The sequence below is a fragment of the Amblyomma maculatum genome, chromosome 4 (assembly GCF_055883805.1).
Source record: "Amblyomma maculatum isolate TAMU_Amacu chromosome 4, ASM5588380v1, whole genome shotgun sequence".
In the NCBI taxonomy this organism is placed as follows: domain Eukaryota; kingdom Metazoa; phylum Arthropoda; class Arachnida; order Ixodida; family Ixodidae; genus Amblyomma; species Amblyomma maculatum.
The window spans coordinates 101,137,130-101,281,308 of NC_139347.1; the positions used below are offsets into that span (position 1 = coordinate 101,137,130).

At 45.7% G+C, this 144,179-nt stretch overlaps 3 protein-coding genes across 4 annotated transcripts in view; 2 read left to right on the top strand and 1 right to left on the bottom strand.

Moving 5' to 3' along the window:
• Window positions 1–1,089, top strand: part of LOC146191863 (DNA damage-regulated autophagy modulator protein 1-like) — a 12,071-nt gene extending 10,982 nt beyond the window's left edge. For both annotated transcript variants that reach the window (XM_084599994.1, XM_084599996.1), the window contains exon 7: window positions 341–1,089. In XM_084599994.1, the coding sequence (XP_084456120.1) occupies window positions 341–493 (153 nt within the window). In that variant the 3' untranslated portion in view covers window positions 494–1,089. The remainder of the gene's footprint in view (window positions 1–340) is intronic.
• An 11,489-nt stretch (window positions 1,090–12,578) lies between these two features.
• LOC146191864 (DNA damage-regulated autophagy modulator protein 1-like) lies at window positions 12,579–51,113 on the top strand. The gene is made up of 7 exons (XM_084602309.1): window positions 12,579–13,103; window positions 39,506–39,573; window positions 43,555–43,697; window positions 44,202–44,270; window positions 47,565–47,673; window positions 47,776–47,861; window positions 48,647–51,113. Exons 1-7 carry the CDS (start codon window positions 12,979–12,981, stop codon window positions 48,854–48,856), a joined length of 810 nt encoding a protein of 269 aa, XP_084458435.1. The 5' UTR covers window positions 12,579–12,978; the 3' UTR covers window positions 48,857–51,113.
• Window positions 51,114–51,159: 46 nt separating this feature from the next.
• Window positions 51,160–67,022, bottom strand: rtv (QVR superfamily protein rtv). Its single transcript, XM_084602310.1, has 3 exons — window positions 66,723–67,022; window positions 58,994–59,155; window positions 51,160–52,148 (listed from the first exon to the last, which is right to left on the bottom strand). Exons 1-3 carry the CDS (start codon window positions 66,817–66,819, stop codon window positions 51,925–51,927), a joined length of 483 nt encoding a protein of 160 aa, XP_084458436.1. The 5' UTR covers window positions 66,820–67,022; the 3' UTR covers window positions 51,160–51,924.
• Between the last annotated feature and the right edge of the window lie 77,157 nt (window positions 67,023–144,179).

A 144,179-nucleotide genomic window follows, 5' to 3' on the forward strand; every position in this document is an offset into this window, starting at 1 on the left:
TGCATGGCGGCGCATGCATCGTACCCATAAATTGCACTTGCAGGTGGGTCAAGGTATCACGTCAGGCGTATGTTTCTTATTTGAAAATCCATGCCCGGTGCTGTACGGCTGTACAACACGGTAAGAGAGCACCAAAATAATTCTCTTTGTTTACACATCTGAGGCACAAAGTGTTTTTAGCTTGTCAGAGAATGAGAAGGAATAGTGAGAACGTACTGGGAATAAGCGGTTCTGTCTCGGTGGGAAGTATCTAAAATCTATTGTACCTTATGCAAAAGATTGCTGCCATTCTTGTTCCGTCGCTCGGCAGGTGCTTATTCGCTCTTCTCTCTTTTTTCAGCGGTTACCTCATGAGGGAGGTTTGCCAAGGGTGACGCCGTCGGTTTCGATGCCAGTAACGGAAAACTTGACCACGTCATTCAGTCACGTTACGGCCAGTCAGAAGGTAAACGGACACACAGAAGCAGCAGTTCGCGGTGTCGCTCCAACTTGACGCGAGCAAGTGAAAATCGAGGACAACATGCACACGTGTACTCCACTCAGCCAATAAGTGCGCGCCTATTGTTTAGACAGGAAAACAATTGTAGAAACAACGCATCTGAATTCATGTGTTCATTATGTATCGTTCTGCGTGACCAATGATGATGGTGGTGTCGGTGCCTTTTCTTCTAATGTCATAACCAGAAATCTTGGGAAAGAGTTTTCGAATGTGCTTTTTTACCGTGTTGTATACCTGTGCCATAACTTTCCACAAGATCGTTTCCTCGGAAGCTTATAGTATTTAGCTATTTATTTTGTAACAAATACCTAATTATTTACCTATGACAGTTCTAAGTGCCCGTTGCGAGTGCGGGACAAACTTCAGCAACAGAATTTCGCAAGCTTTGACCACTTGTATCAACATGTGAATAACGGTATCTTCCAATATTCCGCAGTTTTCTCGCAGTAAATAAGATTTTCCGAAAAGCTGCACTTGTGACGTGACGTCCCTTTGCGTCTTTTTATTTTCTTAGCGCAAATGATATTGGTGAGATGTAATCGGACACGTAACGAGTGCATTTCCTTAAATAAACCATCTGTAAGGGTTCTTTTTTTCTATTGCCTTATGATTGGTAAGTACGTGTCACTCGACCGGAGAGATGACGCCTTCTTAAACGAAAGGCGAAGCCTACAAGCTTGAAGTGGAAAAAAATAAAATTAGCTGGGATTTAGCTGTAGGCTGCGTAAGCAATACTGCATGGCTATGCTCAGGTTCAGCATGTAGTGTAGCCAAGTGTGGTGCGATATGTTTAGGCTGCGGCGCGGCGTGGCTACCGACCGGGTTTACCCGACGGCTTGAAGAGGGGCCCCATCTGCGGTCGCTCTAAAGGTCAAACGTGGCTACCGGCCGGGTTTACGCGACGGGCTGAAACCTGGCGTAGTATTGCTTACGCAATAAAAAAATTCATCTGCTATTACACTTCCTCATGATTGCCTCTAGACAATCTAGTCGGAATTAAGAAGAAATGAGCTTGGGCAGGACGCGTAGTGCGAAGATAGGATAACCTATGGTGTTTAAGAGTTACCAATTGGATTTCAAAGGAAGGAAAACATAGAAGGAGGCGGCAGAAAATTAGGTGGGTGGGTGAGATTAAGAAGTTTACAGGTGTCAAGTGGATGAAGCTAGCACAGGACCGGGATAATTGGAGGAAAATGGTAGATGCCTTCGCCATGCAGTGGGTATAGTCTGGCTGATGATGATGATGATGATAATAATTGTCTCCATTCAAGAAAGCTGTGTCATGTGTTACGTCCTACTGGCGTCCATTAGCATCTCATGATTCTCATTTCAGCCCCGCTAACCTGAATGATTCTTCATTATTTAACGCGGCCAACGTGGGAGCACGCAGTCGGATGCGTTGGATAGTTCCGTGATCTACAGAACAGAGAGAGAACTCTCCTCGCGTTTTCTACATTCGATCTGTCATGTGCCGTCCTCATCTTTAATGCCGACGGCAATGCTACCAAAGCCAGGTAAAGGGCGCCTGTCAGCTGCGCTGTAAAAGTGCCAGGTTTAGCTATTCCAACCAGCTTTGCCTCCGACATTGCATTTTCCTCTGTGTGATGTCATCTTGCTTCATGGTGCTCCTCGTCAACTACTCACCGATCGCGGTCGCTGCGCCCTTCCTCAAGTTGTTTATGACTTTCTCCGCTCATGCTGTACGCGTCACAACTTCACAACGCCTACAATCAACGAACGAAGGATCCTACTGAGCGCCTTAATCGCACACTGACAGATATGCTGTCAATGCATATTTCCGACCATCATCGTGACTGGGACGTCTCTTTACCTTTCATAACATTTGTCTATAACTATTCATGCCATGATACTGCCGGATACTCTCCCTTCTGTCTACTTTTAGGCTGCGACCCGGCCTCTACTTTCCTTCGACACCTTACTGCCTCTTGACGATTCCTCCTGCAGTTATGCCTCTGATGCCATCGCCCGCACACATGCCGCCCGCCATATTGCTCGAGACCGGCTTAGCGCGTCTCAGCGCTCTCAAAAGTATCGCTACGATCTTCAGAACAATACCTCACACTAGCCCCCTGGCTCTCTCGTACTTATCTGGCTCCCGGCCCGACGTGGGGACATGTGCGAGAAACTTCTGCCTCGCTACACCACAGTCCCTCACCCAGCAGTCGTGCATGTTACCCGTCTTAAATCCTATAATTAGCGAGCTCCTAGCTCCGTTTGCACTGTGTGTTCCTCGCAGCGAACTCCTGCGACTACGTCGGAATGTGCCTTGTATCAATATGAAAAGCTGTACGTACTACGACGCCTCGTCAGAGCCGAGTATGAGAGCACTTTACCGTTATTGGGCCTCGCCAGGTCCCGTTGAAGCTCTACCACAAACACGACCTTTCTTAAATGCAGTATATTTTCTTTCCTTAACAAGCATTGTTACTGGCTTTGTTTTCAGCGAGTCTTATCACTGATGCATACACAGGTCTGCCTCATCGCGCATTGCTGCGGTTGCTGCGGAAAAAAACATGTCGCGCGGCTCGAATGACGTCATCTTGATTAGAAGCTCGCTGTAATGGCACATTCCCCTTGTAGTGTAGCTTTTCTATTGGTACGGTTGGTAGTGGGGAGGGAGGGGTGGGGGAGCTGAGGTCAGGATGACGCAGAGACACAGAGTGCTATTAGCTATAGGTTATCGGTCATTTCTAAAAACGTCTGCATGCGTAAGTTCCATGTCTCCGCTAGCGCTTTTTCGGTTTGCTGTTTTCCAGTTAACTGCCCAGATGTAAGTTTTTTACTGGCGTTAAGGTACAAGATCGGGTAAGTTTTATATGCAGGGTGTCCCATTGTCCCAGCTAAATGCAACCAAGATTTTACAAAATACACTGTGCCATAGTCCCATAAAATCTACTGATAGCTGTTGAGAGTTGGCTACCTATAGTCTGCAATTTTTTTTTTCGCTCGCTTACGTTAATCTGTACTGAACGAAAAAGTATCTTTTTCTTTTTTTTTTTTTTTGGCTTAAGCAAGAAAGTGTGAATGTAAAAGTTTCAGGCTGCCTGGAAAAACGGCTAGCTACGCTGTTCCCGTCAAGCTACGATTTACTTAGCTTTATTTATTAGCCTTCGAAAAAAGCCCGCGAAATATAAAAACAACCAAGAGTTAGGGCAGCAATTTCAGCTCTTTCAGATGAGCAGTCAAGTAGCGAATTCCACTTTTTTCCATAATGCTGCCCCGAATGGATTTTGGCGTTTGGCGGTGACGACGGGATATGCGTGAGCGACTGTCGCTAGTAAAGTGTAAATGCTAGCGAGCAGAACATGGCGATGGAATTTTACTTCGCGGTGAAAGTTTTCTGCTAGCAACATTTTACTATAGGCTATTTGTTCTGTACGCTCATGACCTTCACTCGACGAGTGGAGTACATAACTAATAGGAATGAGATGAAATTGCGCTGTATTTCTTCAAAACACGACCGTCATCACCACGGATGCTTACACGGTGCGCTGATAGTGAAGGTCTACGAGGGCTGTCTTTCGTGAAAAGCCGAACCCGTTCCCTTTCAATGATCCAGTTTCCAGGTGCACTACTCGAAACCATCGCAAAACGCCAGACTCCGTTTGGCACAGCGTTGAAGAGATTATTAAGCGTATTTGGTTACTTTGTCGGTAATCTGGGAGCGCTGAAATTTCTGCCCTATCTCGTGGTTGTTCTTGTATTGTGTGTAGGGCAATGAATAAAGCCACGTAAATCATAGCTTGACGAACACGACATAGCCAGCCGTTTTCTGGGGCTGTCTGCAATTTTTGCATTGACACTTTCTTTCTGAAGCCAATAATAAAAAAAAAAAACTTAGATAGTGTTCTATTAATAGTATTTAAAGCTAGCGAACGGAAAAATGTACTGCAGGCTAGGTTAACCGACTGTCAACAGCTCTTAGTAGATTTCATTTGGGCCATAGGATACACCGCCTTTCATAAAACCTTGGTTGTATTTAGCTGTGATACACCATGTACGTACAGTCCTTGTCAAAAATATACGGCCCAAAGGTTTTGCTTCTAAGTCCCTTAACGTGGCTTTGTACACATCTGCACCGTCCGAAATCTCGTAGACAATAAATCTAGTCCCCATTCTTTTCTATGCTTACCCATATATTCTAGCATTGCTTCCAGGGGCTTAGCTAGAGTGCTTAGAAGCGAACCCCTTGGGCCGTATACTTTTGACAAAGACTGTACATATCGGTTATTTTTAATGATGCAGACTTATATCCAACGCTGTGTAATTAAATCTTCCCAGGACATCTAAATGAATTCATATTTGTTTTAGCATAAGTGGTTTTAATTATTTTTATCTAATACTCACTGACAGAAGTAAGTCCCAGCCAATGCTTCACAAAATTCGTTAGGCAACAATACCTAACGATGGACGCCCCGTGAACAGAGATTTGCGCTGCTAGCTTTCTTGTCTGAGCCTTTGTCCCTTGCTGATTAGGTAAATACACCGTTATTTTTTTTTTAATTTTGTATGGCACCACTTAGTGAGAAATGTTTTGGCATTTCTAAATTGGAATCACAGTAACACCTGCCGTCCAAACAGACAACTGGAACTAAAAATGGAACTCGAACTCCAGTTTTTGCGAACAAAATGAGACCGCACCTATAAATACAGGTAACGTCGGCAGGACGGAAACATCAGTATAATAATACATCGGAAGCTGTAATTACGATAAGTCGAATTCATTATCGTAGACCTTATTGGAGGAGGCCTTATGAAGGACTAATGCCTCTTTCCTATTTCATCATTAACCAGGTACAAAATATTAAGTGTTGCGTGTTTATAAAACTAAAACAAATAAACTTCGGCTCGTGTTACTATTGATAACAGCCTTCTATACAAAGAAAAACTGCACTGAAATTTTTAACAAAGAAGGAGTTGTTACGACCTTGCCTCGTTCGCACTGGCGCGCTCTATTCGCCTGTGGGCATGGATATGTGCTGCTGGTGCAAAGGGCGCTAAGTGAGCCTGTTTCCATGAATCCTTTTGTGTAAGTGTCGTGACGCTGGGGCTATGTCGACCCGGCCTTCACTTGGTAGCGTGCAGAGACTCCGGGTTGAAGAAGGATTGAATCTTCGAAGTTGGTGAACTATGTACAAGCAGGTTTAATGGCACTTTGAGAAAACTTATTTACAAGATTATTTACAAGAAAAAGAAGGGTACATCAGCAAAATGGCAAGCGTTAAGAGTTCATAGCGAGAAGCGACTGGATGAGCCTTTTACCCAGGGCTCAGAGCGACATTTCGTGCTCTGCAGCGTCCTTAAAACCCCCTATGTCCAGCCCCTCTCTGAAGATGCTGACCAACCAAATCCAGGACACGCCCCTCAGATATCGGCATCCAATCGAACACATCACTGCACTGATGGTCTGAAGCACTGACTGGCCCGGCATTGTTTCGTTGGGCCTGGTCACTTGTTGGCGGGAAAAGCTTGGGAACGGCGAGGAGGTACATTTCTATTCTTCAGCCAAGAATCGATAGGCTGGTTCCGACAAGTGGATTTACTTCTCAGAAACCCAAGTGCACGTGCGCGCCACATAATGCTCCCAGCATTGTCCCTTTTCGACAATTGCAAATCTTTCCTGCATTCCCGGGAAATCATTTAATGGCCGTAATCACCTTGCTCCTTTCTTGTCCTGTACGTCAGCGGACGTGTCACTCTGTCGTCTCCTTTGGACAGTAGGCATTCCTCACTGGACGATAGCACTTCTCGACGGGAAGGGTGAACAATTGAACGAAAGCACTTCCGGCTATTTCCCGCAGGGGGACATTTCTTTGTGTTTTTCTAGACGTTCTCTTGACAGGGTCAATTTGGCATTTGCAGGGTGTCCACAAAGCAAAACAGGCTTACAAAACAGGATTCCTGGAAACAGGCTCACTTAGAGCCATTGTACCAACACCACATATCCACAGCACTTATCCATGCCCACAGGCGAACAATAGAGCGCGCAAGTGCGGATGATGCACGGTCGTAACAGTAAGCCTGTTTTGCTTTGTGGAGACCCTGCAAATGACAAATTGGCCCTATCGAGGCAACGTCTAGAAAAATACAAAGAAATTTCCCCCTGCGGGAAATAGCCGGAAGTGCTTTCGTTCAATTGTTCACCCTTCCCGTCGAGAAGTGCTATCGTCCAGTGAGGAATGCCTACTGTCCAAAGGAGACGACAGAGTGACACGTCCGCTGACGTACAGGACAAGAAAGGAGCAAGGTGATTACGGCCATTAGAGGATTTCCCGGGAATGCAGGAAAGATTTGCAATTGCTGGAAAGGGACAATGCTGGGAGCAGTATGCGGCGCGCACGTGCACTTGGGTTTCTGAGAAGGAAATCCACTTACCGGAACCAGCATATCGAATCTTTGCTGAAGAATAGAAATGTACCTCCTCGCCGTTCCCAAGCTCTTCCCGCCAACAAGTGACCACGCCCAACGAAACAATGCCGGACCAGTCAGTGCATCAGACCATCAGTGCAGTGATGTGTTCGATTGGATGCCGAGATCTGAGGGGCGTGCCCTGGAACTGGTTGGTCAGCATCTTCAGAGAGGGGCTGGACATAGGGGGTTTTAAGGACATTGCAGAGCAAAAAAAAAAAAAAACGCTCTGAGCCCTGGGTAAACGGCTCATCCAGACGCTCCTCGCTATGAGCTCTTAACGCTTGCCATTTTGCTGATGTACCCTTCTTTTTCATGTAAATAATCATGTAAATAAGTTTTCTCAAAGTGCCATTAAACCTGCTTGTATATATTTTACCAACTTCGAAGATTCAATCCTTCATGAACCCGGAGTCTGTGCACGCTACCAAGCGAAGGCCGGGTCGACTTAGTCCCAGCGTCACGACAGAGTCCAAAACGAAAAACGCGGTACGTTATTTAGAGTTTAGCGCATTAACACGATATCGGTTATGAAGGACGGCGTAGTGGAGGGCTCAGGTAACCTCGCCCACCACGTTGCACCTGTCGATGACCACGTGCACTGATATCGCGAAGTGCACGGGCGCGTTGCGTCCCACCTTTACCTAACGCGACTGCCACGGCAGGAACATAAAAATCCGCATCCTCAGGTCAGCCCTCGAGCACCCTAGTTTTCATTAGGGCTTTGAATTCGAGATAAAGCTTCCGAACACAGACTTATAAGCTCCGGGTATTCAGTTCTTTCAGGCGTTCAATCCGTGGGTGCATAACTCGGTAAGGGGTAGTCATAGACAAACAGGAGTGGTAGCAAATGATTTGTCATGATGAGGTCTACTGGAAATGGTGCATGGTGCACGTCAATCACGTGATGGCAATTTCGCCGCTAGGCAGCGCTAGACTGTGTATGCGTGACTGGATAGAGCCTAGTCAACCAATGAGCTAACACTCGATACTTCAACACCTTCCAGACGGGCCGGTATTTTTTCGTCAACGTTAGTAAATGACAGGCTTTAATGATACTGTATAGGTCGTCGCTCTATTTACTACCACGGCGAACGTGGCGGCAGTGGGAACCGTTTTTCAGCAGATGATTCTGACGCTTTCAGGTCACATTGCCGCACCAGTTGGTTTGACGAAGCGTGACATCGACTGGAAGAATGTTTCCCCTTTCGCCATCATTGGACCTGTTGAGTGTCCAGTGTTTCCACAAGCTTCCCGTTGTTCGACGGCCAGTCGGGTGGAAACGCAGATTGAATTCTCCAGCTTCACCCTGCGGTGCTATTCAGCGAGTATATGCCGGCACTGATCGGAGTGGTAGCAGTGGTTAATGAAAATATTGCCACCTAGCGTTGCCAGGTGGCGCATGACTGAGGTGTGAAAGGAGGACGAAGTGGAAGAGGACGACAAAGTGTCGCTTGCACGTTTGCGTCTGTGCTGCTGTGTTCTTGTGTCTGGGCTACCCCCTGCTATCATTGGTATCCTTAGTCACCGTGTACGTGACATTCTGGTGGAGGTGCTGGGTAAAAACGATCGCCTATGCAAGAATCTCCATCTACAAGACGTCGCGCCAGCCCTGTACCATTGGACACCCCCGTGCATCGCTCCAGTCGACGGCTCCAGGGACTGTCTCCGGAGTTTCAGCCATCACCCGCCGCCATGACATCTAGTGCTCCTGCGCAGCAGGTGACGGGCGTCGCACCGGCCTGTAACTACACCTTGCAGGCCCCTCGGGTACCGAAGACTTTCCATGGGGACCTCTTTGAGGATGTGGAGGACTGGTTCCTTCAGTTTGAACGTGTCGCTGCATTCAACCAGTGGGACGATGCTGCCAAACTAAGGAACGTCTACTTCAGCCTTGAGGACGGCGCCCGTATCTGGTTCGAGAACCGAGAGCAAGCATTAACTTCGTGGCGGGAATTCCGTCGTCAACTGCTCGAGGCTTACACTAGCGCAGATCGTCGCGAGCATGCAGAACGTGCCATTCACTCTCGCATCCAAAGGCCGAATGAGAGTGTCCAAGCATACGTCGAGGACATGACGCGCCTCTTCAGGCGAGCCGATCCCGCCATGTCCGAGGACAAAAAGGTCAGGCACTTGATGCAGGGTTTGAAAGAGCAGTTGTTCGCAGGCCTTGTGCGAAACCCACCGTCGACTGTAAACGGATTCCTTGCGGAGGCCACCACAATGGAAAAGGTGCTACACCAACGTGCCGTGGCTTATGACCGATCTTTTCATACAAGCACAATCACGGAATCATTTGCATCTTCAGAGCGGCATCCCGATGCATTGCGCGAACTGATTCGCAGCGTCGTGCGCGAAGAACTAAGCAAGTTCTGGAGCCCTCTGCAGCAATCGCCATCTTCCGTTTCTGCTATAGTGCGGGAGGAGGTGCGGCAGGCACTCAAGAGCCCTATTTCGCCTGTAGTTCCGAGCCCGCCATTGCTGTCGGGGACCGACAATCGTCCCACATATGCGGAAGTTCTGCAGAGTCAGGCTCCCCCTTCACCACCGCCCATTCTCGCGTCACCTACAATTCCGCTGCCCTCGGTGCAGCCAGTGCAGAACTTCGACAATCGTCCGCTGCCCCGACGCAAAGCCGACATTTGGCGCACGCCTGACCGCCGTCCGCTTTGCTTCCACTGCGGTGAACCAGGACATCTCTACCGGGATTGTCCGTATCGACGCCTCGGTCTCCACGGCTTCCGCATCGACTCGCCTCCTCCCCGGTTTGGTCAACGACCCCGAGTTATTGAGGAGTACCTGGCGGAGCAGCGTTCTTCATCTCGTTCGCAGCGTCAGCCCCGCTCCCCTTCGCCAAGGCGCTCCTCCTCGTTCACTCACGGTTCCTCGCGAGAGGACCAAGGCCGCTCGTCTAGCCCTGGCCGGGAAAACTGAAAACAGCGACCTTCGGGGGCGAGGCCGCTGGTAGTCGCTGCGTTGAAGACCTCCCGTCGTCGTCGCTTCGATCCGACCGCGAGCTGCTGGTACCGTCACCTAGGGAAGCAAAAAGCGTTTCTCTGGACATTCCGGTTATTTTAGACGGTCGCACTACGGTCAATGCATTAGTGGACACCGGTGCAGATTATTCAATTTTGAGTGGCCGCATGGCGACTGTTTTGAGGAAGGTGCTCACTGCTTGGCCAGGTGTGTACCTTCGAACCGCCGGCGGTCATATAGTTACTCCAAAGGGGATGTGCACGGCTCGCATTCAGATTAAAGGACGTACGTTCGTCGTTAGTTGCGTTGTTTTAAGTGACTGCTTCCGTGACCTTATCCTCGGCATTGACTTTCTGCGGGAGTACGGAGCAGTTATCGACCTGCGAAATAGACTCGTCACGTTTTCGATGGGACAATCTACCGAACAAGATAGTAGCAGTCCTTGCAATACCGCACTTCGTGTTTCCGCTGAGAGCGTCTCGCTGCCGCCGCGAAGCAGTGCTCTTGTGGAAGTTACCTGTGACGATTTCCGTACCGGTGATGCTGTAGCGGAGGCGAACCATACACTCCTGCTTGCTCATGGCATTTGCGCTCCCCGAAGTTTATTGTCGTTTCACAATGGCCGGGCTGCACTCCTTGTCACAAATTTTTCTAACGAGTACCGACACTTGTTCCCGGGGACTGCTATCGCTTTTGCTGACCATGTTGCGCACGATCCGGTCTGTTTTGCATCCACGGCAGTAGAAACTAACGAGCCATCTCTTGACAACATCGACATTAACTGCCACTTGTCGAAGGAGAAACGGCGGGCTTTAGAGGAACTGCTGCTAGACTTCAAGCACTGCTTTGCTTCTTCCTCGAAGGTTCGTCAAACGCCCATCACCTAGCGTTGCCAGGTGGCGCATGACTGAGGTGTGAAAGGAGGACGAAGTGGAAGAGGACGACAAAGTGTCGCTTGCACGTTTGCGTCTGTGCTGCTGTGTTCTTGTGTCTGGGCTACCCCCTGCTATCATTGGTATCCTTAGTCACCGTGTACGTGACAATATTAGTTAGATATATGGGGTTTTATGACTCAAAGGAAGGAAAACAGTGTTGCCGACCGCGACAATTGCTATGTAAGTTCTGAAGCACACGGCGGGGAAGAAAAGGGGATAGGGAAAGGATAGCGAGGAGAAGTACAAAGGGGAGCGAAAGCAAAGAAGGACAGGGGAACGGAGGGAGTTGAGCGTACTGCTTTCATCAAGCAAAATGCAGCAAGGAGAGGCGCATTTAGCATGCGCGGAAATTCGGCAACAGACTGGATGAAACCAGCAAAACCTAAAGCCCCTCCATGACGTTTTCCATCGACCAATAGAGGGGCTTTAGTAAAACGATATTTGTGGCCTCCATCTGTCCGTGAGAAGCTGGAGGCTGTATGTAAAGAAGGAAGTAGTGCTGTGCTCTCGTGTACCGGACGAGCATACGACTCTAAGATTTGGGCGGGATTAATTGTCTACGAAGCAGACGTACATATCAGCACAAATGTTATTTACATTATGCTGCTGTGTTCGCGCTTGACCAAACAAATTTTACAAGACAAAGTTTATGAATATAACCTTTCGATCTGTGTGACAGGTAGCCATGGCAGCAGAGACATAGATGTGAGCAAGCAATACATGCACCGAAGAGAAGCGATCAAATAGCAATTGCAGAATCATCAGTCGAATGCCGAATCAGTCTACAATCACTGCCTTTTGTTTATTGATTTGTAGAGATCTTGTCAAGAGGAGTGAAAAGTGAAGCTCAAATACAAAGCAAATACAAATAAACTGAAAGGATATTCTTTCACTAAGCTTTATTTAATCTCTCGGAATACAGTAAACATAAGAAAGTGTCAACTGACGGACTAACAATGAAAAAGGGGATCTTAGGTTCTAGGCTATACACTCCGAAGGTGATATACACTAGGGGGATATACGCTATACTGCAATGTTTCTAAAAGACTGGAAGAAAACTCTTTTCCGTTTTTCTCTGTGGATAGGAAGGAGTAATATTGATAGCAATCTTTCACGCGACTGCGATGCTCGCTCCAAGTGACACCTGAGGCGCTTACGCCCATGTATTGCCGCTTTTTTTTTTTTGAGATACGTGAAATTGCTTACTATCTTACAGAAAACACTCAATCGTTTCTTTTTTCTTCTTTTATGTAGAGGATGCCATTTAGCTGGCATATAAAACTGCATCACGGATTTAATTTTATCTTCAGTACATTCAGCACTCCGCTTTAGCTGCAAGTGTTTGAACTTCGGATCTAACACGTATTTTAATACTGGGTGTTCCAAAGAGCACTGACATATAGAAGCATAGAAGCTGGATGAGCACTCATTAAGCTCATTTGAAAACAATTTTAAAAGAAACGAACCAACAATCAATAGTTTCAGTCATATTCTGATATTACTGATTGCTTACTTTAAGAGACGGAACGCAGCTCACAACCCATACACTAGGAAGCCATTTCGACCTGTAATTAGACAGCTAGTATCGGCTCTCTCAAAGCTCAGCTCAGCTTGTTGGGCTGTCGATAATCGTTATCAGCTGCTCCTACCTCCGGCTTCGCCGCTTCCCGCAAGAAAGCCATGCAGTTGCCTTATCTTCAGTTATCGCCGGTCGGAGTTGCCTAAGCTGCCTATTCACGGGCTGAGGAGTGTCGCAGATTCGGACCTGTTCCGTTTACGACAACGCCGCCTCGATTCCTCTCTCGCTTCGACGAGTTTCTAGAAACCATCGTTGCCAACCACGTGAAGATTCTTCAGAGACGGGCATCGTGTATCGGACGTGCAGCTTCACATCCGTTGTTTATTCAGCCGGACGGCGTTGAACCGGCGCTCGAAGCTGTTTCTGCCGCTGTTGCTACATTGCTGGCGCTGCTGTTCCCAGAGGGTCATATTGCATTCTGTTGGCACAAAGCAGATGGGGGTGGCGGCGGCGCTGACAGTCGCCTAGAGCGGATAGCGTGTGTTGCTGGAGTAGTGTGTTGTGGCGCACGTTGTCGTAAACGAACTTGTCTCGGCTAGTTCGGGAGGGCGAGGACTGTCATGCGTCACGTCGGAGTCGGCTGGATACCGCTCGTGTTTGGCGTGGTGCTCGCCGGTGGTGCATTGTTGACCTTCGTGTGGGCCATCGCTCGCGGTGATGTCACGCCGTACCTTCCGTTTGTCAGGTAGGTGGACAGACTGTGAAATGTGCGAGGCGGGAGCAACCAAGGTGGTGCGATAACTTATCGTTGTATTAGCGGTCGAGTGATTTTGTTGGCTGTAAAGCATCATCTGTATCGGATTAACCTAATCGTCTCCGAAGAGCTCCACGGCACTTTTTGTGTACGATAATTTCGTCAGCTTATTATGCTTGATGAAAAACTTGGTTTTAAAAACTGTCACATGGCAGTTTTTGTTTGTTGTTGTTGACTATCTTGCAGTAGCTGCATTTAAAGGCACTTCAGTCCACCAAGCAGCCAAGACCAATTTGGATATTGAAAACGCGTGAAATTATGTTTTTCGGGTACTAAATGCTACACAGTCATTTTAGGTCATTTTTCTGCTTTAGAGACGGCCGCAAAGTGTATAATTATTAGCACGTCCAGACTAATTTACGCGAAATGTTCTCCGCTGACCAAAGTTCACTGTAAAAACTGAAAGTTCGAGTAACGAAATGAACAACCTTTTTTTTTCTTACGTTTTAGCAATGTTACATATATATTTTAGAACTAAGTTTCAATGTAAATTCAAATACCATAAGTCATAGATGTATACGAAATAAATGTAACATTCTTGAAAATGACAAATCAACCTCCCCCGAGCATGTGGACCCATAACTCGTAATGGTACACAACTTGAACGCTTTCCAAAGACCAACAATGAGGGAGACACTACAGCCCAATACTGAACAAATAGCAGATAGTCAACTTTCATGTCCATCACTGAGTGGTGCCCCATGGGTGATGGTCGGGAATGGATAATAAGCAACTCTTTTTAACAAAACAATAACACTGTGTGAGCACTCTAGGCATCGTCTCAAACATTTAGTTTCAAAGAAGTGTTATTTAAAAGCGTGTTGAAAAAAAGAAATAGACAAAAGTACTGGAATTCAGTGCTTGAAATATATTTGCAGTGTTTGCTTACAGCTATAACACAAACATTATATTAACGTGCTGAAGGTTATATTAAAACACTGTTTCGTCTAAAATTAAATGTTTATAATACATCAACCATTATATAACGTTATAGTAGCATTAAAAGGTCAGAATTAATATAATGCTTCTTACGACTAATGTTCGTTTTTGTCACATCAACGTTAGGCAATGTACAGGCAATTTACATAACACGTTTATAACATTCAAATGCTTGGTGCTACCTGAGCAGTGCAAACAGACAGACGAATCTCACGCGAACAGAACCACTTGTCCAGACAAAACACGACATACGTCTGCAGATAATGCGGCATCCGCAGCGCATTCGAAACTCTGCAGTGTTTGATAATTAAGCGAGCGTCCAGAAAGGACACGTGCATTGTTTTGTCCGCATGCCATGGAAGCAATCGGTGCCAATTAAAACAACGAACCCAAAACTACCCTCATCTTCAGGCATTCTTAAACGAAAACGGACGTCACCGATTCCTGGTGACGTCGTGGTCGCCATCCACTCTTGTAACTAAATTTTGTTGTGTTGTATGAGGCTTTTGCATTCCAAATTTACTTGCGGACATCAGTTCAACGGAATTGTGTTTTTGACGAGTGCTTTCTCTATAGAGCTAATCTTTGCAAAGCCGGAGCACGCATATAATTTCCGGTGGACCTCTTCCTTTCGTTATATGTTTTACCTCTCACGGTGTTTATGACTAGTGTCACCACAGCCATGAATATATAATATTTTGCATTTATCTTTGCTCGTCCCCACATACCGCTTTCCATTCAGTGATCATTTTGCATATAGCATCCCCGAAATAATACTTTATGAATATATTTTTGGCGGAGACCGGCATGTAAAATATCAGGCAAGTTCCTAAATGTGCTTGAAACAACCTGTGATCAAAGCTATCACTTTATGTTCGTGTGATCCCCTATCACATTTTCGTACCGCTGGCGTGAGCAATGTTACATATAGTGTCTGGCTCATTTTTGCGCTTGTAGTGATCGCGATATAGAATCAGTCATGGCTTCTGCACAAATAAACTTTTTATCGGTACGTTTTCAAAGTGACTCTCGTGTTACATTTTGCAGGGGCAGTGATCAAAGACCGCACGCTATATTCGATTGCGCAATAAAATATGACCGACATTATAAGAACGTTCACATGTTATCTACGACGACAAGACAGTGAAACGTCAAATGTCCTTTCGTAGGACTAACGTGCTTACGTCCTGCGTATAAGAGGGGAGAGGGGGGATGGGGAAAACTGATGCAATTTGCAAATATGGTGAACAATATTGGTTCCAGTTATGAAATCATACTCTGATTAAAACCCGCGCTTCATCTTGCCTATGCACAGAGTAGAGGGCGTATATTCAGTCATTCTTGACCTTAAAATTTGTTGCCATTTCGTGTACTCCTTTATAATCCAAGCCCGGCTGTGTGCCTTCCTATATTATTATTATTTTTATTCACGAACCATGGCGTCAATCTTACTAAGCTGTTGAGTTCATTCTTTCGCGGGTTGCTAACACTCAAGTCGGTTTATTACCCGTCCATGCACTTATTAATGTCGTAATAATTATAGCGATGCTCGTAAATCTCCACCATTTATTTTAGAATAAATAGCATATGGTTGTTGTGCGTCTCAGAACTAGGTCACTGACCATCTTCCGTGTTACGGCGCCACATCACGGGGACCTTCGTCCCAGTGGCGTTTGCCTGTGCCCACTACGGCTGCGGGTTAAAACGTCCCCGGAAAAAAAAAAAAAAAAATGTCCCGGGAGGATACGGCCCCGGAAATAACGCCCCGGAAGAGAAGACCCCTGAGGAAGAGGCACCCAGGAAAGAAACGTCCTGAAACCAAGAATTGGTCCTAAGAATGAATAATTCCGAAATTGAGTACTGAAGACGTTGCATGTTTTACCGGATTCCTCCTTTGAGAACTGATGTAACGATTGTTTGGGGAGCTGGCTTCTCTGGGTGACCGTGATATTTACAGGCAGTAGAGAATGCATGGCGAAAAATCAAGGGGAAAAGCCCGTAATACCATTCGATCCGGTTAGGTTTGTATAGGTTAGATGTAGGTTTATACTTTCTTTTGTTACGAACGTTCCGCGTCTTTTTAATGTTTGGCCACTTTCAAGCGGATGGTTGGAAGCGCCATAGCATACAATATTGCCGCTCGCCACTGAGAAACGTAGTCTAAGGCTTATAGCACAGAACAAAAAAGTACTGCAGCAGGTGGGAAGCAAGAAAAGAGCTGGGAACAAATATGTGAATAAGGCTGAAGCTAAAATCATAAAGCAAGTTGTAAGGTGAAATCGCTAAAAGTCCTTGACAGTAACAGCAACTCACCCCTCGCTCCCAGGCCAGATTGATAGAGTCCTTGAATCTTGAGGTTAAATTGCACCCTTTTGGGCACATTTTTGCCAGAGCCATGTTTTCCGGTGACATTTTTGCTGAAACCTGCCCACTACACACAGTGAATGGTGCTTATGCCGAACGAAGAGTGAAGGTTTCCACCGTATCGAAGGCTCTGGAGGTGAAGGTTGCGATCTAAAAGGGACAGTGTGGACAAACGTAGAGAAGTTGCACTGTAATCGGTAGGACTGTGTGTTCTGAGAAAAATTACGATGGGCTTTAGCGAATAAAGTAGTGATAGGCGAAAGCCTGAGTGCCGCATTCTGCTACGCAACTGGCACTAAGCAGTAATCAATTAATCGAATAGGAAATAATTATGCACTAGTTGTGCAATTAATAAATACACAATTAATTAATTAATTACTAATAAGGTAATTGAATTACTTATATAGTCACCTATTAGTAAATTAATTCATTACTCATTAATTATTATTTGATCATTGATTGACTAATGGCCATATAAGGCACACATTCGCGCATGCTGTGGTGGTGCTCTGTGATTGGTCGAGACCTCTATGAAGTCATCCCGCCTCGTCCAATCAGAGCCGCCGCAAAAGCGGGACACATTTTGTCCACGACAGCATGAGCCATTAAAGGCTTTCGCCTTAAAAATAGCGCTCTCACCTGCAGAGCGCCCAAACCGCATGTTCCGACGCCATTACTCTGGGTCTCAGGTGTTACGCTGCACCGCCACCCACCACAAAACAGCGACCACGGAGTCATTTCCGGTGTAAGAACTGCTGACTTTGAGTCTAGTGGTGAGCAGACTTTCTTATTCAAAGGTGCCCCGCTGCGGTGGCTCAGCGGCTAGGGTTCTCGACTGCTGAATCCAAGGAAGCGGGATCGAATCCCGGCCGCGGCCGGCGGCCGCTTTGGGCTCCGCTTCTAACATGCTTTATATGTGTCGCTGTATAAGTGTCTGTAAAACTTCAATCTTTGCCGTTAGGCTTCCATAGATCCGAATTAAGCCACAGCTTAGCCTCCTTGGATCCAATGGTACACACGACGAAGCTGTGGTCACTAAACGATGTAGCCTTTACGATACAGCTTTACTTGAATACGATCTGGACATTATAGGTCTTAACCCGCTGTGGTGACTCAGTGTTAAGGCTCTCGACTGCTTAACCCAAGGATGCGGGATCGAATCCTGGCCGTGGCGGCAGCTTTTCGATGCACGCGAAAAGCAAGGCACTCGTGTGCTGTGCGATTTCAATGAACCCCAGGTGGTCGAAATTTCTGGAGCCCTTCACTACAGCGTCCCTCATGGCTTGGGACGTTAAACCGCATAAACCAAACCAAAACAAACCAGATTCAAACCTCCGTAAATGAGTTCTTTCGCTGCCAGGCAGAACTTAATGCGTACAAAAAAACTATTTACTGATGCCAGTAATTGCGTGTAGTTGTACTTGATCAGTTTAATTAACAGAAAATAAGACATTTTAGCAGCTTATTAAAATGCCCACGTGCTCCTGCAGCTCACCTGTCGCTGCCGCATGATACAGTCAAAGATTACAAAGAAACAGTAATGGGAAGCTGAGGGCTGCGAATTCGTTGCCCTTTCAACTGCTGTGTAACAAAGTGTAAGTAGAAAGGTCTATTTTAATGATCGTGAATGCTAAAAATGTTTGAATGCGTGGACGTAAAGCTAAAGCCTCATTGTTGGACTTGATATCGGCTGAAAATTGAAGAAAAAAAAAAATTACCGCCAATTTCGTTACTTGTAATGCGAAAATTGAGGCAGTTAATCAGCTGTTTCACCTTTTCGATAGATTGAGGCAAAGATTTCGAGCAAAACACGTATGTGCAATCACAGAAAACTTTTAATTTTAAAACACTACACTATGAGTTCTTGGCTGTCATGAAAGAAGCTTTGTGGTTGGAGAAATGAGAGCAATTAAGCTATCGGGAGGTTGCGGGAGGCAGCGCGTGGTCCCATAGGAAAGTTGCGCGACTAACAGATAGCAGCGGCTGACTAATGCCGCTGACGCCGTTAGCGAGTGAAGAAAACGTGACTATGCGTTTCTAAAGCCCCTCAAAAAAGTTTATTGAGGGGCTTTATGCGTTTCGGCTTGGGATGCACGCACCGTGATCCGCTGATAGCGAGCCGGCATTTCGGCAACCGGAGAGCACCGTCGCCGCCAGGCAGGAGGATGGGGGAGGGGCGATAGGCAGTGGCGAACGGGGAGCGCGCGCAGGAAGAGGGGGGGCGGAGCTGGCTACGAGGCTCACGCCGATGCCGACGGCGACGCGAAATCCAGGAACGGGCGCCAAAGAGCTGCGCTCCAGAATAGGCGACTGCAAGAAGGTTTATGGCAAACCTACAGTTTCCAAGCGGCTTGCCATCATTGCTCGCGCAAGGGTAAAAGTATCGGTTATTTCAGATAACGACGCGTGTCAGTGCTGCGAACCCCAGCGATGTCTCCAGAAGATAGCTGTCTTTGTTCTGGGCCAAACTAGCAACAGCGTGACTCACTGTTATCTCTTATCGCATTGTTTGATAAGTTTCATCACTCGCTTAGGTAACTGGTTTTCTGTTTTTGTTGTAGCTACCCCTGTGCAGAACATCGCTCGCCACGCAGGGAAAAATTGGCACATGTCCTATCGGGATTCAGGAAAGCTGTAGTGGTGTGCTCCGCACTGGTTTCGATCACCTGGGGTTTATTGACTCGTGGTGGCACCGCACACTACACGGAAGGTTTCGTGCTTTGTAGGTGTCCAAATAAGGCACATTTGCACTGCAGATAGTAGGGATGTACTTTTGCGTAGAAATACAGCAGCCGCAGTCAGGGTTCAAGATCTGTCGAGCTCGGCAGGTGAAATATACAGTCAGCAGCGCAACGCCAGAGCCGGGGAGCTAGCGCGGTACAATGGTGGAAAAATATTCTTACATCATGCACAGAACACAGTCGTGAAAACGAAAACCATTGGGTGTAAAATGTCGCATGATATGTTTTCAGTATCTAGGTGCGATTGAAAGACAAGAGCAGAATGACGTTGTCTCAATTTTTGTATGCGTGCGTTCGGCGGTGTTGCTAAGGCGGAGATGGGGGGGGGGGGGGGCGGTGTTAAGATCGAAGGTTCAGCTCCCTTCCACGCGGCCGGATGTTCAACTCGAGAGGCGATGACGCGGCGGCAACGGCGGCGGCAACGGCGGCGGCAGCTCCGTGCACGGCTAACTCCTTTGTTGGTAAAACGCGGCGGTATAGGACAACACTTCGATATTTCGCCGCGCGCCGGACAACCACTTCTACGTCGGTGCCTTAGTTCTCACTGCTTGGATCAAGGCCGAAGACTGATGATGAACACGTATGACGTGATCAGCTCAGCGAAGGTTGCGTGGGTTGTGCGGTGAGAACGCAGGCTCGACGTCCGGTCGAGTAATTGCACTCGTGTTGCGTCGCCAGCCAAGATGGTGTTCTGCCGGACTTGTATTGCTTGTATTCTCACGGTCAAGGCCTGGAACTGTGAATCAAATGCGCCCAGCCGACGCCAAGTCTGAATCGCGGCCCGTGACTGCAAGTAGCCACAACATCTCCGAGACAGCCACAATATCTCTGAGATAGCACAACATCTACAAGATAGCCACAGCATCCCCGAGATAGCCACAACATCTTCTCCGATATTATCAGCCGGGTCGAACATGTGACTCCTGGACAAACGATGTGTGTCGGTGTGATAAATCACGTGGTGGGTGGAGCCTAAGAAATGGCTCGAAGGCTATTGGACGATGAAGAAGCAGTTGAAGTCTCCAACTCTAGGGATCTGGGGACGACAGACTGTATTTAAGCAGCCCACGGGTGGCTTTTTGACATGCTCTATTTTACGCTCTCAGTCATCATCATCATCATCATCATCAGCCTGATTATACCCACTGCAGGGCGAAGGCCTCTCCCATATTTCTCCACTTAACCCGGTTCTGTGCTAGCTTCATCCACTTGACCCCTGCGAACTTCTTAATCTCATCCGCCCACCTAACTTTCTGCCGCCCCCTGCTACGCTTTCCTTCCCTTGGAATCCAGTTTGTTACCCTCAGCGACCATCGGTTATCCTCTCTTCGCACTACATGTCCTGCCCATGTCCATTTATTCTTCTTAATTTCCACTAGAATGTCGGTAACTTAAGTTATTTCTCTGACCCACCCTGCACGCTTTCTATCTCTTAATGTTACCCCTACCATTTTTCGTTCCATAGCCCTCTGGGTTGTCCTCAACTTAAGTAGGACTCTCTTGGTTAGCCTCCACGTTTCAGCCCCATAGGTGAGTACAGGCAAGATGCAACTGTTGTATACTTTCCTCTTGAGCGATACCGGTAAGCTGCTAGTCATAATCTGCGAGTGCTTGCCAAATGCGCTCCATCCCAATCTTATTCTTCTTGTTATTTCCTTTGCATGGTCCGGATCTGCGGTTACTACCTGTCCTAAGTAGACATATTCGCCTACTACTTCTAATATTTCGCTACCTAATGTAAACTGCTGTTCCTTCCCGAGGCTGTTGAACAAGACCTTAGTCTTCTGCATATTGATTTTCAAGCCTACCTTTCTACACTTTCTGTCTAGGTCATCAATCATTATTTGCAGTTCATCCCCCGAGTTGCTTAGCAAGGCAATGTCATCAGCAAATCGCAGATTACTGAGGTATTCTCCATCTACCCTTATCCCTAACTGCTCCCATCCCAAGTCTCTGAATACGTCCTCTAAACAAGCTGTGAATAGTACTGGGGAGATTGTGTCTCCTTGCCTAACACCTTTCTTTATGGGAATTTTGTTGCTTTCTTTATGCAGAACTATGGTCGCTGTGCAGCCACTATATATATCTTCTAGCACTTTCACGTACGGCTCGTCTACCCCCTGATTTCGCAATGCCTGCATCACCGCGGAGGTTTAAACTGAGTCAAATGCTTTTTCGTAATCAATGAATGCTATGTATAAGGGCTGGTTATATTCCGAGCATTTTTCTATCACCTGATTGATGGTATGGATATGATCGATAGTAGAGTACCGTTTCCGAAACCCTGCTTGATCCTTTGCTTGATTGCAGACTAAGGTTGTCCTGATTCTATTAGCGATTACCTTAGTAAATACCTTATACGTAACAGACAGTAAGCTGATTGGTCTGTATGTCCCTCAGTATGTCCCTCTTATGATTTTCCTGTACTCTTGTAAACATGTAGATAAATCTCTTGCAAAGTCTTTTCTGCCGTAAGCCTCTGCCAATTCCTCCAAACCCCATACTGCTCACCACCTCTTCGGGACGGGACCTGAGGGGATCTACCAGAGTGAGAGCCGAACCGAGGGTCCCACATCTAAGAGCGGGCACGGACGCAGATGATTGACATCTGTATTTTAATAATAATAATAACAATAACAATGTGAAAGCATTTCTTCACAAGGATGTTAAACTCAGCGAGTTGGAACACTTGCACTTTTCTAAGCGCAGCGCGCGAAAACAAGCACACGAAAAAAGGCAAAATTAATTACGAGGGACTTAAGCGACGAAAGTAATGAAAGGCGAAAGTCTGAGGGCCGCATTCTGTTAAGCAACTGACACTGAGTGAATGATTAATTAGTTAATAATTAAAGATAATCTGATAATTAGTTGGTAAATAATTAGGTAATCAATGAATCAGTTAGTCATCAATTGGTGATTAAATAATTAGTAGTAATTTATCATTGATTGACATATGGTCATATAAGGCACGCATTCGCGCATATTGTGGTGGTGCTCTGAGATTGGTCGAGAATATATGACGTCATCCCGCCTCGGCCAATTAGAGCACCGCAAAAGCGGGACACATTTTGTCTACGACAGCATATGAGCCATTAAAGGCTTTCGCCTTAAAACGCGGCACGAGCGCTTCTCACAACTGAAGTTTTTTTTGGAAGCGTTAACAGAATATACATTTCGGAAGAAAGGAGAAGGGAAACAAAATAAAATGAAAAACGAAATGAACTGACAAAAGATCTGGGATAAACGCAAATCTAACAAAAAAAAAAAAAGAAAACACGTGCAGTGCTACTTAACAACTGATTCTAGATACGCAATCTCATTTTTTGGTCAAGTTGATGGCAAGCGTCAATGGCAGACTTCTCCCTTCCTTTCACAATATGGAATGCCTCAGTAATTTTCCGTGTACGCTGATTATGTGCTTTGCTAAGTACAATAGTCTTATAGAAAGGGGGATGGCATTTACATGTCCAGCAATGTTTCGGCAAATTTTCGAGTGGTGTTAGGGTTGAAGAATTTCTTTGTTCAAACATGCGGACTTTCAAATAACTGCCAGTCTGCCCTACAATTGTATTTATCATAACAAGACAAGGTAGCATGTAGATTACCTGCTTTCTGCACTGCCCAAACCTAGATTTATGGTTAACGTAGCAACGGTGGTCACTTTTTAATGCTTTTGCTTTCCTTATAACCAAAGTGCATCATTCAGATGATTTCATGGGAGCTTGCATTGCTGTGCCCACCTCGTACCGATTGGCAACATTTCGCAATCCATGTGAAAGAAAGCATTTCATTGCTCTTGGCTAGCGTGGACATTAACGGTTATCTGAGCCTGTGATTAGACCTGTCATCTAAGCGTGTCTGCGCGTACAGTGGTGCGCAGCCTTGTCAAGCGCAGATGATGCTTGATGATGCTTGATGATGATGCTCGGGGCCATACCTTTTGAAACGGGTCGGCACCAGAACTGGTGCTTTGGTTGGTTGGTTTGTGGGGTTTAACGTCCCAAAGCAACTCAGGCTATGAGAGACGCCGTAGTGGAGGACTCCGGAAATTTCGACCACCTGGGGTTCTTTAACGTGCACTGACATCGCACAGCACACGGACGCCTTGCTTTTCGCCTCCACCGAAAAGCTACCGCCGAGGCCGGGATTCGATCCCGCGTCCTTGGGAACTGTAGTCGAGCGTCGTAACCACTGCGCCACCCCGGCGGGGTAGAACTGGTGCTTTGCGGAGCGAGTCAGCGCCATGTAACGTTAGGCTCAGAGTTTGAGCAATGCGCCCCGTTCGCATGCGCGGCCAAAATAAAGCGGTCCCTGCTTCTTGCTCGTAGGCATCATTTCCACAGAGTGCTTGCGCATCATGCACGCCGCCAGGGCCACGCTGAATGATATGCAACAGTAAATTCACTTTATGTAGCAGCGGCCTGAAAACCAACGTATTTCGATCGAACCACGAGGCGGTCATGACAAGCAACTCCAGGTGATATCGCGTGATTGTACGTTTCAAAATCAAGTGCAATTGATAGCGGTTGATCGCGTTATTTAAGCATGTACCATCTATGCTAACAGTACGAGAATTGTGTCTAATTGGTTGTTTGCTGTCTGTTTTCGTCTTGTCCTTGTAATGCTATAGAGAGTTACCACCACGCACAATGTGTTTCTGGAGTATTGTTTGATAGCTTGTCTTTGTGCTGTCTTATCAGGAACAAGAGACAAGCTGGCCGTTCTGACCAGACGCGAAATGCGCCGTCCCTCGTAGCTCAATACGCAGCGCAATACATGCAGAAATACATATGTTAAAGGCGAGTGGCGCTTATGCAGGAATGCGCTATCATCCGCTACTATGTCGCTCTTCCGTGCCTGGCCGTCGCGTTACATTATTCTAGAGGATCCCGTGGTAGCGAAACTCCCATCGCCTGCGTGTCGACTTAGAGATGCTTCAGTTTCTCGGCGCCTCCTGCGAACTGTGATGCAAAACAAACATGCGACGTCACGAAAACCCGTGACCTCACAGTGGCGTACTATTGGCGGAAAATTTGATTTTTTTTTTACCTTTGGACGACAATGCCAACGACGACGGAGGCAGAACGATGCACGGATAAGGCGGAAAAATGGACACCGTAACTGTGCACTTTTACTATAGACATGAATTTCTATGCTGGCAAGTTTTACGTTAACTAAAATGTTATGGCATCCTCGACCGTCTTATCATATAGCATCGTCGGCTCCGTCGTCATTAGCCTTGCCTTTCGTCGCGCGTCAGGTAAACGCATTATGTGGCTTATTTCTACAGGCTCCTTTCTGCATACAAGGGGTCTTCAAGTGAATTCGGCAAGCACATATCACATGGCCTGAGACATTTCACTAAGGTCATAAATGAGTGAAGCTCTGTTGCATCAAAAGAAAGGCTTTATTAACTCACGATTGCATACATAGACGTGTCGCGACAGTGCAAATCTTGAACTGAAGGCGACCATCGTTCAGTCGTCTGTTATTGTCTTCACGAAATCCTCGTGGTAACAAAATTACCTGAGCGTAGGTCTCCAGACGAGACGCGGTGAGATTATAAAAGGCCAAGACACTTGCGAACAAGCGAAGTAGCATCAGTGCCAAAGAACAAAGAAAATCGAAAGGGATAACTGTGACGGTAGCGTTAGAACACCTATAGCTATAAGAGGTTTGGTAAGAAATTCAAACGGGCACCGTTACAACTTAGAAGTTCATGGGTCTGCGAAGTGAAAATAATTACGATACAGCTTCGCTCCCTACAACTAAAATCTCGCCCTGTTCACGATTGCATTGTCTTGCTCGCGCTCCATTTGTCGCTAAGAGGAGTCAGTGTTAGGCTTGCAATTTGCATCAACTTCAGCATTTAACGTATCTTTGAAAAATATCCCACTGACAATAAGAACCTCCAAGTGATACCAGCTAAAGCACATTCAATCAGCGAACGTCGGTGCGGTGATGCAACGCAGTATAGAAAAAAGAAAGAAAGAAAAGTAGCAAAGGGAGACGATCGAAGGCTTTGCGGAATGCGACACGTGTCTTGAGCGCAAAAAGATGTCACCCACCGTTCAATTATAAAGGGATACAGCGAGACGCCGTTCGTGTGTATCCGCGCAGGCCGCCACTTTTGCGACGTGTCCGGAGGCCAACCCGCTAGCATTGTCGCATTGTTAGAAAATGGGCACACGCAGCGGCAAATAGTTTCTCAATGAGCACGCACAGCCTTCGCTTTGCTGTAAAGCTCTATCACGACCAGCATAACTAAATACTGAATGTTTGACACAGGTAGCCTACACGCAGACGCTTGAAAACGTCAGAACACAACGTTGAACCTGGGACGCTGACGCACCCACCCCGCAGGTAAAGAAAGCTTCGGTCAGAGCTTCGGGCACCTACGCAGCGGATGCAATAATGGCCGAGAGAGGTTGGAGAGGTTACTAGAAACAAGTTAAAATATTATTGCAAATGTGACGCGTTTTGTTTTTTCTTAAAGGGCCACTGTGCACCCTTTGGTCGAAAATAGAAAAAAATGTTTTTGAAAAGAGTAATTAATAACGCAGTTAAAGCCACCGCAATCACCCGATTCTGTCATATTTCTCTCCTACCGTTCACTCGGAAAGGTGTTTCACTCTCCTGCCCGGTCGTCTAGCCTCCGCAAGCTTCGCGTTTGGTGGGAGGTGGGACGTGACACTCTGCGTGCGCGAAAACGAAACGGGTGAGGAAGCATGCGCCGCTGCATTCATTGCATTCAGTCGGGCCGTGGCGAGGGAACGTCATCTTTAACCCGACAGTCAGCGAGATGGACCAATGGAGGTCGTTTGCTAGTCCGACGTCAGCCTAACGGCCCGACGGGCCAGCAGAACAGGGAAGCTGGTTTCCCGAAGCGGAGGATGAGAGAGCTTTTCTTTTTCTTTTTTTTTTTTTTGGGCTGCTTTGGCGGGCGTATCGCGGTAGCATTTTACACAGACTATCTCCGGTACCTGATTACCTGATCGAAGTATTGGGCTCCTTTGCTTAAAAGGTCATACCCTGGACAGCGGCGATTTAATTTATGCGCATGAATGATTATATATATATATATATATATATATATATATATATATATATATATATATATATATATATATATATATATATATATATATATTGTAGTGTGGTAATCTTCATCGTTATAGCCACTGACATGCGTCGCGTGCTGCCGCTCTCAAGAACGAAGAAGTTGGTCGTTGTCTGTGTGATTCGCTACGCCTTACGCCCCGCTGCGAGTTCATCCCGAGCAGCCGGATCCATCTGCGTCGACTGAATAAAAACACCCCTACAATATATATATATATATATATATATATATATATATATATATATATATATATATATATATATATATATACAATCAGTGGCTAGTTGACGTAGACGATGAAGTGGTTGCTAGTTGGCGTAGACGACGAAGTTAGTTGCCTGGAACCGCGCTCAGACCGCTGCTCGGACCGCTCTCGGACTTCGGCAGTCTTCTAGGCTCAGGGCGTTCCCTGGACGTTTGACGCAATACTCGTTACAGTCTGGTGGAGTGCGCTGGGTACGTTTTCCCACGTTTACACGCTTCACGACGGATCTGACTCCGGTCCACCAGCGACTCAGTCGCCACCTCCGCGGACAGTCGCCTGAGGTTGGGCCCCTTTCCACCCCTACGAGGATCACGCAGCCGCAACTCTCGAGCCACCTCGACATGGCCACTGATCCCAGGCTCTCAGCTCCGATCCTTTGCCACCCGCCGCGAACACCACCATCTTTTCACGGCGACGTCTTCGAAGACGCTGAGGATTGGCTGGCTACCTTCGAGCGAGTGGCTCGGTACAACGGCTGGAGTGACGAGCGAAAGCTCAATAATGTTTACTTCGCCCTAGAAGACTGCCGAAGTCCGAGAGCGGTACGAGCAGCGGTCTGAGCGCGGTTCCAGGCAACTAACTTCGTCGTCTACGCCAACTAGCAACCACTTCATCGTCTACGTCAACTAGCCACTGATTGTCTCCGCTTCGTCGTCGACTATAGTTTGTATCACTTATCGCTTAGACACCCGCGATCCCTGTAGCCATGCTCTGCGTATTGTGGAGGATGATGTCACGGTGCCACCACGGTGCAGTGTCGTAATGCGCGCGCAGAATGACCTATTTCATGACTTTGAGGGCATGGCGGAGGGTCATATCCCACTGCTGCTTGAGAGGGGTCTCATTGTTGCCCGAGGCCTCGTCCACCTACGGAATGGCTGCACTACCGTTCTGCTCACCAACTTTTCGAACGAATTTCAGTACCTCGTCAAAGGCACGGTAATCTCCTTCCTCCAAGACGTCGCGGAGTGTCCACATTTGTGCACCGTGGAAGAAGCTCTTCAAGACGACAGTGGACCTCGTCACGTTCTGCCACCAGACGAAATAAACACTGAGTTATCGCCGGCTCAGAAGGATCTTCTTTCGGCTGTCTTGGCAGATTTTGCAGACTGCTTCGCAACGTCTGCCAAAGTGGGCCGAACTCCGGTCGCCAAGCACCGTATAATAACAGACGAGACCACGCGCCCCGTATGCCAACGCCCATACCGCGTTTCTCCAACGGAACGAGCAGCGATTCAGAGACAGGTCACCGAAATGCTTTCCGACGATGTCATTCAGCCGTCTACAAGCCCGTGGGCTTCACCGGTTGTTCTCGTCAGAAAGGGGGACAATACTCTGCGGTTCTGTGTCGATTACAGAAAACTTAATCTCGTCACTAAAAAGACGATTACCCACTTCCCCGCATAGACGACGCAGTCGATCGACTGCGAGATGCCCGATACTTCTCGTCGCTAGACCTAAAAAGTGGGTACTGGCAAATAGAAGTGGATGAGAGAGACCGGGAGAAGACGGCTTTCGTGACACCCGATGGCTTATATGAGTTTAAGGTGCTACCGTTTGGCCTATGTTCGGCACCGGCCACGTTCCAACGCTTGATGGACACCGTTCTGTCCGGTTTGAAGTGGCAGTCGTGTTTGGTTTACCTGGACGATGTCGTCATATTTTCGACCACCTTCGACCAACACCTAGAAAGGTTACGCCTTGTGTTAAAAGCTCTCCGAGACGCCAATCTGACAATCAAACCGGAGAAATGTCACTTCGGCTTTGAGGAACTTCGCTTCCTTGGTCACGTGGTCAGCGCAAAAGGTGTTCGCCCGGACCCTGAAAAGACAGCTGCCGTTTCTGGTTTTCCGCACCCTACTGACAAGAAAGCGGTTCGACGGTTCTTAGGTTTGTGCTCCTATTACAGACGCTTTGTACGAGACTTTTCGCACATCGCAGAACCGCTAACCACACTGACTCGAGATAACACGCCGTTCCTGTGGGGAAGTGTACAAGAGGCCGCTTTCCTTGAGCTTCGCAGCCGCCTACAGAATCCTCCGATACTAGGCCATTTTGACGAAAACGCCGCAACTGACGTTCACACTGATGCCAGCAACGTTGGGGTTGGTGCAGTACTAATTCAGTGGCAAGACGGTGCAGAACGGGTCATCGCTTACGCGAGCCGAACACTTACCCGCTCCGAAACTAACTATTCAACAACTGAGAAAGAATGTCTGGCGGTAATATGGGCCCTCACCAAGTTCCGACCATACCTCTACGGCCGACCTTCCCGCGTTATAAGCGACCACCATTCATTATGCTGGCTCGCGAGCCTCAGAGACCCCTCAGGACGATTGGCTAGATGGAGCCTTAGATTACAAGAGTATGACGTAACAGTCGTATACAAATCAGGACGGAAGCATCAGGATGCTGACTGTCTGTCGCGCTCGCCCATCGCCATATGTCCAGAAGAAACGGTCGATGATTTTCCCTTTCTGGGGGCTATTAGTACAACCCAAATGGCGCAGCTGCAGAGAATGGACCCAGAGTTAGCGTCACTCGTCGACTATCTGCAGGGCGTCGACGCCCGTATTCCCCGTGTTTTTCATCGTGGGCTTCAAACGTTCACTCTGCGTGGTAACGTGCTCTACAAGCGAAATTTCGCTAACAGTGAAGAGACGTTTCTCCTTGTTGTGCCCTCCGAGTTGCGCCGAGATATATTGAGTGCCTGTCATGATGAACCCACCGCCGGCCACCTGGGGGTGAGCCGTACACTTGCACGAATTCATCAAAAGTATTATTGGCCCAGGTTACTCCCATCGGTGCGGGCTTATGTACGCTCATGTCGTGACTGCCAACGTCGCAAGTCTCCGCCATTGAAACCTGCTGGATTTCTTCAGCGTATTGCTCCGCCAAAGTCCCCTTTTCATCAAGTGGGCATGGATCTTCTCGGTCCTTTTCCGAAGTCCTCGTCTAGCAACCGTTGGGTAGTCGTCGCGACAGACTACCTAACACGGTACGCAGAGACAGCGTCCCTTGTTAAAGGTACTGCAGCCGAAGTTGCTCAATTTTTCGTTCATAACATTGTCCTACGTCATGGCGCCCCCGCCGTGGTAATCACTGACCGTGGAACAGCTTTTACGGCTCGCCTAATTCGGTTGGTCATGACTATGACTCACACTAGCCATCGACGTGCGACGGCGTATCACCCTCAGGCCAACGGGCTGGTGGAGCGCCTCAATCGCACCCTCACTGACATGATTTCTATGTATGTGGACGCAGAACATCGCACCTGGGATGTGATTTTGGCCCTATATAACTTTCGCGTACAATACCGCCACTCAAGAGACGACGCGACTGACCCCGTTCCAACTTGTCTTCGGTCGCCAAGTGAGCACGCCGTTGGATGCCATGTTGCCAGTTAGTCCTTCTTGCGGCTCTGACGCCGAACTTGACGCCGACATCTTTGTTCAGCGTGCTGAGGAAGCGCGGCAACTAGCACGCCTCAGAATCCACCGACAACAGGCGAATGACGCTGCTCGGTATAACCTCAGCCGAAGAATCGTCACTTACGAGCCGGGCGACCTCGTCTGGGTTTGGACACCTGTTCGTCATCGCGGCCTATCTGAAAAATTACTGCGCCGATACTTCGGCCCTTACGAAATTGTTCGCCGTATCAGTGAAATCACCTACGCCGTTGTTCCCGTAGCTTCAGCTCCATCCCGAAGGCCACAGCGTACTGAAGTCGTGCACGTGGTTCGGCTGAAGCCCTATCATGATCGTACATGACTGAACTTTTCGTCAACGCCGCTGGGTCCTTGTGACACTTTAGTGCACCCTTTCGCTGACTTCTTCCTAGTAGCACCGCGTCGCATCGAGTCGATGCTACAGAGGAGGGGGCAGTGATACAAACTATAGTCGACGACGAAGCGGAGACAATCAGTGGCTAGTTGACGTAGACGATGAAGTGGTTGCTAGTTGGCGTAGACGACGAAGTTAGTTGCTTGGAACCGCGCTCAGACCGCTGCTCGGACCGCTCTCGGACTTCGGCAGTCTTCTAGGCTCAGGGCGTTGCCTGGACGTTTGGCGCAATTCTCGTTACAAAAATTGGAGGACGCTTAAGCTTCGCCTTCAAGAGTGGAACGCGATAGCGTTATTACATCGCAGGGGACGCTTTCCCAGCAGAAGCGCTACGGCGCAGCGATCACGTCAGAGGCGTCCGGCATCAGACGCTGCACCTAGCAATCACGCTGTGAGCGGAAAGAGGAGCCGCGTCGCCTAAACACCACTGGTCGAGTGACGCACGCTGGATGTTGGAAGGGGAGAGAGCGAGAAAACTTATTAAGCGCAAGGGTATTGGGGCATCCTCGCACCGGTACCCGCGCGGCCCGAAGGGGAGAAGCGGGTGAGCGAAGATAGTGATCTAAAGAAAGGAAAGACGCTTCATTTTACAACCCGTGAAGGTGCACGGCGAAACGTCAGGGGCGAGTGGCGCGCCACGTGTTGGGGCAGCGCCGCACATGGAAGTTGCTTTTTATTTATGAAGTGCATGTCGGGATTTATCGCTCACGGCCAACGCCGCCGACGACACCGGCTTTTCTGCGACACGAGCTCCTTAACGCTACCGCGTTAATATATATATATATATATATATATATATATATATATATATATATATATATATATATATATATATATTGTAGTGTGGTAACCTTCGTCTTATCATAGCCACTGCCATGCATCGCGTGCTGGCACACTCGAGGACGAAGAAGTTGGTCGCTGCCTTGCTGATTCGCCACGACAGATTCCCTTGCTAATGGCATTCCAAATTTACAAAATTCCAAATTTTTGCTTCATATTTTTTTCTTTCAATAACTTTTGTGATCTTACATCTTATGTTTTTGTTTAGTTGTCAATTACTTTAATACACTAATTCAGTTTGTGTAGGACATTTGGCAGTCCACACTGAACCTTGGCCAGTCCCCCTTCGTGGGTATGTGCCAAATATCAAGGAAGAAGAAGAAGATTCGCCACGCCTGACGCTCCGCAGCGAGTTCCTCCTGAGCGGCTGGATCCATCTGGGTTTACTGAATAAACGCACCCCTACAATTGGTGGAGGTGCTGCTGGGTACGTTCCCGTCCACCCTGGAACTAAGAAGCCGCACATTGCCATCTTCTTACACCACGCTGGACGATACTGCCTCAACATGCCGCCCCTCCCAACCACGGTCCTGTGTTCTGGAGCTCTACGGCAGCGTGACCCATGCCTCTTCAGTGGCTATGAAGACGAAGACGAAGCACTGGGCTGGGCGGGAGCACGGAACTGGGCGGAAGGACATCAGCGATGTGGTCTTGCACGGCACGCCGTATGGTAGGGGCCAAAGACGGAGCCATGTCAGGAACAAGGCGGCCAGTATCTTGTAACTGAGGGACCAGTGATAGCTGGCGGGCGACCTCTTCTCGAATGAAGGCTTTGATTTGTTGAATCAAAGGGCTGCTTTCTGATGAAGTAGAACTGCCCGGAGCTAGTGCAGAGATGGTGTCGTCTCTAACACTGGACCGCCGGGTAGAAGCGCGCTTACGAAGCACGTCGTAGCTCTAGCAAAATTTGATAACTTCACTGACCGTGGCAGGATTTTTCACTCATAGCATCTGGCACGCGTCGTCAGAGATGCCTTTCATGTTTTCTATCTTATCCGCTTCGGACATTAAGGGGTCGACGCGCTTGCACAGGTCCACGATGTCTTCCGTGTAACTGGTGAACGACTCTTCGGCCTGCTGAGTGCGCTCGCGCAAGCGTTGTTCTGCTCGGAGCTTGCGAATCTTGTCAACGCGGAAAAACTCCTCAGAAGTCCCCTGTTTCGTTGCAGCTGTTACCCTGTCCTGCTCGTCCATTTGACCGCGTTGGCATAATCTCTATGGCCCTCTTCCTACTACTCCCGCTGGAAACCGGTGGATTATCGTGGCAGTAGACCATCTTACTCGTTACACTGAAACATCACCATTACCTTCTGCCTCTGCAAGAGACGTTGCTTTGTTCCTTCTCAACAACTTGATTCTTCGCAACGGGACTCCGAAGGAACTGCTCAGTGACCGCGGACGCGTTTTCTCGTCTGACGCCGCTACTTCTTACCACCCTCAGACGAATGGCTTGACAGAACGCTTCAACCGTACTCTGAGTGACATGCTGGCCATGTACGTCAACGACGCTCATTCCAACTGGGACCAGGTTCTTCCCTTCTAACCTACGCGTACAACACTGCGATACAGACAACCACTGGATTCTCTCCCTTCTTCCTTCTATACGGGCGAGGGCCAACCTGCACAATGGACGCACTTTTTCCCTACCGCCCTGATGTTTCTGAATCGACGCCACTCTCGGACGCCGCCCAGTACGCAGAAGAATGCCGTCAGCTCGCTCGTTCGCTTACAACCGAAAACCAGTGGCAACAAAAACACCATCGTGACACTGGCGAGGCGCCTTCATATGCTCCCAACTCCCTGGTGTGGCTCTGGGTTCCTATCACAACCCCCGGCCTTTCAAAGAAGCTTCTTGCTCGGTATCATGGTCCATACCGAGTTCTTCAAAAAACATCTCCTGTCAACTGCGTAGTTCAGCCTGTTACGCTCTGAGGACTTGCGTCGCCGTGGACGGGAAAAAGTTCATGTGAACCGAATCAAGCCCTACTACGATCCGTCTGTTCTTTCGGCTCCATAAGTCGCCAGGATGGCTCCTTCTCTACCCGGGGGGAAAATGTAGTGTGGTAATCTTCGCCTTCATAGCCACTGCCATGTATCACGTGCTGGCACACTCGAGGACGAAGAAGTTGGTCGCTGCCTTGCTGATTCGCCACGCCTGACGCTCCGCAGCGAGTTCCTCCTGAGCGGCTGGATCCATCTGGGTTTACCGAATAAACGCACCCCTACAATATATATATATATATATATATATATATATATATATATATATATATATATATATATATATATATATATATATATATATATATATATATATATATATATATATATATATATATATATATATATATATATATATATATACTTTCTAGTTGTTTGCAGTAGTTTTATCTTTATTATTGGTTTAACATTTGGTATCAGAGATCGCATGGGTTCTTTGAATCGTTCATCATCATCATCATCATCGAGTTGATGCCGCTGGCAATAGTATGTTGCAGGCGTTTCGTTCCTGCAGTAATGCGACCTGCTGCACTTACCTTGGTTGCACTCGTGTAACACGGCGGCATTGCGATGCCCTGGTCACCGTCACAGCGACACTTATGTAGATTGCAGCCCTTGCAGCACGAAGCGAGCTCGCAGCACGGGGGCTGGCCGAGGAAGTGATGAGTAGGCATGCCTTTGTTTTAGCCGCGCATACCCACGGAAAGCATAACTCGAACTCAGAGCCTAACGTTAGACGGCGCTGAACTGCTCAGGAAAAAAAAAAACGGTGCCAACGCTAGGACTCGAACCAGGATCCGAACATATCAGTTTCCTTGGCCGCACAATCGATCACTCCTCGTGTGAAACTGCAGCACGCTCTCGTGATGTGCTGTGAAAATCGTCGTCTTCATGAAGTTTCATCGGAGCTGCGTGTTGCTTCAGTTCACCTAGGTTAATGCGCCGTACATATGAGCCATTTGGTCGGGGGTAGCCGAGTTCCGCTAGTGCAGTTTGGGCGATTGGCGGCGTGACAAAACTCACAATGATTTCACATTACGGCACATAAGCATAGCATAGTGCACCCTTGAAACTTTTTAGCCTTCATATGGCTTACCAAAGCTCCGTTTCAAATCAGAATATAGCTTCCTTATCGACAGAACGCTGTATTATGTCGAAAAAGGAAAACTCCAGGCTGTCCTCATCAACTTTTTAAAAGGTAAGAAAGGAGGTGCGGTGGCTGCTCAAGATCAGCTAAGTCTCGAAAAAGCGCCAGAACGGGTGTAGCGATCCACCTGCTTCGTAGTCAATTAGTTATATATGCTACATGCATATTTGTTCATTTCTTTTAAATCTGAATTTGTACGATTTTTTTTTTTTACCTTCCTCTATGAGAATCTGCGCAAGTAATGAATTTTTAGCTGTTTGTCTTATGCGACGTTTGATCGAGGAATTATTCTTGCAATGTTCGAAACAACCGTTCTAAAGTGCCCACTTGTCACATGCATATTGTCACATGCATATAGCACCAATCTCTGGCGTCGGGCTATCGGTTCATCCCTAACACGGGTGGCTGCTGCCCGCGCAATGGCGCCGCTCATAGAGAAAGTTGCCCCTTGAGAGCCTACCTATCTTCCTACGCAGTGAAATAATAGCATATAATCCTTAAGTTTTACATACTTCGAGAAATAAATATATAACCATGTATAACTCTTAAATGAAAGGACTAATATGTTAAAAAAAGTCATGCAAAACATTTTGCTTTCCTATCGTTCGACGATGTTGCAATGAGTCACATGAAACATGCATAGCACCCGTATGCGATGTGACATCAGCAGATGCAAGTTGTTGGACCGATACTTCAGAAGGATAAGCCGATGGTGTTGGTGGGAAGGAAGCACCTTGGGCAGCATTTACTAGTCTTTTCTTGAGTTCTATCTGAACACAGCACAAAGATGATTTCATAAATCGATTTTCTATTTTGTCTTCTCTTTCTTTCGTCCCAGCGATATGTGCTTGTTTTATTTTCCTTCGCAAGTTAAACTATGCCAGGAGTGAAGCTCAGATGTTCAATTGTGAAGACTGGATGGAGCAAGGAACCGAGAATTACTGGTGGCAGTATTAATTCAGTGCCTCTATTTAGTGGGCTGTCGTTTCGACTCTTACAACTGCGGTGTCGAAAAAAAAAAATCGTTTCATCGCTTTATCCCCCATCACTGATGCGAAAACCTAAGAGAGTCTAGAAAGGTGGCACTGAATTTTAGAAGTGCGCTATTGAGAGTAAGCGTAACTAATGATTAACCTGGTCTACGGGTTGCGAGGTGACGAGGGAGGTCGGGATAAAAACCTTGAAAAACAAAAAAGGGGGGGGAGGGGGGGACGAGTTTAAGAAGAGCGAAGGAACCTGTGATTAGGCCCTGAAAAACAAACAGAGAATGGAATGACAGTAATTGTACAATCGGTGAACTGCAGCGTGAGAAACTAAAGGAGAGAAAAGCCGGTGAGGCGGGGAGACGAGGCAAGCTTGAAGAAGCAGTACAGGAAGTAAAAAACCAAAACAAAAAATGGGTAAATGGATTCATTATTCTAATGTCACCTGTGGGGGCGAGGTCGCTTTCAAAACACAGGGAACTGTCCTTGTTATCGTTTTTTTTTTTTGGTTTTGAACAGTTGAACCGGTTTGGGTAGGGTCAAACCAGTTTGAACCGGAACGAAATGTGTCTCTGTAGCCGAAAGCGAACTCGAACCCTTAATCCGCGAACCCGAACCGAACTCGAAAAAGTTCTGGTTAGACACCCTGTCACTCAGCCTGCTATTCTGTTGAGATTGGGCAGATTTTTGCCTAAATTTGTTGTTGTATTCAAGGATCTATTCACGGAATTTGAAAGGAGTTGTAAAAGCTTGTCGTTTTCTTCTACACAGTTTTCATTGGATTATCTTAGCCATGTGACATGGAAAAAAATTTGCAGACATATGTGACCCACTGTTCCCTCCACCATTGTACAGCGCAGGCCCAGTCCAAGATTTTCTAAAACGAGTTAGAAAATAGACGTTATTCCTACAGCCAAACCTTTTTTTAGACTACAAGATACGTAATTTTGCCGGTTAAAAAGCATGGTTGCAAGAGAAAGGGATATCTATGCCTAGGAGAGTACCTTATGTTCTATGTAAGAACGACGAAACCATTCAGTATGTTTTCTTGGACTGCCAGAACATCCTCCAAAGGACTAATGAGGATTTTTCGTTTAACCCTCACGGCATTGGGTATCTCTCGATCGATATTGAGGATGGTGTTCAATATGATCTTCTAATGGCGTTGGGCCTTCATAGTCTATGGAGTGGCGGTGCGTCACGCAGACATTGACGCACGGCAAGTGAGATAATACTTTAAAGGAGCAATTGTAAGGTATTGGAAGGTATTAAACTAGTGGATCCAGCACCTGACTGTCTCCCGCACTTTGAAATCTTAAACTCATTGAAGGAATCTGTCATGCTACCTTAGTCAAATGTGTCCGGGTTCCTGTGTAAATATTGTATATTCTTAGAGCAATATAAAAAAAATCGGCAATAGTATAGTGCTCTCATGCGCGGGTCAGGGAAGTTGGTGTGTTCCTTCTGGCAGGGGTTCGATACTCAGTTGCGATGGTATTTCTTTTCTTTTTCTTAAAAGCCAATTCGTTCGGGCACGCTCTGCCGACACGCCCTGTATACACAACTACTGTGCATACCACTCATGAGACCAGAAATGCTTTCGCCTTAAAAGAATCTGCCATTCCGTAGAAGCGAGTCGCTCGCCGAGCCTTCTACTTCGCTAGTTCGAGTCCCCATGGACGTAGAGGCTTTCTGTGTTACAAACTAGGGAGTTTTAGAATAGGGCGACCCAAGGCTTGGGGCCCCCAAGGAAATAACACGCGGCAGCGCACCGTACTGGCCGAGCGGCGAGTTTTAGAATAGGGGTTTTCCCGACGCAGCGGAGCCGGGCTTGCGTTCGTCGATTACAGCGCCACGACGGTAGTCAAGGAAAATAATTTGAATATATAATAGCCAACAACGCTATCTTATTCATCAAAAAGTACTATTATTATGCAAAAACTATCTTAAGACTACCAGTTATATAAACCGTTTTCGTCAGACAAAACGAAATCGGTCAATTGTCAATCCAGGCCGAGACCGGGAAACCTCATTTGAACCTTCCGCGCTTTCCGCCGTCTGGTCCCCATGGCAACCAAAGGGGTCGAACTCGCTAGGCCTAGCAGCTCGGTAAATTCGAAAGCAATCTGAAAATATAGTGCGTTTTATCGCTAAAATTTGGTTATGCGGGCATCATGAGCCATAGCATAAGCTTCATTGGCCTTTCGTTTTCCATGAACGCGTGACACCATGGAGCGGTGGCGACGAATGTGTGCCGAGGCGAGCGGCCGCCGCTTGGCCGAACGCCGCCATGTTGCCGTAACCCAAGCGACCCAACGGCGGCTTGGGGCGAACGCTATTTCCGAAAAATAGGGGCCGCCCCTAGCGTTAACCCAAGACCCCAAGCGCGCCTTAAGTTCTGCGCATGCGCATTTCGACGCCCCAAGCTCTTTGGGGGGCCCCAAAGCTTGGAGCCCTCTATTCTAAAACTCTCTACTCTTTCGCTATTGCCGTACGCTCCTGCTCGATCGTACCGGTGCGTCAGCCATTTTGAAGACAGCGTCATAGCTGTTTCCTGGGCCAGTCACGTGAACTTCTTGCGGATGCTCTGGCATCAATTCTGCTCGTAAATCATCCACTTTTTTTTCTAGTTTTGTGTTGGATAGAAACGAATTGGCGTTTGAAAAAGGCAAGGGTATGTGACCGTCGGAACTCAAATGGCACTATCGATGCACTCCAGTCGGCGCGCTTCGTGACCGCTCCATTTTCCGCGCCTCCAAAACGCGTATGGAGCGAAGGAAAAAAGGGAATGACGTGAATTTGCAAATTGTAGTCTCACTGAGCGCGAAAGCATATTGTCACGTGGTGGGGACAATACCGAAGGCAGCAAACGAAGAAACTGGTGTTGCACGTAACCGTTTATTGGGCTGACGTGAGCCCGTAAAATGACTAAGCAACTGCGGCTGTGATAAGAGCAAGCGTGCTCATCGGTCACCGAATTAGGAATTCCTGTTACGCTCTTCAGAGCTCAAGTTGAAGCCAGCAAAGAAATGTCTAGGTGAAACTGCAGAAGATGACGGAGACAACCTGCAGCATTGTGGAGCCCTAAGCGAGCGGCTGGAATCATTTGATATACATCTCGGCGCATCCTGCGCAACAGAGAACGAACGAACGGACTGACGGACAGACGTATTGACGGACGGACGAACGGACGGACGAACGGACGGACGAACGGAAGGACGAACGGAAGGACGAACGGAAGGACGAACGGAAGGACGAACGGATGGACGAACGGATGGACGAACGGATGGACGAACGGATGGACGAACGGATGGACGAACGGATGGACGAACGGATGGACGTACGGACGGACGGACGAACGAACGAACGGACGGACGGACGAACGCACGCACGGACGGACGGACGGACGGATGAATGGACGGATGAATGGACGAACAAAGGAAACTAAACGACCTCACTCACTCACTCACTTACTGACTCACTCGCTCGCTCGCTCACTCACTCGCTCGCTCGCTCACTCGCTCGCTCGCTCGCTCACTCGCTCACTCACTCACTCACTCACTCACTCACTCACTCACTCACTCACTCACTCACTCACTCACTCACTCACTCACTCACTCACTCACTCACTCACTCACTCACTCACTCACTCACTCACTCAATCTTCGTGCCATTGCCTACATCACTCCGCTCGCCATAGGCAAACCAACAAGGCTGCATGCATGCCTGCGGCTGCAACTAATAAACGTCACAACAGTTCGCGACCATATTTCTCTTCAATTAGTGTCCATAGACTTGCAAGTTTTAGTATTAGTGACCCGCATTTATACGAACGTTTCCTGTCAACCAACGCCTTCTTCTCTGATCTCTAGAGATTTGGTGCTTCGGTACCTGTCTCGTCTGATGAGCTGTTGTGGTGCTGAGCCAGTGACGACTGTTAATAAGGAGACTGGAACAGCAGTGCAATAGCTTCAATAACTTCAGCGAATATCTTCGCTATCTTGTGCATTTTCTTTCTTTTCAGCGCACCACGTTAATGGCGTGCGGTATTCGCTGTGAACGGAAGTTCATTTCTGTTCTCTTGTTGCAGTGAAGCTGGCACAGACCCACCTCAGAGCGGTTTCTTCTCCCTCTGCCTCTTTGTGGCCGCCACATTCGGTGAGCGACTTTTGTCTTTTGATCTAGTAAAATGTGTGCGTTTTTGATCCTGCGTCGTTTTCTTTTTGTGCGTTCAAGGCGTTCTTGCCCATAGCTTTAGCATTAGCGCTTGCGGTGCTCAGGTAGAGCAGATCTGAGCGAACGACGTTTTTTTTTTTTCCTTTTTTTTTTTTTTTTTTGCTGTCCGTAAAACCTACGAAGTATTGTGATATGGCTACTTATTTTTCTAGTTGCCGCGACGTTCAGCCAATGGTCAAGGCGCTCGACTTTTGACCCTAAGGACCTGCGTTTTATTTCAGCAATAAGGGCTCCGTTTCGGTGGAGGTGAAACGCAGGGCGCCCGTCTACCGCGAGGTACCAGCGAACGTTAAAGTCCAGGTGGTTGCAATTTCCGGAGCCTTTCACTGCTGCTTCCCTCATTGCCGATGTCGCTTTAGGACTTTAAAACCTATGTACGATATATTATAGTCCCTATCCGGTGTTTAGAAATGACCTACATACGGTATTAAAAAAGCAGCAGCAGCAGAATCACCGAAACTTTCGCGCTTTTTACGGCAAAAGCATTTCTAGGCTCAAGGTGTGTTGACAGAAGTGACCGCCGGACGTGCCATCAGAAAATATCCACCGTACGAAGACAGATTAAAGACATTAAAGAAGAAAAAGTGATTGATAGTAATAGTTAGGGTTCAATATAGGTATAATAACGGTGGTGGCAGGAGCGCGCAGAGGAAGAGGAGGGCTGAAATGGGGGCACGACGACGAAGCGAAACGCAGGAACGGATGCCAAAGAGCTGCGCTCTAAAAAGAACCGATCCTTGGGAGACTCCGGGTGCTAGTAGCTACAGATGCGTGGCTGGTGATGACGGTGAATTTAAAGCGGTTATTTTAGAAACTGTGGATCCAGGATAAGATACGATGGTCAAGTGAGCGATCTGCGAGCTTAGAAAAGACATGCTGGTGAGGGACGCGATCGAATGCCTTGGCGAAGTCTGAGTAAATTATATCGGTTTGGAAAGAACAGTCTCGATTTAAGTGAATAACGATTGTAAGTTGGAAAAGTTGAGTTTCGCACGAAAAACATGCCCTGAAACCAGGCTGATTGGGAAAGAAGTAACAGTTGTAGTCAAGATGAGTGCAGTATGCGAGTATACGATATGTTGCAAAAGTTTAGACCAGATATATGCCAGCGAAATTGGTCGATAATTTGAGGGGTTGGTACAATTTCGAACTTTTTAAGACTGGAACAACTTTTTTAATTTCCAGTTATCTGGAATCTGACCAGTATTGAAAGACTGGACGAAAATAAATTGAAAGATTTGACTCTTTAAAGGACAAAATGAAGGTTAAAGGAAAGGACCAGTTCTAATAAATATTTTTTGATGGACGGCATTGCGTAGGTAAAATATCAATGGATGTCTGGAAAATGCAAGTGGGCGCAGAGAATGAAGTTGTTGGATTCCTTAAGTTTCTCAATGAGGTCTGAAATTTCTTCTTGCATTTTTTGGACCAAACGTGGTGGCCTTGTGGTAGAACATTCGGGAGGTACTAGGTTCGATCCCCGGTGCAGCAACGTATCCACCGGCTTTCCATGATAACAAGCTTCGAACTTGGTACCTCCCTAATGCGAGGTGGATGCGGATGCCTCCTGGGTAAAAACGGAGGTGAAATAGTACTTCATTACGTCGGAGCGCTAGGAAACTGCAACATCGGAGCCCTCTCGTGCCTTAAAGGAAATATAGTGCGAGCACTTCTTATTAGGCGTTAAGTTCCAAAATTTCTTGAGGTTTACCCGAATTATTTCTCTGAGATCGTGGCAGCAGAATTTTTTAGGTTGAAGATCGTAATAAATGCGTGTATTCATGTAGGCTAGCAAAGTACTTATTCCACTTCGCAGAGCAAGCTGATTTCTTGACATTATGGAATAGGCGTTTTTTATTTCGTGCTAAATTCCTCAGCGTGTTTAAGTACCACAGTTCATTGGCATCTCTTCGCTTGCAAGTAAGCGGCAAGTGGGCTTCTATAAACGGTAAAATCTTTTAAAACACACCAGTTGTCATTCACGGGCCTAGCATGCATAGAAATTTAAAAAAAAGTATGAAAATATTATTAAAGGTGGGAGTTAATGCTTATGAAATTGGTATTGAATTAATCACGGATGTATTATAACGTATGGTTGGCATATTTGAATCTCGATGGACAGTTTGAAAGTTATCGGACAGTGATTGCTTACTTAGTTTAATAGTACACGAAAGCGATTTAACTAATTCTGTATTGGATATAAGGACGAGGTCGAAAATGTTTGAGTCACGGGTTGGGCCACACATTCTTTGGGTATGGTTAAAGGAAAGGATCAGTTCTAAGAAATATTTTGATGAACGAGACAATGTAGTGGAGTTATTCCAATGGATGTCTGGAAAATTGCAGTTGGCATGAGAGAATCTATCGGCTGCAAGTCCTCAAGGACAGAGTGAAGGTCATTAACGAAAAAGGGTTCGTGACGGGGCGCGATAGCACACCACCAGAACATTGACGCAAGCGGGAAAATGAAATTTAGTACCCAATATTTCGCTATGGCAATTAATATCGACGTCCCACCGCAATGGCCGCTTTTTGACGGAGGCGAAAAGCAAAGCGCCCGTGTGCTGTGCGATGCCAGTGCACATTAAAGAACCCCAGGCGGTCGAAATTTCCGGAGCCGTCCACTAAGGCATCTGTCATAGCCTGAGTCGCTTTGGGAGGTTTTAGCCTGTAAACTAAACCAACCAATTAATATCAACTCGGAAGAAAGGCTTTTTTTCACTAGAGCAAGAATGCCGCCTCCCAGATGACCCACTCTGTATAAGGATTGAAATGTTTGAATGGTGCGCAAAAGTTCGATATCACCTATTTCGGGTGTTAGCCAGGATGCTTCGAATAATGCGATGTCAGTATTGTGGTGTTGAAAGAAAGCCTCAACAGATTCTTTTTGGGCAGATAACTTTGAATATTTCTCAGCAGAACCTAAATCTTATTACAGGTTTCGATTGAGCGAGCGTGCTGTGAAAGACTAAAACGAGGTGATTGTGGGGCCCTCGGTGTTTGGAGTATTTGCTATGTTTAAGTTCAACAACTGAAATTGGTGACTTCAATATAAGCGAACACCTTTTTTGCGGATGAGCAGCTTGTCAAAACGAATCTTAAGAGGCACCGCTTTGTTGACCACAAGTTGAAGGTTTCCTTCTAGCTGCGCGAACCTTATAACTGAATAATCCTCGCGGATAAAGAAAACGATGTTTGCTCGTGCTTTGGACCAGCAAGCAGAAGTAAACATCCTTTATTTGTCTTTGAAACGTGCTAGCTTGACAACGATTGGGCGGTTTTTGCCCACCTCTATCGGCCTAATGGAGGCGTGAGTTTAATCTGGCGTCTTTCAGTTGAAATGTCAAGCTTGTCCAAGCAATAAGAAACAGCGTGTTTCTCACACTGCGCCCAAGTATCACCGAGTTCGTCTGTAATTCCAAAGAACAATATGTTCAAGCGGTGTAAGCGATTTTCGGCGTCATCGTACCTGTTCGTTAACAATTTGGTGTGCTAATGAAGTTTGAGCAAATTGGAGGTGGTTCCAGATGCGGCACCAGTTACAGGAGTGATTTATACAATTTTTTTAATTCTATTTAGACGCGCGATGAAACTTTACACAGATTGCTTTCAGTACTAGTTTGTATGGACCAGATCAAGTCAAGCTCCGGAAGTGTGGTTTTATGGCTCGATTCTGTGAATAATACAACCTCTGAGATTGAGGCGAGAGTCGGAGAGAAATCGTTTCTAGGCGGGCCTGGATTCGATATCTCCGAATAAGATGAGCAAAAGACAAGCTAGATGGGCGTTTAAGCAATAAGAGGAGGTAATTAATAGCATTCCTTGCCAAAAGGCAATGGCGTATTTCGGCACGACAGGACGAGCAGGAAGCGGTCTCTATAGCGAAAACATGATCTCTTTCAGGGCTGAAAACCATCTTGGTGCGTTACCAGACGGTCCGCTCGTTCAATGCGAGCTGCAGCAAAAAGGTAGACGCCTTGAACGGAGCGTCCGGCATCGTCGCTCTCGTGTCCATCCTGGGAATGGCTACGGTAGCGTCATTTCCGGTAAATTTTACTATTTTATTCTTATCACAATAGCTTACTCGAGACTCTCCAGAACTAACGAACTCAAGTGACGTGCTGCAGTTAACGAACTTTCGCTTTGTATTTCTTCCCTTTCTGGAGTTAGGTGTTGAAGCGACCGTAGAGAAATGCTAGCAGGGGTACTACTTACCTTTAAGGGATGTGGTGAAAGTTTTTTTCATGCAAAATTGAAGGAAAGCTGCTTTTCGTTCCTTATGGAATCTCGCATGAATTCACTGTTGTGGATATCAGTTTGCAGAAACTTTGCTTAGGAAAGCGTACTCTTAATTGCTATTGCAGAAAAAAAAATACTCGAGAATTCCTACTTCCGTCTGTAGGTATAGGTAGCAGGAAGCCATCGTCTTAAATTTGTGTTCAAGTTAATTGCGTTGTGGTAATTGTCATTTTGACGATTCAGGTGTGATTTTTACTGGGAATGTACGCCCGGCTATATATGTTGCCAATTAATCCATTCTCTCTTCGTAGGTGGCTCAAATTCCGACTGTGCACTCCGTGGCTGCGAATGTCCTCTTTTTTGGCATGTTTGGCTACCAGGTAAATATTCGCATTCGTCAGTTAATACGTTCCTTATTGGCAGCAGAGCGTTTAAACATACTCGACAGGCTTTGCATGACATGCTTTTTAAGTTGCCGGTGTCATTAACCGCGCCGCAGATTTTTGCTTAACTAAATGGCGTGGACTACTTTGTTTAAAGACATTTTAAGTTTTTTTTTTTTTATGAATTTACAGTCACCCCGTGAAATGTATTCACTGGGAGGAAAACTAGTGTTCTTTTTTTTTTTTTTTTTTTTTTCCACGGCTATTTTCTTGGCTACCCTTGGGCAGTTGCAACCATTCGCCAGGCAGTAAGATAAGGGGCCGCCGAAAAGACAGATGGTACAAGACGACATGAATTCAAAATTACTTGGGAACGTACGTGTCTGGTACATCCTGTTGCGTTGGCTAAGGAACAGTGGTGCCCCGTGACACTCATCGCCATGGGGCGAGGGAGGGAATGGAAAGGGAGGCTGGTGGATATGTTCGTGGTATGAACATTACTGAGTGCAAGGTGTCGAGATCGATTCCTCGGACCACAGAAACAGTGGAACACAGCTGCTTCGGGGACTTGAAACGGTGGAGGCAGCTTCGCGCCAGCGAGACGCTGGGCTCACCGTTTGTTTCTGTCTTGGGCGCAATGGAAATGACTAGCCTTCAACCATTTTTCTCTTTTGTTGTGTTTGTCTTATCTTCGTAACAGCCCGTACTACAGGAAAGAGGGAGGGAATAACTGTCTGGGACGGAATTTGGCGGGGAGATGAAATAATATGTGCGCAACGTCTGAAGAGAGGTTTTTGTTGTTTACTTGGATTATATAGCCTTTTTATATATGAAAAATAGAAAGCAATCTAAAAGTAATTGCATTACTCTGCAGAATTGATTGTAATGTAAATTCTTAACTTTTTGGAAGTAGTCATGAGTAGCGTAATCTAATTACATTTTTGTGGTTTTAAACAAAGTAATTAGTAACGTAATTTATTTCCTTTTCAGAAGTAATTTTTCCATGTATACACCCTGCAAATAATTTTAAAATTAATAGACGATTTTAATCCCTTGTTACCGTTAGCGTTACCGGAGTACCGCGAGCCTGCTTGTCTCCTGTGCGCACGCGCCGACATGTGGCCTCAGCGATGGAGTGCTGCGTTGCTACGGCTCGCCACCAGAACTGATCCCGGCGGCTACGCCTGACGCGCGGTAGATCATCTTAAAGGCGCGAGATGACGCCAGGTGTCCGCCTACCGAGCGCATGCCTTTCGCGTTGGGGCGAATAAGCGCGTGCGCGGTACTCCGGTAACGCTAACGCTAGCACGGTACATAATGTACTAAGGGTGAGAGTTTTAGAATAGGGGGCCCCAAGCTTTGGGGCCCCCAAGGAGCTTGGGGCGTCGAAATGCGCATGCGCAAAACGTAAGGCGTGCTTGGGGTCTTGGGTTAACGCTAGGGGCGGCCCCTATTTTTCGGAAATAGCGTTCGCCCCAAGCCGCCGTTGGGTCGCTTGTGTTACGGCAACATGGCGGCGTTCGGCCAAGCGGCGGCCGCTCGCCTTGGCACACATTCGTCGTCGCCGCTCCATGGTGTCACGCGTTCATGGAAAACGAAAGGCCAATAAAGCTTATGTTATGTCTCATGATGCCCGCAATACCAAATTTTAGCGATAAAACGCGCTATATTTTCTGACTGCTTCCGGATTTACCGAGCTGCTAGGCTTAGCGAGTTAGCCTCCTTTGGTTGCCATGGGGACCAGACGGCGGAAAGCGCGGAAGGTTCAAATGAGGTTTCCCGGTCTCGGCCTGGATTGACAATTGGCCGATTTCGTCTTGTCTGACTGAAACGGTTTATATAACCGGTAGTCTTAAGATAGTTTTTGCACAATAATAGTACTTTTTGATGAATAAAATAGCGTTGTTGGCTTTTATATATTTAAATGCTTGTACTTATTTTACCGTTGTGGCCTTGCAATCGACGAACGCAAGCCCGGCTCCGCTGCGTCGGGAAAACCCCTATTCTAAAACTCGCCACTCGGCTAGCACGTAGCGCCGCCGCACGCTATTTCATTGGGGGCCCCAAGCCTTGGGTTCCCCCATTCTTATGCCTGAAACCCACGTCACACGTAGCGTAGGTGTCCGGAATGAAAATGATTGAAAATATGACATCGAATGTTAAATAGCTTGTCTAAATAGCTTGTCTTAACCAACATAATTTTAGAATTTGGTTTTCCTGAAGAACAGTTTCCAAAAATGTCTGCTGGGATAGCTCACGACCCTTCGGTCATCAGCAAAGCGACTATACTGCGATGACACGCTTGTACGGCTTCGGTACAAGCGGGGATTTATAAGCATGTTGTTTTGTTTTCTATGAAAAGTGGCTACTAAAGAGCATGCGCCCAGTTTAAAAGTTCTAATTACGAAAGTAGTAATTGTCCGAGTGCAATGCTAGAATTTCTTATTCTTGCTTGACATGGCATGACGCAGCTTGCATGCAGCGGCCACTGGAAAACCCCACGATTTGATGTACGGCGCTTCCTTAAAAGAGAGAGTGCGAGCTTTCTAAAACTGGTGTTTTGTTTGGCAGATGCGCAGAAACAATCGAAGCTCTTATATTGGAGTGTTGTATCCATCCAGACGTCGATATGGATACAGCCACTCTAACCGAATTCCTGGGGTTTAGAATAACGAAGGAAACGAGAATACATCTGTGGTAGAGAAGCAAGAGGAATTTGGAAGATTGGTGGTCAATAGCAGGGCGGGGGCGCAATTAAGGTGCTAAATCAGAATAAAAAAAAAAGGTATTTAAGAAATATACCGAGTCTAAAACTGAAGTCCTTAATGTTGAAGGGTTGCCAAATAAAGAAGAATAAAAAGAAAGGTTGAGCATGGGGTCGACTATCACCACCCTATTTAAAATGGGGCGTTCTTAATTTCAGTCAATCAATCAATCAATCAATCAATCAATCAATCAAAGCAACAATAAATACAACAAACCAACAATCAATCTACCAATCAAAGAATGAATCCATTGATTGAAGAACCAATCCAACAATCAATCCATCTGGAACGCTCCTTTGCAGCATCTGCCGCTTCCGCGATGTCTGCACAGACATTGCTTTCGCCGTGTACACAGCGTGCCTTTGATTTTATTCGATTTCTAAGAGCGGACACACCTCAGTTAACTACAAGCTGCTGTCGCATTATGTCCTCCAGATTTCTTCTCTAGAATGGCAAAAAATGCACACTTCGTTTCATTGGTTTCCTTATGCAGAATATTGAAATGTTTTTTGTTTTTTTTTTTCAGGTGATGCAGACAGTCATTACCTACTGGATGTATCCAAACTTCAATGGGAAGGTGATCGTCGTCGTGAGAATTTTCATCACGTGCGGATCTGGGATATGTGTTGTTTTAAGTGCGTGCTACGTCATACATTACATCATATGTGATCATAAACTCCGCCATACAATGCTTTATGCATGTAAATATATGCGCTTGTATTTTCTGGTATTTTCAGTGGGCGCTCTTGGTTCTGTTGGAAGATCGATGTGGCATGAAAAAAGCTACGATCACCCGATCAGGAAGAAGCTTCCGTCGGATGAGGTATAAGTGCTTTCCTTAAAATTGATAGCTCTTTTTAGCTTCGAAACAGCTTTGAGCGCATATGAGCATTTCAAATTAGGGTAGCGTGGTAGGCCTATTGATGTTAATGTATATTTTCTTAGATATTGCAGAACCAAAAACAGAGTCCACACTTTCCTGCTGAACCTTAAGATATTTTATGCAAAACAAATATCGGCTCCGTATACTACACCTTTCGGGGCACGGGAGGGCGTAACAAATTCCGCGCGCATGCACGGAGCGCTAACCACGCCTAAAAACATTCGCCTGTCACATAGAAGAAGCAAATAATTGAAGCGAGACCTTTACGTTACATTTTTCGATGCTGAAATTGAAGGCTCTTTACATGCCTGTTGTCTCGCCGCGCATGGCCGTTGGTACCTGAAAAAGCACAACTAAAAATACCCTCTATCAAACATTTTCCGCCGCGGTCGCTTAGTGGTTGCGGCGTTCCACTATAAGATCCCGAGGACACGGGTTCGAAGTCGGCAGCGGCGCCCTCATTTCGATTGAGGCGAAAAGCAAGGCGCCCCGAACTGTGCAATGCCAATGAACATTGGGCCAGATTGCTGAAATTACCGGAACATTCTGTTGTGGCGTGTGTTGCTTTGAGATGCCCGTATTGAAATGCCTTAGTATTCCTTTTATTTCATAAAAGTCTTAGGTTAAATCCCCTATATATACTCTCAAAAATGCCCGACGCCAGTAACAACTCGCTAGTTTTTATCGAAATTGCCTAAATGTTTCGAGTGTTCGCTTTCGAGCAGGGTTTTGCACTGCTTGTGAGTGCGGCTGCGTTCGAGTGGCTGCTCGGCCTGTGCCTGGTTCTCTTCTTCTTCACCTTCGTCCGGGAGTTCCACAAGGTGACGCTCGAGGTAAAAGCCGACGTTCTGGTGGACCACCTGGACGACGAGCCGATATTCCGAAAGTCGCCGTACATGTCTGAGACCACGTATCTCCGAGCCCACGAGACGTGACGCTAACCAACGATTGCGGACAAGGTGGCTCGCAGAGGACAATGACCGCCTTTTGTACACTGGAGAAATGCTTTGAGATAGAGGGGGATGGGCAACAATGTATTCGCCTTGTTCTCAAAAAGAATGTTTGTGCCCTTGCATGTGTAAATGACCATTGGGGCCTTTGTAAAGCAACATGCGATGTACGAGGAATTCTAGTAGTAATAACATCACCTCACTCAAACTTGATTCACGAGTGATTTGAAGCACCAGTATATACATTTTCTTCGAGCTCATGTATTTTGATGCAGGTGGCTGCTGTCACTAGTGGCTGGTGTAAGGGGCATGAAATGCAGGGAGTATCCTGAGTCTTGGCTGCGGTACTTAGGAATGTTTCCAGAACATTTTATTTGGCCTACAATTAATTATGCTATTTGTCTTTTTCTGGGCAGTAGATTTTCTTGTGACGGTCTTGCCATCACTGCATTGTATAGTGGCAGGAATTCATTGATCCCTATCCAGTTCATAAGATAACCACACCTGAAAAGAGCCATGGATGAAAATGGCAATCGAATGTAATATTTTTGGCTTCATACAAATGTGGATGAAGGTAACTTGCGTGCTCTTGTTCATCATATAATTTATATTGCTGGCGGCTTTCCAGATATCTTTTGTAAATTTGCAGACGATGATGTTTAGCGATTTCAAAATCCGCTAGTAAAGAGTGCAACCTTTGCAGCAATAGCTCCCAGCAAAGGAAGAATTGCACTCGGTGATGATCAAGTTGCTACTGCAGGCATAAAAAATGCGATTCCAATTATACATAGTCACAGTTTGCATTTCAAGACTTCTTATTATACACATTCTAGTTGCACTTGTCAATTTTGTTTGGATTAAAGAAGGCTAAAAATAATTGGAAAAAATGGCGGCCAAAAATGAGTCAAGTATCGAAGATATGCCTATTACCAAATGGTAAGGAATGACATTGCTCTTTTCATTCTTTTGCACATCCATCTGTCATTAAATATAAATTAAATTGCAAATAAAGCATTGCTTGCCTCGAATCTGTTTACAGCATACCAATACGTGGCCTGGAAGGCTTCGAAGATTTTACCATTCACTGCTTTCTAGCTTAACTGGCATGTGGCTCCGAAAGTCTGCAAAAAACATAATTCGCTGCTTTCCTGTGAGAACTGACAAATGATGAGATGGAAGTAAGATAATTTGTACCCTGTTATGATTTGAAGACACCTGCGGTATCTAGATGCAGATGATGACATGAGGTGTGCGTCTCTACTCATTAAATGAAGCAACGCTGCCCCAGTTTGATCAGAAAATGCACCTAAACAATATAGGCATTCCTCTTAGATGCTTGTGCTATGAACGTGACTAACAGAGTGCCATTTTTTCCTGGAACATATTTCACTTGGTTCAACAAGAGGTTGTGAAAGCATGTCTGATGGTCTCTTGACAAAGAGCTGTGTACAAGACATAAGAAAATGAGGTTTATAGAGAAGAATTCAATCAGTTCAAAATATTTTTAGAAAATAGAAGTCGTAGAAAGGATGCATTAATTGATTGCAAAATGTGGGTCTCCTGATCATCTTTTATGTTTTGGCACTTCTTGAACGACAAGTCATGGTTTTGTAACGCATTGCTACTTTCTGATTCACAGTGGAGTGCCATGCATACAGTCACCATTTGAATTTGAGAATTAATTTTTTTCAGAGTTGAAAAGGGCTTTTTTTGCCTTTTATGATGAACTTGCTGCTGTCCCTTTCACTTAATCATTGACGTTCACATTTCAGTTTGTATGTGAAACAAGCATTGCTAATAAGCACAATGTGTGCATTACAGTAGGGAGTAAATAACAAACATGACTATGACGAGCCATAAGTGCACATCCCTTAGAATAGAGAAGTCTAAATATTTTGATCTGATAACATCCACTGTGACTATTTGATAATTCAAAGCTATGATTTAATCATCGTGTACTGTAACTTAATGTTTCAGAGCAATATTCAACAAACATGACATAAATTCTGCAAATTAGGTCTTATTACCTCTGTTGCCACTGTTTCAATTAAGAATTGCAACAGCGGTACTCAGTGACATTTGCTTGTCATTCGTATATAAAGCTGTACGTTGGTGTTTGAATCTCTAAACAGCAGGCACCTTCTTTGTTAACTCTGGTTACATGTCCGACTTTTTGGCAGTTGCAATATATGTCAAGCTTGAAAGATTTATAAAAGGAAATAAATTTTCTTGTGAAACTAAACAGGTTCTGTGGATGTTTTGCTCCTGACCCTGAAGTTAATGCACCATTTTTGGAAAACAGATCTTTATTCTTTCACAGAACACAACATAGAAGTTTGAAAATAATGTAAAACAAGTAAATTAATAGCAATGTAATCTAAACAGAAGGATTGCATGGCAGTGGTAGCATGCTGTCCAGCAGGTTTGCTGATAGGGTGGACTTTTTTGTGTTCTAGTAGATGGCAGTAATGCTGGGGATGTAACTGGCAATTAAATTACTTAAAATGCAACTGTTAACGAGGTAGTCTCTTTTTGGTCAGTTCCTTATATAATGAGCTATGCTGTTTGACTGTTACGTGTGAAATTGGGCTTTGGGAATTAAAAGCCATATTTCTCGGCTGAGTCACATTCTGTGCTACGTTTTTACAAAAGACAACACGGTCGCTCTGTTTTTGGCCAAGTGCTATAAAACTGATAGGACCTACTATGAAGCTGTGTTTGCTTCCACTGGCTTGTGGGAAAGGAACTGCGTAAAAATAGGCAGTTTCCTTTTATCACATGGCCGTTCGGTCCCCATAGTAATTGTATCTTGTCCCATACCTGCGCCAGTCCAATAACTGTAAATACTGGGTATGATAAATATTTTAATGAAAGTGAGGCTGATGCTGCACTTAAATGTTTCTGTGCACTTGTTTGAAACGGTGTTCTGAAATAAGCGCAGCTCTTGCCCACGTTTTCATAGTTCGTAAATTTTTAGTCTAATTCAATTGCATTCGTGCGACCTCTTTGTGAAGACCACATCCTTTTCTTAGAAGTGCTAGCGGTTGCATCCATCATAGATTCACCTGCCACATATAGCGGATAAGCGAAGTGGCAACGAGAGTTATCGCTACAGCCGCAGAGCCCGTGACCGTCGTCCTGTGGGCTCCGTTACAGACGTCTCCCCTGCAGAAGCACATGTAGACGCGTCTGTTCTCGAAAAGGGTCTCAGCGCAGCGCTCTTCCAGGTCATCGGGCGGACGCTGCAGGCACATACGCTCTGTGGCCAGGTCAAAGTCTGCGAAGAAAAAAAAATGCCATCACCTTCTGATAGGTTTTGCAAGAACGCTTTCGTGACTTACAGCTTGTGCATGGTATGATGATTTCATGTACTTCGACGCAATACGGGCTAATCGAGTGGCACCTCTCTCACAACAGCGCACTGTGCTGAGTTGTTGCTCAGTAATGACATGTTTACGTTATGATATGTAATACTTAGATTAGTATTCGTTCAAATTTTCTTCTGTACCACTGGAATGCTGTCAGTAAGAAAATATTGTGCCGCACATGTACGCTTTTGAATTCATAATTGGCACGCTATGGTTTGGAATTGCCGGCTCAGTCACCTCACCCTTCAGCACCTTGCCCAGCTCTGTATACTTGTGGCGCCAAGTTCAAGATGAGTACATTAGATGAGATGAGTACATCAGCTGCATCAGCTGCCAGCCGAGAAAGCCGAGACAGCCCACAAAACCGCAAGGCACGGCAGTTTTCAAATCGAATGCCACTGGATTCCTTGAACGTGGCAGCAGAATGCTCTTGACGAAATACATTTATTTGTTCCCATTACGTATTGCAAAAAAACAAAACAAAAAATCTCAGAGCAGAAGTTGCGAAACGCTAACTGGAACTTATAGCAGCGATAATTAAGATTGACGAAAAAAAGTCACTTTTGTATCCAGATTAAGCAAAAAAAAGAAAAAAAAAAAGCCGGGATTAAATTAGCTCTCCTTAAACTCATTAAAGGGACACTGCTGCGGTTTTCAAATGTACCAGTATTATAGGCTATTGAAGTAGATTATTTGTTGATCATGCCTGTGAAGTTATTTTTTCGATTATGCATAAAACGCCTGCGCAATCGTCGACTGAAAGCGTGCAATTCAAATTTCCCGCGCCCCGCGCGACTGCTACAAAGGAGGAAAGCGGAGGGAGTAACCTCGCTTCTCCGTCTGTCGTGACGCCACCGTGAGAAACCGGAGGCATTCAGAGCCAACGGAGGGGGTTTTCGGCGTGCGCTGTTCCTCGTTTTGCGTGCCTTGCGCACATACAAAACACGTCAACTTAGTATTGTGCACCTGATACAACGCAGCTCTGAATGTGTTCGGATGCACGAACAGCTGTGGACGCGACGATGTAATCTTCCATTGTATTAAAAGCTCGGGGCGCAATGCGGCGTTGCTGAGAAGAGAGATAAATTCAAGCCGACCAAAGGAAACATTCTACTCGAAGCATTTTCGTAACTTTGACTACATTCAGTTTGTTCCTAATGCGATTTCTATAGGGCTTTGACAAAAACGCATGGCTGAACCATGAAGCGGTTCCTTCTGTTTCTTTGCACAAAACAGTCGGGACAGTCATCTGCGATCCGTTCATGGACTGCCATTTCATGTTGGGATGGTCAGGCAGCATCGGCGCGTGGTTGTATTCGCATGTCTCGTTTTTTTTTTTTTTATGTTTTTAACAAAAACTTCGTGCGACGGCTTCTGTGCTAAACATGAACAACCCATCAGTAGCACGCGCTGATGCTTTTTGCGAACTAGTAGATCATTAAGAAGAGCCCGCTGCTGTGTTGAAGCTAGGTTGTGAAGACTGCGAGATCTTTTCCAGCACGGCACGTGCCTGATGAGTTCTTGGAACCCTCACGGTAGCATTGTACCGCTCAGCTGGGTATAGGCGCATTCAGGTAAGGAGCGCAAAGAGCGAGGTTTCCTTCGGTGCGTCCAAGCAATCAATCAACGAAATTGTTCATACATGGCCTCGCGATTTTGCACCCGTTGCTGCCTCGTCATTTTCTATAGTCCTGTCTTGTTTGGAGATGCATATTAAGTTGGAAATGAGAACGACGAAGCTCTAGTAAGAAAACACATTTCGGAACACGGTTTTCTCATGAAGGTATGGGTGCGGAGGAGCTGCAGCTTGGCTTTCAACATACGTCAGCCGTCAATTCACTAAATGTGTATTGTGACAGTACGATAAAAAGGAAAGGCTTTCAACGTCTGCTAAATGTCGTATGACTTAAGCAGCATTCTGCGCGCATTTGCCTTGGTCTCCAGCACAATGGCCCCATCAATGCCTCGTATGCATTTCAGAGCTCCGCAATCGCGCTTCGCTGATTGTTCATTTGGATGGTGGCAGCTGTGTACTGCTTCACCCTTTCTATAAAATTCTTCGTTTCCCCAAGGTACCAGGACTGGTATTCAAAGCAGGATTTGGTACACCAATCTTTGGGTTCATTTTTCACAACAATGACCTTTCGGGCGGGGCGAGAGTCCTGAGACGGAGGTAGTCAGCTAGGACATTGTTCGCTGCCCTTCCTTCCTAGGAATATGCGGGACGAGGTTTCGCCGAGGGCCATGTAGTTTCTGCTAATAATGACACACACTACTTTTCAAAATGCCTCACTGTAACCAAAGCAGGTTTTCATGCCAAATCTACTCTCCCCTCAACGGAAGTGCTGCATCGTTTGAGGGCGTATCTGGTACGGATACATGCGGTAAAAATCCCGCTGGTAATTCGTGTGGAAATGGCATGCCATAATCACATTCACTAAGCCGCAGAGAGCTGCGATCAACACAGCGCAGTGAAGGAGCCGCATCGGCAGCTTCCCCAGTCCTCAGAATGTCATCACGCGACGTCTTGGCCAATGACGGGCGGCGGCGCGACCCGCGGTGAGCCCCGTCGTGCGGGCTGTGTATTTCTGCTAAAAAAAAAAAAGGCTATTTCAGCTTTCTTTTGCCTAGTTTTAATCTGATATTCGCGTTTGCAGCATGAAAAACTATGGCTTTCTGCTGAAAGCCCAACCTTTGCAAAAAGTGCTGCAGTGTCCTTTAAAGATGTGCCAAATCACTGTTTGGCATGGCTTAGTATGGTTTTACTTGGTGGTTTAGCATTGAGAGACCGGCCCAGAATTATGGCAGGAGAAGGCGGAGGAAGCAGCTTTAATGAAACGCAGTATTAAGCGTCGAGAATGTTCTGGGCCAGGGTCACCAAGACCAACTGGTCTTTCAGCTGGTCAGAAAATGGCAGTGCTAAATGTCATTAAATGATCTATTTATTTTATTTATTTATACACACTGCAGTCCCTTTATAGGGCTATTTCAGGAGTGGGTTAGACAAATCTGTTGTAAACTTCATACAAAAACAAGTAAACATTAAAAATTTTAAATCCACTAGAAATAAGGCAGAGGGCAGAAATGTAACGCAGAATAACAGCAACACCGGGATGGAGTACTAAAACGAGAATGCAGAAATACACTGTAACAACAACAGAATACATAAAATTAGGTGGAATTAACTTTTAACAGGAAGTCTCTTAATGGCAGTGATCTAATTGTTCCAGGGACTGAGTTACAGAATTCAATAGTGCATGAAAAAAAAAAAAAAAAAGGTTCTATTTAAAATACAAGGAGAAACTATTAAAACTCCATATATCATCGGTTCGAATCCCTATCTCAAGCTATCCTCCAACTTGATTAGCATATGAAGGCTGAATGAGAATCGAAATGGCATGACATCACTCAGAATGTGCAGAATGTTTGCTTCACAACCAAATCACGTGATTTTTAGTATCACTTCCTGCTCACCCCACTCATGAGGCAAGTAAGGTTTTTGCTTTAAAATTGAGCAGGTACACTTAGGATCATTTATGTTTATGAAAGCTGGCTCACGCGATGGGCTCCCGCGACACCCCTCCCCCCGCTTCGTCTCGTGGGGCACGCCGCCACGCAAACTGTAACGCCATGCCCTCTGCACAGTACAGTCCGCTATTAAAGAGAATATGAGACTGCGTGGATGCTGTGCTTTCAAATCATTCCCGAGAAAGCCGGCGACAAACTATCGCACAAGTTGCATGTGTAGTAAGCACGGCCGGCTGCTCTTTCTGAGCATGCACATGGTGCCACCCATTCTCACCAGCTGTCGGTGGCTGCGCTTTGCAAAGTGCTCAGGCTACGCGCATGTTCCCTTTAACATTGGTCTGTATTGCACTATTTCTACTTCTTTAACGGAGCCCGCCGCTCTAGGCGACGTGCAGTTGTGAGGGGATCAAGGCATGCAATAGTAGGTATACACACGCCATCTCTACCTTTATTGGAAACTAGCCTCCCATTTGACCATCAGATGCATGCTAAATGAAATGGGAAGCGACTTGGTGCATGACACCAATGAAATTGCTGCACAAAAAATGGTTGCGTCCCAGTTTCGATACGAAAGGTGGAAAAGTGTGGTCATATGGAGGCCCGTTAGCGATGCCGCGCGACAAAATGGCGCGCCAAAGGCGACGATTGGGGCAGGGATCCTGCTACAAGCGTATCTTCTGCGTAGTTGCTGTTGGGCACATACTAAGAGGAGCGAGTAAGGTACCTGAACCCGCTGCCGAGCGTAGGAAGGGAAGATATTTTTGTCTTGCCACGCGCCGAGATTAATTATCAAGTGTGGCTTGCAAGGTGGCATACCGCCTACAGCGCGAAGATGCCATACCTCCTCGAGTTGAAGAACAAGGTCAGGAAAGAACTGTACCTCGAACGAAAAAAACACCACCTCGGCATAAAGACGTTCCTGGAAGACTCGGGCCGCCCAATGACCCTTTTCGAAGTAAGCTCCGGATAATACAAGTGAGGTTCTAGAAGCTCTGCTCGCGTCAGGCTTTGACCCACCAGGGTTGTGCGGACGCGGTGCGCAGGCACTGTGACCCCGGCCCGGCGGGGATAAGCCAGATTGCATGAGCCCTTTGACTGGGAAAAGCCTGCTTCCAGAAACAACGCCCCCCTCCTCCTTCGCCGCGCGGGAGGCCTTGCCTGGGGTTGCCGTAGGATAATGATAGTTGTTGGTTGAAGTCTATATTTGCTGGTTGAGTTGTTGGTTGTTGGATAGTTGTTCGTTGAGGTGTCACAGAGGGATTGCACCCAGTGCATCCTTCCTTCCATCTGACACGGCAGGGAGCAAGAGCTCACGCGAACGCAAGTAGCTAAAAGTACCAGCGCCATTTAATATAGGGCAATATCTTTAGCCAAATAGAATGGAATAAGGAGCACCAAAGTTTGGTCGTTTTGTTCGCTCTTCAAAACTTTAGGGGCACTTCAAAGAAATGATAAATAAATGTTCAATGCGCATGCGCAACGATTATCCAGAAGAGGTAATTTAGCAAAACGTGAGCTTGAAAGTTGAATGTCAAAGATGTGGTTCGCTAGACTCTGAGGTCGAGTTTAAGTCGTAGAATTGACATAATGAAGTCCAGCTTCATTTTGCCATGCATGTCTGTTTTTGTCAAGCTCATACAAGAACTGGCAATGACAAAACTTCCAGTGCGCGTTGCGCCAAGTGAGGAAAATGCCATTGACCAAGAATGTTCTATACGATGCCGCTTTGAGCCAAAAACTTAAACATGTTTGATCATGTGCACTGCTGTCGGGGGACTATTTAAGTTGCCTTCGTACACATCGCTCTTCATAAACATAAATGAACAAAAGGTAGTCGGGAGAACTTCATATACCCGCGATGGGGGAAAGAGACGGCAGCGCCATGTTATGAAACCTTTTCATCAGGGTTCAAGCAAAGAAGTGGGCACATTTTTCTGCGGTTCGCCAAAAAGTTTGGAGAGGCGGTATACGCTTATAATTAGCCACCGCTTGGCGTCGTCACTGGGCTCAGCATGCTTGAGATTCACGGAGGAAATACTTCAGGTGTACTGTGTTCCCCAAATGATGCCCCGTGTCAACGTCGAGTATGGAGCCTACAAGCGATTCTTTAAATTGCGCGGTGAACAAATATAGGCTCCCTAGATGAAAGCAAGATTTTGCCGGTACGCATAACTCCCGCTGCCAACAGCAAAGCTTTAAAATAATGGGCTGTCTTTATTTCCTTGCAATTTTATCATTTATAAAGCAAAAGTGGCTAGTAAATGTGCCAGAAGGAACGTTCGAAGTGGCCAGGGAGCTAAACTGAAATTATTCGCGTTACGCGAAATCTGGTAACCTATAAAATATGAATCTACTTGAAGTAAAGGTTTGTATGCTTTTTCTTTACACATTAGGTCATACGAGGAAATAGGGAATTTGAAAATAATGAATAAGTTTCAATATTATGATGGTTCAATTACAGTGCATCTACCAAAAAATGACACAGTTCTAGAATTCTTGTCTAACTCGTTTCAGACTCAAATGCCTTAGTTAACTGCATAGGCTGCTCATTTCAATTACGTTTCTACCCATCCATTTTCAATTTGCATGTTATAGGCACGAGTTATGACTGCATTATACGCATATTTTTGGTCACTGCATTGTTTTGCAAAACATTTTTTTTTTCAATTTTTTAATCGCCTAACCCAGTTCAAGAACACTTGAAGCCATTTTATAAGGCTGATATGAAGGAAATGTTTAAGATTAATATCTTTAAAAGATTTGAAAGGTGGCGACAAACATTAGTTCGTGAACTTCTTTTTGTTATTACTAGGCACTTACAGATGACACGCTATACTGGATTCAAGGGGATTGACCACCACGCCATGGGAGTCACTCGACATCATTGGCTGTAGGACTGTGAAGGGAATCTGCCACCCTTTTCTTTCGTTGCATCTGACTATAGTTAGCGAGTAGCTGCTTAATAATATTTCCCTAGTTGTTTTTCTGGCTAACCGTTCCTAAGTTAACATGGGACCCCTCATTTTTTGATGGCCCTATATTGCGTCGGAATGATGCGCATATACTTTTATCTACATGAACCATCGCCCCGTGGAAGTTCGCCTACGACTACCTGATCCGTATTTAACGACGTGGGAGAGACCTTCGTAGTACAGAAGACGTAGTTAGGACAATAGTTATGATGATTTGTTGATACATAGCATGCCGTAATAAAAGCGTTGCTCACCGTCGTCCCTTCCTTCGAGCAGCTTGCCACACCACTTGGATGCGCACGGCGAGGCCTCGACCCCGCGCACGCCTTCCACTGTGGTCTCGTTGTAGGGAAACGGGTCCCGGCAGTCTCCCAGCTGGCCCCTCGAGCGGCACACGAAGCAGTGAGACGTCCGACCTGCAAGTGGCACACATTTCTCATCTCTTGTTCGGGCTGTCCACAGGTTGTTTCTAAATCATTTAGGCGATAGCCTGTAACCGGGGCGTCAAGGCACGTCTATGTTTATTTTATGCCCCCTCCACTAACACATTTTACTCCTTCTTTCAGGGCCAGCTCAAAAAGCGCACACAGCATTCTACGCTCGAGCAGTGCAAGCGCACGCCGGTGGACACGGAGGCTGCGTCTTCCTCAAGCTGTCGCCTACTGCGAGTAGCGAACACTTACCCGTCTAATGATGCCATTCTTATTGAGCTGTCTTCGTAACTGCAATACTTAAAAAGCGAAAGCTCTACTAGCCTCGTCAAGCTAAGGTCATCGACGTGGCAAATTCAACCTTCAATAGCAGGAGTGCAGGTGTGTCAGCCACGTGACACAGCACGTGACTAGGCACGGAGCCGGCGGCGCTCGCTCGCTTCGCATCTACGCGGAACCACGTGTTTCGCCGTTCGCCTATCGAAAAGCGCGAGGCGTATATTTGACGTCACAGACAGCCAGAGGAGAGCCACGCTCCGGAACCAGTGCTTCAACAGTATACCGTAGACGCCGGGCTGAATCTGATGATCATTATGCATACACACTGCCGCTTCTCAGTTTCTCGCTATGGATGAAGTGAATCGGCCGGACCGTCTACGCCATCGGGACGGTCCCGTAGACGGCACTCCGCCGAAACGGGAATAAACGATGGAAAACATGTGGTTGTCTATGTGAGTCTAAGCTGGCTCAGCAGCACAGCATAACCAAGCAAAACAAAGCTTTCGCTTCCATAAGCGGGCTAGCCGAGCTAAGCTGCAGCCGTTTGTCTATTTTTTCCATTGTCTTCACTGTGTTTGTCCCGTGTTATTCGCGTCTTTAAATATTAAGAATGGAATGTAACCAACTCGCCCAGGAACAATTCTATTAAACCCGGATTGCAATTATTCTGCCTTCTTGCCATTTACGATTGCGTTCCGGTCTTTGAAGATAACATAAGAATAAAGGTTGGTAAAATCTATCATCCGTGTTTAATTTGGGGCTTTGTGTTTGTATTCGGCTTTGGTCACCCTAAAGCTTGAATCACGCTATGTATTAGAGCCTCAAACATATATTAGAGGTCGTTCCGTGACGGCAGTTTACCGCTACACTTAATTGATGCCTATATACCCAAGCAAGCCCTCAGTATTTCATTTTGTTTAATATAGATGCAGGCGAACATGGGGCTTTTAGAAATTATTTTCTCGTTTGTTTGGCGCAAAAACCTGTTTCATTGGCCGATAAGGGGCTCGCAGTTAGGACAAAAAAAAAAAAAAAAAAAACTCACATTTAGCGCCGTAATGGCCCCATTTTTCATTTAGAGCCCTATGTCGTCAAACCACTTGGCTTAGAGCAGCAGCAACACCACCAAAACCACTGCTTTTCCATTCACCAAATTTTAATTCCATTTGAGCTTAGCCCTTTATTAGATCACTCTAAAACATCGCCTTAAGGCACAAAACACCTCTTCGCTAGAATGTTCTTTCGCGGTAAAAATGTCACTCTTTTAACCTTGGTACGCTGATAGCTGAGCTGACAAACAGCATGTTACACTTCAGTATGAAGCCATAGTACGGGACTCGCATAACAAGAACTACTCCCTTTAGCTCGAGTGTCCGCAAGGAAAGTCGGTGTGATTCAATTACAGCAAACATGGACAAGAATGAAAACTTTAGCGCTAAAATAGAACACAAAGGACAAAGAAGAACACATAAGACGTTTGTTCTTTGAGTTCTATTTTTGCGCTAAATTTTTTACTTAATGGATCACCAACTAGCCCGGCAACATGCTCTCCTCAACGGACAAGAATATTCACCGGGCCTGCTTACGAGAAAGCATAGCATATGCGCTCTGCAATCTAGCTCGCAGAAAGGACAACCACTGAAAATTTCTGAAACAGTGTCTTAAGGGGAAATAAAAAAATCTGACCTGCCAAAATTCGTAAAAGATCATTGTATACCAGGAGAAACAGGCATACATAGGAGCGTTCACTGGCGTCAGTTTTTATCTTGGCTAATACTGTCAAGAATTGTTTTTTCTTACAGCTGCGCCAGGATGAAATAATTTACCCTGACATCTATTTCAGTCATCTTATTTAGCAATGCCACTTGAATGTTACTTATTTCTTTTAATTGGCTTTGTATATGTATTTCATATGTTGAACCTCGTGGCAGCTAATGAGATGTTCTATGGGTCTGAGACAATTTTATTGTTTTACATCGACTTGCCATTTTTCTTGTTTTCTTTTCTTGTATATGCTTGCTAATTGTTGTGAAACGGTTTGCACTATTGGCCTCCTGCTGGGGTCCTGTCTGTTCTGAGGTGTGTTAAAATTTAGAAATGAAATAAACATCCTTCTTTTTAAATGGGTGATTCTTGTCTTATTTAAGGCCCTGCAGTATGCGTCGGGGCCTTACCGACCGAGGACTGAAGTCCTTCCTCAATAACTCTTGAAAACGTAACCGAGTTTACAAAAATGACAAGACTGTGCTTAAGCCTGTTTAAGATCGGAAATTGCGAGACATTTTTCAGGACTGTTTTCACTAACTGGCTCGTCATCTTCATCTATATCATCTATATCGTCGTCATCATCATCATCATTAGAGGTACCGTCATCATTATCAACTAAATGCACCGCCATTGTCATCGCCACTGCCATCATTATCACTATCACCACACGCAGCGTCATTATCATTGCTACTATCAGCATCACTAACGGCGTTGTCATTTTCATCGCTACAATCATACTCACCCTAGACAATGAGAATTACGATCGGTTTCTCAAGAGCCCGGTGCGTAAAGTGAGAGCTGGATGCTAATGAGGCTAAGTACGGCGGGTTGCGGGATGCGACCTGGTTAAGTCAGGCTTGAAGCCAGCCAGAGTTTGTATATTTCCATTCAACAAAGAAGAAAAAAGAAGCCCAGCGTGGAGTTGTGGTTAGCGCGCTCGACTGGGAATTGGAGCGATAGTGGTTCGATTCCCGGTGGAAACAGGGTTTGGTTCTCAGTAATTTCATGCGGCGGACACTCCCGGCGAACGCACACGAACGCCACCATGAGCCTAGAAAGGATAAGCACTCTAGTTCACTCCTCGACTTCCTTCTGTTTCCTCTTGTTAAAAAGCCTTTCTCTCGTATATGGGTATGACAGGCTGCACAGCAGCAAGATATGGTAAATTTACAGCCAAAGACCGCAAGGTGCCACTCTGCAACTGTTTCATTAGTTTATTACTACTGATATGTTCGTTTTTTTACGCTTGCTGTCTTCTTTTCAGCAGACGCCTTAGGTCCCAGCATAGGCAGCCATTCTAATAGTTTTGCCTGTTCGGTAGTTACAGCTCTCATTGTGGCGCAGAAGCAGCGCGCTCCCGACCATGGAGACAGCTGAGTTTGAGGACACGGGAGAAAGCGAGAGCGCCTGGTAGGAAACCGGTACACCTTCAACTCGGCTCGGCGCCAGAAGTTGCAGTGGCCTTGAATGGGATAACTGTAAACTGATCTTATAGCGCTCGAAGAAGCGGCGAGAAAGGATCAGAGGCCGCTTGCGGCATTTTTAACTCTAGGAATAGAGGCGGGCGTTCAAGTCGTCAATATTCCTCGTATGCATGCGGGCTGCAAACATTCTCTGAGTTTGCATCGCGCGCACTATTCCGGGGCAAGCTGCATTTTAGCCCAGTAAAAAAGACCGGTTGCAAATGGCCGAAAAATAGGTTTGACCAAATAGACTCCACCTGACTCCTATTGGCTCAAATTCTGTTTGGCCACGTACAATTGTTGCTTTTTCTTCGCTTCAGGAACAATTTTATTTGGTTGCATTTGAGATATCCGCCTGCCTTCAAATTACGTTGAAAACTGGAGAAAAAGTTTGATAAAAGTGTTCCAAGACTAAAATATAGTTTACAGCATTTAAACCATTAGTTCAAACAGCAACACTGACAGTTTAGTATGAAATTTAACAAAAAAACTGCATATTAAGGCGACTTTTGTGAGTATTCGCACGTCAGAACGCCTTCCCAGCAGTCGGGCACTGAATGTAACCTCAAATAATCGCATGCTGTTGGAAAGTAAAGGAAAGTGAGGAAACGACCGATATTTGCAAGACCTTACTCAAACGGATGCACTCTCTGATGAATAAACGCACAAAAAGAAGACTCACGAAATGTGAATATTTGAACGTAAAGCGCTGTCCTTTAAGACACGATATCATTTCCTGGAGTACCTCCTTTCATTGCGGCCCAACCTCTTCAGCTTTGCCACTTTCACGAGTCGTGCGTGGGCAAAAAAAAAAAAAAAAAAGAATTGTTAAGCACCGCATTTTCTCGGGGAAGGCCAGGTGCGCGCAAAAAATTTGTAGCACGTGTCTTTGTTGGTAACGGCGGGTGACTCACGGGGAGGGAAAGAATGCCGCCTCGCATTCCAGAGGAAGCTCGTTGCTTGCGCGCTAGCGGAAGAAGCAGTCGCTTGCTCTGCCAGCCGAGTGGCCCGACTGCTTTTGAGTTGTCAATCATCGGCGAGTCAGCAACTGATGTACGTTCGCGAGCTTCGTTTATTTCCCTCCTCTTCAGCAATCAGGGCCTACCTCGAGTTGGCATCCTGATCGCTGGTAGGCGTGTCGTCACAAAACTTCTCGCGGGAAACGGTTTTGTTGGAGGCCGAAGCGCTGAAGAGTGCCCTTGGCAATGAAACGGAGGAGACAAAGGGATGCGTCAAGCTTTACACTGATCTGGTGAGGAAGCGAGAAAACAGATAAGATCTGGCTAGGATCGAGGAGGCTGGCAGTTTTGCCAGGTTCGAGCTCTGGCTTGAAGTTTCAGATTCTAAGTGGTAGCGATTGCCAGACCGATTTACATATACTTAGCATCGATAGCGTATATAGAGTCAAGATAGTTGCGTCCTCGGGAAAATATCACGACCAAGACAAAACACATCTCCCCAGACCAAACACAATATATTAAGTAACCTGCCGAGAGAAAGAAAAGTTCACTTGTCGAAATGTTGGCACGCCGACTGCGACTCCCCTCGAACTTTGTTCATTTTCCTCTGAGTTAACGATCCCATCTTCTTCACTCTTCTGTATCTTGCATGCAAGGATACAGCTGTTACAAAGGCCTTTCATGAACAGACAGGAACAAATGGTGCTGCAGGATGGGATGTCTAGCGATGAATCAGGCTTTCCCATCCAGAGAGCATTACCTAAATTACACACTTCGTAACGTCACTGCAACCAACCTCTCTAATCAACGAGGTGCGTCTTATTGAAAAGCGTAACCAAGAAGTCGAGTGCAGAGGGTTGCGCACTGCAGTAAGAAAAGAAATCAAAACATTTAAGCTTCTGATTTGTTACAAAACACAACCAGGGTTAAGTTTAGAGTGCTGCACAGTAAGAAAGAAAGCCAGATATGTTTCTCATTTCTTGTGAATGCGTCTCATGCTCGGGTTGATGGCGCAAGGGTTCTCACTAGAGTGCCTGTCTGAGCTACGTTGCTCGTACAGACAACACAAACCTATGTACTCGCTTCATATGCTACATGCACATCTTTCTCACTGTAGATAGCTGTTGTCAACTAAAGTTTAATCACAGGAAACACGCTTATATAAGATTGCTTATTGCTTATAACATATATATTTGCTTATAACATTAAAATTGCTTATAACATATAACATTATTTGAACATTGCTTAACCATAGCTGCTTGTTAAGCAATGTTAAGATGCACTAAGCACCGTATGTGTAGAACTCATCCCCTATGAATTCATTCTTTTTTATATTATTGGCTTACCCTTAAACCCCGCTAGAAAGCAATTGTTACTACTCTTCCCTCATGTACACGTGTACGCGATTTCAAATTGATTTCCGAAGTCGCCTTGGGCATTATGCTGAGCAAGAAGCGTTGACATGCTTGCGACCAGGCGTGACACTTATCTATTTCCCGCAATAAAAACATTGTGAGAACGTCACAAAGAGAAGAATAGAACAGTCTGGTTACATAGGAATTAAACGCTGTCCCCGTGACATGCCACGCAGACTGTAAGGTTGTACGAAAGAGGTGGTACGACCTCTGTTGCTGTAACTTGGCACGTCTGCGGACGTGCGTATACAAGACATCAAATGACTTCAAGTGCCATTTTAATACTGGAAAGCAATCGCTTAAATAAACCGCAAATCCTGCGTCATGTAAACACAATGGAATAATATATGGCTGAGGTAAATGAAACGAAACCCTGTAATTTGCTCCCACATGTCTGGACGCTTATCTGCGCGTTGGCTTATGTAACCGGCCAGCTGTACTATATTTTAGGCGACATATCTTATGCTATCAGCATTTATGTCTACCTATACTACACGTGATGATTCGTTAGATTTAGCTTTAACTTAAGAGTGTACGATGATTGTATTCGTCTCGTAAGCATTGAAAGCCAGAGTCGTGTACCCTTTCTTTTCAGGATTTTCTTCCGTTTAGCAAATATAGGGCACCCTGCTACATCGTACGTGCTATATGCTATCCAGAATTAAACAAATATGATGTGTTTCAGCCATTTTGGTATTCATTTATTCTTCTGGGGCACATGTCAGCGCGTGAATTCAGCTAAATCAACCTGGTAGTAAAAATAGTCAAAACTTCATGTAAAGCCGATTTTTAAAGAATCGCAAGGGCGCAACGCACACACCCGACGACGTAAAGACATTTCATTAATCTCCGCACAGCATATATGGTTGCAACTGCAACAACTTAATTGTGAATAAATGCGATGTTAAGCAGTGATTGTGTTTATGGAGTTGGTTTAGTTGGTAAAAAATCATCATGAACTATTAAGAATATGCACTGACGGGATAATGTACGATGACTCCTCACAGCTTTTGAGTTCGCTTCGGGCCCGTAACACGAAGATCAAAGAAATGCTGTTACGCGTGCAACAAATGTCTCTTCGATGCACGACGAAGTGAAACATGCCGTTGCTGCTGCAGGCAGATATCATACTACTACAATGGTCGCAATTCCGCATGTTTGTCTGTGAGGTGAAACCTGCCGCTATAGTTCTTAACGGTTGATATTTTCTGTGATCACACACACACGCGCGCACTCATGCACACTGCCAACGTCAAATGCAACTGGACAGGGCAACTGAAACTTCAGCAGCAGAATAAAAAATTTTTAGTTAAGGAAACTCAACACTGGCGCTCTTAATTGTTTTCACTTCCATGGCGCAAGTACAGAAGCACGGAATCGCTAAGTATGTTTTCTGGTATTTGTCTTTCAGCAGCGCATATTGTTATGTTTTCGCGTTGGTTTTTTCTTCTTTTTTTGTTCATTTTTTACTTCACGATGATAGTGCATGTAGGTTCAATCGACTGACAGCGGTAGAACTGTATGAATGCTCTAGTTTCGTTGAGAGTTAAGCCGAAGAGCGAAACCTCGTTCTACCAGCTGGACCGCAGTCGCCGCCCTCAAAGCCTTACTTAAAGCACACTCCATACAACGAAACCCGCCATAATCTAGGAACGTATCGTGTACTTACGGCTTTCTACCAGCGAAGGAAGCGTGAGTACGGCCAGCGCCGCCAGTGACAGCGGAGCGAGGCCTAGCCACTTCTTCGAGCAGCCGCCGGAGAACATGGCGTGTTCGACGACCTCCGCTTTCAGCGGCTGCACTGAACAGTCCGTTGACACCACCACCTCGTCACACCTGCAGCTTTCTGTGCAGCGTACGAGAGAACTCCTTTCCTCCACGGCTCACGTGAGCATTGTAGCCGCGGTCTCACGAGTACTCTCACATCTCACTGGACAGTCGGTGTGGTCTCGCGGCGCTGATTCTTCGACTTCGGACGAAGGCGGCAGCGGGGATTTTTTCTTCGGAAGCGGCGGACGTGCAGTCGCCAGGCCCAAGGCGTTCCTCCACGTCGGCGTGGAAGGGGCACAGCGGCGCGGGGGAGCCCAAGACCGGTTCCTTCGAGAGGAGGAAGAATCTAGCGGGCGTCGCACAGTGCCGCTGCGGTTGACCTCTTTAGCTCGCGCCTGGCTGCTTCAACCCCGTGGGCGATACGGAAAGAGAAACCGACCGTCACTGCTGCCGCATTGCGTGCGGTCGTCCCGCGGGTAATTGAATAAATCGGTAAATTGCTCGGCAATGGACATCTTTTAGCTACCATGATATCAAGAGGCAGCACGGTGCCATGATACACATGCTTATGAACATGCAACGCCAAATACTCGAGCAGAAAATTTGTACCGGCCAAATACAACGTCTGGTCTCGACGAGCAACGTATCGACAACATATCGAATGTATCGGGCTCCTGAACTATCGGTGGTCGCTTGCAGCTTTTAGGGATCACTTTCACTTCACGCAGCTGTGGTAGAACAAAGCTTGGGCGCTGCTAGTGGGGAAGCTAGACAAGAATAATTATTAACTACCTGAAATTCAATCCTCAATACAGGCAAGTACGTAAGTTACAACGGTATCTTCTCCGGCCTTTGTCAACTCTACAGGGTCAGCTCGCTGGTCATGGCCCGTCAGATGGCAGTCTCATTGGCTAACCTGTAGGTACTGCTGAGGTGCTCCGGAAAAATTAATTTGAAGTGTTCGTTGTCTCGAACATGCTCGGCTCTTGCCCCGATTATAAGCAAAGCATTCTTGCACCACATTACCTTCTCGCTATGTGCGAATTTCTTCTGCAGTTTTTGCCACTGCAGTTTTCTTTTTCCGTCTTCAAAGTTGCAGCATGAACTTTGGCGCTCCGAGAAAGTTTGATTTCTTTTGCAAAGTTTTCATCTGTGAGAAACTTCGCTTGCACGCCTAAGGGCAGCTGTTCATGTCGTGCATGCGCAACATGACTTCCAGAAAATGTTCGCACAGCAATTCCAGAATTTTTGCTTTACTAGGAGCATTTTGCAGAAGAGAAATGAGTTTTGCTTGCTGTCTAACAAGATGAATAGTTTCTAGCAAAATTAGTTTTTGCTGTTGCCTGACACAGTTCTCATTTCCTCATTGAGTGCAAGTCACAGGTGCATGAATGACGTCACCTGGCGACCCGAAAGGAGTGGGATTATTGCACGATGGAATAAGTAGAGTGGGAGCCGTGGAACCCCTCATCTTCGTCGTGCGTCGTCTAGTGGTCGGGTTGCAAAATAATTTCAGCGTCGATGGCAATATGTCGAGTTTAGTAGACAAAGATGATGATGTCCCAACCATTTTGACTTGTGCATTCAAGACAGCCGACGAGAGTGGTGTCATTCATGCAGGCCGTTTTCGCGCGTTTGGCAGTTCCGCTGGTATGAAGAAAAGCGAGCCTGTGAGCAACACAAACAAGAAGAGAGCTGGGGGGAAATGAATAAGTTGTTTTTCTTTTGGAATGCGGGACGAATCGAAAGCCAGGGGATAATAAAAGCCGGGAGCCCCCCCCCCCCCCCCCCCCCCCCCCCCCCCCCCCCCCCCCCCCCCCTCGTCCTTACCAATCCCGTCCCGCCCCCTTAAATGCACAAAGGTGGCGCGTCACACCGGAGCAAAGTGCAGGTGGGTTGGGCAGGGGCAAAAAGGCTCGCAAATAAGTGCCTGACGCGAATTTAATGACATCAGGTTCAGAAAATGGCGTGGCGGGTTTGGTTGTGCCACACCGAGCGTCCTACGATCGTCTGTTTAAAATAAAGAAAAACATTGGGGCTCAAAAAAGGGTATGCCGTGTTGCCTTCCGGTATTACGCGCTTCTGGTATTACGCAGAAATTGTTATCCAGTGAGGGGGAAAACTTTCCGATTATTTTTTGGTGCATGTCGCACCAAAAAATAATCGCATGTCGCACGCAAAAAACAGTTCCACTGTTTTCTAAACAGTATCCAAATTCTTCCAGGTTCTTTTAAATTCACGACGTGACTGAAACTGTTTTGTATTAATTACGCTTTTCAGCAGATTCTTGTCAAATAGACTGTTTAGGAGCACTGATTAATAAATTTTCGATAATTTAAAGCACTCATGCTTGCAGATTAAGTAAAAGCACACGCTCAGTGAAGACATATCAGATGCTTTTGCTCTCTCTTGATATGCTTTTTTGAGAGGATATTCTATCATGTTTAATATGAATGTTATAGCGTTCCGCTAATGTGCACGAAGTGCCTGGAACGAATATGCTTTTTTTTTATGGTGTTTTCATATATCTCTTTGTTACCCTGTTTATTTTCCTACTTTTATTATGCAGGTTGTTTTCTCCGTCATTTCGCACTGGTAACTTGCAAAGATAGAGTATTCTTATGGGAGTCGCCTGACCAGGTTTCAACATTCCAAGCAGCCCCGCCCAGTGCGTATACGTTTCACTGTTTTCTCGTATTTGCAAGTGCTTTAGGTATGAATGCCATGATACGCGGTGAAAATCAGCACCAAATCCCGTTTACGTTCTTCGCACAGCTAGCCTCTTTCACAAAGCTTCGCCATGACTCTGCAGTCATACCTTTTAAATGATCCATTACTGTGATTCACGGATGAACGGCAAAAGTCGAGATGTCCGCCACTCGCTCACTGATTGATTGTCGCTGTTACTCTTTGTGGTAAAACTTAAAAAAGCACGCATTTTAGTTTTCTTGTCAGTTCCAACTTCACCACTTCGTACTGAAGGTACTGTGCCGTTCGTTTCACTCAACTCGTTAATTTCTTCCTATCTTAACACCTACAAAGGCGCGCCTTCTAGGTGGAAAATTGTCACGTACGTGTTTCGATGCACGCCCTCGACATCCAATACAGACAACGGTGTTTCATGGCTGCCGCGACGAACAGCAGTCATGATTTTTAATAACATAGCGTGAGCGTGGACCAAACTGCTGACAGCGCCTTATAAAGGCGATAAGCGGGCAACAAGGCGATAGTTCGTGCACGCGCACGAAGAGAGAGCGTCGTCTGCTTTATAAGCTCTTCCTGTCACGAGGACACACACCCTGAAAGCCGACAGATCCATCGAAGGGCACAACTACATTACAGGCAGGCTGTGATAAAGAGACGTGGCTGAAGCAGACATGCGTGCCATGGAATGCTTCTCCCAGCTAAAACTCAGTCCTTATACCAAAGTTTAAAGTTTAGTGTACTTGTTTCAGTCCATCAGGAGTCGGATGTTTGGGTCATCTGTGACGGCAACGGAGCAAAACAAGCCGCTACCACAGCGATGGCGCCGTTGGCGCCACCTCGTTGTGTTGCGGGCTCGAATATGAATATCTCTTTCTCTCTCTCTCTCTCTCTCGCACACACACACACGCGCGCACACACACACACACACACACGCACACACACGCACACACACACACACACACACACACACACACACACACACACACACACACACACACACACACACACACACACACACACACACACACACACACACACACACACACACACACACACACACACACACACACACACACACACACACACACACACACACACACACACACACACACACACACACACACACACACACACACACACACACACACACACACACACACACACACACACACACACACACACACACACACACACACACACACACACACACACACACACACACACACACACACACACACACACACACACACACACACACACACACACACACACACACACACACACACACACACACGCACACACACACACACGCACGCACGCACGCACGCACGCGCACACACACACACACACACAACGCACGCACGCACACAACACACACACGCACACACACGCACACACAAAAGCAAAAGCGCTTCAAAGGCAGTGTAGTTTCGGGCAAACTATAGTTCCGCTTGTTATGATTAATAAATAAGCCGGCATAGCTCTTCAAAGCTTCCGTGAAAATCTGCCCGCCTGCGTTGCTTCGCCGAATCTGCATGGCGTTGTTCCTGAAAAATCCAGTCGGAAACCTGACGGAAGCAGAGTGCATGCGTATAAACAAGATGTGACAGGCGTGATTTTCCTCTTTTTTTTTTTCTATTACGGGAGGCCGCGGTAGCGAAACGGAGTTATGATAAGAAAAAAATAGTTATTTAGTTAGTTTGTAAGACGGCGTTATATGGCGCATAAGCAACTATGCTATGAAGCGCCAAACACACATAAAGTGGAAGAAATGAAATACAGCACCACATGGAAAGCACTGCCTGGTATGATAACATTCTGGTTTGAGCACTCTGTTATGTGGGAACACGATAAAAGAGGGACCAAGCAAAGCACGTGTGATCTATGGCCGACGTTCTTTTCCTGTTTTATGTATATTTTTTTGCGGACATATATTGCGAACATATATAATTTTCGCGGCAGGGTATGTGTCCGCATCACCGGAACAGCTTAGCAGGCGACGCTCTACCGTCATGCGCATGCGCGACTTCTCACCGTGTTGCACGCTTATCGCCGCGTTATAAGCCGCTTAGCAGCAGTTGGGCCAACGCTCGCACTATATTATTAATTATATCATGACGGCTGTGTCATGACTCATTAGCCACTGTCTCGAGACGACAGGCTCCAACAGACAAGCACACACTAGCGTCGCTGTTTTAATTGCGTCAACAAAGGATCCCGCGAGGAGTACGAAAAAGTCTATGGTAATACATATTAACAAAAATGTGACTGAATAAAAAATGGCAGTATGTTAGGGGGCACGATCGCCCACGACAGCCGTCAGTGTTTTGTACAGTGTGCCAGTGCGTGCGTTGTGAACAGTTGCCTGGACGCACAGCTATTGTGGAGGCCCGCCCGATGTGCTGAGTGCTCAGTGACCTAAGACATTTGCAGGTGGGCCTCAAGCTAACTACTGTATACTGTACCATAGTGTATACATTTCTTTTATTTTTACCTATACTTTTCTTTCTCCCTATCGCTCACCTCTTTGATTTCCTCTACCTTTCCTCGCTATCCCTTTATTTCCGCCGCCCTAGTTCAGGTGCTTCAGATATCAGATAGCAGATACCGGGGCTGGCAAACATCTTTTCTTTCCTTTTGTATATACAATAAATAACCACCACCACCACCACCACCACCTGCGTGTATAAGGACGCGGCTCTAACCCCAATTTTCTGGCCCTTTATCGTTTATTTTAATTTCTACACCATTGACACGTTTCATCCTGGCGCCTACTGAATTTGGCTTATCTTCGCCTCAGTTCACTCATTTACTTTACACTTCTTTTTTAAATCATGCGCATATAGTAAGTAAGCAATGTGCACTGTCTGCTTCTCTGCGGTCAATGCAGTCGTTCAAGTTCAGTTCAGTTCAGGCGTTCAGTCGTGTCCGACTCTTCGTGACCCTATGGACCATGTCACGCCACACTTTTCGGTCTCTCACTATCTTCTTAACATCACATAGCTTCATCTGCAATGCCTCGAGAATGCCATCTAACCATCGCGTTCGCTGCCTACCCCTTCTCCGGCGACCCTCAACCTTTCCCAACATCAAATCTTTCTCCAGCGACTCCTCTCTTCTCATCAGATGACCAAAGTAGCTGAGCTTTAACTTTAGAATTTGACCCTCCAATGTGCAGTCAGGGTTTATGGTCGACAATATCGACTGATTTGATCTTCTGGCAGTCCATGGAACTCTTAAGAGTCTTCGCCAGCACCACAATTCAAACGCGTCAATTCTTCGGCGGTCAGCCTTATTCACAGTCCAACTCTCGCATCCATACATCACAACTGGAAAGACCATAGCACGGGTTATACGGATCTTGGTTGGTAGACTAATGTCTCTGCTCTTTACTAGGCGGTCAAGGCTAACCATTGCTCTCTTTCCCAGAAGCAGGCGTCTCCTAATTTCATGGCTGCAGTCTCCTTCCGAGGTAATCTTGGCGCCCAAGAACAGAAAATCTGTCACAGCTTCCACTTCTTGTCCATTGATGCTCCAGGACTCCAGCTCCAGCCGTACACTCAAATAGACGTCATTCTCAAAATCAAGCAAGGTGAAGAACGTGGTAGGTAGTCCTACAGGGAAATTGCTATTCAAATTAATTATGATTAAGTAGTTTCGAAGCGCAGGCCCGACCTTCATCCTGAATTTGTGTTTGATTTCCTTCCACCATTTATTATCAGTATTTAGATCCGCCTTTTTCTTTACAACTGTAAACCGTTCATAAATTTTGCTCAAATCAGCTGCATTTGTACTACGAAATTCCCCAACCTTTTCACTGCCATAAAAAAGCAAACCGTCTCTTGGAGGAACCTATATAGCATTGCCGCAAAAACTTTCGTACCTCCCAATTAACCAACTGCAGCAGTAGCCACTGCACCATGAAAACTTTTTTTTTTCAGCATGGTATTTATTACACGCGTTTAAATAGAGAAAAGAACTACATACCTTATTCATAAAGTAATCAGCTGTAGCTGAACAAGTTCAGTTGAAATATACAGCGCCACATAATTAAAACACGTCTTAACACAAATCCACTAACACGCCGCTGCAAATAAAGGCAACACATCAATAATTGGAGCCAGTTCTCAGCTGGTGCATCATCTGGCCAAAACGAGTACTGGGGAAAACGAGAGACTAAGCATTTCCGTCTAACATGCGCGTTTTCCACAGGATGTGCACTCTAGGGAAGAAAATCATGCCAAAGGGTTCATGATCATATTTCGGTGGCCCTTAGGTAACGCACACTGTGAGAATTCAAAACAAAGTCTTCGTTCAATGTTCCTTGTGGAACATGTAAAATATAGCATCTTTGCAGGCAATAAAACAGTGTTCGATAGTTTCAGGTGTATCACATAGCCGACAGGTGCCAGAAGAAGCAAAAAATAAAAATTCATGAAAGCTAAACAAAGTGAATTGAAAATTTCATTGACAAGCTTTAACAAACATCAAAACAATATAGTCAATTCTTTCATACTTCAAGTTATGGTTTTATCATGTATGCTATCGTTTTTGCAATGTGAAAATCGCGAAGGCAGCAAGGGCGATAGGAGTTTACCGCTTAACTGTAGACTGTGTAGCTTGCTGAGAGTACAGTGCTGATATTTTGAATCCTTCTGTGCAGTGCAGTAACAGGTAAAACCTTCATCAGACTGTACAGGCCCGGCCGTAGGACTTAACGGCTGCTGTTAGTTCTGCCATAAATATGCAAATTTTGCTCTCTTCGCACAGATAATTCTTGAAACGCTTTGAATAATGGCATTAGCATTTCTTACGTGATGCGTATCGTAGCGATGAGGCTGGCTTAGGAAGTAGCGACGCATATAACTCCGCAGCGACTATAGATGTTATATTATCAAAAAAAAAAAAAGAAAAACAAAACAGCCCAAACAGGGACGAAAGGAAAAAACCACAGGAACAAGCGCTGACTCTCAACTAAAGTTTAACCGCAGGAAACACGCTTATATAGATGTTATGACTGTAAACGTATTCCGATTGGAGTGCAGGAGGATCGGCAGCTCTAGGCTGGCTACAGGAAAATAATCGCTTCTTCGTCATTTCTTTCCCACCTACTTAGTTATAACTGTTTTGCACGGTTCTGTGCATTTCGCAAATACTTAAAGGTAGCTCGCGTTGGTCGCGGCTTCGGCGCGTAGTGCAAACCTACTCGCCCCGACTGGAAATTGCTGCCATTTCGGCCCTACGTATTTTGGCGGATCGCGCTCATGTGTAGGTCAGGGATTAGGTATCAGTTATATATATATATATATATTAGGCCTGAAAGATACTCCGTTGAAGTTGTGTATAGGAGGTATTCATTCAGGATGTACCACTAGGCGGCGCGAGCACCGTCAAGCCTTGTCCGCCATGTCAATGGTCGTCGGTGGTATCGGCGAGCGCAGTGTCAGGTTCGCTGACAGGAGCCCGCCGTATATTGAAAGTGATCCGTAAAGTTTATCAAGTTGTTAGATACACACACATCTACTTTTCATTGTGGAGCCCTTTTTGCGTATTGAGTCTGCACCGGTATTTCCCTGCTCCGGGACATAACAACACTGCCTGTTCCGTGTCGCAACTAGGCATTCACCCGTGCAACAGCTTCACAGCGAAAGTGGTCGGCTGCGTATTTCACGCTGCACGAGTTGCATCTCCTCAAATCCGTTAAAACCTATCTGCCACTGACGCAGGACACACCACCCTAACTGCAAAATTAAAACTTTTTTTCCCGTATTTACTCTGGTTTCATAAGAATAAACAAGAAATTGTGCATTTTCCCTTCCCACTTCATCTCTAAACAATGTGATCACGAACTGAAAGTTCCGGAAATGCGCTGTCGAACTGATGCATACCGTCGTCCACTTTTACTGCACGCTTCCACACACATGGAATAGGCTTCCCAAGAGCATTGGTGACAGTAAAACGTGTTCAGAGTTTCAGTCTTCATCGTAGCACAGGCTGCTGTAGATGCATATCATCCCTTTTCTTCTTCTTCACCACCACCACCACCACCACCTCCCACCTACCACCACCATTATCATCATCATCCTGACTATACCCACTGCAGGGCGAAGGCCTCTCCCATGTTCCTCCAATTAACTCGGTCCTGTGCTAGCTGCCTTCACTTTACCCCTGCGAACTTCTTAACCACATCCGCCCACCTAACTGTCTGCCGTCCCCTGCTACGCTTTCCTTCCCTTGGAATCCAGTTTGTTACCCTAAGCGACTATCGGTTATCCTCTATTCGCACTACTTGTCCTGCCCATGCCCATTTCTTCTTCTTTATTTACACTAGAATGTCGGTAACTTGAGTTATTTCTCTGACCCACTCTGCACGCTTCCTATCTCTTAATGTTACCCCTACCATTTTTCGTTCCATAGCCCTCTGGGTTGTCCTCAACTTAAGTAGAACTCTCTTGGTTAGCCTTCATGTTTCAGCCCATAGGTGAGTACAGGTAAGATGCAACTGTTGTATACTTTCCTCTTGAGCGATACCGGACGCGTATCATCCCTTTCACTTCATTCCTTTTGGCTGCCATTGCACTTTGCGCGATAGTGTATCCTTTCCATTTACTGTGTTGTGAATTTTGTCCTGCGGTGCCCTGAAGACCGTTTGCAGTCGGGATGGCTTATCCGTGTCACGTATTTTGTTATTTTCTTGCTTTTACCAACTGTACTGTTTGTGTCTCATTTTCGTTTAAGACACGTGTTTTCCTCCAAGTGTCCCCCTCTCCCCCCCTCCCTCTTGCTACAATAACTTTGAGGTGCTGCAGGTACTTGTATAAACAAAATAAATGAAACTGAGCGCATTTGAAGCGTAGATAGCATCGGCACAGACGTTCTCTGACCACGCATTCCAGCGACACAGGCACCCAATTCGAACTCGAAGCGTTACACTACTTCGTTTCTCAGCTTGCTGAGTAACAAGGAAGGCTTAAAGGTAAAGTTTGGCATTTCAAGTAACGGCTTGGTTGGAAACGCTGCAGTCATTGCCAAGTACGAGGTCGCTATTTAAGACAGCGACGTAACAAAATGGGCATGACATGTCACAGTAGAGCAGCCAGTTCAAATTTGGCGCTTTAGTCACTGCAGCAAGTCAGCAGGAGACGTTTCGGGAGTACCGAAATCCCCGCGGTTCCAATTTGGTGTTTCTCTTTCGTGAGGAACATAAAAAAAAAAAAACAAAAAAAAAAAAAACGTAAGATTTACTTTTTTCGCAGGGCTCTGGAAATAAGTTTTTCTTTGTTTCAAAAACTCATGTGGCATCGTCTTGTTTAATGTTCCGAATTTCTCATGGATACTAACTACGGAAATGCGTTATTAAATTATAACTAAGTAGATTTAGTTAATAACGTGATAATTAGAGGAGTTTCGTAGTAAATTGCGTGCGCCGAGACTGAGAGTTTATTACAGCGATTTTTTAGTCTTCCATTTTTGAAAGTGTTCTGGGGGAGCCGCTTCTCGTATGGTAGGAGCTACGATCAGGGCTTTGCTTCCTCTTTCTTAGCCAGTTTTTGCTATTAATTAATAACAACATATTTTTCATGCTTACATTCTTATCCCATGACGCAGACGTGTAGGATTATTTCGGAGAAAAAAACGCTGTTGACGCGAATTTATACTCCAGCCTAGTCTCTCTTACAGTGAGTCATAAGTTCCGTCGTCGGATCCGGCTTTGCACAGCTGTATATCGAATGCTCCGGACACTCAGTGCGCGCAATGCTTAGCCCGGTTTGTGCCACCAAAGAAACCGCGTGCCGATCGCCAACAGTCGAAGCCTAAGGCTTGACAAAATCTCGCCTGATCGGATAAATTAAAGTCAAAGAGAAAGAATTGGCGACGACTAAGTTGTAGACTCTAACGTTACCTGTTTCGGCTTCCTTTAAGAAGCCTTGTTCACTAACAGAGTTTCCATGTGGAAACCCATTTCCGATTTCCAGCGCTTTCCTTTCGAATAGCCGCCAGTTACAGCGCAAGTAGCAGAGCGGGCGGGCAGATGGCGCCAGGTGCCCGCACGTGGCATTGCAAGGAGGTTTGAGCAAGAGACTGTCTGTGAAGTCGGTTGCGCCGCAACGATTTGGATATTCGGCGTTAGTACAGATGCAAGAAGGTTATAACCCGAGCTCATTGGCCGGTATGAGCCACTTCGACTCCAGCAGTTTTTATAACCTCCTTGTACAGATCATGTGCTCACAGCAACGAGAATAGTATTACAAGCGGCGGCGTGGGAAAGGAGTCACGAAAGTTCTTCCTGCGTTAGCATACACAGGAACACTACAGTCGGATAACCACCACACACAATTTCTTATTTAAAGGATGTATTTAAATAAAGGTGCTTCTTGCACTAAAAAAGGTTCGGGTTTCCAATAGTGTTTTAAACTCCTATACAAAATTAAAATAAAAATAAAGCATATTTCTATGATTTCTCACGAAGAAAATGGACTTCATTGAAATCGGTATAAAATCTCCATGTCGAACTTCTTTTAGAAGGTTATGCAATTTTATGCAATTTGTTGCGTGTTTGTGATGAGAGCCTATTCCCCTTTCTCGCTAGGGAACCAGACTATCCTGTGATTCTTAACGTATTTAGTTCTGAGTGCCTTCTGCGTTTTTGCGTGTCTAAAACGAATTTTTCAACATGTTTCTTGTTCCTACCTTATGTGTATATCTTTTATGAGTTCCTAATGAGCGCAGTAGTTCGGCTACAAACGTTGTCAATTAAAAATGCAGAAGTCGATTGATTGCCTGCAGAATTTCATTAGCTATGGTTGTGGAGAGGGCCAAGCTCGCAAACGAGAAGAAACGCAACGAATATGAACACCATCCTGCGATGCGAACTCACGAACTCTGGCTATAGTGCTTAGAATATATTCTAGGTACTATACTCTGGCTTAGGAAGCAGGCGCGTTACTGACTAGTCAAACGAATTATTTCTCTGAAACCATGCATTGCGGAACAGAAAGCAATACCACTACATATATCCGTACTGAATGTGTAGAGTTAGATCTTTGCGGAAGTATCAGAGTTGGCATGCATTCGGTCGGTGAGCTCGTACTTGTGGCCAACAGCTCGCAAAGCATGTCGAAGAAAAGACGACAATTCGGAACATCGTAGAAAAGAACACGGAATCGACTTAAGTGAGTTTTAATCCCTGCACATGTATCTGTGGGTCTGTACCTAGTGCCCGCTCAGTTCAAATGCCAGGTATGTAATCTGCTTTTTATCCATGAAATCCTGTTGGCGAAGCACTTTCACTGAAATACGTGGTATTGGCTTGAAGGTTACATGCTTGCAACTGCGCGTGAGTTCTGCATCTGAGTTGAGAAAAACAATGTACCGGCGGTAAAAGAACGCTTCTTTTCTTTATTGGGACGGATCAACAAAGAGCATGCGTTACGGCGTTGCGTAGAAAATGTTCAACTAGGTGTTGTTATTATAATATTTATTTACCACTTACTGTCACTCATGATGAATAGCGCAGGGGGACACGAAGATGAGCAGAAACGAAGAGGATTCTTCATCATGAACGTCAACCACAGGAGGTCTTGGGTAGAAAGCGACAAGGTATGCGTAAACGTAGAGTCTGGCGTTCCAAGAAACACCTTGGTTGGAAAGTACTAGCGTGTTAAAGGTGAGGCATTGACATGATTCAATCATGCAAGCAATAAAGGAACAAGAAGTAAATGATCCCAATCGCATGAATTATTTTTTTCATTCAAGGGTTCGTGACACGTCGAGAAAGAATTTAAAGGCGTACAGTTGACACCATTCACCAAGACGTCCAAATCTCGTATAGCTGGAGGAAAGAATTACAAGTGGAGACTTTGGACAATTTGAGTATATGCATATCAGCATATATTCTTGGTTTTGATTGAGAACACGTTCAAAAAGGAAGTCAGACGTGGTGAAGAAATAGAATGTATTGACGTTTCTGACAAAGACCGGTCCCGGTATATATATATATATATATATATATATATATATATATATATATATATATATATATATATAATGTTCCAATGTCATGTATGTATGTATGTATGTATGTATGTATGTATGTATGTATGTATGTATGTATGTATGTATGTATGTATGCATGTATGTATGTATGTATGTATGTATGTATGTATGTATGTATGTATGTATGTATGTATGTATGTATGTACGTACGTACGTACGTACGTACGTACGTACGTATGTATGTATGTATGTATGTATGTATGTATGTATGTATGTATGTATGTATGTATGTATGTATGTATGTATGTATGTATGTATGTATGTATGTATGTATGTATGTATGTATGTATGTATGTATGTATGTATGTATGTATGTATGTATGTATGTATGTATGTATGTATGTATGTATGTATGTATGTATGTATGTATGTATGTATGTACAGGTTGCGAGAACATGACGAAGATGCAGCGAGGTGAACGCTTCATTAAAGGAATTTTTTTTACTCGACGTTTCGACCATTGGCCTCGAGATCGAGCAGAGTCGCCACCTTGTGGCGCAGCGGCGAAACCTACTCATTGGGGATGCGCGCTCGCGTTGTCTGGTAACCAGCAGTCTTAACGTGCGTGCGTACGGCATGGCGCCCGGCGTTTTCTTCGCGATTCCGGTGCGCCTTTATTAATGCAAAAACATTACTTCGCTCCATAGCCCTCTGGGTTGTCCTCAACTTAAGTAGAACCCTCTTGGTTAGCCTCCACGTTTCAGCCCCATAGGTGAGTACAGGTAGGATGCAACTGTTGTATACTTTCCTCTTGATCGATGGTAGGGGTAACATTAGGAGATAGGAAGCGTGCAGAGTGGGTTAGAGAAATAACTCAAGTTACCGACATTCCAGCGGAAATTAAGAAGAAATGGACATGGGCAGGACATGTAGTGCGCAGAGAGGATAACCGATGGTCGCTTAGGGTAACAAACTGAATTCCAAGGGAAGGAAAGCGTAGCAGGGGGCGGCAGAATGTTAGGGGAGCGGATGAGGTTAAGAAATTCTCAAGGGTCAAGTGGATGCAACTAGAACAGAACCGGATTAATTGGAGAAATATGGGAGAGGCATTCGCCCTGCAGTGGGTATAGTCAGGCTGATGATGATGATAATGATTACTTCGCTATGTTCACCAATTTCTGTCCGCAGACCGCGTTCACAGATCGCTTCAGGAAAATCTGTCCGCAGCAGTTGTGAATAATTGAGAAGTGGTAGAGGTAAATGAGTGGTGTAAATCGATAGAGGGTGACGTAATGTTATGTCCGAAAAAATAATTAGGGCAGTAAGTTAATTAGGTAAATAACAACAGGCAAAAAATATAGAAATTGTACGCAGCAGTTGTGAGTAATTGAGAAGTGGCAGAGGTTAATGAGCAGTGTCGATAGAGGGTGGCATAATGTGCCGGAAAAAATAATTAGGCCAATAAGTTAGCAAGGTAATTTATTAGAGGCAAAGTACGCAAACTCGTGTCCGCAGTAGTTGTGAGTAATTCAAAAGTGGTAGAGGTTAATGAGTGGTGTCAATCGATAGAGGGTGATGTAATGTTGTGTCCTAAAATAATTAGGCCGATAAGTTAATTAGGTAATTAATTAGAGACGGAAAATGTAAAACTAAAGGCAAAAATGGTCTCATGCCTTGCTTGGTGCCAAATTTGAATGTAGCAATCAGTCAAATAAGGGGACGTCAAGGATGTGACGTCAAGCAACCTGAACTTGAGCTAAAAAAAACATAGGAAGGGATTGGAGCGCAATTTGAAAGTACCAACGACTAAAATGGGTGAACAAGAAGTGAATTAACGTGACGTAGAGGATGTAACGTCATGCAACCGGAACTAGAGCCGAAGAAGGGCATATGAAGGGATTGGCGCGCAATTTGAAAGTACCAAAGACTAAAATGGCTAAACAACAAGTGAATTAAGCAACTAGAAGCCACCAGAAGCAACCAACAGCAGCATCCGTGCTTTCGCATTACTCCAATGCAGATTCTGCAGTGCTCTTTAATTTTTTACCTGTCTGCCTTTTACGTCAGAAATATGAGCAGGCTATCATCGCATGCTGCATGCAATGAAGGCACTAACTGTTCTTACTGAGTATGTTGTTCTGTAAAATGTCATCCTCCATCGGTCTTTGGCGCTTAAGGTTTTTTGTCGCACGGCGTCTTAAACACAGATACAGCGTCGTTAGACGCAGTGTCAAAACAAAATGAGCAAGTTGCCGACGCCCGTACAACTTAGTGCAACCGCCTAGAAATTGTATACTGTCACTTCTTTTGGAAATCGACAGCTATTGAAGCCTGAGACGGCCTGAACACTGATGCCGACCAGATGCATATTGACTAGCCATTATGTGCCCTACGCGAGATCAAGTTGTTCGAGTGCTTTTCTCTTACCATTTTAATAAAATCGCTATTCGGCTAAGTGTTGCTGCTCTCTTTCGTGCAAAGCTGTTGTTTCTAAGAAGCAAAAAACTTCACGTGGGCTTAATTAACTATGTCTCTTCCGGAGCTCCTTTCTTAACATTGTTTACTTCGAGGATACATAGATTTGATAGTCGGAAGGATGCATGGACAATCAGTTTCTTTTCAAAAGTGTTTTATATCCAGCCCCTGTTCTTATAATAATCTTGCCATTTTTCTTTGCATAACTACGTGACTTCGCGAGAGGGCGAAATAAATTATTCTCTCAAAGCTTATTGATCAAGCAAAACCGTGCCCATGTTTAATTATTTGCAATGTCTTCTCAGCGGCTGTTATTCGTTGCTTAAATTTCAACGAAAACTAATGCAGAAGACGCTAAATGTTGGCGAGTGTGTAATTTTTCTGTCGTGCAACCGAATATAGTGGCATTTTTATCAATCATTACGCAGCTAATCTGCCATTAATCAACGCCACATATATATTAAAATGTCTGACTCCCATATTCTTTATTTTGTCGTATGGTCATGCTCGTTGGCATTAGCTGAAAAAATCAACCGCCTCGTAGTGAGGCACGCGAACGTATCCGCTGCATTTGGCGCACTACACATATCCAGCCAGTTTTCTTATGCGGCCACAGTTCCTGCGCTGTATCGGTGGGACTTCACTTGGAGCAATAGCTCGCAGCAGTGCCGGCTTTTTCCAGCACGAGGTGATGTGCAGTCGCAGCTGTCATGTGTGCCGAACCCGCCGGGCAGCCTACGCTGTCTGTGCTATATTTAATCAGCTTAATATTCAAGTCAGGGACTAAGTAGCGAACCAGGCTGTGTCTCCTTCTTTAAGGCATGTCACAGCAAGAACCTTGCATCTGCGTTGGCTTGGGAGCTTCTAGCACAGCAAATATTATAGTCCCAGATTTCGCCGTACCCTGCGTGCGCTAGTCATTCAAGACGGGAGAAGCCGCTTCGTCCTACTGAAATAAACGTCTACGAGGTAAAGCGCATGAGTATTACCTGTGTTGCTCGTAGGAAATACATTTGGGATATGTCAACTTTCTACACAGTGTAGCACCCTGTCACAGCAGTGACACTTCGAGAGGCGAAATGCACTCCCTTTAAATGACACTGAATTTGCCCGTCTTACACTCGTATATCTATCATTACGCGCACGGTGGTGAAAAAGTGAGTAGAAAAACAAAACTTTTTTGTGCAAGTGTAACCCAGCGAAAATGTCAGGTGCGGTAGTGTGGTACAGAACAAAATGAGCGCGAAACGACACCAGCAAACTGAAGACGGGTGGTTGCTTGCCTTTATTTCTTACGATGCATGCTTCTTTTCCGCAGGATTCGCCATTTTTATGTTTTTTTTTTCTAAAAATATGGGATAATGTAAGTAGTACACCGCTTATGATTTGCAAAGGGCACGTTTTATTTGCTAGCAAACCCACGGTAAACTTGGAAACAAGCCGACGCCGCGTGCGTTTCTGCGAGTGCCGTCGGCTGCCGATCCCCGCTAGTGGAGCGACGGTGGCGCCACCTGTAGGTCGATCTCGCGGTGAATAGGACCGACTTTTTTTCGAAAGGGGTTTGTTTTCGCTGCTGCTTCCCCTCTTATAGGTTTGGGTGACCGAAAACGGAAAGCGGAGTAAGTAAAAAGAAGAATTAAAAATGAAAACTAAATACAAATGGATACGAAGGAGTGCGAGTTGTATACAAAATGGATACTGCGCAGAACATGTAAGCAAGATGAAAGTACAATATTCAGGAGCGACTTCTCTTGTTATCTACTACGTGCTTGCTTACTATCAGGCATGTCGCAGACGCGCGCTACCTTCATGGAAAAATGATGGATGTTGTCGCTCGCCTTGTCCAGGAGGGCAGAGGGAAGTTGAATCTTGACCCAGTCACAAAAGGAAGAAGGCAAAGAAGCTCTAAATTCTATTCACTGTCAGATTTAGCAGGCGGCAGTTGTGGCAACCCTGTGTGGAGACGCCATAACGTTAGGCGGTTCGAAACTAAAAACACAAAAAATGTTTCCGACGCGTCGGCGCCGGTATACCGGCCTCCTCTCTGATGCGCGCTGTTCATTTGTCGGACACTTGAGACGCTGTTTAAACGCAACGCCGTCCAACCACAGCTCGGATTTCACCGACGCCGTGTCATGATTCGCGGTAGTACTTCTCTCTCTCTTTCTTTTCCCTTCTCCGATGCTGCGTTGTGAGTGTCATGGCTGCCAGTAAAGCTACAATGATGTTACGTGAATAAGCTCTATAGATTAGCAAAAAAAAAAGAAATGGTAATAAATAAATAAATAAATAAATAAATAAATAAATAAATAAATAAATAAATAAATAAATAAATAAATAAATAAATAAATAAGGGAGGGGTTATATACATTTTGCGAGACGAAACGATGAGGTAAATGGGAGATGGAGATAATTACCCGAACTTGGCATGCAAAAAGGGTATGACATAAGGCAACGCAGTCAGTGTATGAGTTCGAATTTGCGTAGGTCTCTGAAATCGTAAGAGAGGACTGCCGTGGCTAAAGTTTATGCCCCTATGGACGGCGTTAAATATAAAAGTAAATTATGATTATTGTTGCTCGCGCTGACGAGTGTTTTTGAACCCACTCTGTGATATTTTTGCCTTACGCTTATCAAACGCATGGCCTTTCCATCGTAGGTGTCTTGGAAGAGGAAGGTTGGGGAGGGATTGGACATTTTGTGTTAGTTAAGTCTTAGTCGGAAGGTATTGTTTGTTTGGACTATATTGCATTAGACACTTGTCAGACTCGTGCATATAGACAACGTTGCTGGAATCGCAATTTAATTCTTCCCGTATAATGGGTTTGAAATTTGAATGGATGCTTTTAGCGAGCGCTGTGGTTTGTGTATGTTTGCAATCATGGCATCGGCGTTTTCCGTGGGGGTGTTAATATTCGGGAGGTTGTTTGTGAACATTAATATGTGACTGCTGCGATGTGATGTTGGCTGGGATTCCTTAAAAACATGATTCTGATTAGTTACTTCCGCCCTCGTTATGGCGTCATTGATAATAGAGGACGGGTACAGCGCTGTTTCTCTAGAATTTCCCGCTCGCCATCAGCATTTCTGTGAAAATCCTGCGATTGTGACCAAATTTACTTGAATCTGATGGCCTGTGACATAGCCTCCTTTATACTATAAAGGAGGCTATGCCTCCTTTGGTATGGTATTGAAGTTGTGCAGTGGCGTGGGTGGCAATTGTTGAAATGGAGATACTGTCGTCTGTCTGTAGGCTTTTTTTTTTATAAAGGCTAATGATTAATTTACCTCTTTCATTGCAAACCAAAACACCCAGAAAGTTAATTTTTGTATTTGAGTAGCTTTGTGTGAAAGAGATATTTGGATGCATGGGGTTGAGATAAACTGTATGTATTCGTCCTCAGCTTCTGTCCAAATTACGAATGTTTAATTCAAAAACGCGTTTGTAAAAGCTGGATTGGTTTGATATAAGGAGAGAAAATCTGATTCACTTTTGTTCGTAAATATGGTAATGTAATTTGGCACCATGTTTGTGCCAATACTGCTCGTTTGAACATAATATGAGTTGTTGGATTCAAATATAATGTTTAGGCATTTAATTGACAAGTTTATCGATGGCACTTGGGCTAGGCGAGCCTAGAGTTTCACATTCTTACTATGATTCGACTATGGCCTGGATTCCGTCGTTATGTTGGATGATAGTGTAAAACGGCACCACGTCCAGTGTAAATAAAGGTTCCATGAGGGAAGGTGACATTGGATAATTCATTTAGGAAATGCTAGTATCGAGTATGTAAGATGTATGTTTCACAGGTAATATGTTTGATGAGGGAATCGATGTAATCTGGGATCGGTTCTGCGAGTGTGTCAATGCTAGAAAGAATCGGCCGCCACGAATAATTCTATTCGTGCATTTCCGGGGGCATGTAGAAGCGTCCAGCAGTGACATTTTTGTTTAAGCAGCAGTGCCTTACTAGCACGTCCACCTTCATCGGCTAGTTTCCAGATCTCAAAAGAGCATTTTGGTGGACTAGTTGGTGCATGAAGAATGAGGATAAAAACAGCGCGAAAACAAGGATGTGACAACACAACACAGGCGCTGACTAGCAACTGATGTTTATTGACGAACCGAAGGGATTTATAGTCACAAAAATCAAACAGAGCGAGTCGAGCTGCTATCAGACTTAAAATAAGTAAGAATGAGGCTCCTTAACGCAGAATGAGCGAGTGTGATACACGTTTAAAACTGTCAGCAATATTTTTTTGTTTGTTTGAAAGAACTGGAACATAACAGTGGGCTTGAAATGTGACGAAATGAATGGAAACAAGCAGAGAAATCAGGGATTGAAGTGGTCATCGAGGTATTAGAGTTACTTCTTGTGCAACGTGGTAGACGGGGGGCTGGCACATTCATAACCGATCTTTTGTATACACAAGGCCTCGAATATCTCGCGCGTGCATTTTTTACTCTATCGTCTAATGGCGCTACAATTTCACGCTTTTTTTATACCCACATATTTTTAAAAATCTCGCATGACCGATGCTGCTGCTGTACCCAAGGATTGCGGGATCGAACCCCGGCCAGGGCGACCACCTTTCGATGCAGCGAAAAGCAAGGCGCCCGTGTGCTGTGCGATGCCAGTGTCGGTTAAAGAACGCCAGGTGGTCGATATTTCCGAAGCCCTCCACTACGGCGTCTCTCATAGCCTGAGTTGCTTTGGGACGTTTAACCCCATAAACCAGACAAAACAAACTGAATTTGGACTGTAAATTTGCGCCGCCAAGCAGCAGAAAAAGCACTCACGTGAAAGGTATATAGCTTTCATGAGTCTGTAAAAAACACGAAAAATAGATACGCGTGTCGCCCTCGCCGGCTGATTTCGCAAGCACAACGCATGCGTTGACGCAGACCTTTGGGAACTGATCCCTGAGGCTAGGCTAAACAACCATTCACTTCAAAACTGCGATTCCGTAGTTTTTTTTTTCAAGCAGGTCAATAACGAGACTGAATCGAAGGATGGGAAGATTAGGATTTAATTCCGGAACGGACAATGTTTTTTCAAGAATTGATACCGAAATGGTCACTTTTTTACTTTTATGGAAATGGTGTTTTGGTTAGTGTAAAGCATAAAACAATACCGTAAGAAACGTTTTGCTCCCACACATAGCGATCTGTATTACCCCTATTTGAATGGTCTGGAAATGCGGCTAGTACAAGGTACCTAAGAGTGCATAAAAGAAGAGCTTCCGAAACAATAAATATTGCCACCTGATAGTTCGAGGTAGCGCTTGAACGACGAAGAAGTTGGAGACTCTCGCGCGCTTCGGCTAGCTAGGACTGTGGACTCTTGAGCTTGTGTCTTCGTGTTACCGTTTCCCGGGAACCTCTGTCTTGAGTTTGACTGTGTGTATCTGCCCCTGTTGCCGATACCCATAAATCCATGTCTTCGTGACAATATAAATGTACCGAAGTATTTGTAAAACTCAGAAAATCGCTGAAATGTTACCATCCAAGGCTTTGACGAATGTGCCAGTGCTCAAAGAACAGAACTGTACGAATTGCTTTCTTGAACCAACTGCATTAAGGTGCGCGCTTGCATGTACAGACAGCATATTAGATAGCACCGTGTTGGTTTCATCCTTTTTCGTGTTTATATTTTGTTTCCCTACTAACAAGGTCCTTACTATCGCTGTCTTCACTAGGTCAAATTATGGACTGCAGTACTATAATTCGAGTCCGTCGCTTCGCCGCTTTCGCGCTCAGCCACATTTACTCCTGTAGTAATAAGTTTTTCAGTTCCGTTCAGGCCGAGAAAAAACAATCTGCCCTTCAGTACCGGTGCTGCCATTTCTCAACCATTCGCCAAAATCTTTTAGAAGTGCTATGTTCCTCTTAAGCCGTAACCTGGTGCCAGAAAGCGTACGATGAGCAGGAATCGTCAGGGGCAAGAAATGACAGAAAGTATTTTGGAGTCTATAGATAGACTCCTCCCACACCACTATTGTATCGCGGGTAGAGAAAGATTTCCCCAGTCATAGATGTTTCGTAAGGAAGGTTATAAATAAATGGGATATGCTACTAAAGCGACCCACAGCTGGGGAGCGGGCCCGGGAAGACTCTCCTATACTGATCTCCCCTGGGAAGTAGCGGAACGGGATGGACTAAGGAACAGGGAGTTTGGACTGAGGAACAGGTTATGGGCGTTTGGATAGAATACGGGGACAGCTAGTTTTTTCCATGTGATCCTGATAGACTTGGCTCCCATTCGGGCCTGTCTGGCCAGGACAGGGAGAGTGCCAACATACTCTTCCAACATACGGCCCCGCCTCGTGGTAATGTAATTCACCCACCGGACGCACCCGGGCACCGACGCAGAGACAGGAGAAAACTTAACGTGAGGGTGGCGAATCTGGGGCCCCTCCAGAACACACCCGGTTTCATAGCCGTACCAACCACGGGCCCGGGTCGCTGGATCAGTCGATGCGAGGGGATCGTTCGTTTCCGCGGCTACTAGCCCACCGAGTGCTTTCACGGGTTCCAGCTCCGAGTTTTGTGTGTGATAAATGATGATGCTTCCTCCTCAGGCGCAGGCCGGCACAAGCACCACTGTCCACCCAACGGGCATCGCCTGGGCTTACCAACCAACCTCCTGCCTAGTCGGCCTATGAGGAGCTTAACTGGCTCGTCCATGTCGGCTAAATTTCCTTAGCTACAAATTCCTGTATTGCATTCCGCCGCGGTGGCGCAGTGGTTAGGACGCTCGACTGTTGTGCCGAAGGATGCGGGATCGAATCCCAGCCACGGCGGCCGCTTTTCGAGAGGCAAATAGCAAAGCGCTCGTGTGCTGTGCGATGTCAGTGTACTTTAAAGAACCCCAGGTGGTCGAAGCTTCCGGAGTTGGCGTCTCTCATAGCCTGAGTCACTTTGGGACATTAAACCGCATGTACCAAGAAAGTGCCTTTGTAGTAAGTAAAAGCGAGGTAAGAAAACTAGAAAGAAGTTGCCTTGAATGCTTCCCTTCAAGGAATTGCGCCTATTCATCTGGAATCAGTCATTAAAAAAAAAAAAAAAACAACACTCCGTAACGCGAGGTTCAGAGACAGCTGCGTGTTTACGAAAGTGATTATTATATCGTTTGTTCGTTATTATTTGCCTTCTTTGTCAAAATGTGCGCATGACATGAGTAAGCTTAACTGGTGGAGTGCATATGTTGGGCCACTCAACGTGGTGCTGTGCTACAGCGCCTCACAATCACCTAATACGTGACGGCTCTATATACTGAGCTACCATGTTCATCTTGTGCGATATTACGCCGATGACTTGTTTATATCAACGAAGAAGACGCCACAGAACAACAACAAAAAAAAATTCGCTTAACAGCTATAATTATAACAAATTTTAAGATAGTACACGAGTGTGACATAATTTTCGATAGTTATAGAAGCTCGGCCTTACTGAAAGGCTCAACTGGGGAGTAGCAACGATGCTACTTACAGCGTACATCTAATCTTTTTTCTTGTGACTTCACGCTTCCCAGTTTAAGATTCCGCTTCAGTATATACAAAATAACTGAAACCAAGCTGCATTTGTACGAGTACCTGATTCAGTAGAGTTAAAAGAGCAATGCTTAAAAGCCGATGTGCGTATTTTGCACAAGGGGAGGGGAGGCTGCCAGGACGCACACACGCACGCACGCACGCACGCAATAACCGCAACGTAAAACAAGTCGCACTGCCTGGCTGGGGGGCGGGTGAACTCTTACATGCGGATACGGGCGATGGACCGTATTTCATCGTTATACCTCGACACCTGGTTCCGTTACGTGTGGAAGGGGCCGAGCAAGCCGCACGTGTAGCGGCCCAGCGCAACATTGCTAGCTGCGCGACCCTCGATGAAGACGTTTCTTACGGCGGTTGTGCTTGCGTGATATCCCGCGGCTTCCGGGCACGGTGGCAGCAGCTAGAAGCATTCGCTTCCCGACCGCGTGCTGCGCGGAAAATCCTACGTCTGCTTGCGTGTGGCTCGTAAAGAAACTTTGATTACCCGAGATATGAGTGGGCTGGCCATCGTGCGAGACGCTGCTGGGGCTTCACTTGTGGCTCAGATTCGGTTTATGAGGCGCAACTGCGGTGACATCAATACGACAGCTCTGCGCAGGAGGTCGGGCACCCGATCCAAACGTCTTTGCCAACCACAAGCTTTAAGCCTCACAGAAGGACTTACAAACTTTTGCTTTGACGTAAGCCCTATAGTGCCTCGTCAGACTTACCCTTGGTGAATTTGAACAGCGGTCTGCATAGGCTATCTTCAGCTAGCAGCAAGAAACTGTGCCTGATGGGACGTTTATCCTCATGTCAACCCAATATTAATGAACCGTCGCTTATGGTTAGTGGAGTTTTGGAGGTCGTAGTTTAGACTACTGTTTTACAGGCCGTGCAACAAAAAAGTGTAGTGTGATAATACAAGAGCCACAAAGGACTGAGACACAAAGCTCCTGAGGTGTGCGTCTCGTTTAGTTGCACGCTTCCTGGTTTTCGAGGTATGCAATCTCTTGCCATGGTTTACGGACATTCCCTATTATTCGCATTTCAGGCGATGTGTTTTTCGCGGTCATTAAATAGCAATATCTCCGAGTGTGGTTTTAGACAACTCATCCTTTCAACTACAGGAGATCTATCGCGGGTGCATTTTCTGAACATTAATATATTATTTCCTTTCCTTTAATTTATCGTAATGCATAGCATTCCTAACGAGGAAACACCGATCCCATTTTGCCACTTTCGTCTTAAGTAAATGCGACATAACTGATACAGCCACCAATAAAACTATCACTACCAACGGAGTCGAGCTTGATGCAGCTGTTTCGGGTGTTGGTGTCGAAAGGTCCATTTCTCTAACAAGGCATCCTTACACGCATCGCTGGTGAATAATATGATTAGAACGGATTTCAATGAGGGTTACTAGAGAGGACTAGCGCACACTGACATGGGAGCCACGGAGCACCGAGTTTGGTTGAGCGCATCTCCTACTTTTTGCCAGCTTTTCTTAAGAGCGGTATTCAATTTTAACCGGCAACATATAGTGATACTCACGAAGTGATTGGCTGAGCCTTTTACAACTGCCAAAAATGAGCCTATTAAATATCCACACTTTCGTGAAGATGTCGTGGACAAGGTTCTTTTGGCAGCCCATTAGGGAACTGACGTTATGGACATGATCTAAGTTGTTCCTCAAGTGGGAGTGTATCTTTATCCAATACAACATCGTGGGGATGATATGGACACACTTTGTCATATTGATAGCCCACCCACCCATTCATCGACTCATTCATCCATCCATCCATCCATCCATCCATCCATCCATCCATCCATCCATCCATCCATCCATCCATCCATCCATCCATCCATCCATCCATCCATCCATCCATCCATCCATCCATCCATCCATCCATCCATCCATCCATCCATCCATCCATCCATCCATCCATCCATCCATCCATCCATATCCATCGATATCCATCGATATCCATCCATCCGTCCATATCCATCCATCCATCCATCCATCCATCCATCCATCCATCCATCCATCCATCCATCCATCCATCCATCCATCCATATCCGTCCATCCGTCCAGCCGTCCAGCCGTCCATCCATCCATCCATCCATCCATCCATCCATCCATCCATCCATCCATCCATCCATCCATCCATCCATCCATCCATCCATCCATCCATCCATCCATCCATCCATCCATCCATCCATCCATCCATCCATCCATCCATCCATCCATCCATCCATCCATCCATCCATCCATTCATCCATCTGTCCGTCCGTCCATCCGTCCACCCACCCACTAACTGATCCGTCCGTCCGTCCGTTTAGATGCTGCTTTCATGCACATACTTACGGCTTTTTCGTGCATTATTTTACACCAAGTCTCCCTTTTTCAAGCATGCAGAGCCTCTTTGTATGGCGGCACTCCTTCCCTCCCATAATGAAGACGCCAAACCGCGCGCACTCTTCAGCGTCCAAACAACACGGCGGGCATTGACAGAACAGACGGCGCATAACCTCGCGCATTCACCTGAATGGTTACGCACCGGAAGCAGCGGTCTCTGTCCACTACCAGCAGCGAGCCACGCACACCCGAGGTAGCAGCAACACAATTTACGGCCGGGAACGGCCCACGAGACTCGGCTATGACGCGTCCATTAGCTCTTGATGGCGGAAGTGTTCCGGTTCTCCTTGCATCCAAGGGGGCGGGATACTCTGGCCGCTACAATGGACAGCTGCCGAACGGGGCTGCTCGCAGGACAAAGGGTGCCGCTGACAGAGATGTATACCGACTTGCGAGCTGGTGGGCTCCCTGGTGCCGGAGCGGCGGCCGCCACAGCGGTGATAGCTGCAGTAGCAGCAACAGCAGAAGCAGTTGCGGCTGCCCAGGTAGCAGAACCCTGTGAGCGTTGGCCCTTGCTACGTATATGCAGGCAGAACAAGAAAAATGCCCGTGCGATCAGCCAGCTTAACTAGACCGATCGAGTGATTTGGACCTTGTCCGGGGCGCACGCTGGGCGCGGCTCTTTTGTGCTTCTGTACGACACGGGATACCGCGGTTATCGCCACGCAGTCCTTCCCAGGATGTAAAAGAGTTGCTGGAGCTGGCTTTTCGAAACGAGCAGGTACAGCTAGCGTGTTCTACCCTAGGTGCAGCGTGCGGATGTCGCAAGTTAAGGGAAACAGCTGCGAAAAAGAAGAGCAAATGGGAAGAATGTGCAAGTAGGACGAAAGTTTTTTCAAAATAGTTTTTTGCAGAGGAATCCAGTGAGAAGAATAATGTTATCAACGAAGTACTGGGCGGCTGACTTGCTTTTATTTTTACATTGTACTTTCGTGCTTTTGGCATTGTGCCGCTAACGTACGCGGTGAGATTTGTAAGTTTGACGTGAATGTCTACGCAGTCAGCCGACCAGGGGAGCTCCCCCTCGTCGGCTTCCATATCGCCTCATGATCTGCCCCTGGAAGCTTTTCAACTCACTGGCATCCGCAGCGTTAATGAGGCGCTTGTGGCTAAAGATGACGGTGCCGTCAGAATTAACAGTTCGTGGACTGTTTGAACGGCTCTTCAGGCAGCCACTTCCTATGAAACGATTATGAGGTAAGGCAGTTTGGACGCGGCGAGATCCTTTGCCGTTCACCAGACTTCGTCTGCGTGAAAAATCTCGTTAAGTTCCTCTTCTTTTGAACCGCTTCTGGTGAGTTTTATCCCTTCGCATCTTGCCTGCACAAAATTATTGGTCCGTGCGGTTGCTTGATTTCTGCTGAGACCCTCGACCTTCTCTTCACGGCAGATGCTGTTGCAGTACATCGCTGCTACCGGAAAGTGAACAAAGTGCTGGTGACAATGGAGTCGGTAACGGCAACTTTTGCGGGAACTTCCTTCCCGCCAGAAATAAAAGCTCGGCTTTTGATTGTTTGCGTAGATCCTCTACCGATTAAGCCACTGTAGTGCAACAAATGTTGGCGATATGGCCATAGTGCTGGCGGTTGCAAGTCCCCCTCGCGTTGTTGTAAATGCGGCGATGGTCATCCATCGAATTCATGCTCAGACCAAAAACCACAACTGCTGCCTTTTCAGCGTAGCTCACACTGTAGATTCCTCGGATTGTCCCTCTCGAGCTCGTAAATTCTATAAATATTCGACCGAAAATGCTGTTCGTAGCGTAAAGCCCCACCAGAAATAAGATCGCACGCCTGTGCAAGCGTGTCAGCCAGTTAAGGGTGTCATCACATGCATCAATCTCTCAGGTTATAGTGACCGCTGTGGAAGCCTCTATGGCTCAGATGGCTGACCGGATAGTAGCCCCTATCCCGGAGTGCTTAACTAACGCTCTATCAGCAAATAATATGTAGGACTTGCAAACTGGAATGACACCTCTCATACCTACCATGCCTTTTTCACTCATTAAACATTCCTTATCTAATGGCTCAGCCCCAGCAAAGAACTGCTTCTCCGACAGACAGTCCTGGTACTTCAGGTGAGGTTGGAATCATTCTTGACACAGGCATAATGGATTCAAACGCACAAATCCTCAAACTCAGTAGGTCCCCCATGTCAAACTTCTCGGCATCCACAGCACAGGTCAAAGAAAGAGCAGCTGTTTTGTAGGCTAGAGAAATTATTTTGCTGTATTCATTTGTTTCTGCCGGGATTTAGCAATCATAGGGGTTTTAGGAGCTCTCCAGTGGAATGTCCATTTCTTCTATTAGCTTCCAACAGGTGTACTTCACTTCTCTTTCCAACTTAATCGAGAGAGACGTAATTGTTGTGCAAGAAACTTGGCTTACAGCTGAAAAGTACTTCCATTTACAAAATTCTTGCTCATTTCGACAAGGTCGTCAGTGAACAGGAGGTGGTTTACTCGAACTATAGTTTCTTCAAAATTTTGTCACAGAGCTATGCGTTTTCAGTTACCTACGCCAGACGGGAGTTGTTGACATCAGACTGCAGAACTCCAGGGTGCTTTTCATTTTCTTTAGCGGATGTTTATTTTTCTTGCGGCGTCCAGGATACTACACAGCAAGGTCCCCTTTGTGGGTAACTGTCGGAAGCCAGTTCTCGTGGCTGGCGACTTTATTAGACATCCTGTGTCGTGGACTGTGACGGGATGGGATGTGACGGGACTACTGACTTCACCCATCCCTCTCTTGTCCATCACTTTTATATCCACTCACTCATTTCCCTTAGTGCAGAGTAGCAAACCGTTTTTTTTTTTTATACTGGCTAATCTCCCTGTCATTCCTCCTTCTCATCTTCCTCCTGCTGTGTCGTGGGCTATGAAACAGATCCCTGCGGCAAACGCCTTTGAGACTGGGTTAGAAATGATCACCTTTCGTGCAAGATTTCAGGTTTGGCCGCTTTCCTGCGCGGATAAAATTAGTGTTAAATTGCCCTCTCACCAGTCGTTGTGTTTCTGTAAGGAATTGGTCGTCAGTTGACTGTGACACCGTCAGTGACCAAATATCTATCGTTTTTAAGGTTAATTGGCTGAACTACTGTGACTTCTCAAGTGAGGTCATATGCTAATTATAGCCATTTTCAGATAACTTAGCGCTCTAGCCTTGCATCCGTTATTAACACTGCTGAAGAAGAGATATCGAAACGCATATGCTTGGCTATTGAGGAATGCCGTAAGAAGCCTGACTTTCTGGTGCGTACATCAAAGGGAGTACTTCAGCTCGTTGATGGAAAGCATACTGTTCGCGGGATTATAGCCTCAATAAGGCTGCATGCAAGAAGTTCCTTCGCAACAAGCACCGAACAAACCCGCATAATTTTAACTTCATCGTAGCTAGTTTTAAACGCGCAATCGTATGAGCGAAAGAAGAGTTTTACAATGGAAATTTCGATTTCCTTTCTAAATGTGGCAACGGACGAGCATTTTTCGGGTTTTTAAGGTCTTGTAAAAAGATACCAGCTTTGAAAGATTTGCCTTCACCTGGTTCGACTCCTCATGGATCAATCGAGACGATTGAAACAATTGCCAAATGTTTGGAGAAGTGTTTCTTGTTCGTACTTCCTTTGCACTCATTGTGGCGCCAATGGCTCCAATTAAGCATGACCCCCAAATTGCCTTTTCAGAGCTGACTCCTAGAGTGATGAAACTGCCAGCGTTTGCTGCTGGCCCGGATTGAGTAACTTCGAAAATGGTGCAAATTCTTGTTGAGAAGTCTCCTGAGCAGGAGGAGGAAAAACTTTATTTTACGAAGAATTCGAGGCACGCAGGCCTCCTGGGTCTCCGGACGACCCCACTCGCAATCTAAACGTTCATGTGATGTTGCTCCATGACGTATGCGGCCCGACTGACGGTGATCTTCAGCCTGGCCGGGTTTGCTGACCGCACTGAGGTCTCCCAGTCCTCCCAGGTTCGAAGATACACCGGCCCGGCGCGGGGAGGAGACGCCGGGCAGGATAAAAGAATGTGGGTAAGAGTGGCCTTGGGGTGGCAGCACAAAGTGCATATGGGGATACCGGATTAAATTTTGAAAGTAGAGCTGGTGTCAGCAGTGTTCGTGTCTGCAGTCTTCGAACTCCTTGTTACAACAGGTTTATTCCGCCAAGCACGTTAGGGTACCTCGTGAATAAAAACTCTCCAAAGGGATCATTTTACTTTCAATTAACGATGCGGGAGGATAAAATTAGACCTATTACATTGACATCAAACATGGTAAATTGATTGAAAGATTTATACACGTATTTCTGACTTTGTGAACCACGGAAATATCTTCACCTCTTGTCAAATCGGTTTTTGTGAAATATGTTTCATCTGGAATGCGCATGCTTACATTGAATTCTCGTGTGGCGCCAAAAGTGCACGATGCTTTGGGGGCATCAGATATAGGCACAGGTTCAGAAAGGGTAGAACAAAACATTGGATGGCAATAGCTACACAGTCTTCAGTTTCCAAATCATTTAATTGCGTGGATATCTGCATTCCTCCAAGAGAGAGAGAGAGAGAGAGAGACAAAGGTCTTCTTTGTGTTAAGTGGTGCACATTCTGAAAGACATATGAGCAAGCCAGAGGTGTTCAAGGGGCAGCATTATCGCCTGTGCTTCTCAACATACTACTGAGCCCAGTTCGAAGTAACCACCAAGTCTGAACTTACGTCCATGCAGATCGCATTGCGTTTTTTTACGGCTGCGTCTGAAATCCAATCCCGCTTTGTCAGCTTTCAATCCACCTAAACTCTCTTGATAATTGGCTGTGTGGCTTGCGAGTTACGTTAAATGCAAACGACCAAATAACAGATTGTGTTATTCGATGTCTAACATAAGAGAAACAAATTATTTCTGAAGTCAAGCCTTTGAAGCATCTTGATGCCATTTATGACGACAGCATCACTTGGCAGCCTCACACTTTACACTGACCATGACGCCGCGAAAGGGGCTCGTGCCGTAAGTTGCTCTGATTGTCATATCTCTGGTGTGGAATGCGGAGAGATGCGCTTTTAATGCTTCACGTTATGCATGCCTAACCAATTTCAAAATTCGTATTTGTGTTGTTTTCTGGTGCGCCTGCTAACAAATTTATCGCGCTCGTTTTTTTTATTCTAGCGGGGGCTCTCCGGTTTTGCCTCGCGCTTCTCAAATCTGTGCCTAACAACGCGTTTGACCTTGAAGCTCGGATTTTAGCCTTGTTATCTAGTTTCAACTTTTAACTTTTCAGGTGCACCGAAGGATATAAGAATCCCATATGCACCGCTCTCTGACAGTGTTTTGTTGTCAACTGGCCATTAAGTGGCCAATCCCACACATCACGGCCTAACGTCCGTTGACGATAGAGCTCGCCATGTGCCGCACGCACCGTTAACCCTTGGTGCAATATGCGGTCAATGGCGGGGTCTTGTGGCCAACGAGCAAATTGTTCTATTACTTCCCGCGGATGCTTGAAAGACTCACTACATGGACATGTAGCGAGAAATGCCAGAGGGCGGGTGGGCTGGACCTTGGTTTAGAGCGTCATTGACACTGCCAGTATTAAAACCGAACAAACAGGTTCGACCCTTTTGCCGCCCTGCTAAGCCAAGAGATTGGGAAGCGACGGAACAATATGATTAATAAAATAGATCAGGTGCTCGTAATGGCAGTGCAAATGTGCCTGCCTTTTTTTCATTTCCCAGGCAGCACATGCGAACGGCCCGATATTGGAAATTGATTGGCGACGCCTGCTCCTACAATGACCCGGTGCTGCCAATGCGCTACCAATAATTGTACAGACATGCGATAACATTGACCACTCTTGAACCAGTGATTTACATCTTCCCCCCATGTTGGCATTCAACTGGCTAACAGCGGGCAATAATGACCGTGCGTATAGAATTGCTTGTCAACATTGCATACACAGTTATATATGCTGGTCAATATTGCCAAGCCATCTGCAATGTCTAGCCCGTATTGCGCGAATCATAGCATACATTGGTAAATATTTTCCTGCCAGTATATATGTCTTGTCGACATTGAATATATCTGTGCATTCACTGGTCAATGTCATCCCGCCAGTCTGAGTGGCTACCCAGCATTGTATACATCTTCAGTTCCAGTAGCCAATACTATCCAACGAGCGGTGGCCCCTGGCCAACATTGCATAGATCATGGCATGCATTTGTAAATATTGTCCGGTCCAGTATTGATGACTTGTTAACATCGAATATATCTAGGCATACATCGGTCAATATCCCCCTGCCAATCTTGACGGCTTCCTAACATTGTGTATATCTGCCGTTAAAATGATCGGTGATGGCATACAATGGTAAATATTGTCCTGCCATTATAGCTGGCTTGTCGACATTGAATATATCTTGCCATATATTGGTTAATTTTATCCCACCTATCGTAGTGGCTTCCTAACAGTGTATACTTGTTGGTTTGTTGGTTCCAGTGGGCGTATTGCCCAATAAGTTGTGGCGACTGGCCAGCATTACATCTATCATGGCATATATTGGTCAATATTGCAATACCAATATTGATTGCTTGTCATCATCGAATGTATCTTGAAACACATCGGACAATATCCTGCCGCCAGTCGTTATGGCTTCATAACATTGTGTATATCTGAAATTACAGTGGTCGATGTTTCCTGACGAGTTGTAATGGCTTGCCAAGATACTATACATCTTTACTGGTCAATATTCTCGGTATATTTACTACCATTCAACGGTAAAAAATTTACTACTAATTGACAGGGTTTCCCAATATTGTATCCGTCATGGGTTATAGTAGTCGATATTTTATGGGCAGCTGGCATTGCTTGCCAACACTGCACGCATCGTTGTATGCATTGATCAATATGATCCTCTTAGTATAGATGGCTTATCTACATTGAATAAATTTTGGCATACATTGGTCGATGTGGTCCCGCCAGGTTTGGGGACTTTCTAACAATGTATATGAGTTTGTGTTATAGTGGTCGATATTGTCCACTAAGTTTTCACGGCTGGAAAAATATTGCACATATCATGACATGTGTTGGCCGGTACTGGCTTGTAGACATTAACGATCAATTCTCAACTTGTATATCCTGATATTTTTTTTTAATTTCCCGAACAATACTCTCGTGTCCTTCGCGATGGCTTTCAAGCATAATTGTGCAAGTGTTCTGCGCAACTATATATTTCGTAAACTTCACAGTACAGGCTACATCGGATGCACGCCTGATTCCCTCAAAAATCTTGGGTATAATTACAGAAAGCTTCGCTCTATATGAAGTGGTACTCTGCCGGTCGTTCGATGCAGCGAACTGCGCTTCGTAGCGTTGTAATTGGCGTTTTCTATAACGGCTACCTTTGGGCACTTGCCGCGCGCGCAGGCAGACACGAGTCGCCTGCGTGGCCTTTTGCGCCTGCTACCGGCGCTAGCACGATATAAACGCTTAACAATGTAAAGGTTGGGTGGGTGTTAAGATGGGCTGATGTAAAATTAGTTTCTTAGATGCAGTTTTTAACGCGATGGCGTTAACGGTTTCAAGTCGCTGAAGAACCGGCGTCGTCTTATAGGCCTTAAAGCAGTGAGCAAAAAATCCTAATTTGCCGACAGGGTCATGACGTCTCAACCGCATGACCTCGCGTCTTTCGCTTTCTATGCATTTCGTGTGGCTTTTCACGTAAATTGTTTCTTTTTTTTTTTTTACAAGTGTACTCCAATGTGTATGTGTGTAATAAGGGAGGAACGAATGCCACTATCGCGTCTTGCTTTAAGGCGTAGTTTATTCCAAGCCTTATCACCCTCAAGTAACGTGCTTCATCGCCGAAGGCTTCGCAGGAGCCAACTGTAACTAAATATTAATGAGCGGTTATTACACGTCTAGTAACAGAATTAAATATTATGAGTTGCCGTGACTACTTACAAAGCAGTATACAAAAAGGTGTCGATACGGAGCGGGTTACATCTACAGGCACTTTAGCAATGTGAGCTGCCAATATGCTGGCGTACCGCGTCTTTGCAGGACGCGCGTCGCAAGCCAGGGCGCAATGCATTGTAGTTTCTAGGTTACAGACATACTTATCTATTGTTATTATAATGCATATAATTATTTCTTCATCCGATGCGAGTTTGATATACCCGTGTTAGACAGTACATTGCCATTCCAAAATTGAATCTTATATAAACTAAGATGATGAATGAAGCCTTTATTGAAAGGAAGGGATGGCTCTCGGCCGCTGTTTGGATTCTTGGGGAGTTAGGAGGGATGGGAGTGTAACTTCTTCGTCTTAACGGTTCTTCAAGCTGTTGCTTGTTGCTTGCCATGCGGCCGATCTTCGCGCTCTAAGTCGACCTCTCTCACACTACTCGAAGCAGGCCGCTCTCACTGCCGTATGTAGCAATGGAGTGTTGTATTTCGGCGTTTGATATAACCTGACCTGCTAATGTGGGCATGTCGTCGTGTGGAATATGCGTAATTTTGTTTCTTCCTTGTGAAAACGATGGACATTGCCATATAAGATGTTCTAGGTCTGCTGTACACTGTTCCTGACAGTGCGTGCAGATGTTGTGTTTGAGTGTTTCGTGTCTTCGGAGAAACCACTTGTCAAGTATGTGCGGTGTGTAAGCAGCGTTTGTTATTACTTTGTTGAGAAATATTTCTCGTGGTCGAGTGAGCCCTTTCGTGTCCTCAAACACCGGCGTTGGTGTCGCTTCATGTAATCTAAGCTTACTGTCGTGTTTTATTTTGGTGCGTACATAGTGCATCATCGATCTGCCAGAGGAGCCTTTAGTGAGCATTGTTTGGTAAGGATTTAAGTCTATCGGTTTAGGCATGGAGTTGGGGTGTGGGGCATTGTACGTTTCAGCAAGCCCACCCGCTTGCGCGGCGGCCGCTTGCGCGGCTGCGTTTCCCCCGTCCGTGCCAGTATGTCCCGGTGTCCATATAATTTGAATTTCTATTCCAACTTCCCGCATTCCCTTCAGCCTCTTTCTGATGTCCTTGGCCACTGCGTCGTCTGTAGTTGGTGCCGTCAGCTCTGCAATCGCTGCATATGATTTGGTTAAAATTCGATAACCATTGAAGTTATCTTTTCTGGCTGCAGCGGTCGTAATAGTATTTATGGCTCCCCATATGGCAAGTAACTCAGAGTGTAAAATTGTTCCTCCAGGTAGGTGGCACGTGTGCTGTCCGTTGTGCTGAGGCGCTGGCACACACACCCATGCCACACTCACCCTTTCATTTCTAATTGCAGCGTCAGTGTAGATGTCTATTGTATTGAGTGGTCTTGTGAGGGCAGTTCTCTGTGCTAAAAGTTGCCTAGCTACCACATTCCGCCTACTAATAGGTCGTTGTGGCCTTAGCGCGATTACCGGCGCCTCCCACGGGGGTGAAGTGTCTGTCCCCAGGGGCCTCTGAGCAATGTTGATTCGGTTGTCCCATGCCATGATCTGCTGCCCTTGGGTCGTGTTTTCCAGTCGGGATCGCATTCTTATTTTTGCTTCTCTTATAATGTCTTGTATGGGTGGTATGCTGACCATTTTAAGCAGCTCTTCATTTCTCGTGTGCTTAGGAAGCCCAGTAATGGTGCGAAGAGTGGCCCTGTGTAGCTTTTCGATGTCTTTAACGTCGCGATTAGAAAACTCATAGACAGGTGCCCCGTACAGAATCCTGCCTACAGCAACCGCTCTAGACAGTGTTTGGCACGATTTTTGCCGGGCTCCACCATATTTGTTTGAAATCCGGCGAATCATATGCAACATCGGGGTCCAGTTACGTTGCAATGTACGAATCCATTTACGAGGACTGTTGCAACTAGAAATCTGTGCCCCCAAGATTTTTGTCTGCCCATTTGCAGACGTGATGTTGTGTTGTCCAAGATGCAGTGTAATCTGCTTTTTGGCGTTTGTAGAATTCTTGCCGTCTATGCTTATGAGTTGTGTCTTTTCAGGTGAGAGCTGTAGCCCCAATGCTTCCAAGCTGTCAGTGAGGCTGAAGATTGCTGCTTGGAGCTCCGTCTGCATGACTTCTTCATTTGGATAGTCCACTGCTTCTGTCCATATGGTGACATCATCTGCGTAGATGGTGAAGCGGGCCGAAGTGTCTCGCTCGAGCGCTTCTGCTACGCGGGTCATGCCCAAGTTAAAAAGCAAAGGCCCGAGGATAGAGCCCTGGGGCACGCCCCTATCCAAGTAATAGGTTCTGGGGCTCCATCCCGAAGCTTTGCCATGAAGCCTAATAGGTCTACTTTGAAGGAAGCTGCATATCCAATTGTATGCTTTTTGGCTGGGATATCTTTTTGCTAATTCTTGTAGGATTACCTGTTGGTTTACATTGTCGAATGCTTTGCGCATATCAACCGCGAGGATGTAATCTGGTGTCTGTTTGCGAGACCTACGGTTGATTACCCTGCGGAGCAGCCAAAGGCAACCATGCGTGCCCATATTCGGACGGAATCCAGCCTGGGCTGGATGCAACCCAGGCTGTACGTATTCGATATAATGCTGTATTCTTGCGGCTATCATTCGCTCAATCAATTTGGAGATAGTGGATGTGAGAGCTATTGGCCGTAGGTTCTCTGGTTTTGTGTGGTCCTTCCCTGATTTCGGTATGGGGTATGGGGTTATTTCCTTAGTTTATATCAGGAGTGGTGCCAGATATAAACTAAGGAAATAACCCACATGACTCCTAATACTATATTAGTTTAATGTTTCACTTTGATATATACTTGCTCCCAGCCGACTTTATTGCTATGCCCCAACTTTCGGGTCGTGTCTAAATAGCAGCGAACTATACGCCTATGTATTTTGTGTTCAGAAAATGCTTTAACAGGACCGAAAGTAACGGTTTCCTTCTTTTAAACCCCGTGTTCCGCGTCAAGGTTTCCAAGGAAGTGTATGGCTGTAGAGAGGGTAATTAAATGTATATGTGATAAAAGTTAAGTTATGCTTACCTAAATGGTTGTATGAAATCTTGCATAACGACGCGATTGCGGCTTCTTGGAACAGATAAGAATTTTGTTAATTGATGAACCATGCGATATCACTAACAAAACTAGAATAATACAATGTCCGAGGAACAACATCGAGCTTCAGAAACTACATAGACCACCCCTTTTGCCCAGTAATTAGTAAGGAATCACTGTCTTTCCAGTTATTGTACGGGTCGCGCAGAGCAGCATAGTTGGGCTACAATTTGAAATTCTACTTTATCGAAGTTGTCGTGATCAACCTAAAGCCACATACGTTGATGAAACTGCCTATAATTCCTGTATCCGCTATTCATTTGTTGTCTACCCTTTGCAACGTGTCATTAAAAATTGCATGCTTGGAGCATAAGTGCCTTATTGATCGCCCAGGAGACAAAAGGAACCCTTGTTTGTAAAACACACTATTAACCAATGCTTACCGGACCTGTTTCTACGTAGCACATCTAGTTTGTATAAAGACCTTGGCTCACTTGGGGCAATGTTTAACAATCTCTTATCCTGGCCTGGAAGGTAAAAGTCAAGCTCTTCTTAACACGTGGAATTAGAAATTTGGCACCTCTTGACTCAAAATAGTATATTTATGTGTAACTCAGTTTTCTGCAACCAACGTTCTCCTTTTCTGCACAGACTGGTACACCGGGAGATCCTTCCTCGCATGGCGTGCTAGTACATCAAGATGTTAAAGGATAATTCACGTCCTTCTATTTATTTATCACACGTGTGAGCGCACGTTTGCCTAATTTTATACTTCATAGGCACCCAGAAATACCGCATTTACTAGCTCACTGTAGGCCTTATTTAACAAAATTCTTTATTTGTAAATTTATTAGTAGTTTCTACGTGTGCTTTTTATTTGCAAGAGAAACGAAACGTTTTTACTTTATATCTGTCATGAGAAATGAAGCGTCCAGCTCGAACTGAATACGAAATGTTACAAGGACGCTTCAAAGGATGTATGAAGCCAACTTCTATATTATTAATGTCCATAACATGATGGTTAATGGGCGACCGTACTGACATTTCTTGCAGATCACGTCGCCTATGATACCCTTCCAAATTTATAAGTATGAATTTTTGTACCCGGTACTCATCCCATTATTATCACCTTCGATTTCAAGTGCTGCAACTGATGATACACGGAAGCGATGCGTGACTTATTCTTTGCACGGCTACTGCTAAATCTCTTAATGTTAATTCATAAATTGATAGTAAATCTTGATTCCTGTGCAGCACGACAGATGGCAGCAAAAGACAATGAGATCATGGATTTCGTCTCTATTTCAAACTTGTTTTTATCTCTGTGTGGCGCCGTCAGGCCCCGCTAAACCGGAATACATAACCTTGCTTAACAAGGCGGAATACATAAAGGTACGGGACTCGTGACAATGTAAGCACAGTGAGCCCTAGAATCCACAGGGACTCCAGAACACTCACGGCATGCCAAAACTTGCACCACTATCAAGTTCGAAGAATTTATAAATGATGAAGCGATACGACTAGTCGTGACCAAAAACGAAATGATGGTAGTGGGGCCTTAAAAGCAGCTTAAGAGGACGCACAAAGACGTGGAACGGAAGCGCGCAGCCGCCTGGGAGGTCCCTAAGCGGAGAATAAGAAGCCCTCGTCTAGTTACGCAAATGAGGCATTGTACTTAATTGTTTGCCGAGTGGCCTCTTTTTAGCGGCCGCGATTAACTCAACGATGCATACTATACTGTGCCCTGGAAAAGCAAGATACACGCGGTATAACAGGTGGAAATAAGAGAACTAGGGGTTAGCTTACCAGCTTCTCTACCAGCACGAAGTCTTTAAGACTCAGGAATGTCACGGCATTGTTCGAGGAGCTTATCGCGCCCTGAATATGACTGAAGGATAAAAGGAAGAAAGAATGGCTAGACGCTAAATTGCGGGGGGCCTGTATCATATATCCCACGGCGAACCTGCGTAGGCCGGTGATAGTAATTTATAACTGCGCTTCGTCACTGAAGCGGTCACCCATCAGCGTTTGCTTATCGCTCTCATAAGCCGTCGTGTCAGCGCGTCGAGCGTTTTAAAGCACGCGCCACTTAGGGCACCCTGTCAACTTGCACCGCTCTCAGCGCTGTGGAGTTGATACGTGCGCCTAACGGTTCTGAGGCGGGCGTGCTTTAATAGTTGGCTCGAGCGCTCTGGAACGCGGCGGAATCTGAGGCTAATTGTTCGTTATCTAAGCCAACCAGAACTGACCAGGCTTTCGAGCCTCGACCGTGCGACCTAGATGTGGTGCTATAGGAAAGAAGGGCGGGCTCAGCTGATTAAAGACTTGAAATTGGAGGGCAGCAGCGAGATTTTAGTATATACGCCATCACACAAGGCTAGCTCAGGTACGGGCGAAGATTGTAGTCTAATTGCTTAAGAGAGGAAAATAAAAATAAATACGGAGACTTTACGTTCTGTGTATACGAGATTTACCAGAGCGAAATTTAAGAAAATCACGCACTGACCTATCTATAGTGACGCGATGAGATGGACCTAACTGCATACCACTTGAGACGTAGTGCAAGCTTAGAGACTTGTTAAGAGCGCAAGCGTCATCACAGGATTTTATAAGCGCTATTTCTTCAGGCTGACTTATATCGGACAGCAAGACAATACTGGCGAATACCCACGACAATGTTTGTAGATCACTCATTTCTGTGATGTCAATTTCTCCTTCCTTGCGTCTAGTAAAGGGCACGCGTTCCCTTCAAGAGTCGCAGCGATTTGCTCTACCAACAATTTTACACTGTTCTGGTAATTGGAACTGTGCTGAAAGTTCCACAGACGATAGCGCCCCACGACGGCGAAAAGGGGAAACGCCACGACGGTAGTCGCTGGCAGCGTAGTGTGCTTCCGTGCGAGCCTTTCTGTCGGATTTCTTGCTCGTCGTGGTGTTCCCTGCTAGTTTTCTTGCAACGAACAGAAAATACTGGAGCAACCGCACGCGCAGTGTACCACAGTGAACCAATAGGGCCATTCACAACGAAAAAATTAAATAGCACTGCAGAATCTGCATTAGAGTAATGCGAAAGCACGGATGCTGCTGTTGGTTGCTTCCAATTGCTTAATTCACTCCGTGTTTACCCATTTTAGCATTCGGTACTTGCAAATTGCGTGTCAATCCCTTCCTATGCCCTTTTTCGTCTCTATCTCCGGTTGCGTGACGTCACATTCTCTACGTCACCTTAATTCACTTATTGTGTACCCATTTTAGTCTGTATACTTAAAAGTAGCGCGCCAATCCCTTCCTATGCCCTTTTTTGGCTCTATACTTCCACTTCTGTGACGTCACCCTAATTGATTACCTTAATTAACTACTTTAGTCTTTGGTACTTTCGAACTGCGCGCCAATTCCTTCCTATGCCTTTTTTTTTGGCTCAAGTTCAGGTCCCGTGACGTCATATCCTTGACGTAACCTTAATTGACTGATTTATTTACTATTTTAATATTTGATACATTCAAATGTGGCGCCAAGCCATTGGCTAATAAGACTATTTTTGTCTTTATTTTTACATTTTTTGCCTCTATATAGTTAGCTAATTAACGTATTGGCTGAATTATTTTTCCGAACACAACATTACGTCACCCTCTATCAATTGACATCACTCATTAACCTCTACCGCTTCTCAATTACTCACAACTTCTGCGGACACGATTTTGCTGACAGAAATCTGTGAGCATAGCGAAGTAATGCTTTCGTATCAATAAGCCTGCATAAGTTTCCGTCAAAGTGGAGTGACAGGAATGACACGGACAGTATAAGGCAAGCGTTCATCTTGCTCACCTAGGACTGGCACGTGCTGGCTGTTATTCTCTGATGCTGATTTTGAGGACGGCGTGAAAGGGACAAAGACAAAGAAGGAACACGAAAACAACAGAACAGGCGCCAAATTTCAACTGAGGTTCATTCGCGCAAAGAATTGCATTTTTTATGAAACACCCAAACCGTATCACAATAGCCTAAAAAACATTGGCGTCTGTCCTTCTGTTTTCGTGTTCCTTCTTTGTCTTAGTCCCTTTCGCGTCGTCCTCAGAATCAGCATCAGCTATGAACCAACTAACCCAAACCAAAGTTTTTCCTGTTATTCTCACTTTTCGTTCTCTCAGCCATTTCGTGTTCTCTTGTCCCCTTGTTTCAATAAAAACTCGCAGTGTCTTTGCCGGTGATCTTTCCACATACGTGGAATAGCACTCCTCATCTTCCTTCTTTGTTCGGTTTTTCTCCTTGAACATCTGCACCCGCCCACTCAGGGAACCGAGGCAATGAAGCTGCTCATCAACACGCTCGGGGTTTTGTCGGCCGAGCGGTGAGACCTAATGCATAGGAACTTGAAATGGAAGGATTGCTCACATACAGTGACCTTACACAGCACTTCAAACTCTCTAGGAGAGTATAACCACCCCCACACAAATCACTAACAAGACAACAAGAAATTGTTTGGGGGGAACTACATACGAACTCCTTCCCCAACCCTGCGGTTTACCCACACATATTTCCGGACAGCATAAGCTCATCATGCACTAAGTGCGGAGAGAAAGCCGACCTTAATCATATCCTGTGGGGTTGCTCAGAGAACCCGCCTCCCAAGGCTCTCATAAAAGCTCCCTCAATTGAATCCTGGGAGGAAGGGCTGCGTAACGCGAGCCCCGGCATACAATTGGACGCCGTAAACCGCGCTGACGCTGCAAGCCACCAGCTAACGGTCACTTGGCTCTTCCACTAAGACCCAGTAAGACTACTCCCGAAAATGAAGTTTTCTCTCTCTCTATCTCTCTCTGCAAAACTTGCACGCAGTTACATTCTGGAAAAAAAAAAAAAAAAAAAACTTCATAAAAGAGCATCTCTCTGTAACGCTCAATTTCCTTTCTCTGTGAGGTTTGAACAAGATTACGGTCTTCTGTGGTTGTAGAAATATCTGTGTCAGTGCGCGGTGGGTCTACCCTTCCTCGAAAATGCAATGCAAGGGTACGTTAGGGCATTGCAGTCATTAGACGCTGTATAATTGACAACAGGCTAAGGCGCCGTCTTGGCAGGGTGTTCACATCACATATATCCCGCAGCTGTCTAGGCTACCTCGCTCTGAGGTAGCCTCGAGGTTACCTCAAGCTTTTGCCATGTCTGTACACGTCAGCATTTCCAGTTTATTGCTGCCACTTCGGTCGATAAAAAACAGCACTTTGATGGTTTTTTATTATAATGATGAACCGTTAACCTTACTGTAACGTTTAAAACTGTTAACACATCATGAACTTGCTAGCGCCATCATTGCTTAGTATAGTGTAGCCTTCATATGGAGACTAGCATAAAAATTGTTGCCTTACCTGTTAGCAAAAAGCAGCATTGAAATGAGGTGCTAGCATAGCTGGGAGTTCCCTGCTTTGCATGAACAGTGACATCGGAAAGACGTGGTCGTAAAAGAGTGTCGCGACCCATATTCAAACAGGCAAAATTATGAAAGCAAAAACTCCGTGTGACTACGTTTTAAAAAGCCTTCGCTCTTCTACTCTAGGTTTAAATGCATCGACAATGCAGTCTCATCAGTTTAAGCCGAGAAGCGGTGCACCCCTCGAGCACTGTTTCAAGGATAAAAGAGAATTTAGCTCCATTTCAGAAAAACAAAATGTTCTCTACAAGCGCCTGTTAATTGTATTTATTTCGCGTCGTGAAGTTCTTTCTGCCTGCACATAGCGGGGCTGTACGCTGGGAAGAAGCGCATGTAATATTTAGATTCGACAAAGAGCGAACGCCAGTTGCAAGGCAACAAAGCAGATTTTTATTTTTTTTCTGACACGGGGCCTAACGCCTCCGACTCGATGGTGAAAAGTAAATATATTCCACATACCTTGATGGAGTCTTTATTCCTCATACCTTAGAGTCGTAAACCAACTGAACTGCATTCGACATTTTCTGCACGTGATGTCTCAAGAAAAGCCTCCCCCCCCCCCCCCCCCCCAACACACACCCTCACACAAACGCGCTCGCGCGCGCTAAAGGCGGTGGTGACTTATCACCCTCTGGGCAGCCATATGATGGATGGATGTTAAGAGGGTCCCATTTGAAACGAGGTGGTGGTAGTCAAAACAATGATCAACCTTTCTTTTTTATGCTTTTTAACTTACATATCTCTTCAATATTAACAACTTTACTTTTAGATACCGGTTCTCTGTAAATATCCTTATTTAATTTCTATTTAGCTTCCATGCGTCTCCTTCCTGCTAATTAGCCAGTCTTTCAATCTTCTCTTGTTAACCATGTACCACCGACTCATTCACGCTTCCTTTGTTACCTCTAAGTCCCAGGTCCTCGGCTATGTCCGCATCGACATCTAGATGGATGCTATCACACTCCAGTGTGAGATGTTCACTTGTTTCTGGGCATCTACCGCTCATATCCTAAGTTTCATCTTCTTGGTAAAACTTTCTTTTGTAGGGTTTTAAGACATCCTGATTTAGCTTCAAAGATAAGGTCGCTGCCTCTTGAGTTGTCATGAAAGGTTTCCTTCTTAATCGAGTTTTCCCTATAGTATATGCCTTAGGTTGGCTTCTTTTCCATTGAATTAGACCAGTTTTTAGCCTTTGTGTTCTTTACCTGTCGTTTAATGTTCTTTATTTCTCCGTACTGCCTTCCTACATACTTACTTGTTAGTTTTCTGGTCCTTTTCTGCCACTTTAAGTCAATGCCTTTTCGGTATAAGTATTTAAATACTTTAGCTGCCTTCTTTTTGTCGTCCATTTTACTGAGGCGTTCTTCGTACAATATTTTGATCTGAGTCTCTCGTGCCTCTAAAGACGCACAGCCCATGTCTCCCTGTACTGCCTCGTTTGTAGTTTTGGCGTGTGCTCCAAGTGCTAACCTTCCCACAGATCTTTGATTTATTTCCAACCCAGACTGGACTTCTGCCCTTAAGTACAAAACTGAGTTCCCGTAGGTAAGCCCTAGTACCATTATTCCTTTCCAAATAGCTTTAAGTACTTCATGTTTACTTCAGGCATTGTTCACCTTTTTCCAAGTATAGCTGTCCTTCTTTTATCCATACACCGATGTATTTATATTCTGGTGGTCTTGGTATCTCACTCCCTTGCATTGCAAGTTTTTTTATCACTGAAATCATTGAATACCATCAGATCCGACTTAAGTGCGCTAAAAGTAAAGCCGACTGAATCTCCCTCGTATACTCGCGTATATTAACCAATGTTTGTAAATTTTCCTGGATAAATTGGCTAATGGAACAATGCCGTTCGCCTAGATTATCCTGGAAGCGTTTGCTCTACGTCCGTTTCACCTTGCTTGTGATGACGATGGTGATGGTGATGGTGGCTGTACCCTTTGGAACGGGTCGCCAGCGCCTCGCGACGCGGCGGAGCCAAACAGTTCTATAACAACAAAATATTAATAATAACGAGAGATCAAAACCATGGTTGCTTTCTTGCAGACTCTTTTCCATATTCTTCCTATATATCATTAACAACTGCGGGGATAGCGGACATCCTTACCTTAGTCCTTTGTATAACCCAACTGTAGACGTACTTCTTAATCTCTCCCATGAAATCTCAACTTTATTATCTCTGAATATTTCATTTAGTAATTCAGTTACTGCTTTACCGATGCCATCAGATTCGAGTATGTTCCTGTGAAGTTCTCTGTTAACGCTGTCGTATGCGCCGCTTATATCCAGAAAGGCTAAATACAGAGGTCTGTTTGCCGCCCTGGCCATTTCTATGCTTTAGGTTATTAGAAAATGCTAACGTCTAGGCGCCTACCACCCCTGAACCCGTTCTGCCATTCGCCCTGTACATTATTACTTCCTATCCATGCCTGCATTTTTAGTTTCACTGCCTGCATTGCCAGCCTGCACGTAATTGACGTTATTGTAAGCGGTCTAAATGATTTAACCTTATTCCTATCTTTTATAGATTAAATTTATCCTACTCAGTCGTCAGCTGTCCATAATTTATTCCTTATGACTGTTTACAATGCCTTAAGAATGTGTCCTTGCTCTTTGGACCAATTCCATTAATTAGCTTGGAATTTCGTCCATCCCTATGACTTTACACACCAGAATATTTGTCTCTGTGAGTCTTCCAGTTAAGATGTGCCAATTGTAATCTGCATTTCTTCAGGCTGTTTGATGTTTCTTCATTCAGGGAGATTACCGCATCATCGCACCTAAATGATTCGGCAGTAACTGATGTAATATATCCTACGGCGTCATCCCTCGCTAGACATTCTCCCTCGGCGTCCTGAATCTGTTCCTGCTCCCCATCATTTCTCTTACTCAAGCTATTTATATGGCTCCAGAATTTCTTTGTTGCCTCTTTAGTTGAGTCGCGCACTTCGGTAATCCAGCAATCGATGTGTTGCTTTATTTTACTCCGCACTTCCAGTTTATTTTGCCGATACGATTCCCATTTTCTGTCTATATGTTCTCTTGAGATAGCTGCGCTTTCTTAGCTTCCCTGTGTTACCTGGAAGCCATCCGTCTTCTTTCGATTCCCTGTTTAATTTCACTACTCCCCCAGTTTCGAGGAGTCCTCCTACCTTTCCATCTATTTAACTTTTTTACTTGTCGAATTTTTATACGGACGTGCTGTGCTAACTTAATATAATCTCACTCCTCAATAGGACGTTTCTTTATCGTTTTCTCAATGTCCTATGCTATTAGCTCTAGCTGTTTGTCGGTTAAATTTGCGTTCGTTCTTCGTGCTTCCTAATCTTTCCTTTCGACCAGGTGCCCAATCTGCAGGCTAATACGTTTATGGTCACTTCCCAGGCAGTGCGCACCTTCCTCATCTATTTCCATAATCTTGAGCTTACTGTAGATTCCTGGTGATATCAAGTAGTAATCAATGGTTGTTTGTCTATTCCGAAATTCCTACGTGATCTGGTCTTCACATTTCTTTTCTCTATTCACAATAACTAGGCTAAACTGCACACAAATTACTAGCTTTTCTTTCCCTTTGCCGTTGGTGTATCCATCCAGATCTTCAATGTGTCGATTCATATCATCCAATAAAATTATCTCCACCCCGTCTCCAGACTTTTTGATATCTTCACTGTGACATTTAACTAGATCTCTGCTTTCCTATTAGCCATACCTTTTTACCTGCTATTGCTTCTGACATCCAGACGTGTTCTTTGCTAGCTGGATTTACCCTTTGCCGATTGGTCCTTTGGTGTATCAGCCTACCAACTCCACCACCCTTCTTCTCCCTTGTTGTTCTGTATTCTGTGTTGTTTTTCTATATAGAATACTGAAATTTTGTGCGCACCACCTATGGGCCACGGAACTTGCGAATAGCGTCCGAATCTCCTTGAATATCCATTCCTCACCACTGTGATAAAGGTAGCCGTTGCACATAACACCTGCCATTTTATATAAGTGCGCTCTTTATATTGCCGCCAAGAGGGCTAACCTTTGTAAGATCGTTTTGCATCTTCCCTTTCTTTACCTGAAACTATTAGGGCCCTATAAAAATTTTTCAGGCTGATTTCTTACGTCTTTGGCATGTACTGTTAATTTAAGCTGAAAAACATATTCAGTCAAATCAATGGCAGGCATTATTTGTTCATAACTTAGATAGGTGTAACTTTTTGGTGTGCTGAGTCCCGAGCACACTATAAGTGGCCAGTTCTACCCAATTTCTACTTGATAGCACGAAACTTGATGAAACGCCCGTGCTTTAGGCAGTGTGTTAGATCGCATTTCTCGAAGGGCAGATCGATAAAAAGTGGCAATACTGGCATCACAGTTCTCTTGTTCGTGCAGCAAGTGTCCACTTTAGTCAAAAACATCATGCGCGATGGAAGCGGGGCATCTGTGAGCGTTTTTTCTTTTCATGTTTTCATGCCAAGGAGGACACTGATGATTGTACGAAAGGAAAGAAGTGAATGCGCCCGTTTCCAGTGATTTGGTGAATTTTTAAAGGATTCAACGTTGAAATTTTCAACATATATATGCGAGCAACTCCTATTACCAATTCTCGGCCTTGGTGCTAATCTCATCTCATCGCTTGATCCGAAAGGTTGTCGCCTTCCATTGGAATATACAGCTCGGAAACAGCTTTGGCTTAAGGACGCCTACTTTTAGTGCGCTCTATAGGTAGTTTTTTTTTATCATATTGACTCATTGCGGTCAGTTGTTTCCGTTGTAGTCACGCTGTTTTCCACTTAAAAAAAAAAAAAAACAACTTTTCTCCATCGCGTTGAAAAAAAGAACAAAGACTTTCTAGTTTTTTTTTCGTTTCATTTCCTTCTTTGACGGGACTGGACTTCATAAGCCATTTATTGCGAGGGTCACGGCTGGTGTAACTATAGTCGAGAAAGGCGACATGGCCGCAATGTCTTGAAATAGCCTCAAGCAGCGACAGAATGCCTCCCCAATGATTTCTTGTCCGAATTGAAGAAATTGCTACAGCAGTTGTCAAAAGCGCAGTAATAGCCCTCTGCACCGCTGAGCATCCAGGTTTTGCATGCAACTCGAATGGGCTTCCCTCTGATAAAATGTCTGCACAACAGTGTAAAGTATTTCGTCAGACTTGTCCACCGAGAAAGTAATGTGAAATATGCAGTTCAAATCTCCTGCCGAGAAAATTAATCAGCTGCCGGAACTTGTACATTCTGTCATGCATGGTTCTGGCGATATTCATTGTCAGCCAGGTGCAAGAAGCATTTTTTCCCTATGTGAACCGATTTTGGCTCATGCACTTATTAACGTAAATTACAGCAGTCTTCGTCGACCCACCGACGAAGAAGAGAATGCCAAAAAATTTATTTTTTGACGTCAGGAAAAAGCCGTTGTCAGATTTCGGTTTTGCATAGCTTCCGGTCTGGACGATAATGTAGGTCTATGTTTTGTCGTTGAGAATTCTGTCAAATATTTGGCTTAGCCAAGGACCCCGATGTTCAAACCTCAACTTCTCCCATCACTTTTGAGGTACATTGGTTATAGACGAACGGGTATGACTAGGACGTAGAGTTCATGCTCGAGAGCGTTGCTGGCTTCACGGCAGGGCCGATATCGATGCCCTCTTCCTCATCGCGAGTGCAGCAGACTTTCAGCGTGCAAGCAGTTGCAGAAGCTAATGGCATTGCTCGAAACTGATTTAATTGCGATCACACCAGATGATTCGATAAAATGTTCTCTCTTAAATGTCGTATAAAACGAAAGCGGCTGTGCAATTATCGCTTCCTTCTTCGTCAGTCTCAAACGGGCTTGAAAGAAGTTTAACTGCATACATCTTTTTTTCTGTATCGCTGGCGATATGGAGAGAGACTTAAAAACCTCGCTAAACCGACAAACTGCCTGTTCTCCCCCCCCCCCCCCCCCCCCGCATTCAGAAAAAAAAGGAGAAAGTTAATGGATCCATGCAATCGTCGACCTGCAAAAGCAACTCTCAATATGAATAGGGGAAGACTTAGCATACTACAAAAACACAACAGCGTTTGCGTCATTCCAGCGCAGGGAATGTGGAAGGCGCGTGGATTTCAAGCCATGCTCTTTTTACTTTCCTGAATGTGCGCACTCGATACCAGAAATATACGTCGATAAACGCGGCCGTGGGCAAATCTTAAACAAGCGCTTAACAATAAATGCGGCAGGAAACAAACGTCCTGAACTTCCTGCATGGATAGGTGCTATAGTACCAGAAAGAAAGCATTGGTGGTTAGGAGTGTCAGCAAGCCGATGGCCACAAAACGGTGACGCACCTAAAGATATAGTGAGGCAGTGCTTTGAAACCTTTCCAAATCTTACTATACTTTTAAAAGAACGATTGTCAGCATGCTTAACCCATTAGAGACATTGGGGAGGAAAATGCTTTTTTTTTATTGGTTGCTCGACTGATTGATTGATTGATATAATGGCAATGAACTGTGTTCCGTGCCATCGTCGGACGAACAAAATGACAAGCAGGTGTTTTGTTTTCAAGTTCTCACAATGCTACGCCTCTCCTGACCAAACGCTTGATGCCCCCTCAAAAATGCTCCGCTTGTAACTTGTACAGCAGAACAACCAGGCCTCCTTTCCTTTATGACCAGTGCGGCTCTGTATTTTCAGCAGCGCATTTTACGAAAAGTCACGCCGAATTCGGGCGCTCGCTGACACAGCATGCGCGGTATGTAAATTTCCTCTTCTCCTCTTGTAGCATACCAAGGTGACAACGCGCTCAACTCGTTTGTACTGCGCAGCAGGGTGGTTAAAGCCTCTTCCCCGGTCTCACGAGAAAGCCGGACCTCTAATACCGCATGTGGAACCGAAGGCAACAGTATCCATCACCGCTCTGCGAGGACCGCGTGCCTGCGTGTACGAATCGGACGTGGAAACCGAACCGCGGAAAATGGAGTGGCACCGATAGCGGTGGGAAGATTGAGATATTCATACCGCGTGTATTACAAGGGTTGTTCGTGCCGAGTGTACAAACCAGCCCTATCGTGATCCGGGCAGTAACAGCAGCAGCAGCAGCGGAGAGCCGGCGATGCCTGCGCTGATAACGCGTTGTTGCAGTGCACGCGGCGCTAATCACATTTGTCCGCAAAGCAGTGCTTCTTTTCATCGACTGGCGCAGAGTCGATCGAGCCACAGACTTTGCGATGAAGTGTACATTTCTTAAGGGAACTGTCAAATGCTCAATACGTCGAAGGTTGTGATAGGCATCGAACAGAATAAAAAATTCTCCACCTTTATTGCTGTGCGCGATGCGATGAAATGAATACCGAACGCCTTACACACACACGCCCCGCCGGGGTGGTGCAGTGGTAAGACGCCCGACTACTGTGCCGGAGTTCCCGGGTTCGAACCCGACCGCGGCGGCTGCGTTTCGATGGAGGCGAAACGAAGTGGCGTCCGTGTGCTGTGCGATGTCAGCGCACGTTAAAGATCCCCAGGTGGTCGAAATTATTCCGTAGCCCTCCACTACGGCTCCTCTTTCTCTTTCCACTTTCATTCCCACCTTCCTCCCTTCCCCTACGGCGCGGTTCGGGTGTGTCCACAGAGCAAAAGATCCCCAGGTGGTCGAAATTTCTCCGTAGCCCTCCACTACGGCTCCTCTTTCTCTCTTTCCACTTTCACTCCCACCTTCTCCCTTCCCTTACGGCGCGGTTGCGGTGTCCACAGAAAACAAGTGAGACAGTTACCGCGCCTTTCCTTTCCTATAAATAAATCAGTCCACAGAGCAAGTGTGACAGTTACTGCGCCTTTCCCTTCCTGTGAACCAATTTAACTTACACACACACACACACACACACACACACACACACACACACACACACACACACACACACACACACACACACACACACACACACACACACACACACACACACACACACACACACGCACACACACACGCACGCACACGCACACACACACACACACACACACACGCGCACGCACGCACGCACACACACGTGCTTGTGTGGCTGTACGAGCTTTTGTTGTCTCCGTTTCTAGCACAGGTGGCAGTTGGCGGATGACATGGCCGGACGGTGATTGGTCGCCAGTTTGTGTGACGCCATGGATTCACATTTCAGAGCCAGACTGGCAGGAGTTACCAACTTGGAAGGCACTTTTGAGATGAGAATCGATGCCACTGGAAACCTTGTGCCGAGCCGGACCCACTCACCCTAGGCCACGCAACACGTTTGCACGACTATGTGTGGTAACCTTTCCCCTAACGTGGTAGACTACTAGTGCGTGATTATGAGGATGTGCGACAAGACGCTGAAATAGCAGTGAAAACTGAAGCGCTAGAGTGGCTAGTTCACTTGGGACCTACCCAAGCTAAATCGTCCCGCCATTTTTAAGGCGAAAGCCTTTCAAGGCTCATGGAATGAAATCCCGTGCGCCATAGTTGTAAACGAGGTGTTGTGCGTCGGATCTGTGCCTGGAATCAGTGCGCTGATATGTCACTTCTCAGTCATCCTGATGACGTCATCAGAAAAATAAAGATCGTATCTCCATCGGAAATCAAACCTCCATCGTTCGGATCCTCAGCCAAGCACTTTAACCAACTGCGCCACGCCGAGGATCGTAAAGCGCACATCATGATTCTCATTGTCTACCGTGAAGATGATAGTATCGATGACAATGGCGCTGCAATTAGCGATAATGACAATGATGGCACTAGCAATAATAATGACGGTGTATTTAGTTGATAATTATAATGAGAACAAACTTGACGCACCGTGTGCAGCAGCAGCCTTTCTGCAATGTAGATTCCATAGTGCTCTCGGAAAATTTTTTTAGCGCTCTGATTGCGTTAGCATCATTCGCAGCCATGGCAACTACCCCTATACAGCTATTGTAAGCACATTCTCAAGTGGAAGCTCAGATTTTGATTTGAAGGTATTTGACGATTTTCCGGCTATACCTTCTAGGAGGGACAGGGTTTATAATTTTATCGAAACATAATTACTCCGAAATTATGTCCGAAAATATTTGCTTACCTCCGGATCCGATGATATCATGAATGTCTCGTGCTATCACGGCAATGCTGCGTGTATATAAAGATGTACTTCATTGCAATAAAGTTGAAAGTTAGCGGTGTTTGTGTGTTGTGTGTGCGCGCACACGCGCGCGCGTGCTTGCGTGCTTGCGTGCGTGCGTGCGCGCGCGTCCTCTCGTTCTCTTCTCCTTTCGTGTGTTGGGCTATAACGATCTTTAAATCTCGTTACCTATACTTTTGTGGTGACATACGTTTTGCAGCAGTTTTGTTTGCTCTCTGCAACACTTTTTCTCATTGGTGCCTGCTCAAGTATGAAGTTAAGAGATCGACACATTATTTATCTCACTGCTTCAGATCTAGAAGGATTTCAGACAAGAAGAGTCAAGAAAATAAAAGCTTAGAAAAGTAAGCTGCATAATGCCATGAAAGCAGTCTCCTTGCTTCGTATCAAATATTTTCGAATGAAGCGAAAATTTATAACGTAATCTTTCATTGAAAAACCAGATCTTCCCTTGTACCAACAGTTAACTAGCGTCTTATCTGCAAGAGATCTAGCTGGGCATGTTAACATTTGTTTTCGTGGTGTAAATAAAGCACGAGAACTAACTCTGAGTCAATTACAGAAATGCAATATACATGATCAACTGATAGGAAATTTTATCGCACGAGTCGCCATTATTTTAGTGCTCTTAAATTTTAGAGTTGCTACTGCAAGTGCGGCATATCAAGTGAACTACCACCTAAATAGACTCTGCATATGTTTGTTTTTAATCTGCTACGATGGACCACTATTCCACAAATATGACAGAGTTGGGGGACAGAGTTTCATGATAACAAGAGATCTGACTCATGAGGTCTTTTATCCATTCAGCTGTGCGGTGTGACGTAACGCTGAACCAAGTAGTTGCACGTTGCTTCAAAAGAAGAAAAATAGGCTTGTTTAGCGTATACAAGTATAAAAATAAAAAGAAATAAGTCTGATTTGTGCCTGTTTATTATTTACATCCCATGAAAAAAAAAAAAAACGACAGAAACTTTTCGGTTGTTGCAACAGAATTTCTATGCGATTTTCGACAACGAACGTTTTGCGAGAAAGAAATTTCTATGCTGACATCAGAACTTTGTGTTGCTAAAGCACAGGATTACTGCAAACTGCATTCTACTGTACTGTATTGTACTGAACTATACAGTACTGTACTCTAGAAACGTACTACAGAAAGAAAGTACTACATAAGCGCACAGAAGTCTGTCGTTGCAGCAAAACTAAAGTATATTGTGTCGCCTTTTTATACGGTTCTGTTGATTTTTCGGGCAAGTAGCTAGCGTGACCTTCCTAATGTAGGAGTATCAAAATCGTCACGAACGGGCTGATCTATACGAAACTGGGCGGTGAAAAACACTCCTAATAAATTCTCAGCACGTCAGTTTGTGAGGGTACATTCGAACATAGGCTTGGAGGTCAGAACTTCTGAATCCAGGCGGCGCTGCCGCAGCGTATGCGTAAGGTATCATCCGGAATCCTGCGAGCTGGGTCATTCGGTGGTGAGGCCGGCATCACGACCAAGCGGTCGTGAAGTCTTGAATGGCGCGCCTGCGCAGGCAAGCTTGCGCAAGGGACTCCCTTTACTCTTGACCACCTGCGGCCTTCTGATCGCGTTCACCGTTGATTTCAAGTTCTGTAGCAAAGATAAAAGAAGACACATCGCATATATGACATTGTTCCGAGGCGCCGCTCTCACGAAGCCGCAGAGTAACAATGACTCGTCGTGCCGCCGCTAGTCTCAGCCATTGTTCCTCGTCCGGAGGTAGGCATGCCGCAACCATCACGATGCCTACGGAAGGATATGACTCCAAGTGTCCGTACGTAATCCCGCGAGCCTATAACCTTGTACTGAGCTGGATGTCCGTTACGACTTTTCTTCGCCGGAGGTCCCTCGGGGCCTGCAAAGAAACACCAGCGTGCAGTATACCAGCGGTGTCAGGCAGCGCCATGCGCGAGAGGGGGGAGACATCAAGGTAGCATGCAGATGGTGCTACCTGTAAGCCCGGTAGTGACGTAATGGCTTTCCCAGTCGCAGTGTCTCGTCACCACCTTCCCGGTTTACGCGTATGATGCAAACGTTTCGCACAACGTTTCCTCTTGGTCTCCTCCGGGGCACAACCCTCCATCCCAAGATGGTGATGCCCTATTACACCCTCTGGATAAGGCAAGCTCTCGCATGCAGAGTGGTTGCGGCACTCCCGTGCCATCGATGCGGCCAAGGCCGGCCCTGAGAGTAATGTATAACAGGCGCCCTACGCTTACACACTCTCTGTTCGGAAGTCACATCCAAGTCGTTCGTCATGGCTCGAGATATAGCAAGAAAAGTCGCGCAACTGAAACAAGTGTATCGTTTCTCCCTGTGTGTGCGTCTGTCTGTGCCTACGCATGGAGAAGATGGAGCAGTGCGCACTCGCCCAGCCGACGGTGCCACGTCCGTGTCCTGCTTACCTATATTCGCCTCACTACGTGGCGGAAGTACGGGTGGTCCGCATGCGGGCAGGCACGTTCGATTAACATGAAATATCATGCGTCATTAGAGCATCGCAAAAATCCTAGAAGAGAAAGAAACATGGGAGCATTGAGGATGCATGGTTTGTTGGTAAACCGATATGAGACCTTGCGAGTGGGGCTGTAACTAGTTGAGCTTCTCGAACGCCAGATTCACCAAAGCCAAAGTTCAGGCAGCACAATGGTCAAGCAGCGGTCTGTTCTGAGCTTTTATAATCCGTAGTGATCTTTTTGTGTTTACTGCAGTCTGCGAAACGAAATGAATTAAGTGCCTTGGGAAGCGTGTACGGACGCCAGAAATATGTGACGCAGAACAATATAGCCCCAAAGATGTAAGTTTCCTTCGTGTGGTATACACGAGCACATATATCGTAGGCGAATTTCTCATTTCAGGCAGATATGAAATTTCCCCATCAGGTGCATAATAATCAAGATTTAGTCCATGCACTACAGCGGTGCATGACAACCGCTGTTTTATGGACGAAGATCAGTTCAATGACTCAGCACGCGCGAGAAGCTTATAAAATCACGCGGGTAGCTCTTCAGTTTTCCGAACAATTATATCCCCCTATTTGCTTTGAGATTCGCATCTAACCATCTTTGACAAAATTACCAATGCAGACTGCACGCATTGCACCTCAGTCGAGTATGGCCGCGTTTAAGCAACCTTTCAAGTTCTAAATCACTCGCGTGAGAAGGAGACCCCCTTTTCCCAACTGGTAAGAGCTTTTTTTTTTTTTTTTTTACTTTTGAGGTACACTAATGGTCTATTACACAAGTGAGAAACAAATCCTCCAGCCTGATTAATTCGGACAAGGACGGTAAATTCATCTATGGTACACGACCGAGCTACATGTAATCATTAAACGGTGATCCATCGACAGCAGCGTTAATGGGTCGCATAGTTGAGATTGGGGAAAAAGACAATAAACATTGTAGCCGATTTGTGCAAGCCACTGCGTAATGCTAGCCAGAGAAAGGTGGAAAGATTGCACCTTCATCGACGCGTTATAGAATTGGTGGGTTGGCCCGCTATTTTAAGTTATTAATTAGCTCAAAGGTAAGACAGAGCCATTCTTGGAGATCTCGCACAGCGATGCAGTGCTGCAGCTGCTGATGATTGTTGGAAGGCTGCGACGACAGAGAGTGTTTGCCTAGACTGTGGCATCAGGGAATCTCTAGAATGCGTTTTAATTTGTAGTGTAATCAGTGCTGGTAATGCACTCGAGGCGCCTTTCCCATTGAGCCGGTCGAGCCATGTAGACAGCTTCCACTTCCCCCAGCTTATATTTTGTGTTTTTTTTATGAGCTGACTGCGCAATTGCCGGTGCAAACAGGTCTGAACCGGCGGTACAAGTTTCTTCTGTATTCCGTGATATCGAACTATCGTTTCCTTCTGTTTGCCAAGTGCCAGAAGCAGAATCCAAAGTTCTAGGTCCTCTTTCCTGCCACCGGCACGCGACGAGAATTCGATTGGTGGCGTTTCTTTTCCCACGAGGTTGAAGCCACATTCGACAAGCGTACATCGTATGGCTTACTAAACAGAGCACGTCAAGGTGGCGAGTGAGCGTAGGCTGGATTATTGACTTTCGCCCGCTCTAACTCATGCAGTGAACCAAAGGAAATTGTGGCGATCTAAGTAGTAGTTCCTGCATATAAACATACAACCTGAATGCACAAAAATGTATACAATGTGCATGAAATCAAACGTTAAACAAATAAAACTTTATTGTAACTGGGAGCTTACTATAATGTTAATAGTTATAGCAGGATAGAAAAATTCGTGGAAAAAATATGGCTATTAAAAGGAAACGAGAAACCTACTGGACGCTGACAAGAAAAAATAACCGCCATTTACCACAAATTCACACTCTATCGAACAGGATGTTGTGCAGTGTGACGAAAACGAAGAGACAGATTGAAACAGTAACAATGTTCACCGTCCTTTGCAGCCAATGTTACAGAAGGCGTTGGTGTACTGGTATTGAATTATAGTAATGGTAGGGCGTAAAACAATATGTGGCCCCATTACGTGGCTTCTACTCTCCCCCCTTTCGTTTGCCACAGTGTCTAATTTGTTGTTTCGTGCACGACGCTAAGATGTAAGCATGAACGACCAAGCACATAGTTGTTTCAAAAGCGTTTAATATCTCTTAGGCCACAAAATTGCAAGGCCAGTGAACATTCACTACAAAATAGCGTCTTACGCTTTGTAGCTGGAACTTTGTGTCTGCCCGTGTGTCCTGATTACGGGTGGTAACGGGTTTGGTGAAAGCCTCTTTTATTGTAAAAAGACTTTCCTTTGTAAGCTTCATTCGTACCCAGGAATTCTGGACAAATAGTGCGGAAAATGTTTCGAAACACAATTATTTGACATATTCGACAACTGCACTGATAGATTATTGGTTGGATTATGCATCTCTCAGCAAGCTTGAAGTGTTTTTGCTTCACGTTATTAGAAATGCGCCCTATTGGTTTTCTATGACAGTCTTGATTACTCGTTACGAGAACACGGTAAGTTTCGGAACCAAAGATTGCCAAGCATCGAAAGCTTGAACCATTTCATTCAATATTGTATAAGATATTCATTGCATCACAACATCTTTTAGAACGCACCACATTAGTTTCTTATGGAAGCCTTAATTAGTCGTTGTCAGCGCAGGACAAAACTCAGACGCTAAATTTTTCTTCACATCGGAAGCCAAGGCAATTTCTATAAGTATGATTATAAAAATGCTTCTTACTTTATCCGTTACATCATAATATCTTCAAAACCAAGCTCCATTTGTTTCCTTTGAAAGTCCTAAATACTCGTTGTGAGCTCAGGGCAAAGTTCTGGAACTAAACTTTGCTACGGATCGACAGCTCAGATAATATTTTATCTTTTGTTCATTGAACCTAGTGGGAAAAGCTACAGAACATGTTTTATGGTCACGACAGAATTTCTGTGCAGTTTATGATAATTAATGTCCCCTTTCTGACATGAGGAATTCCTGTAGCAACGTGAAAATTTCCTGTGTTACATGCAGTAAAAAGTATACTATAAAAGTATCAAAGTATAACCATTATGAAGCGGGCCACCACCCCAGCGTTGAAGTGCCGGCCTTAGGTGGCTGTGCATGTGGAATTTCTTTCTGGCACGATCATTATCTGTGATGATGGCTTCTTTTTTGTTACTTTTGCGTCAGAAAAAATGAATTTTCCACGGCCATGACAGCTGCTGAACCCCTTAAGGGCAACTCCGGAGGTTTTTTGACATTCGAATATTCTAATAAAAATTTTACTGTGTGTTCTCCTCTCCGTCCTGACGCATTCTACAAAATTTGGGCGCCGTACGAAAATCCGTTCGCGCGCAACATGACTTTAAAATATGCTGTTTTCATGGCTTAAGTTGAGATCATTTCTGCCGGCAACACTGAGTTTCTGACGTCACAAACAGTATACCGGCGTTACTGTCCACTTCCCGCATGATTATGAAAGTGTGAGGCTTATATTGAACTACCTGAAACATTTTATGCAATGCTTCATGATTTCCATACGTTATTTTCGCTATCCAATGCACGTACAAGTGTTTTTCTAATACTGAGTGTGACGTCAGCATTTCGTCACCTGGGAAGTCATTTCTGGCCGTGAAAGCAGTTTCGGTTTCGATTTGCTGTTTTTCTTTTTTAAAAATACTTCTAATTGGAATTTCGAAAAACGGTTTTTTGTGTTGGAGTCAGGACATGCCGAGGAATGTAATTCAATGAAAAACAGAAAATGATGAAAAACCCACCGGAGTTGACCTTTAATACTGAAGAATGGGAACGGTTCGGCACTATCATTATCAGCCTCTTCGTCAACCGCTGCGCCACTCGTTGTTATTCAGGTGATCAGGTGATCCGACAGGCGGGCTAACCGTTTTTTTTTTTTTTACTCGCGACTATACTTGTCATTCAGTCTTTACCCACTGGAGACTCACATGAGATCTCGCGACAGAAACGTGTGAGAGCTTATGTTCATACAATACCTCAACATTGCTTCACTTGCACCATTTGTCCAGATAGAAATTATCGCCTCATTCACACGCCAGGCATCGATGATGTGCGGTCGATAGAATTTTGCTTGAAGGATGTAAAAATAAGAAGAAGCTTTCGGGAAGCAGGAAAACACGTTCGAAACTGAAAACACAGTGCAGTAATATCGAAGACGACCTGAACTTGAGCGGCCACGGGCATCAGATTCGTTCCTTTTGCAGTGCATACTTAGTTTCCGCGAATAGCGAGGAAATGACCTTGGCGTGACCGGTTTTAATCTGGACGGCACGAGCAAACCTGCTTCCACCGATGTCACGCTCAGCCGAGCTTGGAAGGTCATGAGCCGTTCTAAAACGTAGAAACGGCGAAAAAGAGCAAGGTTGGGATATTTCGAGAACTTCACTTTTCCTGGTGTGGCCTTTTTAGTGGCGCTTCTTTCTTAACATTGCCGCAAACGTGTTCGGGTTCATTGCGGCTTCGTTCCTGAAAAATGAGTGATTTAACGTTTACGTCGGTGCGTGCGCCTGTGTGTTGCGTAAGTGTTACTGTTTTTTAGACGCTGATCACTTATCACCGATATATGAAATTATTGGACGGCAGATTCTTTTCATCAGCTATACTAAATCGTTGAAGGGGTCTCTGCTTTCGGAGTTGTCTAGAACTTATACGGAGCTATATGTTAAGATTTCACGCAATGATATAAAGAGACTCACAAAGGTGTATCGTTGTTCAGGTGCTGTGTAGAATATGTGGCCCATTGAATTACTTTTAAAAATGCGGCTCGTGAGCTTCAGCGTCGCTTCACAAGACTGATGCAGCTCTGATTAGTTCGCAAACACCTTAGCTGATCCATAAAAACAATTTGTTGCCATACAAGCATATCTTGACTAGCGGCGAACATATTTATCACCTTGGCTAAATAGCGGACCTAATTGTTCTCACACCCTGTGAGCGCGTGCTTAAAAGAAAGGTAGATATGCTTCACTTTACGACTGTGGTATGCAGATCACGCGCCGTGGGGGTTCAATGGTTACAAAGTTCTGGTGCTGAGCGGTATTGCACTTCGGGGAAGGTGCAATAGGAAAACGGTTTTGTACTAGGAGTTTCGTCGGGTAACAAAGATTCGCTACCTAATTAGCGGCCCATATCACTCCCAGGATACCATGTAAACTCATGGAACACGGTATTTAGTCTTTACCAAGAACTTTCTGGATTCAAATAATTCTTTTTTTCACTCTTCGCAGCACGGATTTCGCAAAGGATAATCATGTGCAAGTCAGATAGCACTTTTCGTTCATGACTTCCATACTGACCTTGATGCTAATCTCCACAGTGATGCAATTTTCCTCGACTTCGCTAAGACATTTGACAAGGTACCTCCTTACCAATTATTTCTGAAAATTTCCCGCCCAAACTTACATCCCAACATACTAGCATGGATAAAAGAGTTTTTAATTCACCGCTTCCAATAAGTCGTCGTCAATAATTAAATGTCTGACCCCCTACCAGTCTCCTTGGGCGTGCCTCAAGGATCCGTCCTTGGGCCACTTTTTTTTTTCTAATTTATATAACGGCCTACCTGAGAACTTAGATTGCCATATTCGGATGTTTGCCGACGATTGTGTTATTTGCAAAGTCGACCAACAACTTTCGACCAACAATCCTTTAAAAATAATTTACCTCATCTGCAAGACTGGTGTAATGAATGGCTAATGACACTAAACGCACGTAAATATAAATATATGTCATTCCATCGTCGTCATCACCCCCTGCTGTTCAACTACAGCATATTTAACGTTCCTCTCAACCTTGCACAATCCTAAAAATACCTTGGTGTTTGCGTAGAATACACATATTTCAAACATCATATCATCCGCTAACAGAACATTAGGATTTTTAAAGCGTGCCTACGCTCTGCACCTCAGCATGTCCAGCTCCTCGCATACAAATCACTATTTAGATCAAAATTGGAATATGCATCTCAGATCTGGTCTCCGTAACAAGCATATCTCTGTAGTTCAATTGAAGTGGTTCAAAACGGAACAACTAGATTCATTCATTCATCATATTCTTTTGATATCAGCATATCATCCTTACAATCACAGTCCAATCTACTTACCCTTGCTCATCATCTCTACATTGCTAGTTTATGCTTGTTTCACGAGTTATTTTTTTACTCCGAGCTATGACAGGAACCTTATATCTGCGCACCCCCACCACTTATCTCCCTCCGCACCGGCCATCAGCAGCAAGTGGCACGACCTCGCGCCTGCACCACTATATTTTCTTCATCATTCTTCCCCCGGACTGCCAACGACTGGAACGGCCTTCCCCAAGAACTTGCTGATATCACATGTCCATCCTTGTTTCATCAAAGAATGACGCGTGTACTCGCTTAGTCAAAATCGTATATTTGTATAACTTACTTACTTATCTGTTGCTTGTTCTGTTTTTTTATTTCTATGTGTCCCACTCCTTATGTAATACCTTATAATGAGGGTCTTTAAGGTAATAAAGTGAAGTGAAGGGAAGTTTGACGGTTACTCCTCGTGGTTGAGATTGATTAGAAGCTAGTGCGCGTAGCACTAAAAGGCTCTACTACTGCCTGACTTGAACTTATATTACTTTAGTGGCTGAAAGCATATCAAACCGTTAGCCTGTGCCATGCACCATATTTTATCGTACAGGCGGACAGTGTCAAACAGAAACCCTACTTTATATTGAAACAGTTGGCACATTTGCGAATCGGAAGCGCTCTGAGTGCATACTGAATTTGCACACTGTGCCAGCAGTTTTATCACAAGCGAGCAGTCTATGATGTTGCCGCGTTTGCCTGTGATCAGTGCTATGGTGCACGGATAGCATTATCATCTATCTGCAGCTGAACATTTCCCCAGTATGTCGAAAACAGGCAAGAAAAAAAAAAGCGTAGCATGCAAGCATGTCTTTTTAATTTTTTTAGAGCATAGCTCTACTCTTCGCTCTGCTACTTCTAACATTTTCGCTTGCGCGTTTCACCTGGAGCCGCCGAAGCGGTCCAGCGCGAGCGCTCCTGCCCGCACTATTGCCCGCTTCTTCGTCTTCCGGGTCACTACAGGGCTTCCCGGTCCAACGAGCGATCGTCCCGATCGTGGACACGGAGGCTCTCCACTGTGTTGCGCCACTTCACTATGCGGGCGGCATAACAACTGCATCACCGTCGCTTGGATGCTCAGTCTAGCGATGATTGAGATGCGTGCCTGTCCTTGTGCGTCAACGCATCTGTGCAGGCGTCAGGCGGAATCTGATCGTCCAGGCGATATAACTCACTGAGAAACAGCAGCAAAGAGAAAGCGTGATCAGCTGCCCGCATTCCCGCAAAAACCCGATGGCTGAAACCGATTTGACCGTTGACCTTTCCTGGAGGCTTCCGTTGTCCACAGAAACAAGCTTGACAGACAGTGCGCCTTTCCTTTCCTGTAAATCAATTTATAGAACGCCGGTGAACTTTGATGCGCTCAATGGAACGCTGGTCGTGTTCGATAAGGGGCGAGCTATGCACCATGTGTAGTAGCAACGCTCAAGCTTTCGCATTTCTCTACTGCAGACTCCGCAGCGCTTTCGGGATATTTAGGGCTGCAGCAATGTGTGGTCCGGAAGCATGGCTGCCTGATTAACATAAAAAAGGTTTAATAAACGAGACAGCAAACGCAATCCTGTCAGAACAGAGGTAAACTGCCTGTGATTCTTTTTTTACTTGGCCACACAGGCTTTAACCATTTGGGCTTATAAAAATAAGAGCTTTATTTGACTATTCTAAACTATGTTCTGACCTACCCCAGCAACTGATTTGTTTCCTTCACTTTCCTACCATTTAAATACTCTTTGTGTCTGGTGCCTCTGTCTTTCCTTTCTCGATCTTATAAATTGCTACAGATTTGTGCAACATGCTTCCAAGTTACGTAAGCTGCGCAGTGGAGCAAATTCTATTTACTTTTCGCGCTTTGGATGGGCCTGAGCAAAACGAATTTCAGACTATGTAAAAAATAAGCGCAACCCTGTAGGATACCTAAGCACACTTAGGAGTGATACTTTATACCTTTCTTACCGCGCATTAGCCAGGCTCAATGCATGACTGCACGTATTAGGTACCACTTTCTATAAATTGATTACAAATATTCCCTGCTCAAGGGGAAGCCACCTCTCTCCTAGAAACGTTCCACTTTGCCTCCTTGCACATGTGGCAGGCCACGCTGGTTCTTTTATGTACCAGCCTTGGACGGGGTTCTTTCTACATGTCAGATGGCACGAGAAGCATGTGAAACCACTGAAGCCGGGTTTTTGCTCCGGTGATGCCTTCTTGCCATTGCATAAAAAATGGCAGGAAGTTTTTGTTTAACATTGTGATCATTTGGGCTAGTTGGTGCGAGGCTAACATATTGAACCAGTGAAAGACGCAGAAACACACGAAAAGAAGAACACCGGACAGCGCAAAAGGTTCTGGTAAACCGATCATAGTGCGGAAGTACGAGCTTTTTTAGCCTTGCTTGTTTTACTCTTTGTAATTGCTGCTTGCATACAGTATACTTACCTAATAGAAACTTTTTACGACTACCCAGGTAAAGCGAAACATTGCGTAAACGTTGCCTGTATGTATGAACTTCCACACAACGTAATATGACAAAATCTCACATTGCTGCGACGTTGCCTGACATACGTTGCCATGACGTTTAGAGATAACGTCATCTTAACGTTTATAGGCATACACAGCACTGACGTTGGATGTACACATCTTACCAACGTTTTGATAAAATTGCCATTGCAACATTTATAAACAGGCCGAGTTAGATATTACTGGCGAAGCTAATAAAGCTGCAAGAGTGAAACGCAAAATTCCTGGTTGGGCAAGAATATGCTCAAGTGATAAATGGCAGCTTTATAACATGGAGACAATTTTAGATAGTAAATATTTTCCAACAAATCATCGATCACAACGGCCCAAAATATCACGAAGTATACTTTTATTGATTTACAATACTGCTGAGAGCCCAACAGACGGTCAAAACTTTATCATGGACATGAGTGGAAACAAACACCGTGTTGTGGGAATGGTTTTGTCACTGTCAAAGAGTACCAAGCGAAGGTATGGTTTTTACAATGGGAGCACACAAAAAATAGCATCTGCATTTTTCTTGAACGGTAAGCACACACATTTTGTACCAATTTCATTGATGCTCCACGTACTCAGACCCCGTGAAAATTCTCAGGCTCTGTTAACACCTATGTCAACAGAGCACAGCGTTGCATCATGAAAGTTACTAACATCGGCATAGTGCTGCCCACAAATAAGGACCCCACCTTCAGCTGCTATAAAATTTCTTATTAGGAGAAACATTCCATCCGTCATCCTCACACAGTTGTCTTTTGGCTTTGTAGATAACACTTTTTTCCCAATCGTAGCCTTACTAAATTGCTACCCCCGGAATGTTTCGGGGACTGGTCCATTTATGTGAATATTGGACAGTTTGAGTCACTGGTTGCTTGCACTGCTTTAGTTCAGCTGCTCGTATAAAAATTTGTTCCGTTCGAAGGGCGTGGCCTTTGACCAGTCTCTTCAGCTTTCCCAGAAAAGCTTCAAAAGGAAAGGCTGAAAATAGGCCAAGGTGGCCAAACAGTCGCACATCATCTGCCAGATGCGAGAGGCTATGTATGCTAACAGTGTAGATGCCACTGCCATACAGCTTACCTGCCTCTGTAACGAAGCTAAGCAGCAGCTGCTCAGCATAGTCACACAAAGTCATACAAAGATCGGGTGGGGCAAGTATTGTGACGGCACAACTTAGCTTCAAGAAGTGCGTGTAAAATGGATGAGCAAGGTGTTGTTTCATAACACTGGAGCCAAAGTAAACAAGAAAGTTTCTATACTCGGATGCCTTCCAAAATTCTAGAACACACAGGGTTCTTGGAATGCGCTGAAGCTACTGTGGAGTGTTACGCTAAAATTACGCTTATTACGCTAAAATCTTCCAGGCGTGTTCTTGGTGTTGTCAACGCTCGATGGTACCCACAAAGATGTCGGAGAGGGGTAAGGCAGGAAAACTGAAGTAATTCAATAAAACAAATTTGGTGGCATTGGAGTTCGAACCTTGACCCTCTGCGCGCTAGGGGGGCAGGCAACACGTAGGGGACAAAGCGTTTTGAACATAGTATTTATTGTACTGTAAATCTATACTTACGTGAAATATTTAGAGGGGTTGCATAAAATGTCACGAAAGATATCTCAATAATACAGAGTAACATAGGACTAGACGGTAGGTAAGACAGATAAATTCACTAAGCTTAGAGCATTACTACGGTTCAAAGAGGTTGAGGATGAGGTTGTTGCAGCTACATGTGAGGTCAGCCTTGCGGTTTCTGCTGGCAATTGCTCTCCCGTAACACCACTCAATTAGTACGTGCCCTGCTCGCACCTATCCATGGGTGTACAAGACGAGCCTGACATCTTTTCCACCGTGTTCCACGTGTGTCTTGTGTGCGGGGATATAGAACATTACATTATGTGCTGTCCAGGGTACTGTGTGGAAAGAAGTGTATTGTTGCTTCCCTCAAGGAAACAGGTCATTCATCTTTCATTCATCTCAGGACATTACCTACCCGTGGTAAAACCGGGTCTCGTAGAGAGGAGGTTTCACGCCTTCTTTCACTTTCCTACAAGACTCTCATCATCCGGAATATAGATGGGGACAGCAGTCGTGATTATTATCTATTACGTGCGATTGTGTCTATCTGCCTCACTACAGTTCAAATTCAAAAGGTAGTTGATTCAAGCGTGTTAACAGGGACGCCTAATGAACGCGTTGTGGCGCGTATGAATTCGTAGAGTTGCGCACCTCTACGAATTCCAAACAAACGTTAGTAAGTCATACGCACCACAACTCGTTCATTAGGCGTCCCTGTTAACACGCTTGAGAGATCTGACCGGAGAATAATCTTTCTTGGGGATTTCAAATTGTGTGTGTACGCCAGAGGACGTTGTTGAGAGAGCATGCACGACAGCAGTGAGCATTTATTAAACGAACTCGTCTAGGAGGACGTTGCAAATTTTTTCTCGAAATCTAATCTGCCGCAATTCATCCACTACCAGAGGGACCTCGTAAGGCGATATAGGGCATATGTGTCCGCTCAGCTTGCGCCTCTCTGCAACAGCTGCAGCCTTCGCCGTAGCCAGTCACCTTGCGTGGACACTGGAACATCCTCTCGAGCTGCACATTTTTATCTGTGCACAAAAGTTTTCGCGCGCCCTACTCGGTTTAAGAACATTAAAACCTTACCGTATTTCTTCCAACTAGGAGCACCGCTTGTTACGAAGAGCAACGTGTCATGACTCGAGATACCAATGGTTACAATTGTGTACCTTCCTGCCTCGTCAGCAATCTCCGCCGGAAGGTAGCATGATTATGAATCTTGACAAAAGCTAGAGAAATGTGCGCCAGCTACGGTCCCGACAGTTAAACTGTTCGCACAAGTGTGAATTCCGAGCAAGATATACGTAAGTATCAGCATTGCAAATTGCCCTGTACTGCTCCGTGTCTCGCATAGGCTCCAACACAGTTTTCATAACTATAGGTGTTTGTCTGTCGAGCATGGACAGGAGCCAATATTAGAGATTATTTGTACTTTGCTCTATGTTTACGGTTTGTTGGTTTGTTTGTTGGCTCATGGCATTGAAAAGTGCCGCTTTTCTTTCTCTACTCTGCATGTCGACAAAGGGACACATTGGGCACGAGAAAAGCACCAGCAATGTGATGCGGTGTTCTCTCCCGATTTTGTTGCATAAGATTTTGTACCTTCTTGCGCTCTATCCTAAACCTTTCGGTTTGGGGAAGGTATAGACAATAACAGTGAGAATACGTTCGTAATGATATTCCCCTTGCCTTCATCACTTATTACTGTCTGAATTCTTGGACTTGTAAAAGGTGATGAGCCGCCTTCGAGCAATTTTTCGAAAGGAAAGGCTCGCCACCAGTGGGTTTAGAGCCCAGACCAAGCCTACTTTAGACCACTGTGCTATCAGAATAAACAGTAGATACACAAGCTTTTATTCTCCATCAAATTTGGTGGTAGACGAGGCTAAAAACTGCAACTGCAGCTTTACCGGTCCTATCCTTCCTAGACGAGAACGACAAGCGGCAATTCACAGAAATGCGTATGAAAGAAAAGTACCTGTAACACCAAAATTCACACCGTCGGCAGCGTTGTATGAATAAAAAAAAACTAATTTAGGCTATCTAGTAGAGTGTAAGGAAGGAAAAACGTTCGCAACGATGGGAAAAAAAAAATGAAGCACTATTCAACTCTCGTGCATACGAAATCACAGTGCATTCACATTCACATGCAATATCCGAAAAACAAAATTAATAAAGGAGTCTGCGCATTGCCACACACACACACACACACACACACACACACACACACACACACACACACACACACACACACACACACACACACACACACACACACACACACACACACACACACACACACACACACACACACACACACACACACACACACACACACACACACACACACGCACGCACGCACGCACGCACGCACGCACGCACGCGCGCGCACGCACGCACACACACACACACACACACACACACACACACACACACACACGCACGCACGCACGCACGCACGCACGCACGCACGCACACACACACACACACACACACACACACACACACACACACACACACACACACACACACACACACACACACACACACACACACACACACACACACACACACACACACACACACACACACACACACACACACACACACACACACACACACACACACACACACACACACACACACACACACACACACACACACACACACACACACACACAAACGAAAAAAATAAACAAACAACGCGACAAGATGGTATCGTTTAAATCCTTTAAAGAAATAACACAAGAACCACCAGACGTATTTGACTGAGATAGCGTGGCTGAAACCTTTTTATCCCTTTTATCAATCAGTGTGAGGGAGTCATTCAGGTGCCAGATCCACAAGTCTCATTACATCAACATACCTTACAATGGTTTCTCTAAAGTACTCTCTGACTGTCCAGGCATCAAGATCTGCTTGACAAACCGCGACCCTCCTCCTCCATGCACTATGCAAAACCCAAAGCGATTGTAATGTCGTACGGAATACCATCCTCGTTTTCAATCTGGATATATCTGACGGCTTAGCACGTGAGGAAACTAACTACCGACACGGCGCATGGCGTATGGCGATGTCCACAGGACAGGCCTTGTGCTAGAGCATCCGCCTCTTTCGAAAGGTACCAGGTTCGATCCCTGGTGCCGTCAGGTAACCACCGGTTTTTCAATAGATAGAAGGTTTCCCCATGCCTGGTGCTCGACTCTTTTGGGGTGAAATGTTTTGGAAACCGGTCACAGACCAAAAGAAAGAAAAAAAAAGAGAACCACATCGCCGTCCCTGTAGCCAGTTTCTTCACCACTTTGACAAGTTACTTCAACTGCAGGTACATTCGGCCTCCCTCGCTGTGATGCTACAATGTTGTGTCACCTGTGGCTAGAAGTACAGTTTGCAAACGCATATTCCCAACTCATTGGCATGGCAGACTCTCCAACATGTGAGCAGTGCGGGTTTGTTGAAAATATTGCGCACATACTTTGTGACGGCCCTCAAATTGAGCGTGAGCGTGCTTTTCTGGCGGCTACATTCCGTCGCTTGGACTCTCGCGCTCTTACTGAAGAAAAGATTCTGACCCCTTGGAGGACTGCTTCATCGCAAAGAAAATTGGTGAAGGTGCTACTTAAGTTCTTAAAGGACTCGGGGCTGAGCTCAAGACTTTAACTGCACGCTCTTTACCTCCTTTAACCATCGATCTCTAGACATGTTATAGACTCCTATCCTTGGCGTTCTTTCTTTCATTTTTCTCCCTTTGAGCGGCTGAGGCAAGCGGACGCGTCTCACATCGCTTTCGCGGTTTTTCGATGCTTTCTGCGGATTTAGGTCTGCGTCTTCAGAAACTTTTGCGGGGACCGACGCCGGAAGTCTGCAGGACTACCGGGATAACAAATCCACGGCAAGTGAACTGACTTTTTGTGCTCACATCACGATCTTCAGTTCGCCAGCTTGACGACCAAGCTAAGCCTAACGTCGACTCCGGCCGCCGACGCCCGCAGGGTGCCGGCGAGGCAAGTCACCGGCCTCTTGTGGCCCAGGACTACGCTCGGAGGCCGACATGGAAGTCACCGTTGAAGGTGAGACGCTATCGCCGGAGGACTTTTCCATCCAAGCCGGATGGTTCACGATTGATAAGTCAAAACGCTGCGCTCGTAAGAGCGACAGCCATGAGGCAGGGGGACGCCAGGATGGCGTTTAGAACGAAGGAAGACGGCAAGATGGTCAGCGAGGGGCTGCCAACTCAGCTAAGACGGAGGGCAGGAAGATGGCAATGCGTTCGGTGGAAACGCAGCACATTCGTCTTCCCCCCGGACTACATAAAGTCGTCATTAGACCGAAAGGAGGACTTCGGACGCTCTCAGCATGCAAAACCGAGACGGTCTCTGACATCGTGAAGTCGGCGGCAGGTATTGCGGCGGCTGACGCAAGAGATGATATCGTCCTTCTGAATCAGAAGCAAAACACCATTCTGGTAGGCATCGACAGCTCTGAACGGGTGCGGAAGTATATGAATATTGGGCATCTCACTTTAGGGACGGAAAAACTTGAAACGTTTGCATATCTTGTGACGCCGGATGGACACGGCAAAGGAGTCATTCACGGAGTTCCGCTGATTCACACGATTGAACGGGTGTTTGAGAACCTGACCAGCAAGTACAACCCTGAGATTGTCGGGGTTAGAAGATTAGGAAAAGACTCCGGCTCTATGCTGCTGCTCTTCGCAGATGAAAAGGTGCCATAATGGATCTATTACGCGAGCACCCCCTTTCGGTGCCTATTATATAAGAAAAAATACGAAGTGTGTTTCAAGTGTGGCCAGCTCGGACATCGCGCCGATGTCTGCACGAACGCAGGCGTGGTCAAATGTCGAGGATGTGGCATGGACAATCCAACGCCAGACCACTCGTGTGAACTAAAGTGTGCTCTTTGTGGCAAGGGACATGAACTGGGACACAAACAGTGCCGTGAGATGTATATGATTCCTTACATACTCAAAAAACGCCGGTGGGAGAAGAAGACCCAAGACAAGACGGCAAGTTCATCAGAGAATACATCAAACCGGCAGAGCTGACCTAGGACATGGAGGACGAGGGCTATCGCGACCGCTCGATCTCCTTCCCTCGTCTCGGGTCACGGGACCATTCCAGCTCTAGGGACCGTTCCGGCTCCAGGGGCCGTTCAGGATCCAAGACCCACTCTGGTTCCAGGACCGAGTCCCAGTCCAGGGGCCGCTTGAGCTCCCGAGGGCGATCACCGTCGGTGTCTTCAGCCAAGAACAAGACGGCAGGTGACCATAAAAAAGTGAGCTGGGTAGGTAGATCCTCCCAAAATAATTCGGATAAGGGGGCAGATGAGCTCCTGCAACTGAGAAAGATGGTTGAGACCCTTACTGACACCGTAAGGAAACTTACTAAAAAAACAGAACAGTTAGAGAAGGAAAATCCAGAACTCCGGAAGATGGGCCAATCCCGGCTTACTCAACAACCAAAGATAACGCATGCACTGGTTGAGGCGGCGGCCGGTGTCAGTGATGCCTCGATGGCGTCACCATCGCTTCCCCCGCCTACAAAAAAGAGGACGTGTGACAACAGGCAGCCCGAGCTCACGCTCGCAGAGGTATGCAGGAGGCTAGAGGACAAAATTGACGCCCAGGTTCAGGCCACAGATAACAAAATTCAGGCACAAATTTAGTCCATTTTTAACGTTGTTCAGGAAATCACAACAGAAACCAAAAGGCTAGGAAACCAGCTGTTAGCTATGAATGCGTGGCGGCAGGCCGTAGAGAGTAAGACAGATGCTATTACAATAACCCTTCAACAACTTCAAAATGGCCAGGCAACATAAGGATAATAGATATACGCTCTGGCAGTGGAACTGTCGGGGATACCGCCGGAAGCGAGCAGTTCTTCAACAACTCCTCATTGGTAAAGACTGCCCGGACGTGATCGCTCTTCAGGAAACTGGGGGGATTGCAAAATTATCAGGCTATCAATCTTTTAATACCTCTGGCGAGAAGGCGGGAGTTACCACCCTCGTCAAAAGGAACATAACGGCTATTGCGCATGACACGGGGATCAGTCACGTAGAGCACGTTCTTCTAGAACTCATTCCGAATAATAAAATTAAGACCAGCTTATTTGTGCTGAATATATACAGCAGTCCAAAACAAAGAAAGACTCGCTTCGGGTCGCTTCTTCAAAAAACTCTACGCATTGCTAACAAACAAGCGGTGGTGGTAACGGGGGGCTTCAACGCCCATCACGCTGCTTGGGGGTACCAGAGAGAATGTGCCAAGGGTAGAGAGCTCTGGCTCGATATGCAACAAGGGGCCTTCACCCTACTTACGGACCCTCAGTCTCCCACTAGAACGGGAAATAGCGTAAGTACGGACACATCTCCGGACCTCACCCTTGTTAAGAACGTCGGCAGCGCAAACTGGGTTAACACTCAAGAAAATTTAGGCAGTGATCACTTTATTTTGGAAACGGTAATTACTGCTGGGCCCTATAAACGCCCAGGCCGAGGTCACTCACTCGTCGAGTAGGACGCCTTCCGAAAAATCCGGGAACAGACTGCTAACACCACAGAAATTCATGACATTGAGGAGTGGATAAGGTAGCTCCAATTGGACGCTCGTAAAGCGACCAAGACTGTGGCGGAAGCCTCAGGCCTAGAAACAATGGACACCCGCCTCCTCCATATGTGGCAAGCCAAAACCAGTATGGAAAAGCGACTTAAAAGTCAAAAGTGGAATCGTAACCTTTGCAGAAGGATAGCAAGGCACAACAAAGAGATAGAGGAAAATGCGCTCAAACTTTCTAGGCAAAACTGGGAATCGCTATGCGACAAAATGGACGGGAATATAAGTCTGGCCCGCACATGGAGTTTACTCAGGTACCTCCTAGACCCTGACGGATGTAAAACGGCCCAAAGGCAAAACCTCCAAAAGATCCAGCATAAACATAAGGGCACAGAGCAAGAGCTGCTCGATGAGATTCGATCTAAGTACATAGGGGACACCGAGAAGGTACCTTTGCATGGTTACTGTGGGATACCCAATGATCGCTTGGACGAACCCATTACTGAATCCGAAGTGCGAGCAGAGCTTGCTAGATTAAATACTAATTCAGCGCCCGGGCCCGATGGGGTAAGCAACAAATTGCTCAGAAATCTCGACGACAACTCTATAACAGCACTCACTGCCTACTCGCAGAAATGTTGGGAGGCGGGTGAGATTCCTAAGCAGTGGAAGTCGGCTAAGGTGGTACTTATTCCTGAACCGGGGAAACCTCTGTCGGTCGAGAATCTAAGGCCTATATCCCTAACCTCCTGTGCAGGGAAATTGATGGAGCATGTAGTGCAGACACGTCTCAACAACTACATGGAAGACCACCATCTTTATCCTATCTCCATGGTGGGATTCAGGTCTCATCTCTCAACGCAGGACGTGATGCTGCAACTAAAACATGAAATTCTGGACTCACAAACGCGGGACAAGAACGTCATCCTGGGTCTTAACCTGGCGAAGGCTTTCGATAACGTCACGCACAAGGCGATCCTGGATAATCTTAGCCTCCTGGGAGTAGGCCCGAAAACCTACAACTATGTTAAAAATTTCCTTTCCGACAGAGTGGCCCAAATTAACTTCGGGGAAAGTAAATCAGACTACATAGAGCTAGGTAGCAAGGGGACCCCACAGGGATCTGTACTGTCCCCGCTTCTATTCAACGTGGCCATGATCGGGCTTCCTAGCAAACTAGCAGCGATTGAAGGTCTCAGTCATTGCATGTATGCGGATGACATTACTATGTGGATTGGCAAAGGAACCGACGGTCAAATAGAGGAGACTCTCCAAATGGCCATAGGAGAAGTTGAAAAGTACGTAAACGATAGGGGACTTAGGTGCTCCCCGCAAAAATCGTAAATGCTTTTTTACCAACCAAAGAGGAAATCACGGTCGGATCCCCCGCGGATATCTCTTAAGGCTCAGGGACTCGATACCCCGACGGTGGACAGGATTAGAGTCTTAGGGCTGTACATTCAAGACAATGGTTTCAATGGAGAAACAATAAAAAAAGTTGGAGATATGCGTGCAACAGACTATGCGGCTCATCCGCAGAATCGCAAATAGGCGCTATGGCATGAAAGAAACGAATCTAATCAGATTAGTTCAAGCCTTTGTAATAAGTAAGATTGCTTACGTAGCTCCTTTCCTTAATCTGAAGGCAGCGGAGAAGTCCGCAAAACTTTTAGAACTAGGTCTTCACAACACACTGGATGAAATTGTGGAAGGCGTGACAATCTCGCAGTACGAAAGGCTGTCGGGAAGCGTTACAGGCAGGAAAATCCTAGCGAAACTAGGAATAAATTACGAGAGTCAGCGAGGTCCGAAAGTGGACATGCTTAAGAGCGTGCGCGATAGGCTGATGATCCCACCACTACCGAAAAACATGCATCCCGTCCACCACAAGGATCGCAGAGAGAAACGGGCTGAAGCCCTCGGCAAATGTTTCAAAAACTATCCTATAGAAGACGTGGCCTACGTGGACGCAGCTAATTGCGGGAAGGGGAGAATGGTGATAGCGGTAGCTAGCGCCGAGACATATCTCCGAGCCGGCGCCTCAATCACGACGGGCAGTCCCGAAATTGCCGAAGAAGCCGCCATCGCACTTGCAATAGTGGGCACGGATGCGTCAACGATAGTCAGTGACTCAAAGGTAGCAGTGATGAACTTTGCCAAGGGGAGGGTCTCCCCTCTGACGAACGGAATCCTGCGGGCTGCAAGGGACGACCGCAAAATTCGCATAGTCTGGACACCTGCACACGCATCCCTGGCTGGAAATGAAGCAGCTCACGAACTGGCTGGAGGTCTTGCTTTCCGAGCCAGTGGCCATACCGAGGGCTTCGCAGACAGGGATCGTCTTGTGTGTTACAGAGAGATCACACAACATTATAGGCTTAATCGAACGAAGTACCCCGCCGCTGATAAATCATTGACAGAGTCAGGCCACCTCTTGGCGCCGTCTCCAAACTTATACGTTTCCGAACCCGGTTATGTGTAGTCGTTATTATCCGGGACAATATTCAAACGAGTGTAAGCAATGTAAGGCCAAAGCAGATCTCAACCATATTCTCTGGAAATGCCCTTTTGCCCCCCGGAGGGACAAAAAATAAAGTCACTTGAACGATGGGAGGCTCTCCTACTCAGCTCCGATCCGTAGACTCAAACAAAAGTCGTCCAACTGGCCGAAGACGCCGCCAGGAGCCAAGACCTTCTGGCCGTCGTTTAGGCGAGGGGCCTATATGCCCTTCAGACTGTTGGCAATAAACGTTTTACAATCCAAAAAAAAGAAAAAATCTCCCTTTGTTCAACTCCCCAAGTGTAGGGTAGCCTACTGGGCATCGCCTGGTTAACATCCCTGCTTTTCTATTCAATTTTCTCTAACTCTCCCTCTCTCTCTCTCTCTTCTTCACGTGTTAAGCTGCTAGACATTGTTATTATTTAGCAAATAAGTTGTGGCGCACATTCACGCCGCTCTCCGGATATTGTCGTGTTCATCATCTTGATCTCCTCTGAGGAAGTTGCATTAAAGACCTTAATTAAGTTGCATTAAAGACCTTAATTATATTCCTTTCATCCTAAAAAACCGAAAGTAGTATTAACTGCGCATGATAAGACATTTGAAAGCAAAGGTAAATGAAGGAAAACATTGATAAATAAGAGGTAAAGAATGTTTCTGAATGTATATATGTGCTTAGTCGATCTAAACAGCCACTTACTTTAACAGCCCTTATCCTATTTAGGATGTAATCGCATGTCTTAATATCTCTAATGTGGTGTCTTTAAGAATACCAAGTGAATATTTTCCAATATAGAGAGTACCGAACGCGTTGTTCAGAAAACCACCCGTAAATAACATTTGTTTAGTACTCAGTATTTAGGGTAGGTTCTGTCTTGCCCGCAGCCGTATGAGAAGACGTATATTGGCATGGAGATTGCAGCGAACCACTAGAAAAACTCCCCGGCTTTACACAGTTACCTACATCTATTCTACATGCTATTCTGAAATGAAGTTGAGCAAGGCAGAAGAGAAACATGAATCCAATCTCGACTTGCTCGGGTCTGTGCACCTCTGTATTCGGCTCACGCTATCATTAGCATAGCTCTCGCCGTGTATGGGTCTGCGGGTGCACATAAACAACGCTTATGTGCGCGGTGTATGGCACAATGCAAGCCAGTCGCATTCCTTCGCAACCTCTGCGCAACGTTTGGGACCACACGTGCTTCACTGGCGAGCAAAGCAAAAATAAAAAAAAATAACACACTCAGACGGAAGAAAGCTTGGCGCTACGCAAATCATCGCTTCTGTATAGCAACGGGCCTCTATACATGCAGGCGATAACCGCCGTGTTTCCCGCCTGCTTGCGCGTTGCCTGCGCGTCGAGGCTGCTCCATTTTGCGTGCATTGCGAAGTGAGTTTCGCGCGGGCCTGCAGCATTCGGGCTGAATCGCGGAGGAATGCCGAATGACGTGTTGTAGGCTCCTCGCCGAATGGCGCTTGCTGTCAGCAGATGCTGCGTCATCATCGTTGCGGTGACCTAGAAAGAATAACAACAAAAAAAAATACGTGTAAGGCCAGAAAGATGAAAGCGGCCACGTAAGAGAAGGCGAGAAGAATGAGTTGAAGGCGAAGGAATGCACTGTACGAAGAAATTTCGCTGCACTTGCCTCAGGTCGGCCTTCATGTTGTCACAAAGCATCACCACTGCATGCCACATGGCTCACAAGGACAGCACCTTGTGATGGTCGCGTAGTTGCTTCGAGCAACCTTGACTCCGAAACACGTGGATAACCTGGATCGCAGGACGACACTTGCGCAATTCGGGTGCCTTACCGGCTGAATCCGCTTTCAACTGGCCGTGATCAACTTTCTCCCGGACCACCGCAGGGGGAATTCTAACAGGGACGGGAACTATTTTTCTTTGTATTGTTTCTTTTACGCAAACCACAGCGAAAGCCTCTGGGGTAATTTCACCCATATGACATCGTCTTCAGAAACTCATACAGAGCGTGCTCTTTGCTCGAAACATGTGTCCATCCTTGCATCAGTAGGATACCATGAAACCCCTAATAATCGAAGATGCAAAAATCACATCATACCCTGTGTTTGAGACAAGTTTCATTGCACTCCGTTACGCTCTTCAAAGTGGCATCGAGAAAACTTGTGGATATATTCGTTTAAGTGAACACGAGAGCATCCCGCCCGCGGTTTCTAAGCATGTGGCCGCTGACAGATATATGCCGGAGGTAGAGCTGAGCCGCAACTCATCAAGCTGTTCGCAATACTACGGGTATGTACTTTAGGTGATTTTCGCGGTAGTACGAAACGGCGCGTGATGAGTCAGTGCCAAAGTCGCGGCAATCGTTTGTAATAAAATAAGAGACGGTTTATTTTCCTCAAGGCTTCGCTAAGTATAATGTGCACGCAGAAGCATTATTTAGCACTAGATTATTTAAGTTTTGCTTCGTTTAACATTGCTGTTCCATATTTTGTCATGTTTAGCAAATTATTTAATGGATGCTTAAGACTTTTACTGAGATGAGGGAAGCCTACTAAGGAGTTTAACGCAACTTTGAAACAGGAAATTAATACGTTTAAGACGACGAAAGACAGAGTCAGAGTAACAGAGCCGTAGCTTAGCACGTAAAGAAACCAACTGCAGCAGAGACGCAGATGTTCTTTTTTGAGAGTACGCTCAGGAACTTCCTATAACCTCGTATGGAATTCGATACCTCCGGGTTCAAAGTGATGAGGGTATACCGTATGATATGTTTATGCTTTTGGACCTGCATAGTTTGTGGAAGACAAGAATGGCTGTTATTCATGCAGGTACCGACTAATATGCAGTCGGCGCACGTGGTAACTTCATTAAGTGTGTCTTATTTGTTAGAAAAATGTACCGAACCCAAAGCGAGCTCCCTGGGGTAAACATTCTTGATGTCCTGGAACGCATGAGGGAATTTTAATATAGTCATGTACTCTTGCGTGGCACTGATGCATTGTACGTAGTGACCGACCGGTGTGGTATTTGTGTGGTTTTGCCTAATAAAGCAATAAAAAAAAAAGAAAATGGCGTAGGGGTCTAACGCCGCGCCCGACAGAAATAATCGCTTTGCCTTTGTTTGTGTTGGAGGCTCACCATCGGAAAGATATTTTTTTTTTCCGCGCTGTTGCTGAAAGGAACATTCAGAGTCACTCCTGCGAGTTCCAACAATTCAAGTAGTAATTCTTCTTTGTTAAAACGTGCATCACGTAGCATGTATTTATTTTGTTTGCTTCAAAGCGAAGTTAGGGTAAGGACTCCTCTCAGAATCACTTTTTTTTTCTTATGAAAGCCGCGACGTAGGCGCTCTGTATTCACGACAAAGCCATTGAATAGTTGTTCGTTTTACTCATTGCTTCTGTCATACTGTACCCTTCATGGAGAACTTGAAGTTATTAAAGGAAGAAATATACGTAATGAAAAAATGAAATCCAATTCCTCGTTTAGCAAGTGCTACCGATATCGTTGTCATAGTCAGTGAAACATTAGCAATTATATTTATTTAAATAAATAAATAAATAAATAAATAAATAAATAAATAAATAAATAAATAAATAAATAATATGAAGTAGCACTGACAGTGTGATTCCATAACTTCAATAAAGGCATTCCCTAACTTCCCCTCTGTCCGCTGAGGGCAGTTTCGGCTGATAGCTATTTCCGGTCGAGAGGATCGCAGGGATGCAGCACCACTTGTTAGGTTTTTTTTTTAGCTATTGGTACCTTTAGTAATAAGTAGTGTGTAGCAATGTGGCTTAACAAGACTGTTAGAGGAGCCGACAGAAGCCAAAGTCTCGAAATGGAACAAAAACAAAAATAAAAGGTACTCGTCGCTATGACAAGCCTAAAAAAGCTACCCAACAGCGGCGAAGTCCGCTTACGTGTTCATTTTCACCTGCTGAGAAGCAAACCGTGTTCCTGACCTTAGCCCTAATTACAAATCAGACCCAAAAAGTGGGGACGCGGCTTGTACAAATGGCAGGCGATCACTCTTTCGAGCGACGACGACTGTCGGTCGTTGAGCCTTCGAAACGGCAACGAACAAGGTGAGCATATTGCGTCATATCGTGCTCAGGACACACCACTCCGCCTTCGAGAGGGCGACTCACAAAGAGGGCCGCACAAAGCCACTCCGCCCTTCCCGTGCTCAGGGAGGCGGAGTACTGTGTAGCTCTAGGGTTAATTAAGCGTGCTACCTACGCAGAGCAGTAGATCAAGGTGCGAGCGAGAGCGCCTGCTCGTTGACGAGAGGCAGTCGGCGCATTTTCAAAGTCGCTGGGTCAATGGCGCTGACTTTTGCCTAATGGCCTCGCTGACTGGTGCCGCGTAATTCTTAACCTTGCCCATTTCTTTCCTGTTCTTTCCTTTCTGCCTTCCTATAGGACGATGGCTTGCGTTGCTATGTATGTTACCTTCTAACTTTGACCATGCCGTGAATCACGTCTTTATTGCGCCTGTCGCGCCAGTAGGAGACTCCATCAAATGGAGATGTAACTATTGTGTTAACAATTGTACCAGAAGAGGAGCGGGAAAAGGGGGGGGGGGGGGTGTTAGCCTGTCCTGAGCACGCGATTCCCAGGTGTCTTGACTATCGTAGACTAACTAGTGTGTACCACGGATCCCGAGGCAGTCGAAACACGTCTATCTAAGAACTGAGAACGAAGAACTGGGGAGAGGGGAGGGGGGGGGGGGGGAGGAATTGGTAAAGCCACATAAGCGAACGCATCGCTCATTGCGTGGCCGCTATTTTGCTGCAAACGTTTTTAAATGCATTAAAGCTCGTATAGTGCGTTTGCATGTTTGCTTCACACCAGGCCGACGATAGTCGGACCTTCTCTTTAAGAACCGACGAGAGTTTCCTTGTTT

Coding starts and splice junctions, on each gene's coding strand:
- LOC146191864 (XM_084602309.1), top strand. CDS start 12,979: ATGCGTCACGTCGGAGTCGGCTGGATACCGCTCGTGTTTGGCGTGGTG. Junction 13,104..39,505: donor CCGTACCTTCCGTTTGTCAG/GTAGGTGGACAG, acceptor CTCTTGTTGCAG/TGAAGCTGGCACAGACCCAC. Junction 43,698..44,201: donor CTACGGTAGCGTCATTTCCG/GTAAATTTTACT, acceptor CTCTCTTCGTAG/GTGGCTCAAATTCCGACTGT.
- rtv (XM_084602310.1), bottom strand. CDS start 66,819: ATGTTCTCCGGCGGCTGCTCGAAGAAGTGGCTAGGCCTCGCTCCGCTG. Junction 59,156..66,722: donor TCCTTCGCTGGTAGAAAGCC/GTAAGTACACGA, acceptor TGCCACTTGCAG/GTCGGACGTCTCACTGCTTC. Junction 52,149..58,993: donor GCTCGAAGGAAGGGACGACG/GTGAGCAACGCT, acceptor TTTTCTTCGCAG/ACTTTGACCTGGCCACAGAG.